This window comes from Salvelinus namaycush, chromosome 39 (assembly GCF_016432855.1).
Source record: "Salvelinus namaycush isolate Seneca chromosome 39, SaNama_1.0, whole genome shotgun sequence".
Classification (NCBI taxonomy): domain Eukaryota; kingdom Metazoa; phylum Chordata; class Actinopteri; order Salmoniformes; family Salmonidae; genus Salvelinus; species Salvelinus namaycush.
In genome coordinates, this window is record NC_052345.1 from 6,811,435 (window position 1) to 6,926,434 (window position 115,000).

The window sequence follows — 115,000 nt, forward strand, 5'->3', positions numbered from 1 at the left end:
GTGTGCCTACTGGAGCAGTGACAGACATGGGCTGGCAGAGTGGTACAGCAAACATAGGACTGGCATGGAGACTGGCATGGAGTCAAGGGAGTATTTGCTCACTCTCCAGAGGGAGCTGAAGTGTATTTATGTGGGGACAGAGTTAGTCTACGTCCCAAATGGCACCCTATTCCCTATTGGGGCGGGTCAAAGGTAGTGCACTCTATAGGGAACAGGGTGCTATTTGGGGCACGACCTTGGTGTGTACGTGTGTTCTGCACGTTCTGAGCTAGCTAGGTAAACAGCTCGGTTGTTGTGTGTAAATCTGTTTCTATAGTAAACAACAACTCAGATGGATTAGATTGTAAGTCTATACAATCTATTATGCTCTTTTACATTTGGCTGTCTCAGACACAAGTGGAACACTAGTGGAGTAAGCTGGCGTTGCTCAAAATGGTGGATCATATTTTGCCACTGTTTGTACAGTAGTATGAGTGTTTGAGGATAGTTTCAGTCTTGACTGGAGCACAGTATCGCTCACTGTACCTGTTATTGAAGTACGGTATCCTAGTTAAAGTTAGTATTATTTGTATGATATTAATGAGAAATCTTTTGATTAGCTATCTATGACTTTAATTAATTAACTTTTAAATGTTACTTCCTCCTGCCTTTGTTTCTTTGTTAGCACTTTTATTTGATTATTTTATGATATGAAGCACTTTGTTACTTGAATTGAAAAGCACTATAAAAATAGTTTATTATTATTATTAGTTCCACTTTGCCCTCTAGTGTCAGCTCACGGCACTGCTCATTTTACCGTAAACCAGAGCAGCAATACCAAAAACAACTGACGAAGGGATACCTGATAAAACTGTAGTGTAAGATAACGCAATGTTCAGTTTGTTCTAATGCTGAGAGTAGCAGAGAAAACATTTGAAACAGATAGATTAGCCTCGTTGGACCATCCTGATCTTGCCAGCTTGATGCTGAATCAGGCTACAGATTGGAAGTAGACAAAAAGTGGGGTAAACTAACACAATATTTAATATCAACATTTGCTGATGCTAGCGTTAATAATAATTTGAATAATAGCAGCAGAGAAAGTGATGTTTGTTGTTTTGTTATTCAGCGTATGACTGTCACTGTCCACAATGTCTCTCCTATCTTCTATCAAGGCTAAAGGCAATAGCTCTTTCTGTGGGAGGAAGGTTTCGCAACAGATGTTTACTCCTCATCTAAGCTGACAGGAATTGACGGTGTGCGTTTTTTGGAGTGTTTTCACACACACACACACACACACACACACACACACACACACACACACACACACACACACACACACACACACACACACACACACACACACACACACACACACACACACACACACACACACACACACACACTCTTCTGTTTCTCTCTCCTAAGAGAATAAACATATTCAGATGAGATCATGGAGTTCCAAGAAACTCTCTCTCTCTCTCTCTCTCTCTCTCTCTCTCTCTCTCTCTCTCTCTCTCTCTCTCTCTCTCTCTCTCTCTCTCTCTGTCTGTCTGTCTGTCTGTCTGTCTGTCTGTCTGTCTCTCTCTCTCTCTCTCTCTCTCTCTCTCTCTCTCTCTCTCTCTCTCTCTGTCTCTCTCTCTCAGTTTTCCCACACACAAGGTAAATGTACATACTCACACAGTCACACACAAAGTTGTGGGGAGTCACTTCATAACCACACCACTAGACCAGAGACATTCAAACATGAACTTCAAAGGTATGTAAAGGGTGTGAGAGTTGTACGTTTGTCAGTAAACACGCCTCATGTTGACCTCAACGCCAGTCCTATTCCAGAGAAAGTCTATTCTATCATTTTTTGACTCAACCACAGAATTCTCTGAAAGTTCTGTGTGGTTATCGCCTAATGACGGAAACTCAACCATAACCACACCCCTCACACACACGCACATTGAAAAGAGCTTGAACTTGATTGAACCGCCTCTGTGAAGGAAAGGTCATGGGACGTACTAAACGGTCCCAGGTGGTCAGGGAGAATGCATTGGAAATCCCCTATAGTGCTGAAGCCAGAGTTTGCAGTAAGAAGATGTGCATGTACCTAAACAAAATAAGTGTTGACCTTTTGGGGCCAGTCAGTGGTTCCATTGAACTTACAGGGGCTCGCAGAAAGGATAATACGGTCACAGCTTGTCAGGGAGAAATCATTGGAAATCACCTATAGTGGGAGCTAGAGTTGGCGGAGGATGGGGCATTTTTACATGTACGTCAACAATTAACCTAATGACATTAAATTCTGACGGGGGAAGCTGATGTATGGATGTAAACCACTGCTCTTTAGGTCATGTTTGGGACTTTGCATCAACGATTCAAACAGAGGGGGCCCTTTTTCTCGCCAAGGATATGACTGATCTGCATACCCTGTCATGGGCACAGGGTAATCTAGGTTAACCTAGAACTAAAATATTGAGTAATTTGATCGCATCCTCAATAATGTTATGTAGTCTGTCCACGAGAGATTAGGGACAGGGTAGCCAGCCTACAGACTTCTTACCATCAACAAATCCTTGGCTTTGTGTGCCATCACTACTGAGAGATTTCCCTGTACATTTCTGGTGATTTTTGATATGGCCATATTTCATTCATGTACCCGTATAGTAAATAGTACAATAATACAATAATCATTACCTGTTACTTGATTGTAGATTTTACCCAGCATGCTTTCTGGTAAGTAAGTCTTGGACAAGTAAGGCTTGTTCCCGTGTCAGAACAGCCCATATAGCAGGAGCCTACCGCCTGTTTCTGTAGCATGAGACAGCTTGATGTACAAGTACACCATCTAAACAGGATGCTTGCTTTCTGGTGCTGACCTACAAATCCCCCCTGTGACCATGTGAATGTGGACGTTCAACATTGAATGTGCCCAGATCAGCAGTAAAGCATATGTGGCCACAGGGAAGAGCCAGACTCCCAAAGCCTACCTCCCCATTGTCTCTCACCCTGAACAAAACCAGCCAGGGCCTCTCCCCCCATGTGGATGAGACCAGGCTGGGCTGAAGAGAGAGCAGAGAGGGGCAGCGCCTGGCTGGATGTAAGGTTGGTGTGTTTATTAGTGTTTGGCGTTGTGGTTATATTTTGGCTAGAAAGTAGTTTGGTTGAAGAGAGAGGCTGGGCAGTGGCTTGCAAGCTGTTAGGTCGGTGTGTTGATCAGTGTTTAGATTCGCAACAAATGATTTTGGTTAGAATGTGGTTTGATTAGAAGGGTTGCTGATTGTTGGACTGTTGGAGCTAGGAACACAAGCATTTTGCTACACCTGCAATAACATTTTTTATTATTTTATTTCACCTTTATTTAACCAGGTAAGCTAGTTGAGAACAAGTTCTCATTTACAATTGCGACCTGGCCAAGATGAAGTAAAGCAGTGTGACACAAAAAACAACACAGAGTTTCACATGGAATAAACAAGCGTACAGTCAATAACACAATAGAAAAAAAAGAAAGTCTATATACAGTGTGTGCAAATGGCGTGAGGAGGTATGGCAATAAATAGGCCATAGTAGCGAAGTAATTACAGTTTAGCAAATTAACACTGGAGTGATAGATGAGCAGATGATGATGTGCAAGTAGTGATACTGGTGTGCATAAGAGCAGAAAAGTAAATAAAAACAATATGGGGATGAGGTAGGTAGATTGGGTGGGCTATTTACAGATCGACTATGTACAGCTGCATTGATCGGTAAGCTGCTCAGATAGCTGATGTTTAAAGTTAGTGAGGGAAATATAAGTCTCCAGCTTCAGCAATTTTTGCAATTTGTTCCAGTCATTGGCAGCAGAGAACTGGAAGGAAAGGCGGCCAAAGTAGGTGTTGGCTTTGGGGACGACCAGTGAGATATACCTGCTGGAGCACGTGCTACGGGTGGTGTTGTTATCGTGACCAGTGAGCTGAGATAAGGCGGAGCTTTACCTAGCTGGCCCTCGCTATGAATATGTAGCGAGGGTCAGCCACAGTAGTGGGTGGTATAAGGGGCTTTGGTGACAAAACGGATGGCAATGTGATAGACTGCATCCAGTTTGCTGAGTAGAGTATTGGAAGCTATTTTGTAAATGACATCGCCGAAGTCGAGGATCGGTCGGATAGTCAGTTTTACGAGGGTATGTGACCAATACAATTTGATTTGATTTGACTGTTAATGTGATACAATTTCTCTGGCTAGATGTTGCTGTTTGGCTAGTGGTCAGTCAGTGGCCCTATTTTGATGGTTTGGTTGGAGTGCTGATGTTTTATGGGCATCGTTGTGATACAGTTAGACGATGATGACTGAAGAGGAGACTACTTCCTGTGACGTCATCATGACAGCTGTCAAAGAAGTGAGTGTTTGGCCTGATTTCAGAACTATGTGTGTCATCTGTGGCAAATCCTTAATGCACCACCCAATGCTCTTCATTATATAGCCTCTAAAAAATGTATTGATGTTACTCTATCTGTTGATGTTGCAGGACTCACATGAGAGGATCATGTCCAGACAAGACCAAGAGGAAAAGCTCACTATTAGAGACTGGTACAGTATGGTGAGTGTGTGAGAATGTTTACTGTTGTTTATGTCCTAAATAGTAACCTATTCCCTATATAGTGCATTACCCCAAAACTAGTCCACTATATAGGGTATAGGGTCTCATTTCAAATGCAGAAAGTTGGAAAAGTGAGGAGTGAATGTTATTGTTAAACCACATGTATGTCACTCCTGAGCCGACTCTACTGTTTGAATGAGAAATTAGTTTTTATGCATCCCCTCCAGTGTGTGACTCTCCAGCAGCAGGAGCTGAGGCTGTCTGAGGGCTCTTACAGACCTCCAGGCCAAGCCCAGTCCTTCCTGGCCCAGCAGAGGCAGTCCACCCAGGCCAGGAGCAGGAGAGGCATGGGGCTCTCTCCCAAGCTACAGCCCAGATAGGAGGGAGAGATGGAGGGAGAGGTCCCTCTGTTGAGGATGGTGGGATTGACACTGGATGGACAAGGAACGTTGGAAGAGGATGTTGATGGGATTTTTGTGGCTGTTTAAAAAAATCTTGGATGTTAAAAAAACTATTTTGTGTAACATTGGCGCCACCTGTTGGTCAAATGGTATTGGTGTTCGTTTTTTGTCCATCTCAGGTTGAATCTAAAAGTAAAAGGAATAGATAGGACAGTAAAGGACTATCACTATTACAATGTGTTGCCAATGGATTTTTGCGCTTCGAATAAAATATCAACATGACTTACAGTATAGCGCTCATTTTCTCCAGATTTAATTTGACTGTATTGTCTCACATATCTGCTGTCATCACAAGCTATTGTGTCTCATAGCAACAGAAATGGAACTATGGCAAGAAAGATTTGTCTTTTCTTTTTATTTACCTCAGTATAATTCATAACAACGTAACAAGGTGAAAAATCATTCATCTAAAGTAAATGTACAGTGTAAGATTGGTGAACACAGTGAAAGCTGCAGCCCAACCTTGCAGCATCTGGGTGGATTGTTTAGTAGGATGAACTTCATGCAGATGATCTATAGACCAGTGATTTTTCATGAACATACTACAGTGACATATGACCTAGCTTTTCAGTGTGGTGTGTTGGTCCCAGTTGGACAGAAGTGTGCATGTTCTCCCTTACTCATAGTCCGATTCTGAAATGGCATCCTATTCCCTAAGTAGTGCACTAATTTTGGCTAGAACAGGGTGCAGTTTGTAGTTTCGGAGCCGATGGGGACTCTGACCCCATGCTGACGCTCCTATGACGCTGTGGGGCTCTGTAGGACGGCACGGTGAGGAAAGACATCTTAGCTCCACCAATGGGCGGCTTGGGAATGGCGGGGATCACTGTGCTCTGCTCTGTGATTGGTTCAGAGATGAAAAGGTCTCGGGTGGAGCAGGCTGTGGAACGGGGGTGGATGATGCTGGGGGCTAGGGGGCTGGAGGGGGTTGTCGAGGCTGGTCTGGGTTTCTTATCCTGGGGTTGTCTGATGGATGTTTGGCCTCGGTCTCTGGAAGGCTGGAGGGGTGATGGGAGCAGTAGCATGCGGCTTTGAATATCTCCTGTCACCTCAGTGTTCCCTTCCTCCATCTTCTCTTTCTCTGCCCCCTTCTGGGTGTTCCCCTCATCCTCTTCTTCTTCCTCATCTTCTTCCATAATCTCTTCCTGGCTTTGAAGGGCGTCCCCACATCTCTCCACCCCAACCCCAAACTGTACCTCCATGAGGGGGGTCCTAGCATTAAACACCCCTCCACAACTACATATGGTACTCTGAGTATCCTGACCCAAAACAGACGGCAGCGACCCCCCAGACGGCCCCAAAGTCTTCCCACCTTCATCATCCTCGTCCTCACCCTCTTCATCACTGAACGAGGGCGGGTACATCCCGGAGGGACGGCGGAACCTTTGGAGCTGGGCGGAGGTGCGACGCAGCGCCCCTCCAATGAGTCCCGTGGGGGACGGGGCAGTGAAGAGGAGCCGGTTGAACAGGGCCATGTTGGGGTGGTGACCCCCACCCTCAGACGCCACGTTCTCAGTGATATCCGCCAGGGGCGCGAAGTGCATCTCCTCTTTGGGAATCCTGGAGGGGACAGACTCAATTCAAATCACTACAACTACTTGAATAATGCCCTTAGGGCCATACAGAAGTGTTCGCAAGGATAGAAACATACAACTAATCATCTTTGGACTTGTAAAACACACATACTGAATATCCTTGCTTGCAACAAGGTGAACACATATTTGAGGTGTATTGTAGAAATGTATTGCACTTGCCCCATAAAATAGAATAGAATAGATTAGAGACTCACGCCATGTCGAAGGTGGAGCCCTGGAAGGAGGGTTTGCGCAGCCTGAATAGAGTTGCTGCGGTGTAGGGAGGACGAGGGTTAGAGTCGTTCCAATATCGGTCTCTTTCCATGATGGGAAGATCCCCGTACATCTCATCAACTGCCATCATGGAGACCTGAGGAAACACAAACACTACCTCTTCAGTTTCAGATGAGGGAAGTTCCAAGAAACTCTTCTGTTGAAGTTTCCTTTCCCCCCACCATTTTTTCTCTCACTTTGAATGTTTCAAAAGTACTTATCCCACTCATGTACACGTGTAGGCTCGGCCCTAATTTATTGGCTCTGTCACCTGGAGCTGCATAGCAAATGGCCAGTAACACAAGGAAAGCCTAAAGGACAATGCTCAAGGACTAGCCAGCCCTTCCCCTCTGAGGGGCCAAAATGTATCTCTGTTACGGTATCCAGAGGACTGACTATTGAATGAGTGATAAAATAAAGCTATAGTATCCATGTCTGGTATCTGTCTGAAACTTGTACCCTAAAGAGGACTCTGAAGCTATCTATATGTATGTATATTGAACAAAAATATAAACGCAACATGTAAAGTGTTGGTCCCATGTTTAATGAGCTGAAATAAAAGATCCCCCAAATTTTCCATATGCACAGAAAGCTTACTTCTCTCAAATTGTGTGCACAAATTTGTTGACAACCCTGTTAGTGAGCATTTAACCTTTTCCAAGATAATCCATCCACCTGACAGGTGTGGCATATCAAGAAGCTGATTAAACAGCAGGATCATTACACAGGTGCACCTTGTGCTGACCACTCTAAAATGTGCAATTTTGTCACACAACACAATGCCAGAGATGTCTCAAGTTTTGAGGGAGATGCAATTGGCATGCTGACTGCATGAATGTCCACCAGAGCTGTTGCCAAATAATTTCATGTTCATTTCGCTACCATAAATCGACTCCAAAGTTGTTTAAGATAATTTTGCAGTACGTCCAACCGGCCTCAGAACCGCAGATCACGTGTAACCACGCCAGCCCAGGACCTCCACATCCGGCTTTTTCACCTGAGTGATCGTCTGAGACCAGCCACCCGGATAATTGATGAAACTGTGGGTTTGCACCACAAGAGGTTGGCGGCACCTTAATTGGGGAGGACGGGCTCGTGGTAATGGCTGGAGTGGAATAGGTGGAATGGTACCAAATACATCAAACATTGTTTCCATGTGTTTGATGCCATTCAATTCGCTCCGTTCCAGCCATTATTACGAGCCATCCGCCCCTCAGAAGCCTCCAATGGTTTGCACAACCAAAATCATTTCTGCACAAACTGTCAGAAACCATTTCAGGGGAGCTCATCTGCGCGCTCGTCGACCTCGCCAGGGTCTTGACCTGACTGCAGTTCGGCGTCGTAACCGACTTCAGTGGGCAAATGCTCACCTTCGATGGCCACTGGCACGCTGGAGAAGTGTGCTCTTCACGGATGAATCCCGGTTTCAACTGTACCGGGCAGCGTTGTGTGGGCGAACGGTTTGCTGATGTCAACGTTGTGAATAGAGTGCCCAATGGTTGCGGTGGGGTTATGGTATGGACAGGCATAAGCTACGGACAATGAATACAATTGCATTTTATCGATGGCAATTTGAATGCACAGAGATACCGTGACGAGATCCTGAGGCCCATGGTAGTGCCCTTCATCCGCCGCCATCACCTCATGTTTCAGCATAATAACGCATGGCCCCATGTCGCAAGGATCTGTACACAATACCTGGAAGCTGAAAATTTCCCACGGCCTGCATAGTCACCAGACGTGTCACCTATTGAGCATGTTTGGGATGCTCTGGGTCGACGTGTACGACAGGACATTCCAGTTCCCGTTAATATCCAGCAACTTCGCACAGCCATTGAAGAGGAGTGGGACAACATTCCACAGGCCACAATCAACAGCCTGATCAACTCTATGAGAAGGAGATGTGTCGTGCTGCATGAGGCAAATGGTGGTCACACCAGATACTGACTGGCTTTCTGATCCACATCCCTACCTTTTTTTACATTTACATTTAAGTCATTTAGCAGACGCTCTTATCCAGAGCGACTTACAAATTGGAAAGTTCATACATATTCATCCTGGTCCCCCCGTGGGAATTGAACCCTGGTCCCCCGTGGGAATTGAACCCACAACCCTGGCGTTGCAAGCGCCATGCTCTACCAACTGAGCCACACGGGACCACCTTTTAAAGGTATCTGTATTCTCAGTCATGTGAAATCCATAGATTTAGGCCCTAATGAATTTATTTCAATTGACGGATTTCCTTTTATGAAATGTAACTCAGTAAAATCTTAAAAATTGTTGCATGTTGCGTTTATATTTTTGTTCAGTGGATGATCTCTGTGGTAACTTGTATCTGTACAGGGTGAACTCTAACTTACTCTGTGCAAAGGGGTTTTATGGTCCTCTCAGGAATACTTTAAAGTACTACTTAAGTCGTTTTGTGGGTATCTGTACATTCTTTACTATTTATATTTTTGACAAATTTTACTTTTACTTCACTACATTCCTAAAGAAAATAATTACTTTTTACTCCATACATTTTCCCTGACTCCCAAAAGTAGTGAATGCTCCTTAGCAGGACAGGAAAATGGTTAAATTCACACACTTATCAAGAGAACATCCCTGGTCATCTCTACTGCCATCTGGTGGACTTACTAAACACCCACGCTTAGATTGTAAATTATGTCTGAGCGTTGGAGTGTGCCCCTGGCTATCCATAAATTTTTTTTAAAAACAAGAAAATGGTGCTGTCTGGTTTGCTTAATATAAGGATTTCTAAAATGATTTATACTTTTACTCAAGTAGTATTTTACTGGGTGACTTTCACTTTTACTTGAGTCATTCTCTATGAGGGTATCTTTACTTTTACTCAAGTATGACAATTGGGTACTTTGTCCACCACTGGATCTATATGCCTAGACTAATGCTTTGTTAATGTCAGTATTGCCTTGTAGCTTAAGCTTTATGCGTTGTATGTGAATCCGTTCATTTTACAAAGTTATTAAATAATACTTGCTTTGATATTTGCTTATATGACCATTCCTTGATCTTAGTCATCTAAATGCATAATACTTGATAGCACATGGTTTAACCATGGTCTTGCATATTGCTATCTATATTATGGAGCCATTTAATTCAGTTAATGGGCTAATTGCTTAGTCTTATTATGGGTTGCATGTGATGTATTTATAATATCATATATATGAAGAATTACCCCACTACATATACATGCATATATTACATCTAAGATAACAATGGGGGGTTGTGAGAAGGACAGCAATACATGTGATTCAATATAAACCTGGAAGTTCCTGTCTATCAGCCAGTTGGTCTCAAAGTCATCATCGTCCTCTCCAAATGGGTTTATCAACTGCTCTGCTACCTGAAAAACATAAAAAATTGGTCATGTTCGTTGGGGCATGCAAAGGAAATGTTTTAAAACATTTTGCAACGGAAATAAATAAAAATATGTTTGTTTTTGCTAGCCTCTCCCTGTTTCAGTCTGGTTTTCTTCCATTTGCTACCTAGAGAACACAATAATGAATTTCCACTGACCTTGAGCCAGCCAGCGTAGAAGAAGAACTGTAGCATAGTGAAGATGGGGACGTACAGGTCCAGGTCATGACCCAGGTAACCCTGTGTGGGGTCCAGGAACTGACGTCCTATCAGACACACGAAGAAAAAACTGTACACGGCCAGAGTCACCACCTATAGGGATGGTGGAGACGAGAACATAGGACACCAAATGAGTGATGCCGACTGAGAAAAATTCTACAATGATTGCACATACAATCACCTGCATGCACATATATACACACACACACACACACACACACACACACACACACACACACACACACACACACAAACCTGAGTGTAGACCAGGGGAACACTGATCATGTCGTAATGGAAAAGCATACTGCAGTTCCCTCTGAAATGATTGAGCTCCTGCAGACATAAACAGACAAGCTACAAATGTAAGTTATTGTTTTTGTTGAATATATTGTTTTTGTGTAAGGTTCAGTCAGTATGTAAGTTGGGTACAGCTGATTCATGTCATATAACTATTGACATTATGTGGTTTATCACTATGTCGCTTTATGTGTGTTGTATTGTAGACTACCTCCAGCACTAGTTTGAGGGTGCTGTCGTCCTTAATCCTGCCCTCACAGCGTGCCAGGGCGGCCAGGTTAGTGAACCACACACAGGGCATCCAGTACTTGTTATAGGGGGACTTGAGGCTCTCAAACTTCTTCCGCTCCTCCCTGGTCATGAACCCTGAGGAGAGGGGAGTGTATCTGTCACAGGTGGGGTCTGAACCCCCATGTCCTGCTTTGAAACCCAATGTCTTAATTAGGCCAAGAGGAAATTGGACCGAGGGTAACACTGATTAAAGTTGCAGGCAGGGCTACCTCATCTCCAGAGCGTGAGTCCGACTCACCTCCGCTAGACCGCTACATTAACTATAGGTATGTGTTTGGAAGACACAGGATGTGGGACAAAACTGCAAGGGGTATGGTGTATCCAGATGTACACTGTACTTTCTTGTGTTTGAATTCTGAAAATCTGCAAAGTGCAATTTTTCCTTGAAGGCAAAATCTGCAAAGTGCAATATCTCCTCAAAGGCAATATCTTAGCTGCATCTGAATGACACATTTACCTGCTTCCACGACGTGGTCCATGGTCGGGAAGCGTTTAAACACTGCAGTGCTGACCGAGCGCAAAATCAGTAACGCGGACAAACTTGCATATCGCATCATGGTGCGTCGCAGCAGCCGCCCGTGCTCGTCCACGCCCTGCAGGCCGCCCGAGAGCACGCACATCAGGCGGTCAGGTAATGGAATGCAGGTGTACTGATTCCACCAGCGGTTCACCACCAGTGTCACGTAAAAACCTGGAAAACAGCAGCAAATGGTTCTGTAATGAATGGTGGTATTTTCTTATAGAATAGAAGAATATTAGAATATAAGAATATTCGAATAGAATCTGTGTTATTGATTTAGTAATATTGCCCACCTAACACAAAAGACATGGGGATGAGACTGGCATAGTGGTTGCAGTAAATTGCCAGTTTTTCAAAATACCTCTTCTGGTCATCAAAGAGGAAGAATCTGAAGAGGTAAAAGTTACATAATAATGTGGACCAATTAAAACAAATTGAAATCTTCAAATAGTAATGGAAAGTTAAAATAATTATATAAACTTGGTAGCCAAAGGCTCTCATACCTGTAAGTGACACTGATGCCAGTGTACATGGCGAAGAAAGCAAGGAACTCCTTCCATAAGACCTTGTAGATGCTTCCCCTCCAGGCTAGGAGCAGTTTGGAGAACCCGCAGAAGCGCGCATTGGCAACTTGCGCGGTGTAGGTGACCGTCATGATGTCATCTATCAGTTATTCTATCATATTAAAAAAAATACTATATCTCGGAAAACATATATTGTGTTAGTTTTCTTTCTATTTATCAAGGGAAATGGAAAGAAAACCCATGTCTAACCCTCCACAAATCCTACCTATACAGTTTTGTTTATGTAACAGGTGTAAAATATACTTTATGTATTTCAACGAAAATCCCATATATTTATTTTTCATGTATTATTTTATGGTTATTTTCAGATGTATTACACTGCTTTCAAGAGTGAACTATATCATTGTATTTATTTTCTAAATTGTGTTGATGTTGTGATGTCATCTACGAAAACCATGCGTTTACGCCTCAGTTTGGTCAAAGCGTGATGAGGAGAGGTATGTGTTTATGTTTATTTTGAATGCACAAGTTAGCAAGAGTTCACAAATGCACACAAAAAAACAAGCAAAAATTATATCATCATTGATTTAGTGTTGTTGCACTACTGTTAGTAGGAATATATATTAGCGTGAATGGGGATACTTTTCTAGAGCAACTGCAAATTTGCAAGGTTAGCCCAGCTACCGTTGGCTTTGGGTGCGGGAGAGGGTCTCTTTCAGGTACAGACAGCGTGAGTTTTCTGACGATTTTCTCCCGGGAATTCTGCACTGTCTTTTGTCAGGCAAATATACTTATGTATGACAGTCCAGGCGGCAGCATTAACGTTTGCCTTGCATTGTATCCATTCCATGCAGGTATGTTGTGAAATGTGACGTTTTTGTATTTCATTTAGCTATCGTTCATTTTGTTACCTGTCCAGTCACGTCAGGAATGGCGATGTTGCCTCATTTGTATGCCTCGGGTATAGACAGTAGTGCAATAGTACACTCAAATAAATATTTAGAACTTATTAGAACATTATTAGTGTATTGGTGTACAATGTTTATTAAATGAAATTGGAGTATTTTGAAAATATTAACATGTACAATTTGTACAATGCATTTTTGTTGTTTTTGCGAGTTTGCTCAAAGCATGACGAGGAGAGGCAAATATACTTATGTATGAGAGTCCAGACGACAGCATTAAGCAGACAACTGCAGAATTGTGTCCAGAGCTTTCCCTTCCCATCCACCTACACAACACATTTAGACGTTGCGTAAAAGTCCATGAAAACATCTAGTTCGACGGACAAATTTAGGACAGTATGAAACAAATGGTATTACCTCTGTTGTGCAGTGAGTGGATCTTTGGGATGTTTGCAGGTTCAGGTTAATCAACAATCTCCGCGCATAGCATTATTGCTGCACACGATCAAAGCCCTTACATATTCCATAGCCTAATACATCTGTACAACTTTAATATTCTCTACTAACCATTTTACGTCCATCGTTGGTAACCCATTCAGCCGATACATCATACAGTAAAAGAAGGCAGCAGTAGAGGGTAATCCTTGGATGCTGGAGCCTCAGCAGTGCGCTCAGTGGTTAGAGCGCCCCGGGGCAAATCCCGAACATTGGAGGGAGACGGAGCTCGTTAGTACATGCCCCCTACTGGGAGAGCGAGCTTCTGCACAGTGCATTTTAAATCGGTGATGGACCACAAGCGACAGCCTGCCGAGAGCTACACAATGTCAAAAACGCAAGTGCGTAAAAACTAGAAGGGAAAAGAAATATTAGAAAACAGGAAATAGTCAGACTGCCACTGATATAAAAATGACTAAACCATGTAACAGTACGGTCATATTTATAAAATTGTGCATATATTAGAAATAGTTTATGGTGCATTATATTTGTTTTTTGATCGAGGCAAGCGTTTTTTTCCAGTCCATTGACACATTTGAATTTATTCTACAAAACACTGTGTCAGCTCAACAGGAGGCTTGTTGTTTGCAGGTTCTGAGCGTAGAAGTCACCCACAAAGTCAGGACCTGTCAAGACGAATCTGTTGTTCAACAAGGCATGTTGTACCGCAGACCATCCATGCGTGTCCCGGCTGCGTCTTGGGGTCGCCTGCGTCCAAGAGTCTAATTAGGGGCTACTTGGGACCCAATCACAATGTCTGTATTGTAGTTCGTAACATTATTTGGTTATGAAAGCTGTGTTAATAAAAACACGTAACCAAAAAATATCCCTGCGAAATAGGCATGTTTGTGTTTTATTTTGTAAGTTTAACATAATTGCCTAGGGGGGGAAATATATGCATAACTTGAAGCATTAATAACATTGCACGGACAAAATCAAATCAAAAGGACCCTTCCAAGACTTGTGTTGCTGCTGCAGAGATTATGGGGCTATAGTTGGTAGTATAATGACCACTTTTGGTGAGTGAATACCTTGATGACAAGTCAAATTGACAGCTATTGGGACATGTTGCCTGTGGATGAGAAAGAAAGAAGCTGTGCACTAATGCAGAAATGCAGGCAACACAAATCCCACACTGAATGACGTCTAAATAGGAGCTAAATAATGAACCAACCTTTCCTTCAACAGGGGACCAATCAACATTCAGTAATCAATTGTATATTATAATGCACTAATAAGGCATTCATTAAGCCAAGTAGCCAACTAGCATCACGCTGTGTACCCGAATAGAGCCCTCTACACAACAGACTGAAATGGCACCCCATTCCCTATATAATGCACTACTTTTGACCAGGGCTGCCATTTCCTACACAGCCAGGGAGAAAGAGATTGGTTTAACCAAGCTAAGTCCCCCCCCCCCAGACTGAACACTGCACTCAATGGTAGTCAATGGTGAGTGCAGCATTCAGTCTGGTTCAACCAGGCTAGAGGGAAAAGTAGCACTTTAAAAGCTTTATACAAAGACTGCTTCAGTGGCCTCCTATTATAATCAGAGTAGGAAAAACAATGAAATTGGCATAAAATAATTACAAGTAGCCATCTGATACTGTAGATTATAGATGAATGACACTGCTCAGTGATCAATAAATAGAATTTCTTCATCCAAGAACTGAACTAAATGTAGGTGGGGACATGCTATTTACACCATAAACATGTGGTGCGTGAGAACACCATTTTGGTCAAATAATGTAGTTAAGTATGTCCATGCTATTATTACTCAAGTATTCAAATGCCCTTCTAAGGGCATTTCCACGGCCATAAGTCTGATGGGATTGGTGGGACAAAAAAATAACATGATCTGAAAACCATTACCATTTCCTCTAGGCCTATATCCCTCTTCATAGTGACTATTCACCCTGGGGTAGTAAGTCCTCACCCTGCATCACACACCCACCTTCATCCAAAACAGACACAACTTTCCCACCACTCATATTATTCTCCATTCCCACAATGGAGGGCATTAAGAAGTCAGAACGTGCATCCAAAATGGCACCCTATTCCCTATATATAGTGCACTACTTTAGACCAGGGCCCTGGTCAAAATATGTGGCAATAATGCACTATACAGGGAATAGGGTGCCATTTCAGACGCAAACCAAACAGATACAGTCTAATTAAATCACATGGTAAAAACCAAAGATGCAGTCGATCGTCTCAAAGCTGTTTTATACTGAAAAACACAGCAGCGGCATCAGACACCAAACTCAGCCATTAAGGATAGTTTCACTTGTACATTACTGAGGCTGGAATATGGAAGGAAAAAGCGGATGGAGGGAGGAGGAGAGGAGAAAGGGAGGGGGTGGCCTTGAGTGTTCCTCTGGGAAAAGTTAAATTCTTTAGGAATAGTTCATCCTTTCCCTGGTGAGATATCATGGAGAGAATGGTATAGATAGAATGAGAGAAAAGTGAGAGGAGATAAATCACATGTGGATCCTCCTTTCTCTTTTAGACTGTAGGCCTACAACAGGAGCAGGTGGTTGTGTGTCCTTGTGTTCCGTGTTGTCCTCCCCCTGTGTGTGTGTGAGTGTGTGTCGTTCTTGCTGTAGTGGTTTAGGTTCCTGAAGATGAAGAGGATGGGGATGTTCTTGCTGGGTTGCTGTAATGCAGCAGTGAGGCTGAGGTCAAGGGGGACGGAGATGGTGAGTTCAGACTGCGACTGGGAGTCAGAGGTCAATCACTTGGTAGGGGGGATGTAGGGCTCCAGGAGTTGCATTGAGAAGGTGTTGACTTTTTCGGCCCCCCGTACCTCGTGGGGCAGTAGCGGTAACTTGATTATGTGGAAATCTTCATATAGATCCTCCATCTGGGACAGAGAATAAAGGTGAGGACATAATTTTAGGGATTAGGACACCATTGTAGGGGCATAGCACGTGGTGACAGACAACTGCCATTGACAACATGAAGACTACTTATGCCGTGCTTTACCTGGTCCAGGTACTTGGACTGGATCTTGTGGCGGGCCTCGCACATCTTGCATGGCCGGTCTGAGTCGGGGAACACCAGCTGGTTGACGATAATGTTGTGCGTGTCGATGTGACACTTGGCCAGCTCCTGGATCAGGCGCTCCGTCTCGTACAAGGACAGGAACTCGGCGATGCACACACAGATAAACGTTGTTTGTTCCTATGAGGGAGTGTGGGGAGGGGCGGAGAGAGGCGTCAAACACAAGTAGAGACATAGTCACTATACGGACTCCAAAAACTGGAATTAACACACAATACTCAAATAACTCCACATAGTGAAGTAGAGTGGTTATCAATCAAATGAACATAATGCAGGTGTATATACACTGCATACACACCTCAATGTTTTCCTAGAGCGAAGATGTTAGGTAAAGCATTGTTATGGAGATCTAGGTTTCTAAATGGGTCGGTGATGGTCTGACTTACAGGGTCTTTGAACTGCTCACTGACAGAGCGGATGACTGGTAGGGTCTCCTCCAGCTTAGAGGCCAGCTGGTCTGCGTTCATGTCTCCCAGACCAAGCATGTTACACATCTACGGGGGAGAAAGAGTGAGCGAGAACTAGAGAAAAGGATCATGCACAAGTGGCAACAATAAGAGAACTGATGCTACCGACACAGACAGCAACTCTGGTCAATAAAAACAGAGCAACTAGAGCTTCATGCTTAACACAGAAATAAATCAACAGTCAGTAGGCCTTACCTGTGAGATGAAGGGGCTGAACTGGTTTAGGGCTAGTAGGCCTTACCTGTGAGATGAAGGGGCTGAACTGGTTTAGGGCTAGTAGGCCTTACCTGTGAGATGAAGGGGCTGAACTGGTTTAGGGCTAGTAGGCCTTACCTGTGAGATGAAGGGGCTGATCTGGTTTAGGGTCAGTAGGCCTTACCTGTGAGATGAAGGGGCTGAACTGGTTTAGGGTCAGTAGGCCTTACCTGTGAGATGAAGGGGCTGATCTGGTTTAGGGCTAGTAGGCCTTACCTGTGAGATGAAGGGGTTGATCTGGTTTAGGGTCAGTAGACCTTACCTGTGAGATGAAGGGGCTGATCTGGTTCTTGATCTGCATGAGTCGTCCCAGGCCTCTCTCCACTATGGTGGGGAAGTTGAGCAGACGTAGCGTGTGGCCAGTGGGGGCAGTGTCGAACACCACCACAGAGAAGTTCATGCCTTTCACTAACCTGAACGGAGAGGAAAAGAGTATGACTGAGGAATACTGTGGAGTTAGTCAATATAACCTTATTAACCCTCTAGTTTCTAAGCTGGGGGGGAGGGTGTTCTACTAAGCTAACATATAGATTTGTTTTAAGATGTTCACACCAAGGATCATTTAGCTATTTGATTATGAATTTTAAGACCCCTTAAGGCAGGGTTTCCCAAACGGTTTTGTTTTTTGCCCTGGAACTACACAACTGATTCAAATAATCAACTAATCATCAAGCTTTGAATCAGCTGTGTAATAGAGTAAAAAACAAAACCGTTTGGGAAACCCTGCCTTAAGGGGTCTTCAAATTCAAATAGCTAAATGATTCATGGTGTGACCATCTTAAAACAAATCTATATGTTAGCTAAGTAGAACCCCCCCCTCCCAGAAACTAAACTAGTGCATCAAAGCTGGGACCGAGAGACTGAAAAACAGCTTCTATCTCAAGGCCATCAGACTGTTAAACAGCCATCACTAACATTGAGTGGCTGCTGCCAACATACTGCCTCAAATCTCTAGCCACTTTAATAATGAATAATTGGATGTAATAAATGTATCACTAGTCACTTTAAACAAAGCCACTTTATATTATGATTACACACCCTACATTACTCATCTCATGTATATACTGTACTCGATACCATCTAATGCATCTTGCCTATGCCGCACGGCCATCGCTCATCCATATATTTGTATGTACATATTCTTATTCATCCCCTTACATTGTGTGTATAAGGTAGTTCTTGTGAAATTGTTAGATTACTTGTTAGATATTACTGCACTGTCAGAACTAGAAGCACAAGCATTTTGCTACACTCACATCAGCATCTGCTAACCATGTGTATGTGACAAATAACATTTGATTTAGGAAACGCTGGTATCAAAAAAAATATATATACAAAAAAGATTTGATGAAACATTGAATTTGGCATTACTGCTATTAAACGTATTGAATGACAGATCCACTACTTGGACTATACTAAGGAAGTTTGTTCTGAAGTGTCTGTCCTATAGCTGAGAGATATAAGAAATAACAATTTTTATTTTAGGAAATAAACTATTTTTTAATCCCGTACAGGGGATCTTCACACAAGTCTTGTGAGCGTCCTAGAGACATGTATGTGTTTGTGAGAGACTCACCTTTCTACAGAGTGGTCATATTAGTGTGTAGCCCAAACGGTTTGGACGCTACAGGCAGAAGAGGCAGTAATGACTTCAGATGAGTCCCGTGATGCTTGTGGGGGTCGTAGAGCAAAATGGAGAACACCATCGTGTTCGTGAGAGTCTCAGTTTGTAGGCCAAACGGTTCGGACACCACAGACATATGTGTGAGAAGACCGATTTTCGGGATGTCTAATGGTCTGACAAACCCCGCTCTAGCTCTGCCACCTTTCACCGCAAGTGCGGAAGGGCAATATCGACGGATGTGGTGGATTGAGACTCAGCCCATGCAAAAAAACATATTTAATTTAAAAGGATGGATTTCGATGGGGATTTTTAAAATTATGGCCGTGGAAATTGTAGGAAAAGGGTTAAGCTAACCCAGACGTATGAATTTGATTCGGGTGACAATAATGCCCAATAATAGCAGCCCAACTAATTTCTACCACCACAAGTACAGACCAACAGCAACACTATCATCCATGGATATGGTGCATTCTATCACAGAAACTGAACATAACCAATGATTGACTGAATTTAAAGAACTTTTAAAAACACTCAAAGCATAATGTGTATCAATAACTACGTGGAGAGCCATTAAGTGTTGACTTCATGACCTCTGTGTGTGTGTCTCCATACCTCATGACCTCTGCGTAGCTCATGGCCTCGTCGATGCCGGGGAAGGCACTCATGGCCTCCTGCATCATCTTCTTGCCCATACTCAGCATGTTGTCCTCTTCAAAGAACTCATCTGGGAGCTCCGCCACACCCAGGCTGGGATCAATCTCCTGCAGGAGCACACACACACACCACAGACAACACAACACAACACAGACAGACAACACAACACAGACAGAGCAGAGGTCGGGGCAAGACACAGGAGGAAAGAGAAAATCTCCATCTTAGGGAAAAAGACTTTCCTTAAAGGACTTTTTTTTTTTATACTGATGGCTAGATTGTGTTTCACATACACAATAGAAATAGACAAACTATTGTGTGAATCAAGAGTTTACAGTCTTGCTTGTGTCATTCTCCAAACAAAGCTTGCTGAATGTCACCCTCAAGTCAACATAAGCTCCTAAGTCGACTTCTATGAATATATTGACGGTGAGGAGGTAGTCTGACAAACCAGCTCTTTGCCTCTACTCATTCTCAAAACCTAGTAAGAGAGTGCATACTGCTGAGAGCGACATCACCAGTCTGTAGTGTAGACAGAAAAAACTGGGGCAGAGAGACTGGGTCTAATGCTGACATACCATAGCGAAGAGGTTCTCGTAGCCCTTGACTTTTGTGGGCACCTTTGAGAACTTCTGGTCAAAGGCATCTGAGATGTTGTGTGCCGGGTCAGTGGAGATGATGAGCACGCTGTCACGCACCGCAGCCAGCTGTACAGCCAGACTGCAGCTGTTGGGGCAAAGGACAGACATTAGCACACAGACAGAAATGTCATAAGCACGCACAGACAGACAGATATGACCACAGACATGAACACTGATACAGACAAACAAGACAGACAGTTACCATTTTCAACCCTTCAGTTAGAAACATTGTTTACGTATGTATACATTACCAAATTAGAAACATGATGTCTTCTCAATTAAATAAAAATCAGCTTCACATGAAACTGACAAATTTAACCACCGAACTTTGAAATTGGTGTTTGAAAGTGATGGTCCATGTTGAGTTGATGCTAGTGTCTAGCTAAAACTAGTTAGCTAGATAACGTTAAATAGATAGCCGAGTTTGCTAACCTGATGTTTACTGTTAATGTAAAAGATTGTTCAGAACTGTTTAAAACTCGCTGGATTGCTAGCTAACGTAGTAAGTAATGACAGTCTTATGAATTTGACAGCTAGCTAACTAGTTAGCTACAGTTGCTAGCTGGCTAGCTATTGTTGTCATTTTAGCTAACCATATAATTAACTAGCTAACGTTAGCTCACTGTGTTCCCACTGAAATAAGAGCTACGTTGATGGTAAATGACTGTCAATAAAGAAACATTAATTGAACGTCGGGCTTGCGGTATTGAACTTGGCTAGGCCATTCATTTTGCTAGTGACGTTAGCTAATAGTGACAAAGCACTATTTTGCATCGACCTACCTGCATGTTGTTTTGCCAACGCCACCTTTGCCTCCAACAAATATCCATTTCAGAGATTTCTGCTCTATAATGTTTTTCAATGTTGGTTCTAAAGGCTCCACATCGGGCGCATCTTCAAATTCTTCTTCCAACGACGCTGCCATCTTGTGTGTACAGGTCAGCAAATGGGATGTACCAAATAATAAAAAGAGCTGGGTAAAAAAAAGCGACCCTCTTTTGGGCTATACCAAGGCTAAATAGTTTAGCGATCAAAATTTTAACATATTTTCAGCAAACAATCTAATCAAAAACCAAATTAAAAACACTCAATTTATAAGAAACAATAAAACAATGGATGGATATTGAGCAACAAAGACACAGGAGGCCCATCTATTATGAATTGTTGTGTTTATTTCACATCAGGAATAACAGTAAGAGGACACATTATAAGACATATACAGCTGACTGGCCATGGGAGAGTTCTGACAAATGCTTGATAGGCTGGTCCATCTTCAGCCCATTCTAAATTGTTAGCTTTTTTTGTTGCATTGAATTACCATCTAAATTGTTAGCTTTTTTTGTTGCATTGAATTACCATTATTTGGCTAGGGTCCTCAAAGGGAAAACATGGGCCATGTGTGGGCTTCGAGGAAAATGAGCCGGTATGTCTTTCAAATTCAAAAGACATAAAATACATAAGCATAGAATAATAATGAAAATAATAAAATGTTTTAATATATTAATCTTTTTTTAAATCTTCTGAATTTATAATAGACTTGATGCTGTGTTGCATATTGGGGCCATGTGTGGGCTGTACCTTGCTCAAGGTCACATAGAAATGTTTCACATTGTCAGTTTGGGTATTCGAACCAGTGACCTTTCCATAACTGTCACAACACTCTAACCTATAGGCTACCTGCCTTTCGCAATGCGGATTACACATTGGTCCTAAAATAAAGAAAAGGGGAATGGGAAAATCTTAAATTGCACCACCATCTAACACTGCACCTATACACTATCCCCCCAAATCCACCACCTCATCCCACTACTTTGGCCCTAAATGATCCTAAACCAGACCGTCGGCATGGGAGGATGGAAACCCTTCTCTCAAAACTTCCTGTAGATCTTCTGCACTAAAATCTCTCACACCCAAATATTTCTCTGCTGCAACTACCACATATATCTTCTGTGATTTCCGCTCCATCAGTGCAGTTGATCACCATGGCTATAAACGCAAGACATCCAACCTTTCTAAAAGTCATTACATCGTCAAAAAAGTGAATCGTTAATACAGTAGTTTCCTTAAGATGGTTCATCATGGTAATGTCTTTGGTGGCCCTAAAAAGTTTCAAGTTGATAGGCCACTATGAAATGAATTTACAAAGGAAAATGTGTCCATTGATAAAGATTGATTTATCAATAACTCCGCCATCTTTTAACCAATCCCTTAGCTTTTCTCAAACTAAGTTAAGAGATGCGCCACATACCCGTGTTATTTGGACTTCTGGTTCATGAGAATATGTTTTTCAAAGGTTTTCAAAATTGTTCAATATTGAGGAAAAATCGATCCTGACAGACCTTAGTCATTGATGCAAATTTGAGTCATGGGCAAGTGCATACATGGAGTGTTTGAAAGTAGGCGTTACTAAATAATTGGGAGGATCAACATAAGTGAGTGTATGGAAACCTAACAGCTAATTGTCCAGATTGGTTGCCACTGGATACCTTTTTGCGTGGGTGCTTTCTGCTTCCTTGTAACATTTTAGCTAAGCCTAACCATTTCCCCAACCTTAACCTCATTCTCCTAACCTGCCATGTTCATTCTCCTAAACTGCCTAACTAAAATGTTACAAAGAAGTAGCAAGCAGCCACTGTTCTGAGGGCAAAAGGTGGTGAAACAATATTAGGAAGGTGTTCTTAATGTTTTGTCCACTAAGGGTACATCTACAGCTACTGGATAACATAACTACACCAGATAATAGCATAGTAGGACTCAGATGAACACATTGTGCAATCCAACAGACCGCGTGGGTGCAGACATTCGCCAACTCAATTAAAACATCCCAACAACAATCATCAGTAATAGAAAGATATCTGTCCCAAATTGTACCCCATTCCCTACACAGTGCACTACTTTTGACCATAACCCTATGGCCCTATGACTGCACTAAATAGGGAAAAGGGTGCCATTTGGGACAAATACATAGAGCTCCGCCTGTCCTGTCTTCACTGGGGCCAGCCAGTCAAGTCAGGTAAACTAAATAAAATGTTTATTTATAAGGCAATTTCAGCAGAAATGTTGCAGTTGGGGAGGTTCAAGTCCCTAGTAAGACACCATGGTAGAATGATGGGGAGGTTCAAGTCCCTAGTAAGACACCATGGTAGAATGATGGGGAGGTTCAAGTCCCTAGTAAGACACCATGGTAGAATGATGGGGAGGTTCAAGTCCCTAGTAAGACACCATGGTAGAATGATGGGGAGGTTCAAGTCCCTAGTAAGACACCATGGTAGAATGATGGGGAGGTTCAAGTCCCTAGTAAGACACCATGGTAGAATGATGGGGAGGTTCAAGTCCCTAGTAAGACACCATGGTAGAATGATGATTTATTGAGAAAGATGAGTTGATCTGTCGGAAGGGTGGAATTTATGAGTGTTAAAGTAAGTATATACAGAAATGTACAGGGCAAATGTTTGAGGTCCTCTAATCAGGGGTGAGGGTGGGATGTGATTACTCTATGTTTTGCTTTTCGTTATTTATGTTTTGTGGTTTGGCTTCATGCTGTGAGTGGTGTGTGCTGGTCCTGGTATTTATGGGTGCGCTTTCTTTCATGCTTGCCCGCGAGTCGGGCTTGGTTTTTCCTGCCCTTGGAAAATCCCTTTGGGCCGGTGCCTTGCCTTGTTAGCCCCTCGGGGCGGCTGGGGGCGAGCGCACCCTCTTACCAGAGCACTCTCTGTGGGAGCGGACATATGTATTGTCTGTATTGTTGATTTAAAATAAGACATATACAAAAAAAGTCTGGTAAACTATGAGACAGACAGTCCATAGATACAGCACTGGGGTTCAATCCAGATAGCTATGTACAGTACAGAGCTACCACGGATAAATCAAATCAAATTTTATTTGTCTCATGCACCGAATACAATTTTACCTTACTGTAAAATGCTTACTTACAAGCCCTTAACCAACAATGCAGTTAAGAAAAATATTTACTAAATAAACTAAAGTAAAAAATAAAAGAGCAACAATAAGATAAAAATAAAGAGGCTATATACAGGGAGTACTGGTACCAAGTCAAAAAAACAATAACAATAACATGTGACACCCACAATGGCGTAAAGAGGAGGGTCACAGTGTCTTGTCTTCCAGAAGTTAAGGAGTGATTTCATTTCCGGACAGATTCCAGGGAAAGTCAAAGTAATAGGGGGTTGGAGAAGAGTCTCAAGCCCTTTATGTCTGGTTAACGTTCTCCCAGTCCCCCTGCTCTGTTCTGCGGTAGTGCTGGGGCTGTCCTCCAGGGAAGACGCTGTCTGAACTGGGGTGCTCCAGGAGGAACTGGATGGTGGACTTGATGTGCTGGACAAAGTGTGGTGGCTCAGCCGTAGGGGACGTGGATAGGTACTGGTCGGGGGGAAAAAACAGTGGGAGTAACATATCACAGTGTGTATACTGATAACATACTATGCAACATTCATTGTATCAGTGTTGACAGAAACAGGGACTATAACACATTAGAGGTTGTCAATAAGGTTTTAAAGGGACATACAACTAAAGTTCTAGTGATTGTGGGATCAATATTAGTAATGTATTATTTTCTTACACCTTACCTTTAAGATGGTGTCATCGTCTTGCGACAGCCAGAAGGAAATATCCAGATTCGGGGACCACTTACATGGGCCTATCTTCACAACTCCTTTGTTCGAGTCATATATATCAGCCATCTGTGGAGATATAATTACAATGTTATATGACTGTCTGATGAAGTGTAGTTAGCAACTCACGCATGGGTTCTATCCAGACACTCCACAAGCCATTCAATGTGTCATCTTTGATCTTTCTTTATATCAATCCTTCATGTAGTATCAGAGATTAAGTGCAAGAGCATAGACAATATATCAGTAGACAGGAATTCTAGTTCTACTTGACGTCCCAATTAGAGCAGCTAAAAATGCTGACAAATTTGCCAATCTGATGCAATCATGACATCAGCCTATTTAAGGTTCTATATCTATGCGCAAGTCTCTACCTGGCCCCCAGTGAATGTCCGTGCTGATCGCAGCTCCTCCGCGGGTCCTTTGTGAGGGAACGAGGCGGGGAACACCTCCCCTGTTTTAATATTTACACCTGCCGACACACAGTCAATGCCATACTATAAACTGTGTGCTACACAAAGGTGAATTGATTTGCAGTGTAGATACAGTACAGTACCTATGCCATGCACACCCGGTCTGTGCGCTCCGTCCACTAAGACGTCATTCATCTCTGCAAGTGGAAAAAAAGAGAAAGAGCCTTGAGATAGGTAGGGGCAGAGTCAGATATATAGAGAGTTGGGCCAATGCGGGTTTCTGTCTGAACGTTCCGAGAGCTCCACTTCCTACTCCATAGCTGTTGCTAAGTGATAATTGACACTCCCGCGTTGTGCTGTTAATTTCGGATAGTTTTCAAAACCTATGAAGATGTCCACTGAAAGAAGATATGCAATATGGATACACCCCGAATGCGAATGCATAAAATTCGCTCTCCTACTTTGCTTGTTTACAGGGGGTCATTTCATAGGGAATTGTCGGAGACGCTCTCGTATTGTTACATCACCAAAACGTCAAGAATAAAGGCACTAACATGGCAGCCGTTCGAACATGGCCCCCGTGCTAACATGGCAGCCAAACTCTCTACATATATAGCTCTGGGTAGTATAAAGAAAAACAGGCTGAGAGAGAATATAACAGAGCGTAAACCTGTGATGCAGCAGGTCTCTAGGTGAATATCCTCTTTCTGTCTCTGGAAGGCCGCTGCAAAACACAATAAAAGGGTTGTAGTTTCTCTATGCAGTCTGATAATGGTGTTGCTACTATGGCAGTTGCATTCAAACAGGAGGAAAGGGAAGGAGAATTACATACACAATAGGTTAAGGCTGAGTTTGTGGGACATCTTTGACTCATCATCAAATCCTCCAACGAGGTGGAGCTCCAGCCTGAATGAAAAGAAGCAAGGGGACAATTACGTGTGTGTATGTGTGGGTGTGTGTGCGTGCGTGTCATCTCTTACCTGCCCTCCTTGGCAGGGTCCTTGCTCAGAGATGTGACAGCTTTGACGATGAGGGGAACCTCACTCCACGTGCTGGAGCCATCACAGTGAGCAAGGCAAGCAGCTCCACTTCCTACAAGATGGTACAAATGCAGACATTAAGAAGCTCATATCTTGATGCTATCATAGTATCTACAAACACACATTACATAGAGAACTGCAGTACCTGTGTGTCGCACCAGAACTAGGTGGCAGGTGGTTGCATCATCAGAACCAAGGACAGCGACAGAGTCTGGGGAAACAGAGGGACACATTTCGTCATGGTCGTGGATACTTTTTTAGCTACAATTTATCAGTGTAGAGGTAGCCTTTGGACGCAACAATATACTATGTTAAGCTAGGCTGACCTATTGATTTAACTATAGGTTTATACTCACTGTCCGCTGGTGTTGTGGCTGCAAACTCTCGTTGCTGTATGTATAGGAGGCACTTCGGGTCGACATCTACAACCGGCTTGGATCGAAATACTCGGGCGTTTTCCTATGTTAAAAAATAATAAAATAAAATGTCAATATAGCATGAAGAGCAAGTGATATGTTACTTAATGGTGATTCATTCCAACAAGGACAACTTGCTTACGACATGACAGCTGCTAGTTTGCTTGGCTAACTAGTCAACTCACCTGTAAATAAAGGTTAAATAAAATAAAATAAATACAAATAGTTTGCTTGGCTAACTAGTCAACTCACCTGCAAATGCGGATATCTGGCGAACAAATCGACTGTCGAACCTGGTCGTTCGATTCTTCTATTTTGTATTAGCAAAGGCATTTCTTTCTACAATATAAATCTACCTAATATAACGTCATATTTATCTTCATGAAACATGAAAACTAGACCTATTACACAAGACAGACAGTTAGCTAGCTTGCACTTTCTGGATCCATTTTCTTCTTCTTTGGTAGGCTTTCTCCTCAAGAACGTCACTCACTATCACAAGATGTATTACTGCCACCAACTGTACACAAGTATTATTAGGGCATGAACGCTATAAAATTTAAATGTAGGCTACGCCGAATTCTCCATTTGCTTTACGCTCCTTTGACACGAAACGTGCATGTTGTTTATGTGGGGTTACGACCCAAAACCTTATGTCCACAGGGAGGGAGTGACTGGGGGAGTTGACGTGACGTGAAGCAGCAGCAACTGCAAAACAAAATTCTGTTTTGGCTTGTTCAATAACTTCAGGGCTCGTCTTACATTTTAAGTTGTGTTTGTAAGTAAGTGTTTAACTTTATTGTACTTTCCTTATAACATAAGCTATTTTAACGGAATTGTAGGATCGAGACTGCACGACACCGTGCAACTCTTAAATATTTCTACAAGCAAGAATTTATTGACAACATGAGGGGGAGTTCGTCGTATGGAGACCGAGATAGAGACCGTGGACGAGACAGAGGGTAAGCAGATATTTTCTGCAGCATGTGAAATATAGTTATTGCCACGTAGGAATATCTGTCAAAAGTGTGCTTTTTATATGATACGGGGATATATTGGAATGCTGTTTGATGTTCGTTGAAACACAACTATCTTGCTGAATCTCTACGTGCACGGGCGTGTCTCAGACATGTTGCACGCGCCCTGTTCGTTTATGATAAATTACTCTACTTGCTTGCAACAGAGTTATAGGTGGTGCCCCGCCCCACCCCACCCAGGGAAAATTGCACTAACTGCAAATAGATTAAAAGGGCCAGGAACCTATTTAGTGTCTAGTTTGCAGTGTTACTAATCATGGATCGTTCATCCCCTTTTTCATCACTCCTCTCGTTGCATGTTCTATAGGCCTCGGTTTGGGTCCAGTAGCTGGGGCGGCCCTCCACCTATGAAGAAGTTTGGAAACCCTGGAGAACGCCTTCGCAAGAAGAAGTGGGATCTGGATGAGCTGCCCAAGTTTGAGAAGAACTTCTACAATGAGCACCCAGAGCTCCAGCGCATGACTCAGGTACACACACAAACACAATATATAAACATGTTCTTAGAAGGATGCTATTGTGTCTATTGAGCCTGTTGATTCTCTGTTGTCTGCAGTATGACATAGATGAGTTCCGCAGGAGGAAGGAGATCACAGTCAGCAGTACTGGCTGCCCCAGGGCCATCACCAGCTTCCACCAAGCACAGTTTCCCCGTAAGTAGACAACAGTAGTTACCAGTTGACACTTGTTGAACCTATATTATAGCCTGTCCCTTCACCTGTCAGCAGTCATGACGGTAAATAGATGAGAATAGGAAGTTGAACCCATTTTAAAGAGTTCATGGAACAGCCCAAGCTTACAAAACACTAACCCCATAGGCTATTGGGAAGGGGAGGGGGGCTCATGGGCCACATTATTGGGTAAAAAAAACACACAAAAAACACTCCATGCCACTCTTGAACGTCAAACTAAATACATAGTATGTTGAAATTATAATGGCATGCAAATTGATTTTGACAAATCGGTCAAAAAGAAATCTGTGCGGCCCTCCGTTGAATTTCAAAAGCCCAACATTTTTAGCTAACTATTCCTTTAATTGTTTATCTTTGCTGACAGAGTATGTAATGGATGTGCTACTGAGTCAGAACTTCAAGGAGCCCACATCCATCCAGTCACAGGGCTTCCCTCTGGCCCTGAGTGGCAGGGACATGGTGGGCATCGCTCAGACTGGCTCCGGCAAGACCCTGGCAGTAAGGACGCCATGATAATCCAACAACACGCACAGTACCGACAGCTGCAACATCTCTGTCTCTCTGTCTTTCTTTCTGTCACACACACACCAACAGCTGCAGTATAAAAACACATAAACTCCCAGAGGAACATTGACAGCTGCAACACACAAAGACATATTGACACATGAGGACAAACGTCCCTGGACTGTCAGACTGGGACATATACCTCATGACCTCATTGTGCTATTTGGCGCCTTTTCTTGCAGTATCTGCTTCCTGCCATTGTGCACATCAACCATCAGCCCTATCTAGAGAGGGGAGACGGACCTATTGTGAGTACACAACTGGAAACTGCACACGTTTGCTTATTCATATATTTCAGGTCTGTGGGACTAGAATGTTTTGACCCTTTTCTATAGTGTACTTAACTCTGTTGTGCTTAGACCTACCTATGGTATGCTGTAGCTATATATCATGTGTTATTAAAGGTTATACACTACCGTTCATGAAGTAGTAACCGCAAAACACAGTGAAGAGGCGACTCCGGGATGCTGGCCTTCTAGGCAGAGTTGCAAAGAAAAAGACGTATTTCAGACTGGCCAATAAAAATAAAAGATTAAGATGGGGGGAAAAGAACACAGACTCTGGACAGAGGAACTCTGCCTAGAAGGCCAGCATCCTGGAGTCGCCTCTTCACTGTTGACGTTGATACTGGTGTTTTGCGGGTACTATTTAATTAATCTGCCAGTTGAGGACTTGTGAGGCGTCTGTTTCTCAAACTAGACACTCTAATGTACTTGTACTCTTGCTCAGTTGTACACCGGGGCCTCCCACTCCTCTTTCTATTCTGGTTAGAGACAATCTGCAGTGTTCTGTTAACGGAGTAGTACACAGCGTTGTACGTGATCTTCAGTTTCTTGGCAATTTCTCGCATGCAATAGCCTTTCTTTTCTCCGAACAATAATAGACTGACGAGTTTCAGAAGAAAGGTCTTTGTTTCTGGCCATTTTGAGGCTGTAATCAAACCCAGAAATGCTGATGATCCAGATACTCAACTAGTCTAAAGAAGGCCTGTTTTATTGCTTCTTTAATCAGAACAACAGTTTTCAGCTGTGCTAACATAATTGCAAAAGGGTTTTCTGATGATCAATTAGCCTTTTAAAATTATAAACTTGGATTAGCTAACACAACGTGCCATTGGAACACAGGAGTGATGGTTGCTGATAATGGGCCTCTGTACGCCTATGTAGATGTTCCATAAAAAATCTGTTGTTTCCAGCTACGATAGTCATTTACAACATTAACAATGTCTACACTGTATTTCTGATCAATTTGATGTTATTATAATGGTTTTCTTTAAAAAACAAGGACATTTCTAAGTGACCCCAAACTTTTAAACGTTAGTGTATGTATTGATATCTCTCTCTCCTCAGTGCCTGGTTCTGGCCCCGACCAGAGAGTTGGCCCAGCAGGTGCAGCAGGTGGCTCATGATTATGGAAAGACCTCCCGTATCAAGAGTACCTGTGTCTATGGAGGAGCACCCAAGGGACCGCAGATACGTGACCTGGAGAGAGGTGAGGAGCTGCAGGTTGAATGAAATGCTGTTACGAGTTACTTACTTACTTATATTGTTTGTGCCTACTACAGACAAGACCTCTCCACCTCTGATGATCTAAAACCTGATTGGTTCCCTGGCCCCAGCTTAGCTTAATTTTCTGCACTTCCCCTTCAGTTACTAGTATTAAGATTGAAAAAGTTACAAGTATTGGAATTAATCTCGCAATTGGTCTCTTCTGATGCATTTGCGTCTCTTTTGAAACTGTGACACGTTGCATCCTATGTCCATATAGGTACAGAGATCTGCATCGCCACCCCGGGGCGTCTCATAGACTTCCTGGAGGCAGGGAAGACCAACCTGCGGCGCTGCACCTACCTGGTGCTGGACGAGGCTGACCGCATGCTGGACATGGGCTTCGAACCACAGATACGCAAGATCGTGGACCAGATCCGGGTAAGCCAGGCACATGCAATACTTAGCAAACCGCACACACGTCTCAATGTGTGTGCAATTATTATGACTGTGTAATACATAGCCATTCATGGATTGTTGGGTAGGTAGATGGATACCTCAGAGGGTGGTAGATCATCTCTGTCTGTCTGTCCGTCCGTCTGTCCGTCCATCCTGTCTATCTTAATGACAGTTGATATAATATCAATCCATCATAACTAAATACTCATGTTATAGAGTAGAGTAATAGTGTATTGTCCTCTGAGGAGGAGTATCTCTATTACCGTTCTCTCCCTGTGCCCCAGCCGGACCGCCAGACTCTGATGTGGAGTGCCACCTGGCCCAAGGACGTGCGTCGGCTGGCAGAGGACTTCCTGCGGGATTATGTCCAGATCAACGTAGGCGCTCTGGAGCTCAGCGCCAACCACAACATCCTGCAGATAGTAGACGTCTGCATGGAGAACGAGAAGGACAACAAGTTAGTGAGGCCATCCGCCAATGGACAAGATCAATCTCTAGTTTTGCATTCTGTTCATGTCTCCTTTCCTTAATCATCGCTGATCTGGAAGGGATAAAACCAATGTAGTTAAAAGTATTCAGTATTCTTGGTTATGAAGGACAGGAATAGAGTGCAGGATGCTATCTTTTTGTAACGGGAGAGAATATTAGTCTTGGGATTGCGGTGATTGAGGGATGTTTTCCTAATATCTTTCCTCTGTCTTTTTGTTGATGTCAGGCTGCTCCAGCTGATGGAAGAGATCATGGCTGAGAAGGAGAACAAGACCATCATCTTTGTGGAGACAAAGAAGCGCTGTGACGAGCTCACCCGCAGGATGAGAAGAGATGGGTGAGACAGAGAGACTGAGGGAAAGCACGGACTGCCAAAATGGGTTTTAAGTCCTTTTTCAAAGCCACGATACTGACTATGCAAAACAAGAGCCAGTTGTGGTTTCATATGGAGTGTGTTGGGCTACTTAGTCAGATAAGAGTGTAGAGAAATTGTCTTACTGTTCGTACAACTGCCTTTCTTATCACGTCCTGTTCTGCTGTCTCAGCTGTCTGTCTCATGGCAACATTGTTGTGGTGTGTTTTCTAGGTGGCCAGCCATGTGTATCCATGGGGACAAGAGCCAGCCAGAGAGAGACTGGGTTCTGACAGGTAGGTCACATTTCAACGGCCATGCTTTAGTCTAGCTTTGGTGAACTGTGTTTCAGTATGGGTTTTCTTCATTTTTTTTGTTTCCTTTTTCAGTCTTCTACCTAACATCTTTGATTTTGTCTGAACTTTCAGAATTCCGTAGCGGCAAAGCTCCTATCCTCATCGCCACTGATGTGGCGTCTCGTGGTCTGGGTATGTCTTCTCAACATTGAATACGCACACTCACGTGTTCACACTTACACTCCTACAGAGCACAACATACAGATTCAAAACGTATACGCACTCTACAACACACACAAACAAAACATTTTCAGAGAAAAACACACACAATTAATAAATGTGATTTTTGTTGTTGCCTAATTTCCCATCCCGTTTTCCAGGTTTAAGATTTACAACGACAAAATCATACATTTGTCTGCAAACATGTAATAGCGGTGTTATTGAACCTGTAAACAACAACGAAAAATCGGTCAGCACTCTTTCTACAGCATGACCTCTGTCAATTACATTCTAAAGGAAAGAAGATGCACCAGTAGCCTCACAATCCCCCAGGCCTCCAACTCCCCAGGCCTTCAACTCCCCAGGCCTTCAACTCCCCAGGCCTATAGCTCCCCAGGCCTTCAGCTCCACAATGTTTTACAGTCTGTTTCTTGTTACTGCAGTCCAAAACGTCCTTCAACCGGAGCACTCTGGCACGCTGCCTAAATGGGGGTGTGATGGGGGGGCAGATGTCCCCGTGCTCGCCCCAATACCCTCCTCTCACGTCTCCTTTATGATGTAACCCAAAACATGAAGGAAAACATCCCAAATATTCAGTATTATATGTTTGATTATTCCTCGAGATACGTTTACATCATTCATAGTACTGTAGTTATACTGTATTTTTTTCTACAGGTATTTTCTAGGTAGGGTGTGTTTTAGGGGTATCTATACGTGAAATCGACAGTCAGTTCTCCCCAAGTCCACCCTGAAACTTGTACAGAAGTGCCCTATTCCACCTCCCTAACTAAATAGGTTAAACCTGGAACCTGAGAAGGGGAAGTAGACATGTTGGGTTTGCCAAGCTACCTATGACTGTGTCTTTGTTCTTTCTCTCCCCCTCAGGGTTGTGCAGCACAAGGCAGCTCCAGCACATGCTGGTGTCAGACAGTACTGGGGCTGCCCTCAGTCACGTTAGCAGCTAGCTAGTGGCTTGTCTAGTTATCAGAAGGATACATCCCCCCCATTCTCCACCTTCTCTGGTTCCTAAACACCCCAAATAGACCCCCACAATAAACTGAGGGTATATGATTATCTGGTTCCTAAACACCCCCACAGACCCCCATCATAGACTGAGGGTATGTGATTCCAGCGAGCTCTCCTTGGGATCAACCTGAGGTGCCTGTCTGTCTCCCTCCGTCCGTCCGTCCAAAAGGCAGACAGACGGGGAGAGTTAGGAGCTCGGCTGGATCGAGTCCTGATCGATTTGCGGAGGTCCTGCAACTCGGCGAGAGAGCAACAGAACCGGCCATTGGGGGGGGGGTTAGCGGTTCTGCTCCTGTCCGACGTTGCTGGTGTATGCGAAGGGTGAGGGGGAAACGGGGGGCTAGTTTGAGCCCCCTCCTCTCTCCCTCCCCCCCAGCGCCTCCAAGCGAACCAGGGCTGATCAGGACAGGACAGGGGGTGACTGACTACCCTTGTAAAACAACTCTAAAGGGGTAAGTACCTCAACACCCCCTTTCCTACTACACCTTCCACGACCTCCCCGGTTGCATCAACTCATTCAGGTAGTTTCATCGATCCATTTTGAAGTCAGGCACAGAAAGGTATTTGTTAAAGGAATTGTGTTGAACTCTATCCTCCAACATTTACACTTTCTCTTGGTGGAAACATATTAAGGTTTGGCAGGTTTGGCAGTAAAATGGCCTCCCTCTGTTACTATGGAAAACAGGGAAAAGGTCCAAGGAGATGTTTTGTTTTCGGACCAACCCAGCAGTGTTGTCAGAGCTTCTGTAATGAGAAACAGACTTTTTTGTCCTACTGTCATTTCAACATCCTAATTTAAAAGAAACATTGGAAATACTTTTTACTCTTCTGGTCTGATCGTGTTGACAGTGTACTGTCACTCATTTCCCCATATTCTTCTCATACCATTTCTCAGCAGAGAACATGTTACCATGGTAGAACTAAATGTTCTGAATGGTTATACTATTATGTAAGATTGCGTAAACTGTGCATTGGTGAAGGTCCAGACAGAGAATGTCACATCATCAACTCTACTGAATCCCTCCTAATGCTGAGTGGTTCTCTCTTGTCACATTCTGATGGGGTTTACCACTAAACCTCTAGGCCTCTCCAGTCAAGATATTTTGACCCGAAACTGAATAACTTTCATAGGTTTTACTTCAAGAATTAAAACTTTTATTCTACTTCAATTTGGATAAATGTATAGTTATTCTTATGTTATTATTGGACAGGTAAGTGGTAATCAATATTTATACAATATTAATTAGAAATGGATTTCTAAATAATCATCCACTTTTCTCTCATAGCTTTGGTGTTGTTTGAATACCAACTGTCTTCTTTCTCACTGTACAAAAATCTCTCAAACCCACACCTCACCCTCCTAACCCTCCTCTCCCTCCAAACCCTCCTCTCTCCCTCATCTCTCCCTCCAAACCCTCCTCTCCCTGCTCTCATCTCACCCTCCTAACCTTCCTAACCCTCCTCTCCCTGCTCTCAAACCCACACCTCACCTTCCTAACCCTCCTCTCCCTCCAAACCCTCCTCTCCCTCCGTTCTCATCTCACCCTCCAAACCCTCCTCTCTCCCTCCAAACCCTCCTCTCCCTGCTCTCATCTCACCCTCCTAACCCTCCTCTTCCTCCTAACCCTCCTCTCCCTCCGTTCTCATCTCACCCTCCTCTTTCATCTCACCCTCCAAACCCTCCTCTCTCCCTCCTCTCCCTCCTCACCCATTACCTTCCTCTCCCACCTCTCAAAACCACTTTCCCCCAAAGACGTGGAGGATATCAAGTTTGTCATCAACTACGACTACCCCAACTCGTCTGAGGACTATGTGCACAGGATCGGCCGTACAGCCCGCAGCACCAACAAGGGCACGGCCTACACCTTCTTCACCCCGGGTAACCTGCGCCAGGCCAGGGACCTGGTCCGAGTCCTGGAGGAGGCCCGGCAGGCCATCAATCCCAAACTGCTGCAGCTGGTTAACTCTGGACATGGGGGAGGAGGGGGTGAGACTGGCTTGATTCACACTATAGGGTCAACCCGAACCATACTATGCTGACTCAATTGAGGAATGGATGTGATTTCTAGACCCTAGTTTTTAATTATTTTCTATTACCTTTACCATCTCAAATCCAAACATAAACTACACGTTCTGTGTAACCAGTGATGTTTGACATTCTTAAACTAAAATATTTCAGCTTATGTTATGACATTCTAATCCTCCTATGTGAATGTTCTTCTCCAGGTGGCAGGATGCGTTACCGTGGCGGCGGCTCCAGCGCCAACAACCCCAACATGATGTTCCAGGACGTGTGTGAGAGTCGCCTGCGCTCCGTCAGCGGGGGCAACAAGCCAGACAGCCGCGGCAGCAGCTTTAGCCGGGACGGGCGCAGTGGCGGGGGTCGGGACGGAGACACTAGGTCCTCATCCTCTTCCTCTTACAGGGACCGAAGCAGGGTCAGCCGGGGAAGTTACGGCTCCGGGGGGGCCGATCAGTACCAGAGCTATGGTACCCAGTACAGCTCCAGGGCTGGGGGGGCAGCTAATGGGGCCCCTAGGGGTAGTAGTGGTGGGGGGCAGAATCAGTCCAGTCAGCCCCAGGGTGTGTTCGGTCCAGCTCCTCCACCTCCAGCAGGGCCCAAGCCCCTCATGGCCCAGCTGATGGCCCCGCCACAGCCCCCTCTCATGGGCTTCATAGGGCAGCCTCCGTACCCCTTTGCTCCCCCCCCGCCTCCTACACCCCCACCCAGGAAGTAGAATTACTATACAGTCATGGTGCTTGGAATCCAAATCACCATGGTTCTTCAAACCCTAGTGTTTATCAGTGTGTAACTGTAACGTTACTCTGAAAGGGTGTTTAGAGTTGCCGTCCTGCCCTTACCTACCATGGTAAGAAGGCAAAAGTCAAGAGATTTGAGGAGGTAAGGGCTAACATATAGCTACATATTTTTGTACTGTTTTGTTTCGCGATGATTTTAACATCTGAAAATATATAGTACTCATGCATGATACACTTCTCATGTGTTCAAGAGTAGTCCGTGCGTTGCCAGAATATGGTATTCTGTGAATCTGAAGCTGTGACTCTTTGGTATTAATTGGCACGACAGGAGTTGATATTTGCATTTGCGATTTACTCTAAATGGTGAGGTTCTAGTCCTTTAGTGAGTAACAAATGCTAAAATGTGCTATGTTTTTGTTGCCATGTAGAACTCCAGTGATTTTGTCAGTCAGCTATGCTTTCTACTTCTCTTTTGGGGAAGTGAATGTTGCATTATGTCCTTCTCTATTATCCTATTCTTAATATGTATATTCATTTGATACTGCAGTCAGCTTTTTATAGAAACTGTTTATAAACTACATAAGCTGTATGGCTATGCCATTTTCTTCAGATTCATATTAGAACTATATCAGGACAATTTGGGAATGAAAATCAGACACTTGTCATAATCCTGCACATTGAGTGTTGCTTTGTGAATGTTTAATCAACATTTATTGGTAAGAGGTAATTCATACTTATGTTATTTTTCTACTATGCTTTATTTCACAGGATTTCAATAAAGTTTCTGAAACCAAAATCCTTGTAATTGTTGTATGGAGTACAGGATAGGTAAGCATGAGTGCACATTCATTGACAACCACCAATAGACAAAAGTCCATTTAAACCCCCAAGAAAAAGAATAACTTTATTTCCCTTAAATACATATTTGCACTACATTCTCACCATTCCCCCCTCAATATTTATTTGCTCTTTGTAATTATACTTTTTTTGGCAAATGTACATAATTGCAGAACCATTCTTATTATTTACAAAGTCAGAGCAAGAAATAGGAAGCCTGAGTCCCAGATCTGTTTTACCAGCTCCTAGTCATTGAGTTTGCAAGACTGCACAAACAGATCTGGGACGCAGGCTAGGTAATAAAGGCAGGGAGGTGGAATGTGGAGGGGAGCTGCAGAATGACGTGAGAGATGCAGCTGCTGCATGGTTGGACCAGGGGTGGATGACTATCTGCAATGGACAGGTGGGGCTGCTGGCTTTACTTCTAGCCCAGCACTAACATGATACCTGATCAACTAATCTTAGTCTTCAATAAATCATTTTATTGATTGAATCGGGTGTGGTACTACTTGACTGGAGCAAAAGCTTCCGCCTCCACTGTCCCTTGCGGATATGATTGGTCGCCCCGAGATTGAACGGACGCATCATCAATGACAATTTCACATCTCGCACCAAAGGAAGCATAACCAGATGTCATAACAAGAAAATCAGTAGTCCGACTCCGAAACGGGAAAAAATTTGACAAACAAATTAGCATTCATATGTACATGGAAGGTAAAAAAAAAAATGTAATACCAAGATACATAAAGAACAAACTCTCAGCTTTAGGCACATACGGCAGATTTAAACGGTGTCAGCACTGACAACTCAGTACTCAACTAACGCCTCTCCCTTTGGGTCAACGTCAACAGCTGAAGGTGGAACAGAGGACAGCAAATGAGGGAATCATATTCATGTGCAAAACCAAACAAACAGGAAGTGCATGCATCGTGTAGTGAATGAAATCACTTAAACGGGGGAAAAATAGGAACAGCAACAAATTGCTGTTTAGATCAAATCAAAACAATATGATCATGTGATTTCAATAGAATGAATAAAAACGTCATAGATTGGATATTCCTTCACAGAAGATTGGACAGGATATACATTTGTTACAGCTTTAGACACCTACTGCCCAACTTATATTACACACTCACAGACCCAACTGGTCTTACACCGTACAAATAATAAAAAGAAAATACTTTGGACTACACTATTTGAGCAGAATAATGCTATCAGGCATAGGCCTGAGAGAAACAGTCCCACCACATTCAGTTTAAAAGGCTTCAACTTGTTCTCTCAGAACTCACAGCAATGATTTGTTTTGGACAGATCGTGAGGTGGTTATTATACAGTAATGCATTGGAGACTAAGGGCTGATTGTAGTAGTCAATGGAATGAAGAAAAACACAAAATGGAGTATGAAAGATGACAACATAGGGACATGGGGTGGCGGATCATGGATGGGACACATGGGAAGGCATAAGGGAGAAACTGCCCACAAATAACTTATCTAGGATCAGCTTTCCCTGCCGATATTCAATCCATAACAAATGGGAAGACATAAGGGCACGGACACACCAATAGCGTTTGCCTGCCGAGAGTAGTTAGCACCTCTGAACAGAGTACCGGACGTAATTTGCAAACCGATTTTACATGTAAGAATTACACGAAAAAGTCAGCAGTCAGATGTCAACAGCACACATTTGGTGTGACCCTTAAGGGAGAAACCGATCCCAAATAACAGGTCTAAGACCAGATTTCCCGTAACCATCACAATGTAAAAACGCCATCTTTCCCTGGACCAGTGCTTGGGGGGGACCTTCGACCTACACCTAAGGGAAGCAGCGGATCAGGTGACAGGAAGTTGATCAGTCCCACTAAAGGTTCCCCCAGGTGTCTGGAGGGGGGAACTGTTCTACATCGCTGGATTCATCGTGTGATTCTTCTCCCAGGTTGAATGTGAGCTTGTATCGCAACCGGACCATCTCCTGAAATTAAAAACAGAAACATGTTAGGCTACACCAGGAAAGGGGACAAATTAACATGCTTTCTGCTTGCACATGTTTAAGTTCTGTTGCCACGGTGACAGTTTGTCACCTCAGGGAATTTCACAGCTACAAATGAGATGCTGACTTGGCAGTTTTTTTTTATGAGCATATGTTAAACACCTTGGAAAGCAGGCGGGAGGAGTCTCTGTGTGTGTGTGTGTGTGTGTAGATAGTACCTTGTGAGGATTAGCCAGCAGTAGGACCTGTGTGATGGCAGCTGGGGGTAAGATGGGGTTGAAGGCTGGAAGCTCAGTTCCTGAAGGAGGCTGTAGCTTCACCTTCATCACCTAGAAACAGACAGAGGAGGAAACACATTACACTCAAACTAGTCACAACTCAGCGCACAACCATCTAATCATTAAACTACAGTCACAACTCAGCGCTCAACCACCTAATCATCAAACTACAGTCACAACTCAGCGCACAACCATCTAATCATTAAACTACAGTCACAACTCAGCGCACAACCACCTAATCATCAAACTACAGTCACAACTCAGCGCACATATGTTACCACAGAACACAACCATCTAATCAGACAGAGTGGAAATTAGGGACAAACAAATGATAGAGGTAGAAGATGGATCACTAGGAAAAAATTAGAGGGGGGGGGTTAGCGAGAGATGATAGAGAGACAGGACCAACCTTGGGTACTGCAGACTGGAAGCGGATGTTGGTGACTGGTATGGGGGCGGAGGACAACATGGAGATGATCACTACCAGCACGTCAGGCCGAGAGGGAGGAGAGTCACGGGCAAAGTGGAACAGCACCCGCAAACTGTGCTTGTCAAATACAGTCACTGGTAACAAGCTGCCTAGAGGACAGACAGAGGCTTAGGGTTAGTTCATGCCCAGCCATCACCATGTCTGGAGACATGTTGCAACACAGGTAATGGCTGGGTATGTTATAGTTATTATTTGGAGTCTGGTTTGGTATTTTTCTTGCTAACGTTCAAAACAACCATACAGTAATACAGATTGATCAGATAATTGGCTTACTGGGCTTGATTGATTCCAGGGGCACAGTCACGTTAGCTAAGGAGATGTCGTTCTGGGCGGCTGGGGTAGGAGGCCCGAGGCTGGGCAGGGAGTCTAGGAGAGACCCAGGCTGCTCCGAGGGGAAGGCCGGGACAGGGCTGGGGGTGGAGGTACTAGTAGTGTTGGTACTGGACTTGGTCTGGAGGTCTCGCAGGGTGGGTCTGGACTGGGGCTGCAGTTTATCCCTGTGAGAGGGAGAGAGAGCAAAGGGTCAGCTTTTTAAAGCGAAAACAGAGTGTTGACGTTACAGATAAGCAGCTGCCTCTCTGGCCTGCAGTGTTTACCAATTGACGTGCTGCGTCCCCGGGGGTAGGGACTGACGCAGCAGGGTCTTGCCCAGCAGGTCTAACTCATCCAGGGCTTTAGGGGAAGCAGCGGGGGCCCCCCCTGATGGAGCCTGCGGGATAGGGGTCACGGCCGGTAGCAACACTGTTGCAGTAGGCATCACTGGGACGACTGGCTCTACACTGTCAGAACACTGCGCAGAAAAACACTAGGTTAGGGACATTTTGTGTGTGTGTGCATGCCTCATATGCTGACAACTCTCTCTCACCTGAAAGGAGTTCCAGTCTCCCGACTGAGGAGTGTGGGTAGAGTTGGGCGTTACGTCATTGAGTCCTGAGTGAAAACAACAATAGAAAGAGGCTGTCGACACAAACCGAGAGAGAACACAATGCATAACCACAGTTGGACGAGTCATGGCAAGTTGGAAAATAATTGGGCAATTTAATAAGAGTAAACAAGCTAGCGAAACGACATTCAGAACTGCTGCTTACCTAGTGACATGAGCTCATCATCTAGCAGGCTGATACCCAGTTCTTGTGACGGGGTCTGTAGTGAGGGGGTGTCTGGGTAGGAGGGAAGTCCGGTGTGCGAGGTGTCCAACCCTGTCAGGTCTAGGAGGGCTGTGCTACTTCCTGTGGAGAGATCAAACATGTCAGTCTTTGTGATCAAATGTTTGAAACTACTGAACTAAACACACGGAACACATTTGTGAAAATGAACAGGGAAACAACGTGGTTGATTATGCTGGATGTCCTGAGGTTCAGTCTGTGCATGTGTGAACATGTTGGGAGTGTGTAGAACAGTGTGTCTGCCCCTCTGAGACGCCAGCAGGTTCAGGTTGTGACCCTACAGAGGTCCTCTCTCTCTCTCTCGCTCACCTAGTAGTGTGGGCATGGCTGTGCTGTCTCCGTTCACCTCTTCTCCCTTCACCAGCTGTCTGTACAGGTTGATGACCTGCGTCAGGCTGTCATTGGCCTGCAGGATGTCAGCTGGCGTAACAGACGTACACAGAGGGTGAGCTATGCAATGCGTCAATACAGAACACTACATAACCATATAGTACTGTCTAACAACCGTACAGAGGCATGCATCACTCTTCAGCCATTTTGAATCATACCTGCTGTATTGATGTGATCACACTATATGTATAGAACAAAGGCCCGCACACTCTTACGGCTCCCAATTCACTGCTTTATTGACAACGTTTCGATCCGAAACGGATCTTCGTCAGGTCCTGACAGTGTGCGCGCCTTCTTGTTCTATACTAGTATTCTTTATTAGCCCAGCACCTATGTTTTTAAGAATGTGCATATGACCAAACTTTTCTATCACACTATATGTAAACATAAGATTCTCACCCAAGGCCTCATCGTTGTCCTCTGTGTCGCTAGCCAATCGGAACAAAGTAGGCCTCATCTTTTCACAGCTCTGGTATAGGTCCTGCAAACACAAACACATTTAGAAATAGCCCATTGCACACACACACACCCCTAGTGGTGTTGCTCTGTGCTAACCTTGATGAGTTCCTGATTGCTCTGGGAGCTGCTCTCCTTGCTATAGTCTCCCAGTAGCTGGGTCAGCAGGCCCACACTCTCCTTCACCTCCTGGATGGCGTTCACACGCTTAGACACCTTCTCCATTCGCTTCTGGTCCTGGAGGACCGTAACAGAACACACACACACACACTCAGAACACTGCAATAAAATAAAAACATTATCCCATAAAAGAAAAGCTGGAGCGCTCTGAAGTCTGCATAGGTTGTTTTATTGCAGGCATATACAGTACAATTATGAGAGCAGTTGTAGGGATAGTAAATCACAATCGTGAGGGAGTTCAGAATTCAATCCATAAAATCATTAGAAGTGCTTTGACGATATAAAGTGCTCGCTGTTTACTTAGCGTACTAGTAAAAAAATTGACTGCGTTGTGAATTCAATAGGCATATAAGCATTGATTGACACCCACCCAAACAAACACACAATCGCGCAGACAGGAGTAAACAGAGTGGGACACACCTCCTGCACCATTTCCTTAATGAGTTTGTTTGCTGCTCTTAGATCTTCAGGGTGAGTGCTATTCAAAAGCCGAGACAGCATCTACAAAGGAAGGAAGGGAAGAGGAAGGAAAACAGGGGGAAACAGGAGGAGAGTTAAAAGAGGGAGAGCAGGCCGTTAGGGAATACATGAAAATTACAGTGGAAGAATGGAAAGACGACATCAATTCAAAATGTCCGCTAATGTCATCTCTATTGACAAAACTCAAGGGGCTGCTTCATTGTCATCTTTACCTTGGACTTCTCCTCATCCTCAAAGATGACGCTCTTAGTTCTGGGCGGAGGGGGTGGGAGGGGCTCATCAGGAAGTACCGGGTCCTGCTTCACAATGCCTGGAAGAGAGCAGGGAACCCCATCCATGTCACATGAATAAACAGCCGGTCACCGGCACTCCCTACAGTGTATAGTACATCATGTATATAGCGTGGGTTTCCGGCACGTTGGTAATAACATTGTTTTCCCCATTAAGTTATTGTAAAGACAAGCAGCCCAAGCAAAGGATTCAGGGCCAGGCTAAGAAATATTGTTGGCCGTCACTCCCTGGAGCAAAACACTTAACTTGAGCACTATGTAATTATCTTCCATCATACTACACAAACAGTCATACTACACAAACAGTTTTTTTCTCTCACAGACGGACTAAGTGAAAAAAATTATAATTCTGGATGCAGACTCAGGAGTTTCAATATGATTTTGTCTTATGTTGGTGCATAAACTATACAAAGAAGAAGTGAGATTGACATGGACAAAATACTATTTATATCAGGAGCACACGTTAGGGGAACATACAGATAACTAAAAAATAAAATGAGTGAACTCCTGAAATTATCATACAGTTACAGTACAGTAATAATCATATGATTTAACCATATTCCTCGTCCTGAAGTTACAGCATAGTGAAAACAATGAGAGTTGATAGAAAAGGACCAACACAGAGAGAACGTTTTATTTCACTCCTATTCTTTCTACGTGTGTCATCACTATTAAAGCTCACCTTGTTTCTTAAGCATCTGGTAGGCGTCTGCTATCTTGGGCTCGTCAGGCAGGCCCACCGTCCAACTGAACATCACCTCCAGAACCTTCTTCTTCACTGGCTCTGGGGCCCGAGTACCCAGGTACTGCACAGGAGACGAGATTTAGGAACATCAAAACAGACATAATGGATTACTGTGTTTTGTTTGTTTATAAAAGGGGTTGAGTTACATAAAGGGTTGTTCCATTTGATTTCAATCACTTGTTGTCCGCACCCTTTTTGATTTGAACAAAACTTTCCATACATATTTGCCCGTAGTATAAGTGGTCAGAAAGTGACTTATTGGACCGAAATGACAAAACATGCAGGTGCTCAAAATGGACCCATTTTGCATACCCCACTTCTATCATGGGAAAATATGTATGGAAAGTTGATCTGAACCAAAAAGGGGTGCAGTCAAAAAGTGATTCAATTCAAATGGAACCCTAGAGAAATAGCCCTCCAGACAGTACCTTGGGTGAGACCACCTTGATGAGCTCGTTGAGGAAGCGGAATTTGCCCACTTCATTGTGGAATCTCTTCCCACAGTTCTTCATGCACATCTCTAGGACCTAGGGACACATATATGTTATGATACTGCTGGTGGTGGGATCACTTACAATTAGCACATTCTGGCTAATGGAGATGTCAGTGAGCATGTCAACCAATACATTACCCAGATAACGGTATACTCACCATTAGTGCTTGCATGGCCTCCCATTCTTGGGGTGACTGGATCTTGTGTGCCAAAAGTCTGGTAGCCAGTTGAGGACTAGGGGGGAGGGAGGTGACATCAAATAAGAGTACCTGTATGGTTTGCCATATGTTTAAACATGTTGAAGTACTGACTGACAAAGCAAGCCTATGACCAGCTCTCCACATGTTGGTCCTCCTTACCCTTCAGGCTCACTGTTGAGCTGTTCACAGAAGCCCTGGATACTGTCCCAGTCCGTCTCCTTGTTCCGAGGGTTGGTGGCTTTGTCTGGGGAGAATAAAAGCAAATTCCAGAACCTGGGGCTTATCAACATTTTCAAGGGTTTCTCGCTACCCTAGAACCAAATGCACAAAGAAAGCTTTCGTGTTTACTTGCTGCAAACGTTAGCAGAATGACTCCTCCCCAATTTATTTGACCATTGACACTTAGCCACTGGATAATGTGGCTAGTTAGCTTAGCCAGTCTTATTCACCAGTTTCAAAGTCGGACTTTGTTCTATTTGTAACAAATTGCGTATTAAGAACATCTAAAATAAACGATATCCGTGCTTGTCAAGGCATTATTCTGCGTAAACAATACAGGGATGAGGACTGTTTTTGTCCCGACCTTAGCATCGCTACGTTATAGCACGCTAGCTAGCACTTTGGATAAAGCATCATCATCACTGGGATGTTCATCCACTGCACATACAACAATTATGCTCATGACACTACAACTACAGCGCATTCTCTACCTCAGTTTTCTGAAAGTAAATTGGTCACGTATTGAGTCGTTATAGCAGTAAAAGCATCGTATGACTCACTGACGCGAGACTCCAAGCTCTCCTCCTCTGGCGGCGCCGCCATTTTCGGGGATTCCGATTGCCAAACTGGCAGCTATCGCGTTACTTTGCCTGTCTCATGCAACGATATGGGCGTCATCATATCAAGCAATTCTTGGTAGTCCCCCTACTACACGGTTGTCAAGGATAAAATCTGAGGTGCGTGATGATGCATTTTATGACCGATATCATCTTGCACCAAAAGCCTCCATGTCAAGTCATACTTTCCTCTTTTGTTTGTTGATATTTGTTAATAATAAAAAATTAAATAAAAGTCAAGTCATACTGCCACATGTCAGCCCTAGACCTGCTGCTCTCATCCAAATACACAGACACTACGCACACACCATAACTCTATGTCATGCACGATCATCTCATCTTCCATCATTGATATTCCAGGATGTTTATGTCACTTTTCTACACAGATACCACGAAAAGGCACAAAGTTCTATGTTTCGTCGTCACATGTAAAGGCTCCATCAGGAGCAAGACAGATGCATTGCAATAGAAACACACCCGGTAGGCTAAAGCCTTCTGGCTGTTGCCCATGGTCTATTTATGTTTTTTTAAATGACTGATATACCTGATCCTTCTCTGCCTCCACAAAGTGTGTTCTCAACCCTCAACCATTGATGACAAGCCTGCTCCTAATAGCACAGAAACTGGAAACATAAACAGCAATATGCAGTTTAGAGTTTCACTCATACGTCTATTAAAATCCACAGAGAGGAGGAGAGACCAACAACATATTTCATAAAAGTTGTCAAAAAGAGTTTGTGTCGCTGTCAACAGACAGTGTGTGTGTCCTGTAATTATAGTGGCCAAAAAAGTTGGCAAAAAAAGTATTTAACTACTCCCTCTAGCGGACACATAGGAGTAACGTTGTTGAATTCGTTTCATTTCAACGGCAGGCAGCCGAAGCAAGGTTTGGCAGAATGGACGGCTGCCTTGATTACAATTAATTTTTCATAATACATTTAGCTAACCATCATCGCCATCCAAACACAACTGTGCATTTATCTGATACATGTATCTTCTGTTTTGGCGTCAAGAGGAGTGCACGAGAAAGAAAAAACGCCTTGTTCTGGAGTCTGACCGGTATAACGACACAGATGGGACTGCACCATATAACAAGCAACCACGTTTCCCATTTAAAGTTTTGGATGATGCTTCAACATAAGGATTGTAACTGAGTTCACACGAATAAGGGACACGTTTCGGGTCAATGAATGTGTTTTTCCAAGTGAAAACATGGCTAGTTAGCTTCAGCCAGCTAACTAGCTAAAGTGCTAACTGCATCAGTCTGAAACAGGGTTGAGATGTTCGTCTATATTTGGACCGAAGCTAACTAATCCAGGTAGCTAGCTAGCCACTGACAACATTTCTGTGACAAGCTGTCAAACCCATTGTATGTAGGATTCTTTTTATATGGTGATTATTGATTGTGCGTGTTGGGAAAACTTGCAGATCGAAACTTTGATCACATCTGCAGGCGGAGTTGTGGAAACAATGTTTCATTGACATCGCAAAGTTAGCCTGCTTGCTACCAAACGTGACTTCAACGCTACTGTCCTCGACCAGTCAATGGAATTCCGAATGAGTCATTTCGGGTGTTGTCCTCCAAAAATCGAAAAGCAGGAGGACGGCTTCTAGAATCTTACAAAAGCTTATTTCTCATCCCGCTACACGTGGGATGAGACCGATATTGAAAGGAATAAAATCTGAATGTTTCCAAACATGGGGTCGTTAAAAGCACTTCAAGAATGGTGTCGGATACAATGCGAGAGTTACAACGATGTAGACATCAAGAACATGTCATCGTCTTTCCGGGATGGCTTGGCATTCTGTGCCATAATCCACCGATATAGACCGGATTTGATGTAAGTATTTAGTTAGTTTCAATACACTTTGAAAAACGTTCTCCACTTCTTCCCAGGCCTAAACAAGATGATCTTGTCCCTCTGAAACAATACATATTTAGAAACATAACACGCCAGCAACAAAGAGTGGGTTTATTTAACACATCAGGGTAAAATGTCAATATTGGTCAAGAATTCTAAAATAACAATGGAACTCACGAACTCATCAAGAATTTAACAATTTGTTGCTCCAAAATAGGATCACTAAGTACAATGTTGCAACGTGCTGTTACAATGTAACAACTGTTTACAACAGAACAATCTGGGTGCTGAACTTCGATACCGTAATGCGTGACTGCTGATTTCACTGTAATCTAATCCTATCAGGACACTCAAGTACACTCTGTGTTCCTGGTCTAACGCTAGGCTAAATTAACTGTTCTAGTTCTTGCCTAGTTAAATTTAAAAAATCTAGCCTGTAACTAGATATGGGGTGTACTTATATCATGGGGTGGCAAGTTAGTGCTCTCAGCCAGAGCCAGACCACCTTCGGAATTATGTAGCCAGGGAACTAAGATTGTCCTCACCTTCACAGAACTGTGGAACGGAAACCTTTTGAACTCGATCAAGATCATATCACTTCAACATGAAACTAAATATAGGGAGGGTGTGCCCTCTAGCTTGTGTTGGTGTTTATAATTTTAGCACCCGTGTTTGTGTGCACAAAGATATGTTTTGCTAACCTACATTGCCTTTCGCCACAACAATCAGTGTTCCACTAACAACGTTGTTGTGAGCTACTACAGCCAGCAAACCTAGGCTTGACTTGTAATCCAGGCGTCACTGCAGAGACTGTTTCTAAGCAGCATTAGAAAGGGGAAAACCAAGGGTAAGCCGAGTGTGCAGTATCTAATGTAGGTTGACAGGTCTGGCCCTGTCTGTAACAACACACCCCTTTTCCTGTGTGGGACTCACACACACTGCAGTCACAAAACAAGGGCACAGTTAGGCCACAAACTAACTGCATCAAAATGATTGCGATGATGGGTTGCAAGGAGGCGGAAGATGGTAAATAGAACTGCCTGGGCTCAGAGTAGGAGTGAGCAAACGATGATGCCTCCCATTCAATACAGTACAGATGATTCAGGTACAACCATGCACCTCGTACTGTAACTGCTCTGTAAAGGAATGTCTTATTACTGTACAGCAGATGTCACATGTTGTGTGTCCATGTCCTTCAACGTGTGTGTGAAAACCAAGCGTGCATGACCTGCATGCAGCATCTCATACACACTGCACCAGTACTACACACACTGCACCTATCCTGGCTTATGTGTGTGTGTGACAGGACATGAGATCACACGACGTGACCTAAGCCTTCAACTACTACATACAGTAGAAAGGAGTGAGGGCAAATGACACCAGATATGTTACAGTACATCTTTCTCTATGGGTCAAAGGCTAAAGATCCAGCTCTACCTCTGTCCCCTGAACTCAGAGCTATTTGGCCAGGCAACCTCATCAGCCAACTAGCAGCGCTGCAGTGGCCTGACCTCTCTGTGACTGTCTTCAGTCTGATCCAGACAGACAGGCCGTCAGGGTAATCTGCAGCAGGGGCCTCCTCCTGCCAACCTGCATTTAGCTCTCATGCTACTCTAGCCAGCCAGTGTACAGTACTGCACAGCGATGCTACTCCAGTTCTTAGCACTGACAGCGTTCAGCACGCCACTGTACTATACAAATGACTTATCTGACTGAATCCTGGTAATGTCATTCAGGATCAGACAGGGTCCAGTTCTCTCTGACTGAAGTGGCTCTTGGTTCAGGGTTAATAAGCAAGGTGATTAAACTGAAGCTATAAGCCTGACCAAGGTTGGGTAGCTGCAACTTGTATTATTTCCTCAGTACCAACAATAAGCCTTGTTCAGTAGATCCATCAATGGGTTCAGACAGATTGGCCCATATCAGTTATTATTCAGTCAGTATTGACCTCAGTTTCATGTGATTTCGGTGCCAGACTACGGTCTCATGTCAGACGTGTTTTGTTTGATGTGTCATTCTCCCCTACACATGACGCTATTGGCCTCCGTATTGTCTCTCTTTTCCCCTTTTCTGTATTTCACTTCCCGTTTCCACCCTGACACGGTGTTCTCTACCTCTGTGTTTCTCAGTTGAACCTTTCTGACGGGTTGAAGTTCATTTTCTCCCACACCGTGCAGCTCACCCACCCAGACTGTTCAAAATGTCTCCTCTTTCCTCTTTACTGTCCACGCAGCAACATCACCACCAAATATGCTGAGGACATTTGACTACATGCTGTGTTTTGTTGTTTAACCACCAGAGCATGTAGCTTGTTGGCAGCGACACCAAGTCCACTCACACACAGTACAGGACTTAATCATGAGGATGGTTGACAGCGAGCACACCGGTGGCGATGGCAGGCCCCTCGTCGAAAATCAACTTGTGAGCAGGGCAGCAATACTTGTTGGATTAGGTTCTCAGTGCCCCATCCTTCCATGTCATGGTCTGCAGTGATTCTCCCCCAAAAATGTGCAATGCTCGCAGAAGGAGTGGGTTAAGTCGGTCTGGAACTGTTGGCAGAGAGAAATGTGCTGTTTTTCCAGTCAATTTCTTGCAATTCTATCAATTTTTCCATGGAGCCGAGAGAACATTTTGCAGTGTGAAAATGAATTTCCTTCAATTATACACATTTTGCTATGGCTAATTCTGTGTTCTTAGGCTCAACATTATAACAAAATCAATCGGGGCCCCTGGGCATGTACCCTAACCCTGTCATCCAGCCATGCCAAAAATACTCCATCTATTGTTAGTATAATTTTTGTTTCTCCCTGACTGTCTAGCTTTTATTGATTTCTTGTTCTCAAAGATTATATTCTAAAAAAAAATGTGATAGGTCAATTATTTTCTCTCATTTTTGTTGTTGTGGCAACAACAATTTAGCTGCTGCTAAATGAATACATGGGAAGCATTGCTCTGATCTGGCCTGTCAGGCTGTCAGCTGATGAAGCCCCGAGGGGCACCACTCCAGAGACTCCACTGTTACTCAAGGACGATTTGGCAATGACAGTTGCTGCACTTTGAACAACTTTGAGTAATAGCAGACTCAGCTGTAGCATTAGCGCTTTAGCACCAGTAGGCCTACAGCAGAGTGGCAGTGTGTGTGACGTAGCGTTGGGTCAGGACGGCTAGGCTAAGTGCATTTGGGGCCATGAGAGTCAGATTAGGGGGAGAACAGAGCTCCCTTTGTGCTATGGGCTGTCTCATACCAGTCTATGGGCTGGCTGTGCTATGGGCTGTCTCATACTAGTCTATGGGCTGGCTGTGCTATAGGCAGTCTCATACTAGTCTATGGGCTGGCTGTGCTATGGGCTGTCTCATACCAGTCTATGGGCTGGCTGTGCTATGGGCTGTCTCATACCAGTCTATGGGCTGGCTGTGCTATAGGCTGTCTCATACCAGTCTATGGGCTGGCTGTGCTATGGGCTGTCTCATACCAGTCTATGGGCTGGCTGTGCTATAGGCTGTCTCATACCAGTCTATGGGCTGGCTGTGCTATGGGCTGTCTCATACCAGTCTATGGGCTGGCTGTGCTATGGGCTGTCTCATACCAGTCTATGGGCTGGCTGTGCTATGGGCTGCCTCATACCAGTCTGTGGGCTGGCTGTGCTATAGGCAGTCTCATACTAGTCTATGGGCTGGCTGTGCTATAGGCTGCCTCATACCAGTCTCTGGGCTGGCTGTGCTATAGGCAGTCTCATACTAGTCTATGGGCTGGCTGTGCTATAGGCAGTCTCATACTAGTCTATGGGCTGGCTGTGCTATAGGCAGTCTCATACTATTCTATGGGCTGGCTGTGCTATAGGCAGTCTCATACTAGTCTATGGGCTGGCTGTGCTATAGGCAGTCTCATACTAGTCTATGGGCTGGCTGTGCTATGGGCTGTCTCATACTAGTCTATGGGCTGGCTGTGCTATGGGCTGTCTCATACCAGTCTATGGGCTGGCTGTGCTATGGGCTGTCTCATACCAGTCTATGGGCTGGCTGTGCTATGGGCTGTCTCATACCAGTCTATGGGCTGGTTGTGCTATAGGCAGTCTCATACTAGTCTATGGGCTGGCTGTGCTATAGGCAGTCTCATACTAGTCTATGGGCTGGCTGTGCTATGGGCTGTCTCATACCAGTCTATGGGCTGGCTGTGCTATATGCAGTCTCATACTAGTCTATGGGCTGGCTGTGCTATAGGCAGTCTCATACTAGTCTGTGGGCTGGCTGTGCTATAGGCAGTCTCATACTAGTCTATGGGCTAGCTGTGCTATAGGCAGTCTCATACTAGTCTGTGGGCTGGCTGTGCTATATGCAGTCTCATACTAGTCTATGGGCTGGCTGTGCTATAGGCTGTCTCATACTAGTCTATGGGTTGGCTGTGCTATGGGCTGTCTCATACCAGTCTATGGGCTGGCTGTGCTATGGGCTGTCTCATACCAGTCTGGGCTGGTTGTGCTATAGGCAGTCTCATACTAGTCTATGGGCTAGCTGTGCTATAGGCAGTCTCATACCAGTCTATGGGCTGGCTGTGCTATGGGCTGTCTCATACCAGTCTATGGGCTGGCTGTGCTATAGGCAGTCTCATACTAGTCTATGGGCTGGCTGTGCTATAGGCAGTCTCATACTAGTCTATGGGCTGGCTGTGCTATAGGCAGTCTCATACTAGTCTATGGGCTGGCTGTGCTATAGGCAGTCTCATACTAGTCTATGGGCTGGCTGTGCTATAGGCAGTCTCATACTAGTCTGTGGGCTGGCTGTGCTATAGGCAGTCTCATACTAGTCTATGGGCTGGCTGTGCTATAGGCAGTCTCATACTAGTCTGTGGGCTGGCTGTGCTATAGGCAGTCTCATACTAGTCTATGGGCTGGCTGTGCTATAGGCAGTCTCATACTAGTCTATGGGCTGGCTGTGCTATAGGCAGTCTCATACTAGTCTGTGGGCTGGCTGTGCTATAGGCAGTCTCATACTAGTCTATGGGCTGGCTGTGCTATAGGCAGTCTCATACTAGTCTGTGGGCTGGCTGTGCTATAGGCAGTCTCATACTAGTCTGTGGGCTGGCTGTGCTATAGGCAGTCTCATACTAGTCTGTGGGCTGGCTGTGCTAGGGAGGTTTCCTGTATCCAGACTGAGAACCAACATGTTGGTGTTTTTCCTATATACCTTTAACAGAGCAGAAACGTTGCGTCCAAAAGCAACTCACAAATGTTCTCGGTTTGCGTCCCAAATCCCACCCTATTCCCTACATAGTCCACAACTTTTGATCAGGGTCCATAGAGCTCTGGTCAAAAGTAGTGCTCTACATAATGAATAGGGTTCCATTTGAGACGCAGGCCCAGTTTTACAGCAGGATGTTAACTGGTGGGAACATGGGGTTTAGTTCCCTGCTCCAGGCCCAGTCAACTAGCCACCTACTCATTACTGCTGTGTTGAGCCAACCTGCTGTCCTTTCATCACAGTGGGGTTCACCCATAAAACACTGTTGATGTTGATGTGCGCTGTGGCCCCATTCTCAGTGAAATATAGAGGTAACTGGTTGTGTATGGCCAAACACTGTCTGTCGTTCTGTTCGAATCCTGATGGTGTTTGATGGGCCATCACTCAAGACTTTTCTGATGAGATCAAACCGACTAACCCCCCCAAGATAGTTAGGCCTGTCATTACTTAGATGCACTAAGCAAAAATTGCTCCGCCATTTCCTGGTTGCTAAAATTCTAATAGTTAGCCTAATTTCAGTTTGTGTGACAAAACAAACAGTCATTGTGTAGACAATCATTGTACCATCTAAACCTCTTTGAAAAATATTTTCCATAACCCAAAATATTGTATATTCATTCAGCTGTTTGAAGGTGGTGTACAAAACCCAAAGTAAAAGACGCAAAAACAAAACTTCAGAACGGGAAGCAGAGAAATAGCACGTATAGAACAGATCTATCACTTCTTAGACATGCTTTCAATGGGAATTCATCTATAACTGATCTATAACTCAAATTTCTATGTGAATTTGGTCAGGTTGCCCAAAAAGTGACATATTATAGCTTTAATATGCTATATGGGTTATTTCTGGTCTGGTTAGATGCTCAACCTTTTACATAACAATAGCAGTGTGATCTCTCATAATTTGACTGTAGTATTGTGATTGTATCAATGATTTAGAGTAGGTTATTTGTTTAGATTTTAAATGTTGTCTTTTTTCCCCCCTGTCATGCCAGAGACTTTGACTCCCTCTCCAAAGAGAATGTCTACGAGAACAACCGTCTGGTGAGTCACTAGAACACATCACTTCTCCACACGCAGTCACACTCTAATAGCCTTGGCCTAGATGTAATGATTAGTTGTGAACCAGCTAGTGACTTCATGTTGCCGGATACTGTAATTAGCTGTGACAAGTCAGTCATGGTTGCTACTCTGGTTCCCTCCTCTGTGTCTGTGGTAGGGTATGTATTGGGTGAGTTCTGTAATGCTAGAATACAGTGTAGCCAGGTGTAGGCCTGCTAGTGTCTATGAGAGTGTGAGTGTTGTTTAGGAAGGTAATAGAGATGAGTAACAGATGTCACATGGGTGAGACAGTGGAGCAGTGTCTGCAGTTAGTCAGCTAACTATCATACATTTTCATCTGTCTGCTTCACGTCTGTCTGTCTGTCTTTCTATGTATCTGTCTGTCTGTCTTTCTATGTATCTGTCTGTCTGTCTTTCTATGTGTCTGTCTGTCTGTCTCTGTCTGTCTGTCTGTGTCGAGAGCATAGTTGTTTATTGGTTCCTGCCGGAGCCTGACATGTGAAGGGGGGGAGGGAAGGAGAGAAAGGGGGAGCGAGAGCAAGCAAATGAGGACAAGAAAGAATGACAAAACAAAACGAAAGACAAAACAAAACAGTTAACCAAAAGGAGGATATGAAAAAAAACTAGTCCTCCGCTGTAGGCTTGTTTGTAGAAATAATTTAAATAACAAAGCCAAATATTTGTTTGTCAACAACTGCAAAGGGGCCAAAATAACATTGCCCTGATGTTGAGTAGGCCTTGGTTAGCCTACTTATAGCAATCCTCAACCTGAGCTTGAGTGTTGTCAGCTGAATGCTACTATTTACATTTCTTTCCAATTATCCAAGAGCTTTTTCAGGGTTGAAGCAGTTGGTGGTTGAAATAACTGCTTCACTAGCAGCATGTGGGATATCTGTGAACATTTGCAGTGTTTCACTGTAGCTACGGCATTAGCCTGAGTTAGCCCGAGACAGCCTAATCCTGAACCCAAACACGCAGCATGCTAAACTAAAGCTAGATGATTAACTTCCAATCACTGTCTATACGGTAGATTTCAGTTGTTCCCCTGCGTTGGTTTACCATTGTTTCTCAGACGTATCTGACTACTGATAATCCTTGAGAAGGTTTAGTCATCATGGGACGTTCTGTTTTGAGTTAATTGCTAGAGTTGATCTTGCTGCTGGGATAACATTCAGCTCAACTACTGTCTGCAAGCTGTCGTTGTTTTGACTGATATTACATTTGATGAATGTGTCTGTTTTTCACATGCAAAAACAGCTCCCGTTCACTGGTTTGTTTAAATGCACACAGTTTGTAACAGTTTGTTTACATGCACACAGTTTGTTTACATGTGCACAGTTTGTTTACATGTGCACAGTTTGTTTACATGTACACAGTTTTGCATCAATTGTGGCCCTGTTTATTGAACAGCTGCCAAGTGATTGTATTATCCCCAGTGTTTTGTAACCTGACCAGCACTGCGTCCCAAATGGCACCTATTCCCTACATAGTGCACTACTTTTGACCAGAGCCCTAAGGACCCTGGTCAAAGTAGTGCACTATATAGAGAATAGGGTGACATTTGGGGCAGAGAACTATTAAGGCCTTAATTTCCTCAGTGGAATTTTTCATTAGGCAGATGGTTATCCAACCAACAGTATTCTGGCAGGCTTTAACATTTCATTATGACCAAATAACGCAGAGTTTTTTTTTGAAGCAGGGGGTCAAGTATCAAAGTGTACATGGGCGCGTGCATGCACGCACACACACAATAAAATAACTAATGTCTGTTTTCACATTGTTGTCTTTCTCCTTTCTCTCCCTCCCGCCCTCCTCTAGGCGTTTGAGGTGGCGGAGGAGGAGCTGGGAATCCCTGCTCTGCTGGACCCAGAGGACATGGTATCCATGAAAGTGCCTGACAGGCTGAGCATCATCACCTATGTCTCCCAGTACTACAACTTCTTCACCAACAAGTCCCATGGTGAGTAGTACAGCTCTGGGGTTGGAGGACCCAGACACCATGAAAGCGCCAATCCAGGACTGTGTTGTGGAATGTTGCAGATAGAATTGTCATGAATAGAGCTGACGTGATTCCTTTTTCTATTTGTCAGAGAGGCATATTTGTTCTACATATTATAGTTCTATCTGAATGTTCCACAACGATCGCTTACTGACCGGTGGTCCAGTACTCCTGGGCCTTTAGTACACAGCTGTAACCTAAACTGATACCATCTCCCTCTCCTGTAGCCAACCCCCCCTGCTTGAAGAGGTCCAGTGGTACAGGCCACATTGAGCCGGCCCAGAAGAGACCGGTGGCCCCTCTGGAAGACAAAGTGGTTGAGCCCGAGGTAAGGGCTACGATGGTATCGGGAATCAGATGATGCATGAATACATGTGGTAAAGAGGCCAATGGAATGCGACCAAAACAATGGAATTGCCATGGAAACGCGTATGGGGAAAGGTCCTGAATCTCCTCATTGCTCCGCAGCAATATTAGCCTACATTTAGGCTATTGTTTATATGTGTTGCTAGCTTCCAACCAGAACATTAAGCTAGACAAGACCACCGACACAAACAAACAGACTATACAGCTACAAGTAGTGAATGGCGTTACAAACAGACTATACTAAACAAGTTAAATGTCTTACCTGTGTTGACAGGTAAGACACACACATAGCTAGCTACGTTTTCCACACACATAGCTAGCTACGTGTAGCCTACTTGAACACCGGCTCCCCACAATGCCACGCTGTCCCACGCCGAATTGCCTGAAGCCAAAGAGCTCTTCTCACAGACTCTATTTCCCAACGTGGGAGCACTGCAAACCGTAGGTCGGGGTTTCTGACCTGGTGTATGTTATTTCTGTATAACAAAACTCGACGACAAAGTTGCCTCTTTTACACTGGGGGTCAATGGGAAATAATGTTTTCCTTGTTATTACGTAAATATCGACTTGTAATATGCAGATATTCTGGATTTACGGATTGTCTGTATGATGTCATTCACATGATTCTAATTCTAAGCCTTATTAAATTAAACTAATGGCTGTGTGGACCCCAGGAAGAGTAGCTGCTGCTTTTGCAACAGCTAATGGGGATCCTAATAAAATGCCAAAAATACTACATTGATTTAACTGTATTGTACATGCATTATAACTAATGAATTGTATTTGTTTAACATAACAGGGAATATATTTGTGCTTGTATTTGTTTAACATAACAGGGAATATATTTGTGCTTGTATTTTGGCATGGACAAGACCTGGACAATCACTCAAAGGGTGTTATGTAACATTGACTGTCACAGTATCAGGTGTCGATGCTAACGTGTCAGATGCATGAATGGATTGTTGTCTGTTTATGGCATCTATTGGTGTGACCGTATGGTAGAGGTTGGGTACTAGTTGGTGTGTGAGTGTTTCGATTGAAGTCACGTTGTCCGTTACATCAATGCGGTACGGGATTGAGTAATTCTATTTACTAAACACATTTTAGGCTAAACTTGTAGGATAGGCCATCTCAGAAATATGGCCTATAAGATAGTATTGATGTGGACTATATCCTAGAAGTTTAGTCTCCATTGTTTTTCTTTTAAAGATAGCCTTTGTATCCCGTCTCTCCCCTTCTTCCGCATGCCCTCTCTACGACTTCCTCCCACCGTCCCCCCCATACCGGCCTCCTCCCTCCTTCCCCGTCTTTAGACGGAAATCCACTCCTCCTCTCCCTACTCTTCCTCCTCTTCTTCTTCCTCCTCTTCTTCCTCCTGGCCTCTGACCTCCTCCCCCCTCTCTGGTCCTGAGCCTAGACAGTAGGATGGGCGGAGGGTGGGGGGCTAGGGGGATCGAAACAGTTAGGTCAGTCATTTTGAACTTTAACCTCTGTACATAGACACTAACTATTTAACACTTGTTTTATACTACTAACGTTGTGTGCCAAGTTTGAACACTTGCTGCTAACCCTTTTAACTCAACCTAAAAACACCTGCTGGAGTTTCTTACATCACTAATACTAGTTTTCTACTAGACTTTCCTTGCTAATTAGAGGCTGGTTTGGAACTTTACTACTTTTCCACTTAATACATATCACTTTTTAATATCAAGACAATGTTTTTCAACGATTATAAAATAAATGTAGCTAGTTAAGGCAATGACTCTAAGCCGAGGAGGTGGTGGAAATATAACAGACTGGTTTTAGCTAGATAAGCAGAATGATAAGCAGAATGAATCCTCCACATCCTCGATCCTGACTCCATGTTTGATCTCCCCCCCACCTCCCTCCCTCCCCCCTATCCTCTCCATCTCCCCCATCCCACACCCCCTCCACCTGCGACCCTCACCCCCTGGCCACCTGCCTGCCACGCCCGTGCTAGCTGAGTCTACCTGGTCCGATGGGTACGGACGGGGGGGTACAGGCGGGGGTGAAGCGTAGCACCCTCAGCAGCAGCTGCGCCGCCTGCCAGAGGCACGTCCACTTGGTGCAGAGGTTCCTGGTCGACGGCAAGCTCTACCACCGCAACTGTTTCAGGTGAACACCACCCGTTCAGTTACTGTATATCTGGTCTGCACAGCTACTACAACATGTCATACTGCTGAATCTGTTTACTGTATAATGATAAAACACTGCTATTCCAGTTACTCAAAACAGACAGTTGCATATCCTCTGTTGACATGTATTTCCAGAGTTTGAAGAAATTCAACTTGTTTTTACAAGTGTTTAATCAATGTGCTTACCACAGGGTATGTCAGAGCCTACTATAGTCTGAATGTTGCCTCCTGCTCTCCTCTCTCTCAGGTGTAGGGAGTGTAGCAGCACTCTGCTGCCTGGGTCCTACAAGCTAGGAAACGAGGTCGGCTCCCTGGTCTGCACGCATCACTTTGCCAGGTCTGCCTTAGCCAATCAGAACGGCCGACCGGACCTAAGTAAGCGACCGACAACGGTTCCGTCCGTCAGGATTGGTCGACCCATGCTGCCTCAAACTTCTCCTCCTTCTGGGAGGGACCAGGCGGCAAAGACTCCGGCTCAAGAGACTCCGGCTCAAGAGACTCCGCCCCAAGAGACGCCACCAAAAGAGACGCCGCCCCAAGAGACGCCGCCCCAAGAGACGCCGCCCCAAGAGACGCCTCCCCAAGAGACGCCTCCCCAAGAGACGCCTCCCCAAGAGACGCCTCCCCAAGAGACGCCTCCCCAAGAGACGCCGCCCCAAGAGACGCCGCCCCAAGAGACGCCGCCCCAAGAGACGCCGCCCCAAGAGACGCCGCCCCAAGAGACTCCGCCACCAAAAGAGACTCCGCCAAAAGAGACTCCGCCCCAAGAGACTCCGCCCCAAGAGGGTGTCACCAATGAGGATTACACCCCCACACCAACCAATGACTCTGACTCTACACCATGTCCTATCTCAACGACAAAAACTGACTCTTTGAAAACAGAGAAAGAGAGGGAAGACAGTGCGGGAGAAAGAGAGGTCAAACCTCCACCCTCCATTCCTCCCAACCCTTTCGATGACATCGAGGAGGGGGAGGAGACTCCGGCACCAGCCAAAGACACAGCCAATGGGGTTATCCCTCCTACACCTGTCAGTCATCTAGGACTAGGGAACAGTAAGCCAGTCCCCATCCCTCGCCGCTTGTCACAGCCCTCCCCTCCACCTCGTCCCGCCCCCAGGGTCCGCCCACCCCGCGTTGACAACCTTGCGGTCAATGGTGAGTGGTCGATTTAAGGTGATTGACAGCTGAAATAAGTTATGCTATTTGCTACTGTAGATCCTCAATTGAACTGTGAACTCCATCCTAATATAAAATATATGAAATGTCTGATTTTGACTCTCAGGTGATCATGGTGAACACAGGAGATCTCTTCCTCCAGCTCCCAGACCTCGGGAAAGATCCCACTCCCCTGGAAGGTTCGGTATACTGACTAACCTATCTTTACTAGTCTACAGTGATTGGACTACTTCCTCTGTTCCTCTCCCAGTCTCTGTCCAGCAGTCTTTGTGTGTTATTAATGCATGTGGATGTTTTCATGCACTCATCTGTCTTTGTTGTTTTGTCTCCCCCCTCCCTTTCTGTTTCTGTCTCCCCCACTCATCCTGTCTCTCAGCTCCTGTCTCTCCAGCGACGCCCCCAAACCCCCTAACCCGCCCTGGTTGGCCCTCGTCCAATCCCAAGAACCCAAGAAGAAAGCAGCACCTCCCCCTCCCCCTGGAGTGGCCACACCCCCACACACTGGTTCGTTATCTTCTCTAAAAGGGGAGGGCTACAGACCAGCCACGCCCCCTGCACCCGCCAACCCCTTCGATGAGGAAGTAGAGGAAGAGGAGGTGGGGTTAGGGGAGGGGTCAGTAGGAGGTTTGGTTTCTCCCACTGTGGTGGTGAGTCATCCGTGGTACAGCATCTCCCAGGCTGCAGACGCTGCAGCTGACCCAGACACGCCCCCCATTGGGGGTATTTCCTCCCGCTCTGCAAGTCCCAATGGCTCCAGGTGCAAGAAACGCCCGGCGCCCCCAAAGCCTGTTCCAAAGGCCCCCGGCTCTAACTCAGGTCAGTGGGCCTTGATGGCAACAGAGTAGGACAGAGGTTGGTTAGAGAAGTGGTTCCCAGCCAGGGGTACTAGGACCTATCCACAGGGGGTACTTGAAGACTTATCAGACCATCCTGGTAAAATGCAGATGAGGTGGTACTTCAGTGGTACTCTGGGCAGAACAAAATACAGTTGGTGGTACAGTAACCAAAAAAGGTTGGGAACCACTTGGTTAGAGCATTGGACTAGTTTCATCCACTTCACCTCAAATCATGTCAATCATGTGTCTTGTATGTCCTGCACAGCACTGTGGTTTTGTTGTTGTCATTTTGAAAGTTCCCATTCGATGTGTATATATGGATGTTAACAATGTTTTTCTCTCCATCCTCCTCCCATCCAACTCTACTTCGTTTTCCATTTCAACTTCTGCTCCTTTTTTCTGTTTTCTGATATCACTTCATCCCTCTATTTCTTCAGCCCTTCCTCACTCCCAGCCCTCCTCTTCCTCTCCCTCTCCAGCTATTAGCATAGAGAGCCTATCCTCTGCCTCCGACCATAGCTCCTCCCACCCAGCTTCCCTAGGGGGCAGAGCCACAGGCGATCAGGACAACCCCTTCACCAAGAGCGTATCAGAGCCCTCCATCTGTGGGCCCTGTGGTGGCTCCACCCCCTCCACCTCAGCCAATCGCCTCTCTCCGAGCCCCTCCCCTTCTCCCCAGCCAGCCAATCCTAGCTCGGCTCCGGCCACTCCGCAGAGCAATCGGAGTGCCAGGCCCCCGCCCCCAAGACCCCCGACGACACCCAGCCCCCTGGCAGCATCAAGTGCTATCCCAGTTCCACCCCCCAAGGTAAGGGATTCTGGACCTCATTTTTTTCACCATGTAAAAATACATGAACTCCACTAACTTCCAAGAACCTTTTAATGATACAAGATATTCAATGTAATGAGCTTCATACCTAACTAACAAATACTATGATAATTATTTAATACCTTGACATTCATCTCTGTCTTCTCTCTGCTTCCAGCGGACTTGTAAGGAAAACCCTTTCAACAGGAAAGCTTCTTCCTCCCCCGTTTCCTCCCCTAAAACCAGACCCCCTAGAGGCCCTCGCCCCGCCCGGCCCCCCGCACCTGGACACGGCTTCCCCCTCATCAAACGCAAGGTGAGATTGTGAGGACACCACCGTCAGCTAAAGTTTGTAATTCAATAAGTCACTCGATGATTCAGCATCAGACAGTCCGAGTCTTTTTATGGAATGTGGCGACAAGCCAACAGTCTACTATTACTGCTATTACCATAGGCAACGGTATTGGTTATAGTTTGACTAGTGGCGCTAATGTTTTCAAAGGAACAACTCAATCTGGATGTAAATAATGCGAACTGTACCATATTGTATTATTTTAAGATTGCAGTGCTAGTGTTTTGTGATGTGTGTGTTGTTCAGGTGCAGTCAGACCAGTACATCCCAGCAGAGGACATCCATGGAGAGATGGGAGAGCTGGAGAAACAGCTGGATGAGCTGGAGCAGAGAGGAGTGGCTTTGGAGCGAAAACTACGAGATAACCCCAATGGTAAAACTATCAGATCAACCAGTGTTCTGCACTCCTGGCTATCATATAAACCTCTCAAGACTAGTCTTGTGATATCGGGAGGTTGCATGGTCCCAGATTAAGCCTAAGGTCAATAGTCGGGTCAATAGTCTAATAGTCGGGTCAATAGTCTAATAGTCGGGTCAATAGTCTAATAGTCGGGTCAATAGTCTAATAGTCGGGTAAATAGTCTATTAGTCGTGTCAATAGTCTAATCTTCAGTTAAATAGTAAATAGTTTAATCTTCAGTTCAATATTTTATTTTACCTTTTTATTTAACTAGGCAAGTCTTATTTTCAATGTCAGCCTAGGAACAGTGGGTTAACTGCCTTTTTCAGGGGCAGAAAGACAGATTTTTACCTTGTCAGCTCGGGGATTCGATCACAAGCCCAACGCTCTAACCACTAGGCTACCTGCCACTCCAAAAGTCTAATATTCAGTTCAAAAGTCTAATAGTCAGGTCAATAGTCTAATAGTCAGTTCAATAGTCTAATAGTCAGGTCAATAGTCTAATAGTCAGGTCAATAGTCTAATAGTCAGGTCAATAGTCTAATAGTCAGGTCAATAGTTTAATAGTCAGGTCAATAGTCCATATTTGTATCTATAGTATAATATTATCCATATTCTCATGGTGGTGTTCCTGTTCTAGATGAGGAGGAGGAGACTTTGCTGGTGGACTGGTTCACTCTGATCCATGAGAAACACCTGCTGGTGCGCCGCGAGGCTGAGCTGGTCTACACGTACGTACCAAAGCCTCACCAGAGCCTGTGCTCATTGGCCCATTTAGCAGCTGTCTCTTTAAGATCCTCACACTATTTATGTTCTCTTGACAGGGCCAAGCAGCAGAACCTGGAGGAGAGGCAGGCTGACGTAGAGTATGAGCTGAGATGTCTTCTTAACAAGCCAGGTGTGTGATCTCACTTCCTGTTTGCGAATGACATCATAGAGCACAAGGCCCTTGCAGCTACCTGGGATGGGAGGCTTGTTAACTGAAGTCCTGTTTCCATTACATTTTTCTTTCCTTCCTCTTTGTTGTTGGACTGAATTCACTGAAATGGAACGGGGTCCAGAAAATAATCCACGTTTTAAGTCAGTGCGTTACTCTTCATTCATCCTCACCTCTTAATCCCTCCATCTTGTAGAGAAAGACTGGAATGAGGAGGACAAGGGCAGGGAGCAGGAGCTGATGACAGAGCTGGTCACCGTCATCGAACAGCGGAACCAAATCATCAACAACATGGATCAGGACAGGCAGAGGTAATCAATCACCGATCATCTACTGTCTGAGCTCATTTAGAGCAGGATGGGCTAGTAGATAGGTGATCTGCAGTCGATGTCTGTGTTTTTTTTTTTTTTTTTTTTTTTTTTTACGTTTTTTTTTTTTTTATCCCATTTTCTCCCCAATGTTCGTGGTATCCAATCGCTAGTAATTACTATCTTGTCTCATCGCTACAACTCCCGTACGGGCTCGGGAGAGACGAAGGTTGAAAGCCATGCGTCCTCCGAAGCACAACCCAACCAAGCCGCACTGCTTCTTAACACAGCGCGCCTCCAACCCGGAAGCCAGCCGCACCAATGTGTCGGAGGAAACACCGTGTACCTGGCCCCCTTGGTTAGCGCGCACTGCGTCCGGCCCGCCACAGGAGTCGCTGGAGCGCGATGAGACAAGGATATCCCTACCGGCCAAACCCTCCCTAACCCGGACGACGCTATGCCAATTGTGCGTCGCCCCACGGACCTCCCGGTCGCGGAGTGGCAGGAGTGGCAGGTAGCCTAGTGGTTAGAGCGGGCGCGAACCCAGAGACTCTGGTGGCGCAGTTAGCACTGCGATGCAGTGCCCTAGACCACTGCGCCACCCGGGAGGCCCCTCGATGTCTGTGTTTTTGGTGATCTTACTGTGCTTCTCCAATAGGGAAGAGGAAGAGGATAAGCTGGTGGCGACCATGTTGAAGAGAAAAGGTAAGACGAGACAAAAGCTTCATGTTTTGTTAGAACTCTCCCTTTCATCTTTCTTTCCGCTAGAAGTATTCACGCTTCTCGTCCATGTCTCTGTCTTCCCCCTTTCTATCTCTTCTTTCTCCATCTCTCCCTTCCTCCAGACTTCCAGAAGGAGCCAGCAGCAGAGGGCGAGCAGCAGCAGCAACAGAAGAAGAAGAAGAAGAAGGAGAAGTTCAAACCCATGAAGGTTCTGAAGAGGTTGAGTGTGAACCAAGGAAAAGGTGGCAGCCCACGCAAGGAGATGGCAGAGAAGGACAAGAGCTGAACAAGGTACGGAAGGATGGATGTGGATGATGGATGGAGGAAAGGAAGAGGGATACCATCCTTTACAGAGGGACATATCAGATGGAAAGAGCGAGGAAATGACAGATGGAAACAAAACACGGTGGAGGGAAGAGAAGGAAAAACAACACAGGATTCTCACAGCTGTGTTAAAGACTGTAATGTGTGCAACCTGTAATTTGCTCCCCCTTCCTCTTACTGTAGCATAACCTTCTAATCGCTCCTCCCTACCAGAGTATGTGAGCAGAGTTAAGCGGTTGGGAATCCCTCTCGCGCTAGCGATCCACCTCTTTTCAACTGCTCCGCTAAAAACCGTTCTGCGCTCACAGGGAAAAAATGGCCGCTCCAAATTCGCTCCGTTCATTAAAATCACAATTTAACCAACACCCATCTATTTTTGTGACTACCTTGACTTACCATTTGGTATTCAAGTAATGAAACCAAACCATATGATTTGAATTAAAAGTATTTGAATAAACAAATACGTTGGACTATGCCAAGCCTATTTCTTTTAGCATGTGCATATGGTAAGTACACCATCATGCTTTCGGGATGCGTGTCTTTTCAGATTCCACGATTTGATTCTTTAGTTGTGGACGCTACATCGCCGCAATCACTCTCTTGCTCTTGGTCCTCATCTTGTAAGTCACCTTGATTTAGCACCGGTGTGTTTTAGCAGTTTCTTTATGAAAATATTTAGTGAACTGCATGACAGTAGCTAAAGCAAGGGGTTATAGCAGCACACAAGTAGACTACAGATGCATGCTGGACCGGGCATGCCCTGAGCTCGTGAACGAAATTGGAGCGGGCCAGAAGGCTGACGCTCCAGCCTTTGGGAATCTCGCTCCGAGACTCCAGTCAAATTGGGATCGCTCCACTCCGCTCACATACTCTGCTCCCTACTGCAGCTCCTCGCTCCACTCCGCTCACATACTCTGCTCCCTACTGCAGCTCCTCGCTCCACTCCGCTCACATACTCTGCTCCCTACTGCAGCTCCTCGCTCCACTCCGCTCACATACTCTGCTCCCTACTGCAGCTCCTCGCTCCACTCCGCTCACATACTCTGCTCCCTACTGTAGCTCCTCGCTCCACTCCGCTCACATACTCTGCTCCCTACTGTAACTCCTCGCTCCACTCCGCTCACATACTCTGCTCCCTACTGTAACTCCTCGCTCCACTCCGCTCACATACTCTGCTCCCTACTGCAGCTCCTCGCTCCACTCCGCTCACATACTCTGCTCCCTACTGCAGCTCCTCGCTCCACTCCGCTCACATACTCTGCTCCCTACTGCAGCTCCTCGCTCCACTCCGCTCACATACTCTGCTCCCTACTGCAGCTCCTCGCTCCACTCCGCTCACATACTCTGCTCCCTACTGCAGCTCCTCGCTCCACTCCGCTCACATACTCTGCTCCCTACTGCAGCTCCTCGCTCCACTCCGCTCACATACTCTGCTCCCTACTGTAGCTCCTCGCTCCACTCCGCTCACATACTCTGCTCCCTACTGTAGCTCCTCGCTCCACTCCGCTCACATACTCTGCTCCCTACTGCAGCTCCTCGCTCCACTCCGCTCACATACTCTGCTCCCTACTGCAGCTCCTCGCTCCACTCCGCTCACATACTCTGCTCCCTACTGTAACTCCTCGCTCCACTCCGCTCACATACTCTGCTCCCTACTGCAACTCCTCGCTCCACTCCGCTCACATACTCTGCTCCCTACTGCAGCTCCTCGCTCCACTCCGCTCACATACTCTGCTCCCTACTGCAGCTCCTCGCTCCACTCCGCTCACATACTCTGCTCCCTACTGCAGCTCCTCGCTCCACTCCGCTCACATACTCTGCTCCCTACTGCAGCTCCTCGCTCCACTCCGCTCACATACTCTGCTCCCTACTGTAACTCCTCGCTCCACTCCGCTCACATACTCTGCTCCCTACTGCAGCTCCTCGCTCCACTCCGCTCACATACTCTGCTCCCTACTGTAACTCCTCGCTCCACTCCGCTCACATACTCTGCTCCCTACTGCAGCTCCTCGCTCCACTCCGCTCACATACTCTGCTCCCTACTGCAGCTCCTCGCTCCACTCCGCTCACATACTCTGCTCCCTACTGCAGCTCCTCGCTCCACTCCGCTCACATACTCTGCTCCCTACTGCAGCTCCTCGCTCCACTCCGCTCACATACTCTGCTCCCTACTGCAGCTCCTCGCTCCACTCCGCTCACATACTCTGCTCCCTACTGTAGCTCCCATGATGCTCTTTCAAATACTGCCACTCCAATGCGTTCTGTACTGTATATATTTGAAGTAGCCTTTGTGTGAAGAGAAAGTTAACTCAACTGCTTTAAGACTAAAACCTTAAGAAACATCTGAAGACTGAATTGAAGAGGTATATTTTCTGTAGCTTTGAGGTTCAGCGCAATATGTGGTTTCTTCTATCCCTTTTCATTATTAATTTCCACATTGTGACCCAGGCCTTTTTTAAATCGGCTTTTAACAAAGATATAAATACTATGACTGCAGGTTTCTTACCATTTATCAGTCTCTTATCATGATAGAAACTAAAGAAGAACACTCCCTCATCTCCTGCCTATTCAGTGGTCCTAAGGTTTTCCCTTTGTTCATGGACGTTGCGTACGTCTCATTGTCTGTAGATTGGATACAGAACGAAGAGTTGTGTGTGTCAGTCAGTTGTCTGGTTTGAGTCTGTGGTACTTCTGAACTATTGTGAATCTTTTTAAAAGAGGAACCCATTGTTGTGAGTAAATACTGCCAGTTAAGATGGAGTAATGACAACCCAAATAATGACTCTAGCTTTTAGCGAAATGGTTCTTTCTTAACTAGCTACTTACCATGTTTTCCAAATCACTGACTATTGGACTGTAGATATTATATTGGACAATGTTTAGGGTTGGATAATCACGGTCTGAGAATGAGACGTATGACCGACAGGTAAGAAATAGTTAAGATGGAATGTAAGTAATGACTTTATACAAGGAATGTAAAGCAGTGTATTTAACTAACTTAGGTGTATCCATGACAGGTCACTGACTTAATAGTATTACAGAATCTGACCAGATTTACAACTGAAACAAGTGTGAACAGTTCTAGGGGCTACATTATACAATAAGGATTGTAATAAATATATATATATGCATGCAGTGTGTACAAAATATTAAGAATACCTTCCTAATATTGAGTTGCACCCACTTTTGCCCTCAGAACAGCCTAAATTCGTCGGGGCATGGACTCTACAAGGTGTTAAAAGCATTCCACAGGGATGCTGGCCCATGTTGACTCAAAATGCTTCCCACAGTTGTGTTAAGTTGGCTGGGTGTCCTTTGGGTGGTGGACCATTCTTGATACACACGGGAAACTGTTGAGCGTGAAAAGCCCAGCAGCGTTGCAGTTCTTGACACAAACCGGCACTTAAATATTTTCTTGCCCATTCACTCTTTGAATGGCACACATACACAATCCATGTCTCAATTGTTTCAATGCTTAAAAATCCTCCTTTAACCTGTCTCCTCCCCTTCATTTACACTGATTTGAAGTGGATTTAACAAGTCACAGATAAGGAATCATAACTTTCACCTGGTCAGTCTAGGTCACGGAAAGAGCATGTGTTCCTAATGTTTTGTACACTCTGTGTATATAAATTCCGTAGATATCTTTTAACAATGTAGCAAACTATTAATACCTTCCAGTTGATATCAGTTTAACTGTTTTGGGAAAGTCTGCAAAATATGCAAATCTTTTTAATTTATATATTTTACAATGCCTTTGTTTGACTCTGTAAACGCTGTCTAATTCCAATGAGTTTTGCCTTAACTTAGAATCTGCCGTCAAAGTCGATAGTACTATGAGATCCGTTTATGTTAAGAGTGCCCTTATTTAAATGTATTCGTCAATAAGTCTCGTTTTTGTCCGGAGTTAAACTGAATGTCTTGTTATAGTCTGTTCTTATATTGTGTAGTACACGATCTTGTCTTCCATTCAAAATGGCTGCTTGTGTGTTTGTGCATCTTCTTCCTGTTTAAAAACTCACACCAAGGGCTTCTGTAGAGCGATGTTGAAACATGGTCCTAAAGAAACAACAGAATCGCATTGAAATCTGGGAGACTGTGAAATAAAACATATTAATGCAGCTAAAAAGATGTGTGGTCATATTTTAATGTACACTACAATGCTTTTTCACAGTTTGATAAGGATGCATTGGGGTCTTCCCAGCAACATTTGTTACCATGCCATAATTTGAACAAGCATTATGCACAAATGAAGACTAGTATCCAAGTTTGAGTTCAGAATTCCTGTGCAGTGTGTTTTCTGTAGGAGTATTAGCAGTATAGTAGATCCATTCAGCAGAGTCAGTAGATGAGTATTCCTCTCTGTCACTCAGTCTTCTTCTCTGGCATAATGGTCCTCAGCTCCGCACTGCGGGCCTTATCAATCACCTCCAGCTCACGGATTTTCTGGAAGGCGAGGAGCCACAAACAACCGTTAAAAATGTGTGAGAGAGTGAGTGTACCTACGTGTGTTATTCCGCGTTGTGTTCACCAGTGAATCTGTATCATGGAAACACTGTTGTTTTTAGGTGTAGATTATTTTCCTTAAAGACGTTCCTGTGACATGAGGTATATCAGACAACTTACCTGTGAGATCTCTGTGTTGATGATGTTGTGATACTGCTTCCCTTTCCCCAGGGCTGTCATCTCCTCCAGAAACTCCTTCCTCTCCTCAATCTCATCCAAAACTAGGAAAGGAACACAACCCTTAGAAAACTTGCGAAGACCGTACATCAAACCAAGGAGAAACTCCTTAATCAAACACTGTGTTGGGACGGGGCTACAGTAGGTTGGGGCAAATTACTTTATTAGTTTAGTAGAGTCATATAGAACTGAATTGAAATGAGGGGAAAGTTATGTATGTGAGGAGGAGAGATATGTAGAAAACATGTAGGAGAGCCAGAGATGTGGACGACATGTTTCCCCGTGGCCAGAAAGCAGTAACTCTCTCCCTCTCTGAGGTAAACCTCACCCTCCTGGAAGCGGTCCCTCTCCTCCTCTGGGCCCTGGTCCAGGGAAATGTTCCTGGGACGACTGGGTCTGGGTTCCTCCTGTCCCGTAGCTAGAATGTTCTGGAGCCTCCTCTTCTCCTTCTCTAAATCTCCTTACAGAAGAAGAAGTGAGGGAGAGAATGAATGCACATACATCTCTTATCCAGATCTCTCATAGAGGGAAAGGGGGATACCTAGTCAGTTGTACAACTGAATGCATTCAAATGAAATGTGAGAGAACTACTGTAAAAGAGGGCTCATACACATAGGCCTAAATTACTTCTTTCTCTTTTTTTTTTACAAGAAGATAATGGTGGTACATTTGTTCCCAGGTGTCCCTGACCAACTATCAGTGAACTAGTTCTGATATCAGAAGAACAGGGCCTCCTATCTTTAGAATTCCAAGCGTCTCGGACAGTTGAAAGGTAGTAGAGCTGAAGCAGAACACGTACGTGTGGCACTGGGGCGGAACATATCTCTGGTGTAGTTGTCCCCAGAACTACAATTGTCAGCGGTGCGCCTCAGGGGCTTGGCTGGAGTGCGGGTTGTGCTATTCTTTACGACTTTGGGTTTGGGCAGTGAGGGAGGAGCCGATGATGTGGGGTTGCAGGTCAATGGCAAAGCTGATCCCTCTGAAAGTGCAGACAAACATAACATTATCTTACCTTTGTTTGGCAAAATCATTCATAAAACTTCAATTAATGATAGGACTCAAAATAGAGCAACAGGTGTGGAGGAAGTTCAAGCAGTAAGTCAACATTACTTTCCAAGAGAAGATGGATAACAAACATGTGACACTCACTCTTAAGTTTGTCATTGATCTGTCTTTGCTGGAAGTTGGTGAGTCTCGACTCTTGCATCATTACTGTGAAACCAGAGCACAGGTAGGCTTATTGTATTTGTGTGGATCTAACGCTTATACACACACACACACACACACACACAAAGAGAGAGAACAAAACCCCACATTTCAGCATCTCCTGAATCTCCTTGCTGTACTGGGTCCTTCTAGGACAGTTCCACAGACCTCCACCAGCTTGATCACGAGAAGACGTCTCCATCTGCAACGAATGACAGAGAAGTTATCTAAAGCCAGCTGGCTAACGTTAGCTGCTGCTGAGCAAAGACCATGGCAGATAACAAAACGTTGCATGCTAGGAAGTCAAGATACCCAAACTGCAAACATTTAATATATTTATCAAGACATAACTAAACAGTGTTGTATTTCTTACCATGGATTTCTATTTTTCTCAACTTTCTTGACGCTGCACCATGGGATAATGATGGCAGTGTTTCTTCCGGACATAACTGGCGGCTGCCATAGAAACCATAGATTTTAAAGCCACGTGATGAGGCATTTGGCCTTGCAGTACAACATTGACCCACTAGAGGGAGGCAAAACCACAGATAATTGTACAAGGCATATAGAGCTATGGAAAAATGAGGTGTTAATTTTTGTGCAATAATTATGTTTGAGTGTAACTTATATTTTAAATGTTGAAGAATTAACCTTTTTTTTTTTTAATGTTTTCTATTTGTGTTTCTTGACTCAAGTATCAACTGTGTAGAGCATGGCACATGATTTATCAATCCAAAGAGTTTGGGTATCAACTTGTGCGTTGTGAGACTGTCTAACTAGCTAAAACATCAACATTTTTACCCCATCATCTAGGTTGCTGACTGCTGTTGAATGCTTGAATCCATTACATTTCGTAGCTGAACTGTGAAGTGCGAGCAAACGTAGCGAGGGAGGGAGACAGGGCACGAGGGAGTAAGTTAAGGCAGGGCATTTATGAAAGTCCATGTGTAAAGTAGGGTACTGACTGTGGTAGCTATTGGCCTTCTCACTGGCCCTCTCCCCTTCTAGCTCCCTCCCTCCCTCCCTCTCATATTCAATGGTTCTCTTTGTCTCTCTGAGTAACATGCAGCCTCAGCCGATTAAACGCAGCGAATTAGCAGTCAATTTTAGCTTGCCACACACACAAACAGAAATTAAACTGCTTAGGGGAAGGGTTTGTGTTGTGGGACAGAGATCTTGTTGTTGTAGCACTGACTACATGGCAGTGATTTGATTTATTAGTGATGTTTGCAGTGCATTTGGAAAGTATTCAGACCCCTGATTTTTTTCAAAAAATTATTACTTTACAACCTTATTCTAAAATTTATTAAATCACCCCCCCCACCCCCCCCTTCATCAATCTACACACAATACGCCATAATGACAAAGCAAAAACAGGTTTGGGGGATTTTTTGCAAATGTATTAAAAAATTAAAAAATTAATGAAATTACATGTACATAAGTATTCAGAGCCTTTACTCAGTACTTTGTTGAAGCACCTTTGGCAGCGATTACAGCCATGAGTCTTCTTGGGTTTGACGCTACAAGCTTGGCACACCTGTATTTGGGGAGATTTTTCCATTCTTCTCTGCAGATCCTCTCAAGCTATGTCAGGTTGGATGGGGAGCGTCGCTGCACAGCTATTTTAAGGTCTTTCCAGAGATGTTCGATCGGGTTCAAGTCCGGGCTCTGGCTGGGCCACTCAAGGACATTCAGAGACTTGTCCCGAAGCCACTCCTGCATCGTCTTGGCTGTGTGCTTAGTGTTGTTGTCCTGTTGGAAGGTGAACCTTTGCCCCATTCTGAGGTCCTGAGCACTCTGGGGCAGGTTTTCATCAACAATCTCTCTGTACTTTGATCTGTTCATCTGTCCCTTGATCCTGACAAGTCTCCCATTTCCTGCCGCTGAAAAACATCCCCACAGCATGATGCTGCCACCACCATGATTCACCGTAGGGATGGTGCCAGGTTTCCTCCAGACTTGAAGCTTGGCATTAAGGCCAAAGAGTTCAATCTTGGTTTCATCAGACCAGAGAATCTTGTTTCTCATGGTCTGAGAGTCCTTTTAGGTGCCTTTTGGCAAACTCCAAGCCAGCTGTCATGTGCCTTTTACTGAGGAGTGGTTTCGATCTGGCCACTCTACCATAAAGACCTGATTGGTGGAGTGTTGCAGAGATGGTTGTCCTTCTGGAAGGTTCTCCCATCTCCACAGAGGAACTCTGGAGCTGTCAGAGTGGCCATTGGGTTCTTGGTCACCCCTCTGACCAAGGTCCTCGATTGCTCAGTTTGGCCGAGTGGCAATACGTGGTTCCATACTTCTTTCATTTAAGAATTATGGAGGTCACTGTGTTCCTGGGTACCTTCAATGCTGCAAAAATGTTTAGATACCCCTCCCCAGATCGGTGTCTTGACACAATACATTCTCAGAGCTCTACGGACAATTCCTTCAACGTCATGGCTTGGTTTTTGCTCTGACATGCACTGTCAACTGTTGGACCTAATATAGGCAAGTGTATGCCTTTCCAAATCATGTCCAATCAATTAAATTTACCACAGGTGGACTTCAAGTTGTAGAAACATTTCAGGGATGATCAATGGAAACAGGATTCACCTGAATTCAATTTTGAGTCTCATAGCAAAGGGTCTGAATACTTATTTAAATAAGGATTTTTTTTTTTAAATACATTTGCTAAGATTTCTAAAAACCTGTTTTCGCTTAGTCATTATGGGTTATTGTGTGTAGATTGATGGGGGAAACAATTTCTTCAATCCATTTTAGAATAAGGCTGTAACGTTAAAAAAAATGTGGGAAAAGATAAGGGGTCTGAATACTTTCCGAATGCACTGTACATGTTGTGTTGTTACTTGTTATCCTTTTACCTGATGCTTTTGTAGGACAAAATATATATTATTATATATCATAACGCATTTTCTCAAAATGTGCAATGAATTTCAATAGATTTCAGTTTTGTATAAATAAATTGCTTTAATAGAATGACAACGTAATGACAACATCAATAATATTTGTACATTGTTGTTTCTTGTAGAAGAAAGCAGATGCATCAAATGTGTAGCGTACAAAGTTTTAGAAACTATCCAGAAATGTACAAAATTGAGAGAAAAAAAGAAATGAAATTATTTTTTATAAAAACTACAAAGCAGAGAGGGTCAGTATAAAATGACTCCGTAGAAATCCCCTATGGAAGAAGAGACGTGGGGATCATTCACATTGCAGAGGGAGCCGAGAGGGACATTAAACCGGATACAGAAAAGGGAGATGCGGAGGGGAAAACCTATGTACATAAACTATAGCATGTGGCATTTGTTCTAAACAGCTCACTAATTTTCACTAAGAGTACATCTTTAGTTTAAAGCTGGAGAATTCCTCACAGAAAGATTTTGCCGATTTTGTACTTGCTGAGTCATGTAGATTGTTTTGCTTTGATAATTTGGTCAACAAATGGAATTAGAAGCAACCAGAGCGAACAAATGTAATCCATATCAATAAACAAAAAGTCCAGTGACTTCAACAATTGTTTTATTATTTATGAGTAGGATAAGCAAAATGTGTGCCATATATTCTCATCAAGGATATTAGAGCATGTAAAGTGTTATTGGCACATGTACATTGAGTTGAGGTAACGTGCTGCTTTCCAGAACTCTATGCTAAAGTGTTTCCAGGAATTCTCTTTCCATCCTTTTTAATGTCCTTTTTCCTCGTCAACTATGGTTTTGCACAACGCAACACATGAGTCAAGCAGCATCGCAGAAGGTGATACCTAGTCAGTTGCACTACTGAACGCATTCAACCGTGTCTTCCACATTTAACCCAAACCCTTTGAATCAGAGATGTGCAGTGGGGGCTGCCTTAATCGACGTCCATGTCGCCCGGGGAGTAGTTGTTGCAGGTTAACTGCCTTGCTCAAGGGCAGAATAGAAGATTTTTCCACCACGCCGGCTCAGGGTTTCGAACCGGCAACCTTTCAGTTACTGGCCTAATGCACTTAACGGCTAGGCTACCTGACGCCCGTAGACCAACGCATAAAGTTTTTGTTTGCCCAAGTAAACTGACCTATTTGAAATAAAACATTTCTTTCAGAAGCAGTGTTGAAGACATGTCAGTGTAATATCGAACCAGAATGTAAAGTCATATAAAAAATAACCAAGAAATACATCACTTAAGTCATAAAAAAATACTAAAATGAAGTCACACAAACATTTCCTTTAGTTTGGTTAATAGAATCGGATTATTTCAATCTAAAACAACCCAGTTCTGATAAACATCACATTGTATTTGTCCTAGGCTGATAGCCTGTCGAAACCCGCTGAAAGCCAGTCCTTGCCGGCAATGTTAATCAATCTTTGTTATATAGGTAGCTAGGGTTGGAAAAATTCCATTAACTTTCCCAAAATTCCCCACTTTTCCAGAAATCCCAGTAAGAGGATTCCTGGATATCCTTCTTATTCCCTCCTAATTCCAGGAACTTCCAACTAGGATTTCTGGAAAAATTGGGAATTTTGGGGAAAGTTAGCAGCATTTTGAAACCCTATGTGTATCCTTCTTACCACTACGGTATTAGTTCTGTGTGCTCTGGGCTCATCATCACAATACGCCCTCTTACTTTACACTATGACACTCTGGTAGCTGGGATCCTGACCTTACACACTAAAACATGGCACACATTGGTTAAAGGTTTATTCTGATTGGCTATTGACCATTGGCTGTGATAGAAAATATACTGTACAGTAAAAGATTATAAGGCCTCCATGGAAAGAGATACACTGTCAAGTCCCAATGAATCCCAATACAAGATCAGTAAGATATCCATCCTTTGTTAACCTGCCACACACACACACACGCACACGCACACACACACACACACACACACACACACACATTCAGTAGCCACCCTACACCCTTCCAATCTTTGTCTTTCTTTATCCCTTTCTCAGGGTCGTGAGAAGGTGGTGTAGAGACACACACACACACATCCAATCCCATGCATCTCAGTCTCTCATGGCCGTGACAGGGTGGTATAGACAGGCTGTTCCCAGTGTGTAGGACTGTGAGACTGGGCCACGCTGGAGGGGTCAGTGATGGTAGTGTAGAGGGGCCTCTGGCTGGGCCCCATGTAGGAGAAGGCTGAGTACAGCCCCGGGGCCTGGCTGGAGTGGGCGTAGTACGGCCCCGGAGCCTGGTGCTCCCCGTACTCAAACTGTGCCCTGGAGGGCAGCGAGGGGAAGGCTGATCCATAGTGGGGGAGGCTGAGGGGGGTGTAGGTGACGTGGGTTCCTGACGAAGAGGAGGAAGTCTCTGCGTAGTGGCTCCCGGCCCCGGACTCACTCTTGATCTGGGCCTTGGTGGCGTCTGAGGGGGAGGGCTGTTGATGCTGATGCTGCTTGGAGAGCCAGGCGGCTGAGTGACCGCTGGCGGCGGCGAGGGCGTAGGCGTAGGATGTAGCGGAGGAGCTTGGTGTGGCGCCGCCGCCCTGGCCGACCCCCGGGTGCCCGTTGGGCGGCAGGTACTGGTCAAACTCGTTGACGTCGAAGGGCTCGATGTTGGCCATCACGTCGTGGCTGATCTCGCCGATGTCCATGGTGCAGAAGTCGATGTGGGGTTTCCCGCCCGCTGATGAATGGCCCCCGGAGGCCCCCTCTGCTCCTACCCCCAGGCCTCCTCCACGGGAGGACCCTGAGCCACCTCCGCCCTCCCTCTTCCCCTCCGCCATCTTTCCAGACTGGAGCTCTGTCTTTGGGGTGGTGGGGGGTGTTGGCGGGCTGTGACCCTGACCTGGAAGGAAAAGGGAACATACCGATCGGCAAAGCAATAGAAGTGAAACATTTGGAATGGAGACGGTAGTTCTGTTTCCTTCTTGTTCTCTCAGGTTACAGAAGGCCGTGTGGTGCCAGGTGGCCTATTGTTTGCCCTAGCTAGTTGAAGTAGGACTTACTCATTGTACTGGGTAAATTCATTAACAAATCAAATTGAACTCACCTGCAGGGTGGTGGTGATGATGGTGGTGGAGGTCGGCCAGGGGGGACCCAGCCCCTGTACTGTGCACATCCAGGTGGAGGGCCTTGTAATGGGTCTGGGCGTGGCTGCCCTCCCCCTCTGCTCCCTCCACTCCCTCCCCATTGGTCCCCAGCTTGCCGTTCTTGCGTCTGCGGGGCTGGTACTTGTATTCTGGGTAGTCCTTCTTATGTTGTTTCCGCAGTCGCTCCGCCTCCTCAATGAAAGGCCTCTTGTCACTCTCATTCAGGAGCCTGTGGGACAAAACATGGTCATGGCAGGGCGGCAGGTAGCCTTGTGGTTAAGAGGGTTGGTCCAGTAACTGAAAAGTCACTTGTTTGAATCCCAATGCTGACTAGGTGAATAATAATGCCCTTTACCAAGGCATTTAACCCTAGTTGCTCTGGATAAGTGTGTCTGCTAAATAACGTTAATGGTTATATAATATAGTGCCTTTCATTTCGGAAACATATTTGAAAAATACAGGAAGGAAATGTATCTGAAGACAGTAGGACTTTATGCATGAGTCATGCTCCAATTGCACACAAATGACAACAAGGCCTACAGGTAGCCTATAGATGATCAATTTCCCACGTAGGCCTATTCATTTAAATGCCTGCCAATGCCCACCTCCACAGTTTGCCGAGTGTCTTGCTGAGCTCCGCGTTGTGCAGGTGAGGGTACTGGTCCGCCAGTTTACGGCGCGCGGCCTGCGCCCACACCATGAAGGCGTTCATCGGCCTTTTCACGTGCGGCTTGCTCTTGTTCCCGTTGTTTACGCGCACGGGCATGGGCACGAGCGTCCAGTCGTATCCGTCCAGCACCTGGCTGACCGCCTCGCGGATGCCGATGGGGAACCGGTCCATATCCACCTCTGACTTGGGTACTAGTCCACCGTCCTCTCCGCCGCCATCTGCGCCAGAAAGCCCCGTCAGTTGCTGCGACGGACCGATGAGCGGGGAGTCCCGGCCGCCGGTGGCCCCGGAGTGTGCCGGTGACAGAGAGTGACCATCATCTGAGCCCCCGGGACTCAACTCTGCCTCGGATAGACTGTGCTCCTCTCCAGACATTTTAATGTATAGGCTATTATCGATTGGCAACAAAAAAAATATCCTTGCAGGAAAATTTGGTAAATTTGTTCAGAGAATGCAAAACTTTAAGCTACAGCTGAGCGATGTGCTCCGGACTCGCTCCTTTATATGGAATTATTCCTATATGCCACGCGTAAACCCATAGCCTACTCGTGCGTAATCGAATGTACCCAAATCCTGTCCTTTGCACTTCCCATTCACTTCCACCGATGTCGCCTGAAATTAATAACATAGAATAGAACAAAATTAGGCGATTAACACATTTTACACTGGGCAATGAGGTCAGACTCCATTTGATAACTTTTTTCACATCATTTTTTATAGACCTAAGCAGAGACTTTACCAAGTGGGAACAGACGTCAATTCAACGTCTATTCCCAGTGGATATTTTCATTACAATGGTAGGCCTAGAAATGGCCGTTAGCTCTGAGACGAACAGAAAGGCATTCATACAATGTTTTCTTGTTTACAGTTATGTTAGGCCACAAAATGTAACGAAATATAGGCTAATATATGTCCACTGGAACCAGTTTATAGGCTACATAATAAGAAGACCAAATCCACCGGTTCTTGTCATTTTATATCAGTCCATATGCCATTATAGGCTAATCATAGGAGGGGTTGCTTCACCCAAGATGGCCTATTTTCCAAATAAACAAGGTTCATGAAGAAAACTGAATATTAAAAACGAACATCCTAAATGTTTCAGTATTTATCTTTAAATAATCTTGAGAATATGTATTTTACTGTTTTAATCCTATTTTTAGACTAAAGCTGAGAAAAACCCGTAAAATTCAGCCCAACATCATCTTGGGAATTAAAAAAAACTCTTAGCTAATAAGATTTGGATATTTCTGAAATTCCACCCAAAGGCGTAAACAAGTCTATTTTATGTTCATATGGAAAATAAAGTTACAAAACTTACCAATGCAGAGTTTAGGAGGTCGCCCGTTCAACACGGGAGTTCGTGCGTTCCCCTGTCCACCAGTGTGACGCTCGCCCTGTCCCCTGCCCCCTCGTTCGGTTTGCCCTTCAATGAATGGCCGCTCTGTATCGCGCACCGGAGCTTAAAGAGCGCCGTTGTGAGAAGGAACGGGAGAAAAAAAAAGTGATTGAAAGTGGAAAACATTCTGAGAGGCAGCATTCCAACACTGAGTCGACGCCACCCTCTTGCGCACACGCTGGACGCCTATTGGTCATTTAATATTCTCCGGCTTTCTTACTGGACGACGGGGTTACTGTTATTGCCTGTCCGTCCGTCACCACTAATATTTCCAATGAAAGGAGGTGAGATTTTACATCAGAGTGGCTTAAGTGACTTTACACTGGCTCTATTTAGGAACCAAATAAGGCCTGCTTTGTTTGATGTGTTGACATGTTATATTGAATAAATAAACAATCATGATAATACATTTGTGGTCAAAGTACACTAAACTTCACGAAAAATCTCCAAGGGATTAAAATACACAACGTCGTTATATTCATTATAACGTCATTATACAGTTGATAAGGCCCTATTTGATGCAGTGAATATGTTACTTATACCTAGGTCATCGTTAACCCCAGGAAATTGATAATGAAAGAATTAGGTCTATGGCCTAAAAATTATTTAAAGTACTACTTAATATGTTTTTTGGGGTATCTGTACTTTACTTTACTATTTCTATTTTTTACAACTTTTACTTTTACTACATTCATAAAGAAAATAATGTACTTTTTACTCCATACATTTTCCCTGACACCCAAAAGTACTCGTCACATTTCGAATGCTTAGCAGGACAGGAACATGGTCCAATTCACACACTTATCAAGAGAACATCCCTGGTCATCCCTACTACCTCTGATCTGGAGGACTCACTAAACACAAATTATTCGTTTGTAAATGAACTGTTCGAGTGTTCCCCTGGCTGTCCAGAAAGAAAAAAAACAAGAGCATCGTGATGTCTGGTTTACTTAATATAAGGAATATGAAAGGATTTATACCTTTACTTTGACTTTTGATACTTAGGTATATTTAAAACCAAATACCTTTAGACTTTTACTCAAGTATTATTTTACTGGTGACTTTCACTTTTGAGTAATTTTCTATTAAGGTTTCTTTACTTTTACTCAAGTATGACAATTGGGTACATTTCCAGTACTGCCTGTGGCTGATATAGTACTGAAATATGACAAAAAGTGATATAGGGTAGAGTGAGTTGCTGGAGGAGTTGAATTAGATCCAAAATCATCATCCCTACATTGTTGACCAGCAATAAGGGCCTTATGGCCCCAATCCTGAGGTCAATGTACGTGACCTTTCACCCCTATACTCTATGAAATACGTAACTTTTCTCACTTCCGATATTGCTCTTCCAAATTGCTCTTGGACGTCCCTTAAAAATATTACATATGCGTCTAAAATACATGTCAAGATCCAGAGTGTTCTGTGTGTAAGGTTGTGCTGTTGAGGTCAAATCATTCATGATGTTTACTGCATTGAATGTATTGTTACTGTAACTGGCTGTATTCTATGTAACTTGTAAGTAACTTACTTGTAGTCATTAATATATCAGATATTTACAGTATATAAGTACATTGTCACACGTTAAGATAGATTAAGGGACTGAATATTATGGGCCACACACACACACACACACACACACACACACACACACACACACACACACACACACACACACACACACACACACACACACACACACACACACACACACACACACACTGATTGCAACAATAACCGCCAGTGTTTCCCTTTTCCTTCTCATGTTGAATCCGTGTCTCAGTTTTCTCTCTCTCTCCCTTTCTCCCTCTCGTCTCTCTCTTCTTTAGCCTCTTTGTTGTCATCTCAGGTGAATTGTAACCATGTGATCAGATGCCCTGCAAGCCCCATTCCATTAGACTCCTAAATGAAAAAATGAGAGGAACAAAAAGCAGTTTTGTGCATCTTGAAAAAATGATAAGAGAAAAGAAAGAGATGTGTGTCTCTGGGCCCTGTGTTACTACACAGACACAGTATCTCACACATAACACAACATCCAAGGACTGCACTAGCTGGACTAGCTTTCTCCATCTGTTTTATTCTCATGTCCACCGAGACCATGGGTCTGGGCCTTTGGGTGCTGGTCTTGGGGGGTTCGTCCGAGAGGGGTTGGTTGAGGGTGCAGGATTCAGGATGGGGGCTACATACACCCCTCTGACTACACTGGGATACTGAGGCCCTGTCCTGGCCTTGATGTGAGTGACTACTTCTGTTTGTGTATGAGAGAGAGGAGTTTAAAGAAAAAGCCTTTCACTCATATGCTGACAAAAGGTTTGATTTTATGTTGATTTATATAAGCAAGCAAAGGAATCTGACGGGCAAAGAGCAAGTTGGAATTAATTGTGATATTTATTTTGTGATTCAGAGTGACTGTGCTGTAGGCTATGTTATATTATGCATTAGGTGAAATAAAAATCACTGTGAATTTATGCAGGGCATGGCATTCTTTTTTTATGTGAATGCGAGATGTTTACTTAGAGTATTCCCAATGTATTGTAACTAGAAGGTAAAAATATGTTTGAATTTATTTAAAACGAAACTGTTTTTTTAGTGAGACTCCAAATTAAAAGTAAATTGTTAATTAGCAGTGATTAAAGTTGTCATTATTTTTGTTAATTCACATGAAATCCTCATTTTTTTTCCGTTGCCAAAATTAGCGTTAGATATTCTAGAAATTCTCAATATACCATTAACTAACGAAATAAGCACCTGCTTTACAATTTTCTCAATTTAGCAAAGCTGCAATTGTATTATATACTTTCATAACACTGGGATCCTGCAGCAAGGCTATGCCGGAAGAGTTACTTCAGTCAGTTATAGGCGAGAAATATTATAGGTCTTCTAGAAATGGTTTCATTCTGTTCAGAATTCCTGTTAAATAACGCACCAAAACTCTCTGTGCTACTCATAAGCCTATCATAGGGTTAGTTCAATCAGAATGTTCATAATATGTTATTCATTGTCGTAGCATTAATCGTGGAGAAATGCATTCATATAAATATATATATATATAGTCTATAAATTGTATAAATTGCACTAAAAACAATTGTCTTGATAGTGTGGGAGACACGCACGAAGGATAGATCAAATGAATGAACAACTAGGCGCATACGAGTTGTAAACAACTTTAAAAGGAGGCCACCCCAAAAAGTGAACTTGATGTCCTGGTCCAATAACTTTCGTTTGATTTTCATCTCGCTTTCGATTTTTTCTCAAGAATTACAGACGTGCAATCTATTATTTTTAGGCCTAATCAGTCGATTATTATAAGCTATTTACATCTAAAAGATCATCCGTTTTTGAATGTATAAGTTAACATTCGTTTGATTAAATATTATCTTTGAAATATATTAGTTCAATAGCTAGTAATTATGAGGAAAAAGTGGGGCTTTTAGAAAAATAAAGTTGAGTGCAACTTTATTGCCTAAATATAATTAATCTCTATCTGTTTATAGTCAACTATGAGACAGACATATTCTATAGGCTACTACTAAGACTTCTTGCCAAAATATAAGACTTCTTGCCAAAATACTGATGTCAATCTGTTTATTTTAAAGAAAGTCCATTTGAATTGTTTGTAAATGCATTTTGCTCAATCTTTTGTTTGTTCCACTTTACACAAGATAAGGGACTGAATGTGCTCATCAATACAATGAATTACGTACATTTTGGTACAAAGGTAATATTTTCATATAACATAGAGAGAGATTGTCCATATCTTTCTCCTATCCAGATCCCATCTCTCCCATCCAGGGCCATGGGCCCCAGGGGCTGACAAAGCTCTGTGGAAAATAGAACTCACATGTCCATCTATTAACCACAGTGAGACATACATCCCTGCTTTAACCTGCCATGTGACCGGCTGCACTAATGTGTCTGCTCCTGTCGCTGTCACAAGAGTCTGTATGGTGCTGTGGCAGGAGAGAGAGAGGGGATGGGGAACTCATGACTAGCAGGTTCAAGGGGTCAGGATTCACTATATCTGACTCCCCAGGTGCATGTGGGGTGATATGGGGCAGCAGCAGCCATTTTATGTTCATGTTTGTGGCTCTATACCCCCAAAATGTAATCTCTTACTCTCAAATGAACCAATAAGCCTGCAGCTACATACTATGAATGTCATTGTGATGTCATGTTCTAAAATGATAGCCGTGGCAGAGAAAGATTAAAAAAGGGGAATCCAGTTTTGCGTCCTGGAAAACAGCATGCTGATGGTGAAATGATAGAGGAGAAAAAGAAAGAACGAGAGAAGGAAATAGAGAGAGATGGCTGCCCTTTTGTGTTGGCCTCAGTCCATAGAATAGTTTCACTGGGAAATTCCTGAAATCTGACGAGAGAGAAAGAGAGAGAGAGAGAGAGAGAGAGAGAGAGAGAGAGAGAGAGAGAGAGAGAGAACAAGGGAACATGGACAGCGGTCAACATATTCATGCAGTGGGTCACATTCTGCGTTCGACTGTCGTGTGTATAATTGAGGACAGTCATTCCCATGTCAATGGACACGTAGGGCTGATGTGAATGGTGCTGTTTGTTCAGAATGATGACGCACTCAATAGAAGCCCAGAAATAATTTGACAAGGAGGAACTGTATATATTAGCATGGTTGTATTTGACAACCTATTGCTTCCTGAATGATGGAAATATTCTGTACTTACAGGCAGAGTTAGCTTATACTTGTTTGGGTTTTTCCCCCATTAATTGTGACATGTTTTGTTGACACTTCAATTTTACAGTTAGCAACAGGTAAAAATATGTAGTTCAAAATCATTTTATCAAATACCTATTGGCCAGAACATCTGTAAACAGGTTTGACGTCAATCAGGGTTCAGGACAATTCAGGAATTAAACTATTCTCATGGACGAATTCAGGACAATTCAGGAATTAAACTATTCTCATGGACAAATTCAGGACAATTCAGGAATTAAACTATTCTCATGGACAAATTCCACATCCAAAGCAACTAACAGGAATTCAAACCTAATCAACCCTCTCCAACTCTGACCCAAATCTCTACATCTTTTTAACAACTTGTTCTAATTGATTAATATCGCTTCTAAAATTAGAATTTCATAACACTATAAACAACCAGGCCATGTGAGTGACAAAATGGCGTATTATTCATGCTGGGAAATGGAGAATGTGGATGGAAGGCCCCAGCCCACGTCTCCATGGTTCAGGTGTAGCCTTTACCCTCCATGGCTCACATATTTACTCCTAGTTACATTATGACACTCAGCCTGCCCTGGATACCATCTTAGTAATTATAGTTTTTACCCCCCAAGCCATAAGACTCCTGAACAGGTAATCAAATGGCTACCCGGACTATTTGCATTGTGTGCCCCCACCCCTCTTTTACGCTGCTGCTACTCTCTGTTTATAATATATGCACAGTCACTTTAACAATACATTCATGTACATACTACCTCAATTGGACCGACCAAACCGTGCCCCAGCACATTGGCTAACCATGCTATCTGCATTGTGTCCCTCCACCCACCACCCGCCAACCCCTCTTTTACGTTACTGCTACTCTGTTCATCATATATGCATAGTCACTTTAACCATATCTACATGTACATACTACCTCAATCAGCCCGACTATCCGGTGCCTGTATGTAGCCTCGCTACTGTTATAGCCTCACTACTGTTAAAGCCTCACTACTTTATATAGCCTCGCTACTGTTAAAGCCTCACTACTGTATATAGCCTCGCTACTGTTAAAGCCTCACTACTGTATATAGCCTCGCTACTGTATAAAGCCTCACTACTTTATATAGCCTCGCTACTGTTAAAGCCTCACTACTGTATATAGCCTCGCTACTGTTAAAGCCTCACTACTGTATATAGCCTCGCTACTGTATATAGCCTCACTACTGTATATAGCCTCACTACTGTATATAGCCTCGCTACTGTATATAGCCTCGCTACTGTATATAGCCTCGCTACTGTTATTTTTCACTGTCTTTTTACTGTTGTTTTTATTTCTTTACTTACCGATTGTTCACCTAATACCTTTTTTGCACTGTTGGTTAGAGCCTGTAAGTAAGCATTTCACTGTAAGGTCTACTACACCTGTTGTATTCAGCATTTCACTGTAAGGTCTACTACACCTGTTGTATTCGGCGCACGTGTCAAATACACTTTGATTTGATTTGATATATCCTGGGACTAACATTCAGATGTATTTTATACCACGTCATACAGGATATATTTTATTAGTAGATCATGTCCAGATATACAATATGCTCTGATTAATTGAAACAGTGTTCTTATTGATGCCAGATGCAGTGCATTTGCAAAGTATTCAGACCCCTTGACTTTTTCCACATTTTGTTATGTTACAGCCTTATTCTCAAATGGATCTAATTATTTTTTCCCTCATCAATCTACACACAATACCCCATATTGTCAAAGCGAAAACAGGTTTTTAGAAATTATGGCACATTTATAAAAAACAAAAACAGAAATACCTTATTTACATAAGTATTCAGACACTTTGCTATGAGACTCGAAATTGAGCTCAGGTGCATCCTGTTTCCATTGATCATCCTTTAGAGGTTTATACAACTTGATTGAAGTCCACCTGTGGTAAATTCAATTGATTGGACATGATTTGGAAAGGCACACCCCTGTCTATATAAGGTCTCACAGTTGACAGTGCATGTCAGCGCAAAAAACAAGCCATGAGGTCAAAGGAATTGTCCGTAGAGCTCCGAGACAGGATTGTGTCGAGGCACCGATCTGACAACCATCTCTGCAGCACTCCACCAATCAGGACTTTATGGTAGAGTGGCCAGACGGAAGCCGTTCTTCAGTAAAAGGCACATGACAGCCCACTTGGAGTTTCCCAAAGGCACCGAAAGACTCTCAGACCATGAGAAGCAAGATTCTCTAGTTGGATTAAACCAAGATTGAGCTCTTTGGCCAGAATGCCAAGCGTCATGTCTTGAGGAAACCTGGCACCATCGCTATGGTGAAGCATGGTGGTGGCAGCATCATGCTGTGGGGACGTTTTTCAGTGGCAGGGAATGGGAGACTAGTCAGGATTGAGGGAAAGATGAACGGAGCAAAGTACAGAGACATCCTTGATGAAAACCTGCTTCAGAGTGCTCAGGACCTCAGATTGGGGTGAAGGTTCACCTTCCAACAGGACAACGACCCTAAGCACACAGCCAAGACAATGCAGGAGTGGCTTCGGCACAAGTCTCTGAATGTCGTTGTGGCCCAGCCAGAGCCCATACTTGAACCCGATCGAACATCGAATAGACCTGAAAATAGCTGTGTAGCAACGCTCCCCATCCAACCTGACAGAGCTTGAGAGGTTCTGCAGAGAAGAATGGGAGAAACTCCCCAAATACATGTGTGCCAAGCTTGTAGCGTCATACCCAAGAAGACCCAAGGCTGTAATCGCTGCCAAAGGTGCTTCAACAAAGTACTGACTAAAGGCTCTGAATACTTATGTAAATGTAATATTTCAGTTTTTAGGTTTTCAAAAATATGCAAAAATTTCTAAAAACCTTTGTCATTATGGGGTATTTTGTGTAGATTGATGAGGAGAAAAACTCTTTAATCCGTTTTAGAATAAGGCTGTAATGTAACAAAATGTGGAAAAAGTCAAGAGGTCTGATTACTTTCCAAATGCACTGTCTATGCCATTTAGCAGACACTTTTTGTAAAGAGACTAGTAGTAGTAGTACGTACATACATTTTCATATGGGTGGCCTTCATTGGGAATCTAACCTACAATCCTGACACTGCAAGTGCCATGCTCTACCAACTCAGCCACCCAGGACCACTGTCAGACCATACTGATGCCATATCATACTGATGCCATGGCTCCCTGTGATTCATAGTTTAGTGATTTAGTGATATAGTGATTTAATGTGCACGGCCTCATGCAGATTCCAGAAGGATGAATAAAAAATTATGCTGCTTGCTGACCTTTGTCTCTCCTCACCCATTTTTTGCAATGAATCAGTGCAGCTGCGCAACACTTAAATGGGTCCCCCTCTCTTCCCGTGAGTGTCTGTGACTAAAGCCATGAATCCTCTCTTTGTGTTCCATCTGCAGAATTGCCCATTTCTTGCCCTCTCTCTTTTTATTTGGGAAGGGGGTTGAGGTTGGCTTTGGTTGCGATAGTGGTGAGGGTGGAAGTTTGGGGGGGGGGGGGGGTAGAGGGGAGGGGGGGGGGACTTGTTGGACCGCATTCCTGTGCAGCTGTGGAGGCTGGTGGAGGTTGGGGCGGGGGGGTTTAGAGAGAGCAGGATCATCATTGCATTTGCAAGGCATCATGAATGGCCTATTGTTCGCCCCTGGGTCCGTATCTACACTGGCCCGAGTTACCTCAATTGTGATGGAGGGATGGAGAGAGACAGAGAGAGAGATGGAGAGATGGAACTAGAAAACAAGATATCAAGAAAATGAGAGAACGAAAGAACGAGAGAAAGAAGAGAAAGAGAGATGGGGAGAGATGGGTAGAGTGAGACCACTAGAGAGCGAGATGGGGAGAGATGGGTAGAGTGAGACCACTAGAGAGCGAGATGGGGAGAGATGGGTAGAGTGAGACAACTAGAGAGAGAGAGGGAATTATGGGACTGAGTCATTAGCAGGAGGTTGAAAATTATGGTATTAAAATAATGTGAAGGTGGACAATGGCGTCTGTGACTGGCTGGCAGTGGCCCCTCAGTCATAGTGTCAGCACCGGGCTAGTCATGGCATCTTGTCACACAGACGTGTAGGATGTTGACTATTTATTTAGCTTATCCATTCTTACAATGTATCTCTCAGTGCTGCTACATCTGAAATGATTAATAATCAAATATATTCCAATTACCAACAAGGAAGGAACTGGGTTTCATGTGTTGTCATAATACTGTAGTCTGAGCACTTAAAGCAGCAATCAGCAACTGAAATAATAACAAAGCGATCTCGCTTTCAGTAAAAAGCTGAGGGATGGGGCTGGAGAAATGTAACCACTCTCAAATTCATAGACACTGGTATGGATGCAAGGACTGACCATCCACAATATCAAAATTATAGTTTTAACCATGTTTTCAGGCACATTTCCTTTGTTTACAAACAAAACCTCATTCCGTCAGTACAGGATGCCTGGTTATTCTTTAAAAGTTCTTTCCTCACCATCTTAAATAAGCATGCCCCATTCAAACATTTTAGAACTAAGAACAGATATAGCCCTTGGTTCACTCCAGACTTGACTGCCCTTGACCAGCACAAAAACATCCTGTGGCGTACTGCATTAGCATCGAATAGCCGCGATATGCAACTTTTCAGGGAAGTTAGGAACCAATATACACAGGCAGTTAGGAAAGCAAAGGCTAGCTTTTTCAAACAGAAATTTGCATCCTGCAGCACAAACTCCAAAAAGTTCTGGGACACTGTAAAGTCCATGGAGAAAAAGAGCACCTCCTTCCAGCTGCCCACTGCACTGAAGCTAGGAAACACTTTCACAACTGATAAATCTCCGATAATCGAGAATTTCAATTAGCATTTTTCTACGGCTGGCCATGCTTTCCACCTGGCTACCCCTACCCCGGTCAACAGCCCAAGCCTCCCCCATTTCTCCTTCACCCAAATCCAGATAACTGATGTTCTGAAAGAGCTGCAAAATCTGGACCCCTACAAATCAGCCGGGCTAGACAATCTGGACCCTCTCTTTCTAAAATTGTCCGCCGCAATTGTTACAACCCCTATTACTAGCCTGTTCAACCTCTCTTTCGTATCGTCTGAAATCCCCAAAGATTGGAAAGCTGCCGCGGTCATCCCCCTCTTCAAAGGGGGTGACACTCTAGATCCAAACTGTTACAGACCTATATCTATCCTACCCTGCCTTTCTAAAGTCTTCGAAAGCCAAGTTAACAAACAGATCACCGAGCATTTCAAATTTCACCGTACCTTCTCCGCTATGCAATCTGGTTTCCGAGCTGGTCATGGGTGCACCTCAGCCACGCTCAAGGTCCTAAACGATATCATAACCGCCATTGATAAAAGACAATACTGTGCAGCCATCTTCATCGACCTGGCCAAGGCTTTCGACTCTGTCAATCCCCGCATTCTTATCGGCAGACTCAACAGCCTTGGTTTCTCAAATGACTGTCTCGCCTGGTTCACCAACTACTTCTCAGATAGAGTTCAGTGTATCAAATCGGAGGGCCTGCAGTCCAGACCTCTGGCAGTCTCTATGGGGGTGCCACAGGGTTCAATTCTCGGGTCAACCCTTTGTCTGTATACATCAATGATGTCGCTCTTGCTGCTGGTGATTCTCTGATCCACCTCTACGCAGTCGACACCATTCTGTATACTTCTGGCCCTTCTTTGGACACTGTGTTAACTAACCTCCAGACGAGCTTCATTGCCGTACAAAACACCTTCCGTGGACTCCAACTGCTCTTAAATGCAAGTAAAACTAAAAGCATACTCTTCAACCGATAGCTGCCCGAAACCTGCCCGCCCGTCTAGCATCACTACTCTGGACGGCTCTGACTTAGAATATGTGGACAACTACAAATACCTAGGTGTCTGGTTCAACTGTAAACTCTTCTTCCAGACTCACATTAAGCATCTCTAATCCAAAATTAAATCTAGAATTGGCTTCCTATTTCGCAACAAAGCATCCTTCACTCATGCTGCCAAACATACCCCTACCGATCCTTGACTTCGGCGATGTCATTTACAAAATAGCCTCCAACACTCTACTCAGTAAATTGGATGCAGTCTATCACAGGCCATCCGTTTTGTCACCAAAGCCCCACTGTGACCTGTATGCTCTCGTTGGCTGGCCCTCGCTTCATATTCGTCACCAAACCCACTGGCTCCAGGTCATCTATAAGTCTTTGCTAGGTAAAGCCCCACCTTATCTCAGCTCACTGGTCACCATAGCAGAACCCACCCGTAGCACGTGCTCCAGCAAGTATATTTCACTGGTTATCCCCAAAGCCAACTCCTCCTTTGGCCGCCGTTCCTTCCAGTTCTCTGCTGCCAGTGACTGAAACAAATTGCATAAATCACTGAAGCTGGAGTCTAATATCTCCCTCACTAACTTTAAGCATCAGCTGTCAGAGCAGCTTATTGATCATTGCACCTGTACACAGCCCATATGTAAATAGCCTACCCAACTACCTCATCCCCATATTGTTATTTTTTTGTTGTTGCTCCTTTGCACCCCAGTATCTCTACTTGCACATTCATCTTCTGCACATGTATCACTCCAGTTTTTAATTGCTAAATTGTAATTATTTCGCCACTATGGCCTATTTATTGCCTTACCTCCTTACTACATTTGCACACACTGTATATAGATTTTTGTATTGTGTTATTGACTGTACGTTTGTTTATCCCATGTGTAACTCTGTGTTGTTTGTGTCGCGCTGCTTTGCTTTATCTTGGCCAGGTCGTAGTTGTAAATGAGAACTTCTTCTCAACTGACCTACCTGGTTAAATAAAGGTTAAATAAAAATATATATTTTTTTATTGGAGTAAACAAGCTTATATTTTGGGTTCTGATGGAGTACGACAGTTGAACTAAGCTCCTGAGGCATTTCTAAGTTATATTCTCCACGAATCAATGGGTACATATCCTTAATTTATGTCCAAAAATGGACGAACAACTGCAGATTGCCCCTTTTGTCATAATGTCACCATAGATAAAGAAACCTATGTTTTTCTATCTGTCCCTATTCAAATACACAATGAATAGATAAGTCAAATATTTACGAAAAATGTGAAGATTTTTCTCAAATAGAAAAATGTATTACATATTAAGTAAACTACACTATATATACAAAAGTATGTGGACACCCCTTCAAATGAGTGAATTCGGCTATTGCTGACAGATGTATAAAATCGAGCACACAGCCATGCAATCTCCATAGACTCCATAGAAAACTTGGCCGTAGAATGGCCTTACTGTAGAGTTCAGTGATGATGCCACCTTTCCAACAAGTCAGTTTGTCATATTTCTGATCTGCTAGAGCTGCCCCGGTCAACTGTAAGTGCTGTTATTGTGAAGTGGAAATGTCTAGGAGCAACAACGGCTCAGCCGTGAGGTGGTAGGCCACACAAGCTCACAGAACGGGACCACTGAGAGGTGAAGCGTGTAGCGTGTAAAAATTGTCTGTCCTCTGTTGCAACACTCACTACCAAGTTCCTAACTGCCTCTGGAAGCAATGTAAGCACAATAACTATTCGTCGGGAGCTTCATGAAATATGTTTCCATGGCCGAGCAGCCACACACAAGCCTAAGAGCACCATGTGCAATGCTAAACGTCGGCTGGAGTGGTGTAAAGTTTGCCGCCATTGGGTTCTTGACTAGTGGAAACGCGTTCTCTGGAATGAGGAATCATGCTTCACCATCTGGCAGTCCGACGGACGAATCAGGGTTTAGGCAGATGCCACGAGAACGTTACCTGCCCCAATACGTAGTGCCAACTGTAAAGTTTGGAGGTGGAATAATGGTCCATTGGCTGAATGGAAGCAAGACCCCGCAGCAATGTTCCAACATCTAGTGTAAATCCTTCCCAGAAGAGTGGTTTCTGTTACAGCAGCAAACGGGGGACCAACCCCATATTAATGCCCATGATTTTGTAATGATATGTTCGACGAGCAGGTGTCCACATACTTTTGGTCATGTAGTGTATAATAAGGGTAACCCCAGGTTACTATCCCAGCCTCCCATAATAATAACCTCTGAGGTCTCCCTCAATCAGCAGTGATCCAATTAACCAATTAGGGCTTATAGTAGTGGTGGTATGAGAGGCTGCAGACAGCACCACTTTTAGCCCCAGGCCTCCCCCTACCTTCCCCCCTCTCATTCAGACAGTGCTGAGTTTGGGTGTCATGTGGTTTTGGGTGGAGGGGGGCACCTGTATGGTTGCCCAGGACTGCTGTGGATTCCTGTGTTATTGAGCAAAGGAGTTCAACGCATACGTAGTTATGTTGTCTATATAGATCATAGTAAGTAGACTTGCTTGTGAGAGCCAGAACGGCTCATAGGAGCAGGAGCTGATCCCCTGTTTCTGTAGCGTGAGGCAGCTTGATGTGCCAGTACACCCCCTGGACAGGACGCTGGTCTATCGCAGGGACTTACCCCCAATCCATCGCCTTAATGCTGAGTGGCAAGCAGAGACGTATCGGGTCCCATTTTTTACAGCCTTTGGTATGACTCGGCCGGCGATCGAACTCTCAACCTTCCAATCTCAGGGCAGACGTTCTAACCACAAGGTGTTGGTGCAGATGCACTTTTTCTGTAACATTTAATTGAACCAGGAAGTCCTATTGAGTTCAGAAGACCTCCTTCCCAAGAGAGACCTGGCTGTATAGCTATGGATACAGAGGGAAAGAGCTTCATCCAGCAGACTACTCACTTGCAAAACGTAGTTTACTTCTCAGGAAAATGTCTTTCTGATGCTGATCAGAGGGGTAAAAGGAAGATGCATGGGAAAATCAATGGGAAATTGGCCTGAGGGATGAGAAAGGAGAGAGGAGAGAAGAGACTAGTCACTTTCCAATCATGAGTTTTTCTCAGAACATTTAATTAAGCTGAGCGAACAGCAGAGGGCCTGAGGGCCTGAGGCAGCCACTGAGATGCCCGAATGAAAGACTCTGTTGTTGGCGGAGAGGAGCAAGACATGAAAGGGGGAAGAAAGAGAGGAAAGGAAAAAGAAATAGGGCGATTTTCAGTATTCTTCATACGTGGTGTCAATGTTTTTCTCAGCAAACATTAACAGTCTTGTATATTCACGCACCGAGACAATAACGGATGATCTGCATGTGGTTACAGCAGCACGCGTTGATACATGTGATATCCACAGGTGTTCCTCACAGGCTAGACACCTCACCTGATCTCAGGGCCTCAAATAGACAGACAGACAGACAGACAGACAGACGGACTTACGGACAGGCAGACAGAAACAAAAGCACACACACACACACACACACACACACACACACACACACACACACACACACACACACACACACACACACACACACACACACACACACACACACACACACACACACACTTACCCCCATCCCCCCACACACACAGCCTGTGGTGGTTCTCAGTGGTGTAGCCAGCGTGGGCAGCCCAGTGTAACACAATGCCTCTCTGTCCTCCAACGAATGGTTCACAGCTCCACAACACACAACAGGTCATTATGGGTCCCAGGACCCCCAACCCTCCACCACTTAGTCCCCAATACTGTCCCCTACTGAGCACACACACTAGCCCCTATTCCCTAACACTAGGCCCACTGCCCCACACAGCCCCACACAACCTCAGGGCAGAAACCAACAGCAGCAGAGGAGGTCTACAAAGCATTAAAGCAGCCCCCTGCCAGACAGCCCAGATCCTAGATCCTCTAGTCAGCCATTATGACTGACGGAGTCTGGAGAAAGGTCACCAAAGGTCACCCAGCTGGTCGTTTTTATGGATGTTGATGACAAGGGGGTGTGACACAGTGGCTAATTAACCGACATCAGTAGAGAGGGAGGGAGGGAGGGACGACAGAGAGATAGCGTATGAGATGGGGGAAACGGCTCGTTTGAACTGACAGTAGTAGAGGAAGGAGAGAATGATGGAAGGATGAGAAGGAGAGAGAGATAGCGATAGAGATGGGGAAGTGGCTTGTTAGAGCAGGAGAACACATTTAATACAATTAAAGATGGGAATGATTTGATTTACAGGAGAGGAAGATGTTGGGGAGACATATGACATTACTGGAGTTTCCCCTGTCAGAGCTCAGCAACACCGACTGCTGAAGACGTGGAGAAGAATTGTTTGTTTTTGCTCTTGAACATAGAGTTGAAAAAGTTATAGCTTTTGCTTATAGGTACCTCACCACATCAAGAGATTAAATGAAGAGTTTATTTCCAAAACATTATATACATTAAATTTCACATTTGTGTTTTTTAATCAGTGATTGCTTATGGGTTTGATGTGTGGGATGTCAAAATGCTATACTGTAAATCCATTGTTTAGCTTGAATGTTCCTATCCTGTATATTTGACTGTGATATGTGGTTGTCTCACCGAGCTATCTTATAATGAATGCACTTACTGTAAGTCGTCTGGATAAGACCATCTGCTAAATGACTAAAATGTCAAATGTTTTACATACAGATCTCCTATTACTGTATTGCATTTTTATTACATTTTTTATTTAAACATTGATTTCATAAATGTATCATTTGTACAGCTCTGTATACAAAAATGTAGTTATTTGTTCCATTTGACTGTGTAAAACCTAGCAGTACTACTTATTTCTCTGAGAATGTGGCGGATATATAGCATTTTGTCTCTCTGAAACGAAACCATCAAGTGATAGATTTTAAACAAATACATGTCTGTCATTGAACAACCCCATTACATGATTAGACAGGGAAAAAACACACCAAACTCTTTCATAATTTCTTTAAATAATAAAAGTTGATTTACTAACATTTCTGAAAATGGATATTGTTTTGGAATGTAATTCGTCATATACAGAAAATAAAGGGTTCAGGTGGGCCTTAGCACTTCAGAAAATAAAGGTTTGGTGACTAGTCGTCTTTAAAAAAAATAGTTATGTTTGACTGATAATTTACCACATGAGGGAGCTGGTATACCATACTCTCTCTTCCATTGGTCTGTTGTGGTGGAGCAGTCTTTACTGCCCCCTCGTGGTGAAGGTAGGTACAGTAAACGAGTGTGTTGTGTTTAGCAAGCTGTTCCTCCTCTCCTCTACTCTCCCTCTTTCTCTCTCCTCTCCTCTCCCCTCTCTCTCTACCCCTCTCTCTCTATCTCTCCCTCCCCACTGCCCCTCGGCCTAGTATGTCCTTCTCCAGTCTGTATCTATTTCTATTTCTATCTACCCCGCTCTCCCTCACTGTCTGGGACGTTTTAAAAGACAACCTGCCAAATAAAAACTCTCTGTACTGAGCTATTTGAGTACGACACAGATTTGGGGTAATACCCCAGTTTTGGTTTAGAAAGAGAGAATTGTGAGGAAGACAGGTGTGTGTATGGGATTACCTCTGAGTCACTGAGCTAGAGAACAACAACCCCCTGCCTTCACATCACACACACACTTCCCCAAACCAGGCCAACCAATGAGCAGTCAGAAACAGGTGGACATCAACATGGGGTCAGTTTGACCTTTGACCTTTGGGACTGATGGGAAAAAATTGTGTGAGAACAGAGCAGAGTGTGTCAACCAGAACAGCTACTGCTGCTTGTTTATTATTATTATTACTAGACATTTAGTCATTCATACAAAACAGCAATTAAAATATTTATTCTTTTTTTTTTTAGATATTCCTTTTGATAAAATACAGAATAAAGTGCTCGTTATTCTTTATCTGGACAATACATGTTATTTCCAACTCAGTTTCTGTTCAGATTCATTGTTTTTCCATCATTTATTTTTCCGTCATAAAATATTTTCTAATTTTGGAATACATAGCTCATGTATCAAACATTAACAGTAATATACCTTAAGCAGGAAGACAAAATTACCATGGTTTCTAATAGGTCTGTGATGTTACCAGTATCGCAATATTCATTGGAAACACAAAGCAGACCAAACTCTTTGGTTCTTAAAAAATGTATGTAAATTATTGGGTGCTATAGCTTGGAAAATAAATAAATGTGACTCTGAATGACAACACAATGATGTTTGTTTCCAACATTAGGGCTGTTTTCCTGAACAACTTACATCCGCTTCATGCTTTGTTTCCTTGCCACAATATTAACGAGTATCGTGATATTGGTATCATCCCGGCCCTAGTTTCTAAGCATGAAAAATGATATATTTACAAACAGAAAATACTTTTTTAATACCACATCAACTTAATGTGTGGTTTTGAAAGTATTAATGACTCATGACAACTATCTGTAAATGAAAAAAACTGTACCAAGATTTAGTTGAATGGAACCAAAAGTTACTTCATAAAGAACATTATTCCAGAGAATATATACAACTGAATATTGAATACAATAAGAATACATTTAAGTCTTGCGCTATAAAATGCAACTTTAGACTCATGTACTGAACACAACTATGTTTAAAAACAAAAAGAAACTCAAGAGAATTATAAGGTCATTCAAACTTCCTTCGTCGTTGTGCTGCAGAATTCTTTCCTTCTCTCTCTGAGGACTTTGGTTGGATACACAAAGAGCAGAGGAACTGTACCAAGGACACATAGTTCATTCGGGACACTAGACATGAGAGTCTTCTATGACTGATTCACACTACAGGGCCGACCCAAACCACAATGTGCTGGCTTCAGGGCTGTAGCCAGGGTCTGACTGTTAGTGAGGACATTTTACTGTATTTCTATACAATTAAAAAACTCTAAAATGCTATTTGGAGGAGAGCAAAAAAACATGACCTAAGCCATTATCACTATGGTTTCTGAAGCTTCATTCACCTCAGTCGATCTACAAACGCATAGCCTAGCTACACAATTAGCCGCTACACATTAACTCAGCACCAGGATTAAAAACTATAATTTATTAGGTACTGAGGGATCTGTTAGCAGAAAGTATTTTATTAACAAATGGTAAAGCATTAAAACGTTCTGAAATGTTCCTGCAATTCTACACATTTTGACATGACTTATGGTTAATATGATATCTGAGTGAGAGCGACTAACTAAATCAATGGGGGCCCCCTGGAGATCAGGGCCCCTGGGCATGTGCCCTATGTGCCCAGTCAATAATTTGGTCATGATTACTACAAGTTTAGTCTAGACTAACTAGACTAATTCACCTATTTTTTTATTATTTTTTAATGACATGGGCTATTTGAGTGACTGTCAGTGAGTGACAGAGGAAAACTGGGGCAGCCAAGTTTCAAAATCGCACCTTGTGTATTCTACTATTCTAACTCTCAACAGTAAGTTGAGACCCCGAATGAATTCCCCAAAAATACATATTTTTTTATTAAAAAAAATAAATAACTAGGTCTGGACCTCAGTGTCCTCATGTGTAGCTACGGCCCTGGCTGGCTTGGACATTTCCCTCTCACAATATCCTTTCTAGCACAGTTCCAGCAACTATAGTGGATGCGTAACCAGACCAGCGCAGGATTGTCTTGTCTCAGTTTGACTCTATAGTATGAATCAGTCACTACACTCCTGATTCCCTCCTGAAGCCCAGCGCATCAAGAGCTATAGCCGGCTGCAGCCTGTCAATCTGATTGTCCATGTCCAGCACACACAGCATGTTCATGTCCACCGCTACCTGGTCCTGAAATCTCTCCTGGAAGATGTCTAGTTGTACGTCCCTCTCTTCCCCCTCCCCGTCGTCCCTCCCCCCCAGCATCACACCCATCTCCCCTACCTCCTCCCCCTCCTCTTCCCCGCAGCACAGGGCCACCTCGTTCTCGTAGCAGAAGGCGCTGGGGGAGTGTGGAGGCAAGAGGTGGAGGCCGGAGGACTTGGGACCAAGAGGGGACACTGACCGGGTAGAACTAGAGCCGGAGGCAGACGAGGGGGAGCGGGATCGGCCCGTCATCTCCCGGAGCTCCCTGGCGCTGCAGTGCGGAGTAGCTGGCACCTCGTAGGTCTTGTGGAAGCGGGAGTAATCTACCTGGTAGCGGTGCTCCTTCTCGAAGACCACGGGCTCGAAGCGGTGGCCCCACAGGATCTCCCTGGCCAGGTATGAGGAGCGGGCCTGGGTGGTCATGGCCGTGGCCTCCACCATCCCCTCCAGTATCACCACGATCTCAAAGTCCTCCGTCGTCAGGTCGGCGCTGCTCATGCAGTACAGCGGGCTGTTCTCGTTGATCTCGTGGACCACGACCAGCGGAGACACCAGGAAGAGGCGGTCCAGGCCCTCATCGTAGCCCACGTCGATGTCCGTCTGCTCCATGGGGAGGTACTCGCCTTCGGCGGTGACGTGCGGCCGGATGAGCTGCGCCCGGACGTGAGCCTCCACGATGTGGCTTTTCCTCATGTTCCCCAGGCGAAACATCAGGCACAGCTTCCCGTCCCGCATGGAGATTACCGCGTGGTGCGAGAACAGCAAGGTCTGCGCCCGCTTCTTAGGTCGAACCATCTTGGCCATGATGGTTCCGATCATGAAGGAGTCGATGATACAGCCCACAATGGACTGGACCACCACCGTAGCCACCGCTGCCGGACACTCCTCGGTGACGCAGCGGAACCCATACCCAATGGTGGTCTGGGTCTCTATGGAGAAGAGAAACGCCCCTACGAAGCCTTGGACGTGTAGGATGCAGGGCTTCCACTCCACCCCTCCTCCCTCCAAGCCGGCCAGAGGCCCCTCTCCCAGGCCGGGTCGAAGGTCGAAGTCCCCATGGGCCAGGGCCACTCCCCAGAAGACCACCCCGAAGAGGAACCAGGAGAGCAGGAAGGTAGAGGTGAAGAGGAGCAGCATGTAACGCCAGCGGATGTCCACGCAGGTGGTAAATATGTCGGCCAGGTAGTGTTTCGTCTTGTCTTCCATGTTGTGGAAAACCACGTTGCACTGGCCGTTCTTCTTCACGAAGCGGCTCCGGACATGGTTGGGCCCCGTCGTGGAGATCTGGCGGCCGTTGTGGACAGGCTCTGTTGCTCGCAGGGCTAACGAGCTGCCGCCTCCTCCTCCTTCTGACCCTCCTCCTCCTCCACCACCACCACCTCCTCCGCCCCCCATACCCCTCCCAGTCATATTGTGGTGCATCAGGGGACCATGGCCATTGTGGAGGCCCAGGGTGGAGATCTTGAAGTGGTCTTCATCGGTGGCTACGATGCTGTATCTGATGTGAAACAAAAACCCAAACAAAATACGTGAGTTTAGAGAGGAGGGTGAAGGAGACATGGTTAAAGGCCCAGTGCAGTCAAAAACGTGATTTCCCTGTGTTTTATAGTCCAAGAATAGACAACAAGGACATGCTTTTAGAGGCAGGAAAAGGGGGAGAAAAGGAGCTGATTGTCCTATTCCCCAGTCCTACCTGTTGACTCGCACCGCTCCCATGGCACCAGTGATCATCAGGCTGTGTCTGTGTGGGCAGTAATCAGGGCCGCGGTGGCCAGTGCCAACCATTAAAAGAGACCAGCTTGGTAGGAGGCTGTGGGCAGAGGGGCAGGAGGACAACAGCCTCAGGTCTAAGGACCCCTTGGAGATATCAGCGTTGCCTCCTTCTGATGCATTTCCTGGAATGACAGCAAATCAGAGAACAGTATGAATTTTTAAGGTCATTCAGAATCACAGCACCCAATGCACAGTATTCCTACATCTACACATGTCATGCAGGACGAGGGTGGGAGATAGTCAACTCTCTTCATGCGTGAAGAAAAACAGACAAATATTCATCATGATGGTTATAGATTGAGTCCCTCGTAGCCGGTCGCCCGAGGCCCCTTTATGTCAGCATGGGGTGGAACACACTAACAGACATAGGAGGGGCCAAAGGTCTGAAAGAGAGGGGAATCTGTGCTGAACTACTGTTAAGGGAACAATTGATCTGGTGTTTGGCTTGATGACAGGGTTAGAGGCCGGGTGACGTAGTGGGTTAGAGCTAGTACCCATTATGTGATCACTAGACTATCAGGGCGACCAAGGGAAAGCGTTGCATAACAGCCGTAACAGGTTTGTAGCTGCACGCTATAGAACAGCAGCACTGGATGGTTTGAAGTGAGGTGTGGAGTTAGCTATGTGTAGAAAAATACATGTCCAACTGCAGTAGCTCACTAAGGCGCTGTGACATCACTGTTGGGTCAACGAAACTGACACGTCGACACACGTCAGCACGGATTTATTAAAACACACAGACTTGAGCGTGAGTGCACACACATACACACGCGCACACACACTGTCCACAGACTGACAGGATTTAGCAGGATTGTTTTTTACCTTTGCGTGACAGTCTATGGACATTTTCTTCCCTCTCAAATACACACACAGCAGATGGACAGATGTTGCTCCTGCCGTGTGCTTATTGGCCGGATTGAGGATCCAGGATCCTTCCCAACTTAAATCCTCAGTAAGAGGCTGGGATAGATTACGTCAGCATTGTTACATATCAACCACTGTAGCAGCTGGACCAAAGGGGCTGAGAGAGAGAGAGAGACTGTGTCTTAAGGAGTGTTTAACCAGGGTCACACGTATCAGGTCTTTCCATACCACTTCCCGAGGATCCTGGGAGTTTGATTGGACAAGAATGTGTATCTGAGTTAGGTTGGAGGAGAAGAATAATGTATATGAATGGAACACTGTGACAGCTTGAGTTTCTCAGTTTGAGTCTATGGGATAATGCCAGATCATAATGAATCCATCGCCACAGACTGAGGAAACTGTTATTTTCCGGTCAACCTGATTCCCATTGAGACGTGAAACTCAGAATGTAGCCATACTGTTAACCATATCAGCATCTTCAGCATCAGAGGCTTCCAAGACATATAGATGTACTACAGATCTAGAACATTTTGTACAATATACAGTACCAGTCAAAGGTTTGGACACACCTACTCATTCAAGGGTTTTTCTTTATTTTTACTATTTTCTACATTGTAGAATAATAGTGAAGACATCAAAACTATGAAATAACACATATGGAATCATGTTGTGACCAAAAAAGTGTTTAACAAATCAAAATATATTTTATATATATTCTTCAAAGTAGACACCCTTTGCATTGATGACACCTTTGCACACTTGGCATTCTCTCAACCAGCTTCACCTGGAATGATTTTCCAACAGTCTTGAAGGAGTTCCCACATATGCTGAGCACTTGTTGGCTGCTTTTCCTTCACTCTGTGGTCCAACTCATCCCAAACCATCTCAATTGGGTTGAGGTCGGGTGATTGTGGAGGCCAGGTCATCTGATGCAGCACTCCATCACTCTCATTCTTAGTCAAATAGCCCTTACACAACCTGGATGTGTGTTGGGTCCTTGTCCTGTAAAAAAAAAAAGATTGTCCCGCTAAGCGCAAACCAGATGGGATGGCGTATCACTGCAGAATTCTGTGGTAGCCATGCTGGTTAAGTGTGTCTTGAATTCTAAATAAATCACTGACAGTGTCACCAGCAAAATACCCCCACACCATCACACCTACTCCTCCATGCTCCACGGTGGGAACCACACATGCGGAGATCATCCACTCACCTACTTACTATGTGTCTCACAAAGATACGGCGGTTGCAACCAAAAATCTCAAATTTGGACTCATCGGACTAAAGGACAGATTTCCACTGGTCTAATGTCCATTGCTCGTGTTTCTTGGTCCAAGCAAGTCTCTTTTTCTTATTGGTGTCCTTTAGTAGTGGTTTCTTTGCAGCAGTTCGACCATGAAGGCCTGATTCAAGCAGTCTCCTCTGAACAGTTGATGTTGAGATGTGTGTTACTTGAACTCTGTGAAGCATTTATTTGGGCTGCAATTTCTGAGGCTGGTAACTCTAATGAACTTATCCTCTGCAGCAGAGGTAACTCTGGGTCTTCCTTTCCTGTGGCGTTTCTCATGAGAGCCAGTTTCATCATAGCGCTTGATGGTTTTTGCGACTGCACTTGAAGAAACTTTAAAAGTTCTTGAAATTTTCCGGTTTGACTGATCTTCATGTCTTAAACTAATCATGGATTTTCATATCTCTTTGCTTATTTGAGCCGTTCTTGCCATAATATGGACTTGGTATTTTACCAAATAGGGCAATCTTCTGTATACCACCCCTACCTTGTCACAACACAACTGATTGGCTCAAACACATTAAGAAAATTCCATAAATGAACTTTTAACCAGGCACACCTGTTAATGGAAACGTATTCCAGGTGACTACCTCATGAAGCTGGTTGAGCTGGTTGAGCTGTCATCAAGGCAAAGGGTGGCTACTTTGAAGAATCTCAAATATAAAATATATTTTGATTTGTTTAACACTTTTTTGGTTACTACATGATTCCATATGTGTTATTTCATAGTTTTGATGTCTTCACTATTATTCTACAATGTTGAAAATAGTTCAAAATAAAGAAACACCCTTGAATGAGAAGGTGTGTCCAAACTTTTGACTGGTACTGTATATAGAGAGTAGGAAGAAAATGGCACCCTATTCTCTACATAGTGCACTACTTTTGACCACATCTCATATGGCTCTGGTCAAAAGTAGTGCACTATATAGGGAATAGGGTGTCACTTAGGACGCCGCCAGAGACAGTCAGGAACCACTAGTCCCTGAGGGAGAGCAGGAGTAATTAAATGTTGATGATAGTTATTAGCCGTTTCCATAGGAACCTCTTTCCCCTCCTCGACGCTCTGATTTGCCGTGTCGAGCGGGGATGATTTAGCACGAGGCACCGCCGCCGAGGTGAAGCGATAGGGTAGAGACACCAGAGGTGTAAGTGCTCTCCTGAGTGACTGAGTCACATACAGGACTGATCCACTTTAATGTGGGTAAAACTGAATCACACAGAACAGAGACAAACATATTTCAGCACATTTACATTTTGGCAGACGCTCTCCTCCAGAGTGATTTACACTAGTGAATACATACATTTTCATACTGGTCCACCGTGGGCATAGAACCCACAACCCTGGCGTTGCAAGTGCCATGCTCTACCAACTGAGCACCCCGACCATAACCTACTCCACACCATAACCTACTCCACAACAGAACTCTACACACACAATACATTTAGGGCCTGAAATTGTCAATATGTACATACAGCTCAGATATGCCTTGAATCCGGAAACACTTAATCCCAGGGGAAATTAATATGAATGGATGAAAGTTTGTGTGTGTGTGTGTGTGTGTGTGTGTGTGTGTGTGTGTGTGTGTGTGTGTGTGTGTGTGTGTGTGTGTGTGTGTGTGTGTGTGTGTGTGCGTGCGTGCGTGTGTGCGCTCGTGTGTGTATGCATGTGCGTTGGCGTTGGCGTTTGTATGTGCGTGTGTGGTAATCTCCTAATCCAAACTGTGATATGAAAGGTGGATGCAGTCAAGCGACCTGGCTTAAATGTTCTTCTTTAATCTGAGGCTGACATTAAAAGGAGAGAAAGAAAGGAAAAAGAAAGTGAAGAGTTTAGGTGACAGCACAGGGCAGGGCATCCGCTTGTCAGGGATGGATGGATGAAGGGAAGAAAGAACATGGGGTATAGAGATTATGACATCAGAGGATGGGGTGTTACTTTTGATCCGGTTTAGCGGTGATTGGTGGCGTTGTGGCGTCGTCATCACTGAATAAAGCATTGTTATACATGATTATGGCAGACGTTATTGTAGGCAAGTAATAGGAAGGGGGGAAAGTTATGTCCGTCTTTTTTGAATGGCTTTGATGGGAGCTCTATGAACACAGTATCTCATTCAAATATGCACGATCTGCACGTCTATCATGAATGCACATGATTGTGTAAAAAAACATGCCCTTCCCATATCTATGAAAAAATATGGGATGACGAGATATCCCATTCTTTGAATAGCCAATGAAAAACTAAAATTATACTTTTTTTTATAACACAGTGCAGGGTAGGCCTACGCACTTGCTAAACTATATCAAAGTTGATGCTGACGTGTAGAGCTGTCCAGTGCTGAAATCTATACCCTCGCATATAGGAAATAAGAATGTGTGAATATTGGAATTATGTGTCCATATCTGATCTAATTTCGAGTCTTGCAAATCAAACCTCTCGGGATATCCAAACTGGCATACCACATCGCCTACGGCCTAGTCAATAAAATATGTCACACAATTAGGATTTGCCTGCGCGTCATTTACAGTTGATTGACATTATAGGCCAGAACAATGCGTTACGTTAGCGGATTCATTGATCCTTTTACAGTGTTTGTCTGAAGGACAGTGAACAGCAGAAAACAACAGGTTTCACTGGGCTCTACAAGGCGAGGAGTTCATGTCGTGACATAATACCGGTGAAAACAGACAAGATTACCCTGCAGTTTATTTCGGGGCCGTAACTAGTGTATGAAGTGAGCTTCGTCGAAACGCTGCATGTTAAAAACAACAAAGAATCTTCGACTAGCCAACCTAAAAACCAACCAATCTTAAAGAAAAACAGGTCAAGTTCATGACAACTTGTCCTGTCAATGGAAAAGTGTTTTTGCCTATTAAAAAACTGTAAACGATTAGAATAAATACTCACCTTTTGAATGGCAATGTTGTTAGCTACTTGAAAAACAACGTTGACATCCTCTCCAGAATAAAAAATAAAACACATCCTTAATGTTCTGTCCTCTCTCTACGAATTCCTTTTGTGCAGCCCGTTTCATTGTCTCATAACGTTCATTTTGAAACTTTTTTGTCTTTGAATCCTAATATTCTTCCAATGTTCTGTTGTGTTGCTTCATTGCATCCCACTCAACTGTTCGCATTCGCTCTCTCTGTTGGACTCGCACTTGACTCAATAAGCGCTCGAACCCTGTGTATGTGAGGTGCGCACGGCACATCTCTCTGTCCCTAGCTAGCTGTGGGTGGGAGAGAGAGGGCGGGCGGGAGGGATGGAGCGCTTGTCACTTTGATTATGTCCCCGTTTACGTGGAGTTGTGTTCCTGAGAGTGTAGGTGTGCTTCCCTATTATTTACCGCCCGCGCCACAGATTTTTATTAGACTGGCCTCCAGAGAAGAAAACAGGTTGCTATGCATTGCTCGGATTTTCAGTGAATTTAGATCAGTGTTAGGCTGTACATGCGAGCTGTCTTTGTGCGAGTTTGAAGCTGTATTATTGAACTGTGAATAGATTTATAGAAATAGGCCTAATAAAAAAAGTTAATGACAAGGAAGTGGTTGATTAAATATCGCTGTTGTCGACAAATACAGACATTATGTAATGTTAGAGTCGCAGTTACAAATGCAGATTCTTAATTTGATCACTCTTTTGTGGCTGAGAATTTTCTTGCACCGCAGGAAATCAAGATGAGCTTCGTGATTTACATAAATCCACCGAACACCCACACTAACACACTGTTATATTAACAGTATTGCACTTTTCATGTAGCCTACTTTTAGCCAGCTAATGTCCTAACCACCGATCCAACAACATTATGGACTAAACGTTCAAATCCCGTTGCTGCACGATTATTTTGTTGCGACATAATTGGTCAAATTATGATTCTACATATACGTAACAAACCAACTGAAGAGATGGTGTGGGGTAAGAAACCAAGTCTCCCTAGTAACCTAGTGTGAACAGGCAATTGAAATCGGATCCCAGTGTTGCATTGTGGAGCTGTCCAGAGCAGAGGTGCTGAAAACTACTAAAACGGAAAACGGATACTCCTCGAACTACCACCACCCTACCGTGGCCTAGCTGGCTGTCACAAACATTTAACCTCCAGACCAGTCTCAGCACCCTGCTAACAATCACCACCTCGTTTGCTTTGTCGTTGATTAGAGCAATATTTTACCACAGGGAGACTACTGAACTAGCGATGGAGACCTGCAGAACTTTCTCCTAGCTGCAATAAGTTCATCCAACTTTCTAATTTCCATCAAAGACACTACTGTTCATAGTTTAATTTATAATTCATATTTGTATTGGCATCAGCAATGTCTCTTTTTTGCAGAGAAATATAGTTAGTTATAGTATTTCAGACAGACCACAATTATATGCAACTCGATAGTTTCTATGGATACCTTTCTTATTTCCTCTCTCTCTCTCTCTCTCTCTCTCTCTCTCTCTCTCTCTCTCTCTCTCTCTCTCTCTCTCTCTCTCTCTCTCTCTCTCAGAGAGAGGAAGAGAGAGAAAGAGAAAGAGAACGAGAGAGAGATGGAGAGCGAGACGGAAAAACGGGGTGAATCAGCAGTGTAGGTCAAGGTCAAGAGGGATTAGGGTTGAACCGTTACAGATTGTGTGATAGAAATGTAAAGGCAATTTCCTATTGAGCTGACATATTCAGCTTTTACTGTGAATGCAGGCTCAGCTAATGTGAGACAATTATGCTGCGAGTCAATGCGAATCAACCAAGCTGCGAGTCAACCCCACTTTAACACTGAACTTCTGCGATACGGATTGAATAAAGCCCTAAATGGTTTGGGAGTGGGGAAGAAATGTGTGGGTGGGTTTAGATTCTAGAAGATAGAGGAACAAGGATGCTGCAACTAATGACAAGAGGGGAGTTATCTTGCTGTTTGTTTACTGTTATTTTGAGTGGTAGTAGTTAGGCCTAAAAAAATGTGGAAAGACACAAGGAAATGTTACAGTAGGGATACAGTAGGTGTATTTTGATTTGTTGATCGAATCCAGGTATTTCTACTCTACTCTATTCTACCATACCCTACCCAACTCTGTATTCTGCACTACTCTATTCTACTCTACTCTACTCTATGATATTCTGACTGAAACAAAGAGAAGGGAAGATTGGAGACTGCTTCCATTACACCTGCCCCACTGACAGAAATGAAATGACCATCTTTGTGTCTGTGTATTAATAACCATAATCTGTCTGAATGAGGCTGGCTGGAGTAAGATATCACATAAGATATTAACTCTTTTTCATAAGCACACCTTGCTCAAGGCATCAAACCACTGCTCCTGCATATCTCTCTCTCTCTCTCTCTCTCTCTCTCTCGCTCTCTCTCTCTCTCTCTCTCTCTCTCGCTCTCTCTCTCTCTTTCTCTCTTTCTCTCTCCCCATCTCCATCCACCTTTCTCTCTTTCACCTCCATCTATTTCTCTGTTTTCACCTGGACCTGCTTTTGGGAGATTTTTAGGTCAGCAACATGAATAAAAATTGTATTAGTTTCATTATTAAATGTAAATGTAGTGTTTGAACTGACACAAGCTATTCTGTGTTTTCCTTCGACTCTGCTCCAGTCCTGATGACTCCCTCCCAGACGCGGTGAGAGCCAATTTACTTAGAAACAGGAGGCCGCCTCATTCCTCACAGCCAGCAGATCCAGGTCAATATGTTTTTAAGAAATGAGGCTGAAGAAAAGAGAGGGACAGAATGGCCAGTATTACTCCACAAGGGTGAATACATTACAGGCAAATAGTTGTGTAATAATTACATAACTAAGTCTATATTGATTTCAAATTAGGAAGAAAGACAGACTAGGAATTGAAGGCAAGTGATGCTGGATGCATATGAAGATCAGGCATGCTAACTGAACTTCCATTGAATTTAGAACAAACTGCAAAATGGGTACAGATCTCTGTGTGAAAATGAGGGGGAATGAGGCACTTGGGTGGTGGATAGCAGTTTTATATATATATATAGTTCAAACACTGGGCACAGCGGGGACTCATGATGTAACCTCAGCGGGGATGTTAGTCCAAATCTATCTCACTAAGTTCAGAGCAATGCGAAGGGACATTTGGTGACCTGCAAAAGAGCTGTCTCTCAGATTTCTCCGGTACTTCAAGAAACCAAGGCATTGAGGCGTGTGGGTTCCACTTGAGTTTAATAAAGGCAAAACACTGGTCCTCTGTGATTGGTCAGCTAGTCTAGGCCATTAGATGGGCAATGCAGTGCCATAAAAGATAAGTATGTTTCAAATGCTCTCAGTTCACTCAGTAGCCAATAAGAAGTTTGTATTGCACTGAATTGGTACTGGTCCATCCCTTTAAAGCTAGACTCAATATCAGCGCCCCGCGGAAATATAATTAACATAATAATACAAATCTCCATCAAAATCTGTCTGTTTAAGATAGAGATATCTGTTTTTTTTTTGCTTGGGCTGCGTCTCAATCCACAGCAACCACCAATGGCGGTTTTCAGCGTCTGCGGTGGAAGGTGACCGAGCTACAGCGGTGTTTGTCAGACCATGAGACATCCTGAAGATCTGTCTACTCATGAAAACTTCTGTAATGTCTGAACTAATACGACCATTCTATGGAAAGATGAGACTCTTACGAACAGGATGGTGTTCTCCGTTTTACACTATGACCGCATCACGGGACTCGTCTGACGTTGGTACCGTTAATCTGCCAACTTCTGTCTGTAGCGTCCGAACAGTTTGGGCAACACACTAAGATGGAAAGGTAAGACAAACACAAACACTACCGTTCAAAGGTTTGGGGACACTTAGAAATGAAATTCTTGCAATTACGCCTATGTAGATAATCCATTAAAAATCTGCCGTTTCCAGCTACAATAGTCATTTACAACATTAACAATGTCTACACTGTATTTCTGATCAATTTGATGTTATTTTCATGGACAAAAAATGAGCTTTTCTTTCAAAAACAAGGACATTTCTAAGTGACCCCAAACTGTTGAACGGTAGTGTACATGTCGGTTGTTAAGCTCTAGGACATCCAAAAGCTTCACAAGACTCTGAAGGTAGCCCATACCAGTTGAAGGTAGCCCATACCAGTTGAAGGTAGCCCATACCAGTTGAAGGTAGCCCATACCAGTTGAAGGTAGCCCATACCAGTTGAAGGTAGCCCATACCAGTTGAATACATGAATGGAAGTGTATATGGAAGTAGTTCAGTGCCAAAAGCATTTGTTAAGTATGGGTAACAAACTAAGAATAACTTCCTGATCATTCTTATATTTCTCAGATATAGGACATACACTTTAAAACAAACTTCTTTTAGATTTGTTTCCATGTATTAATCTGTTATTCAATGTATTTCTATTGGCTGATAGCAGTAAGGCCAAATTCAATGTCTGATCAAATAATTTTTCCAATATATTTTTCTGATACCTAAAGGGGTCCTAAAATTCCAAATCAAATAGCTAAATGATCCATGCTATGACCATGTTAAAACAATTCCATATGTTAGCTTAGTAGAACCCCCACCCCCCCTCCCCCCTAGACTCTTAAGGAAGTTGATGCTTGAAATGTCATTTCGGAGAATTACATTTTCTCTGAATGGTTTTACTTACAATATTGTCCTTTGATGATCTGGTTCTATTTCACCCTTGCTTGTGACCTGTATGAGTCATTCTACTACCAAAGATATGCATATTTAAGAACGTTTAATCACTCTAAGATACATTCAAGAAAATACAGTCTATTTACATTTATAGAAGTCAGTCATGCCAACTTCAAGTTGGTGGGATGCTGAACTTTACTTTGGCGATCATATTTCCATGGTTACTAAATCTCCTCTCACCATGGCAACTGTCGCCTGAGCAACAGAGTGTATCTATGCAACTAGGACGCTCAGCGGAAAAAGGATTTGGGCAGAAATAACTCCCTGCAACATTTTCTTGCCAAACATGCTGTTATTAATATCCTGAGGGTAACATTTCATTTGAAAGATTTTTGGGGGTTAATATTCTCTGAGAATAGTATTACATGTAAACTTTTCAAAACTACAATTTCTGAGAGTGCAATTAATCATACGCAACTTTTGGTACAGCTAATTTGAGCTTGAATTGAGACTATTCCACACAGTGATAAATTGGCCCTGTTACAGGATCCAGAGCAGTCAGTGTTCACTTCACCTATTTAAACATACAGTACATCTATAAATACACAGCCTTTATAGTCTACAGTCTACGCTGAGCACGCAGCGTGAATGACAAGGGAGAGTATATGATCCACTAAGAGACTGTGGGAATAGTCTATCTTTGTCAATGTGTGTGTGTATGTGTTCTCCTGTATGCGTATGTGTGCCTGTGTGTGCTACCTGGCCTTCCAGTAAGATCCCTATGACACTGCTGGCCCCCTCTGCTGGCTTCTCTGGACACTGCTGTCCCCCAGTGGACGAGAGATATAATTGACCGTATATCTATGGAAACAGCTCTGTTTTCAGCATAGCACAGCTGATATTATATTCTATACACACACAAAGGGCCCCTAGACAGGTTACATATGTGAGGCTAGATGCTGTAAATACTCATTTTCATTTCCTCAGGTAGGTAGTGACATAGATACTCTACTAGCCGACCTGCCCTGCAACATTAAGGACCCACCTGGCATCTAAAAAAAGATACGTCCGATGGTTTCGACTTATTTCGTACCCTGTTTATTTTTTCACTATACAATTTAAACTGGTTTGTTTTTCATCGGTTAACCTTGTATTTAAACACAGTTTAATGTCAACTCAAGATTCAACATGTATTTCTTGTTCCCCAGAAGATGGCCACTCTATGGTCCAGTCTATGTCTGTCCAACTATGCGGTGCCTGTTCTAGTAAACAGTGTTTTACAGGTGACCGCTCGCGCTTGTCTGTAACCCTCAGAGCAGCCATCTGTAAAACAGGCCCACCACATGACATCTGTCCAGTGGAGCCAGTTGCACATTTCACTCTCTAAAGCTGATGACATCTGATACACACCTTTGGGGCCAGTGGGCCATGTTGGCTCCATTGAGAGTCAATTGATGTTTAACATGACAAAAGACAGAGCCACAATGGCAGTTATACCCACGCCAGTTTCCCCTAGACTTGGATGAGTTCTGAGAGTATGAAGTGTATGACCTGTGCTGGTTACTTTGCAGATAAAAATAAGCTTGGAGTTAACAGTCATAAGGTATTTAAAAATTCTAGAAATACCTTTGAAGTGTTTTTAATATCATAATACCAGTATGGCAAAGACAGATTATGCTTTTAAGTCTTTGTGTTTCTTTCATTAGCAAAATGGCTGTGAGTTACTGTGTTATGGTTCTAGTATTGTGTGTCAAAATATTTTTGTACAGAGCTGTAAAGGTATAGCCTTTAGGTTTTTGTTTCACTCAGTCGCTGTCTTAAGTAATTGTTGCTTCACCTCAAGGAACCCAGAGGATGTTGTTTGGCCACAACCAAGAGATGAAGTTACCTACTACCTGAAGCATTTCATTGAATTACATTACAGTGTAAAGACCGCTACAGGTCAATGCATGCAAATTATTGATATGGTCCATATTCTACTTCAGAATGCAATTCTAAAGATGTAAAATCTTAATTTGATCAGTTAGTAATATCCACTTTGAAATTTCAGACTAGATTTGAACCTAAGGAAAAATGTATCAACCACTACAAAACTGTCCATTAATTATAATCCACATAATAATCCACATTTCCTGTTGCTGCAGGATTACTTTCCTGCTGTAGTAAACTGACTCAAATTAAGTTCCTACGTCTGTATAGTGTTGCTCTTGACATACTGCATTACTATGTGCTGTCTATACAGTATATGGTTTGATTGGTTATCCCACCTCTAATCAGGATGTACCACCTTTGTGTAGGTGGATTTTGTAATAGTGCATCATTGCACTGGGCCGTACCATCAGAGTAAAATAGGGGTGTTCACCTGATCTGAGGATCCATCATGCCGCTCTGTGCTGACGACTTTTACTGCCACCAGTTCCAACCCAACACCTTTGACCCCTCCCGCTGTGGTTTGTGCTTGCGCCCGGGACACATGCACCTGAACAGTACCTCACAGGTAAGCCAGGCAGGAGGGGCTAGTGCTGAGGGAAATGGACGATGGATGGCTAATGACTGTTAAGGGTTATTGGGTTTGGAAAAGGTCTGGATTATTACCTTTGCTGTACAGTAAATTGTGGTATACGTTTGAAACACTTCCAAAATCGTTCATTTTATCTTCCCAAGTGGCAGTATGAGGAGTAACCATTTCTGAATGAAACAAAGGCGCATATTAAACAACATAATGATGCAATGAACACAAATAAAGCCACCAAGCGGGGTAATTATAATATAAGCTATACTGTAGGTGTGATGAGGACTGACGAACACACAGGTTGGCGTTTGATTATATTATTATTCTATCATTAATTAATGAAAAGCTCATTTGCATCCCTTGGGGGAAAGATAGTAATCTAATCCGCTCACATAACACATTGCACACAAGCACCCACACAAGCACACACAAGCAACCACACACAAGCAGGCACACACACACACGCGCACACACACGCACGCGCGCGCGCGCACACACACACAAAACACATACACAAGCACACACAAGCAAGCACACACAAGCAGGCACACACACGCACGCACGCACGCACGCACACACACACACACACACACACACACACACACACACACACACACACACACACACACACACACACACACACACACACACACACACACACACACACACACACACACACACACACACACACACACACACACACACACACAACACCAGCCCACTCAACTGAACTCTAAGGATGGACCTGTACCAGAAATACACTTCTACTAATCTTCACTGTCATTGGAGTAATCTAATATGCTCAAACAACACATGCACACAAGCACACACATTCACAACACCAGCTCTATGGATGAACCTGGACCAGAAATACACTTCTACCAATCTTTATTTTCATTTGAATAATTCTTCCATTTCAAAATAACAGAATATTCTAGATAGAAATCCACGCCTGCTCACAACACAGAGATCAAAAGTCAAAAGAGAAGAAAGGCTTTTGTGTGTTGTAGGGAGGGCAAGAAATGAAAGAGGGATCAAGAAAGGGTTGAGAGGAGGATGGGAGGATTCTGGTTGTGGAAGAGCAGCAGACCAATGAAATAATGATGAGCTAGGCCAGGGAGAGGTTGTGTTACCGCCCAATGCATTAGCTCAGGTAGATAAGGTGAAGAGAGGAGAGGTAGACGGGGAGGAGAGGGGGGGAGAGAGGGGGAGGAGAGAAGTTGTTGTTGCCACTTGCAGCCTGTCTTAACAGCAGATTTGTAAAGGGACGTCCAAGGAAGCTCTGCAAGCAGGTGTAGTAAGAAGTTAGCATTTTGTTTTAGCTGTGATGAGTTATACGGAAAGTTAGCTTCTTTTCATTTATTCCACAGGCAGCCATTTTGTCTGAAATTTGTTTACTTTACTTGTTGGTGCTTTCTCACATGCTTGTTGAATTGACCTTGAGAGTGGTTTCAACTCATTCATTTAATGAATCTTTAAGCATTGTAATGTCATTGGTCACACTAGGTAATGACTGTCTTGCCATAGAGATACCTGTACACTGCAGCATGTTTGAATTTGTTTGATTTGTCTCCAACTGTACTTTCACGTTACTATGCAACTTTCTGAAAACACAACAGAATTACATACTTTATGTACCAAGCCTTAAAAGTGACTTTTACACATCTCAGATGGTTTGCTGAATTGACAAAGCCATTGACCAGTTTGACATTCTCTGAATTATTAACGATTGGACGAAATGTGTCCCGTTCCACGAATCAGGACAACCATGACTTCCTGTCGGAGGTGACCAGCTACAGTGATGTCACAAGGAGCGTCTGGACCTATCAGGAGAGCCTAACTCACACTCCGAGCCCTGACTGGGAACTCAATATCTGTGACTCTGACACGGTACACAGGTGAGTGTGAGTGTCATTGTCAGTTGACTTTAGTAACACTACATTAATAAGGTATCCTTAAAGTGATTTATAAAACTTTAATAAACAGTTAGAAAACATTATATTTGAATGAAATTCTACAATCAGGTAGTGATTTCTCTTAAACGTGTTCTACAGTACATTGTGCCAAACTCATAGAGTGTGTACCCCTACCAATGTCCCTCATGCCCTCCCTCTACATCTCCACCCAGCAGTCAGGAGGACCAGTGGTACTTCCTGCCAGACCCAGGGAGGAGTGGCTCTAGCAGCCCAGCAGGGTGCTGTGTGGCGGGGCCAGAGATGACACGGGTGGACCCCTCTCCCCACAGACCACCACAAAGCTCACTGATGGAGGAGAAGAGAGGCCGGGAGAGGTTCAGGCGACCCTCAGGTCAGACCAGCTCACAGTATTACAGACAGACATTTTGTCTGGGACAGCTGCTACAATTTTCATTCAATTCAATTTTAATTCAAAATGTTATTGTCATTTTTCAGTTAAACATTTAAATGTGTCTTGGCTTTCCATTTGAGTGGGGCTCAATCAAATGGATGATCTACCAGGCCATGTTCCTACTCCTCACTTATAGGATCAAGAGGAGAAAGTGGCTACTTCTCTCCGGACAGGAAAGCCTTATTTGATGGTGGTCCCCAGGCTCAGGTGGAGGGTGTATCCAAACGGCCTTACCGGCACTATGAGAGGGGCCATCCGCTCCCCAACAACCACAGCCCAGAACCCAAAGCCTCCATCCCCTACCGGAACGTGAATCTTGGAATTCCCTCCCAGAGGAGAAGCGATGAAACGTTCCAGCAGGAGACCTGGAGGAGCGAGTCTCCGCAGAGATACACCTATCATTCCAACTTCAGACGTGGTGGCACTGATTCTCAAAATCAGTCTCCTAGCCCTCGCTCCCCATGCCCAAACCGGTATAAACTTGCTGAATCTCGATCTGCGTCCTCCCAACGTAGAAGCTCCCACTCCAAAAGTCACGCTCCTTCTCACGCTCCGTCTCACTCATCTCCCTCCTCGTCTCGCCATCCGTCAGGACGGTCCATTCCCTCTCACAGACGAGGGTCTGTCGTGTCTCACCACCCCTCCCCGTCTCGAAACACGGCCTCCTACAATCATACTGACTCCTCCCATGTAAGAAATGGTAAAACAGAGCATTACGCCAATGGGCGTGATCAAGATTCAAGGGATTCAAGAGAGTCAAGAGATTCAAGAGATTCAAGAGAGCCAAGAGAGTCAAGAGAGTCAAGAGGATCAAGAGAGCCAGGAGGATCAAGAGAGTCAAGGGAGCCAAGGGAGCCAAGAGAGTCAAGAGAGTCAGGAGAGTCACGAGAGTCACGAGAGTCACGAGAGTCAAGAGGATCAAGAGAGTCAAGAGAGTCACGAGAGTCACGAGAGTCAAGAGGATCAAGAGAGCCAAGAGAGTCAAGAGAGTCAAGAGAGCCAAGAGAGTCAAGAGAGTCAAGAGAGCCAAGAGGATCAAGAGAGCCAAGAGAGTCAAGAGAGTCAAGAGGTTCAAGAGAGCCAAGAGAGTCAAGAGAGTCAAGACGTCCCTCCCACAACTCAAAAAGTCACAGTTTGGACTCTGAAAAACTGTACAAAAATCTTGACTCCATCTCTCGACGTGACTCTCCAGCCTTGCAGCCAAACTCCCACGAAGGGTCTCGAAGCCCCCGGCTCAGAACAGATAAAAACCCTTCCCCAACCACTCGCAGTCGTGATAGTCATGAATGCTCTCCCCCTATAAGTGGCTATGGTACACACAGCCATTCACCCCAAAGAGAAACCAAGCATAGCGACACCAGACCTGACACAGCACAGAGCTACTCAAGGAGACCAGAGAGGGTCGCTAGAGAGGAACGGACAGAGATGCACCCCCCTAAAACCAACCCCAGCCTCCCTCCAGGCTCCTGGCGTGGCTCCTCCCACTCCCTTCTAAGCCCTGCCCTCTCTTGTAGCTCCTCCCCACCACGACTAGGCATCGACTCCCAGCTGCTTGCCAATTCGTTGAAACCCTACGCTGCGACCATGGAAATGAATGACAGGCCAATCAGTGACAGGAGCAAGAGTAATATAAGGCGGGGCCTGGAGTACCTATTGACCCGAGAGGAGCCCAAGAGAACCGCCTCAGTGGACTCCCAGGGGATGACCATAGAGGACTACGTCATTCTGGCCGACATCCCTAGACTGGACCTGGGGTCAGAGGGAGAGGGGGCAGAGGTGCTACTGGGCCCGAGGAGGAGGACCCAGAGCCCCAGCCCACGTAGAGACCAGAGGCACAGGACACCCAGGTGAGGAGACTGGAGAGGCGACAGGAGGGACATAATAGAGAGAAGGGGGGGCCTACTGGATGTACAGAATATTGTAAGGGCCTACTGGATGTACAGCATATTGTAAGGGCCTACTGGATGTACAGTATATTGTAAGGGCCTACTACATATACAGTATATTGTAAGGGCCTACTGGATGTATAGCATATTGTAAGGGCCTACTGCATGTACAGCATATTGTAAGGGCCTACTACATATACAGTATATTGTAAGGGCCTACTGGATGTACAGAATATTGTAAGGGCCTACTGGATGTACAGAATATTGTAAGGGCCTACTGGATGTACAGTATATTGTAAGGGCCTACTGGATGTACAGTATATTGTAAGGGCCTACTGCATGTACAGCATATTGTAAGGGCCTACTGCATGTAGAGTATATTGTAAGGGCCTAATGCATGTACAGCATATTGTAAGGGCCTACTGGATGTACAGCATATTGTAAGGGCCTACTGGATGTACAGCATATTGTAAGGGCCTACTGCATGTACAGCATATTGTAAGGGCCTACTGGATGTACAGCGTATTGTAAGGGCCTACTGGATGTACAGCGTATTGCAAGGGCCTACTGGATGTACAGTATATTGGGTCAGGATTTTCTCTCTGGTCTCTATTTCTCCAACTTTTCTTCTATTGTAGGTATGTAGAGGACTCTGATAGCTGCAGTACGAGGGTTGAGTCTGATGAGAGAGGGAGAGGCAGAGAGAGGGGGAGAGACAGGAGGGAGAAAGAGAAGGAGAAATATTGCGACTCAGAGGATGGACGACTGTCCCGAACCCAGTCCACAACTGATCTTCAGCCACAGGTGATACGCTTGATACCTTCGAGTACTTTAAAAACAGGTCTGCCATCAAGTCACTCATACTGTAAGTACCATCCTATAACCATTATTCATATCATCCATTTGTTACAGAGGTCAGACAATCAAACTAGAAAGGGCCTCAGATCTTCTAAACCACGGCAGAACGTTCTACCTGAAAATACTCAAACACAGTCTGACCAAAAGGGCTGGATGTCAAAACTGGAT

At 44.3% G+C, this 115,000-nt stretch overlaps 10 protein-coding genes across 13 annotated transcripts; 3 read left to right on the forward strand and 7 right to left on the reverse strand.

Moving 5' to 3' along the window:
* Positions 1 to 4,103: 4,103 nt before the first annotated feature.
* Positions 4,104 to 5,224, forward strand: LOC120032889 (protein Hook homolog 2-like). The gene is made up of 3 exons (XM_038979118.1): positions 4,104 to 4,345; positions 4,475 to 4,546; positions 4,774 to 5,224. The coding sequence occupies exons 1-3, from the start codon at positions 4,289 to 4,291 to the stop codon at positions 4,924 to 4,926; spliced, it is 282 nt and encodes a 93-aa protein (XP_038835046.1). The 5' UTR covers positions 4,104 to 4,288; the 3' UTR covers positions 4,927 to 5,224.
* Positions 5,225 to 5,672: 448 nt separating this feature from the next.
* On the reverse strand, positions 5,673 to 12,214 carry LOC120032483 (bestrophin-2-like). The gene is made up of 9 exons (XM_038978588.1): positions 12,063 to 12,214; positions 11,853 to 11,947; positions 11,497 to 11,730; positions 10,960 to 11,114; positions 10,707 to 10,784; positions 10,392 to 10,544; positions 10,138 to 10,218; positions 6,797 to 6,951; positions 5,673 to 6,567 (listed from the first exon to the last, which is right to left on the reverse strand). The coding sequence occupies exons 1-9, from the start codon at positions 12,212 to 12,214 to the stop codon at positions 5,673 to 5,675; spliced, it is 1,998 nt and encodes a 665-aa protein (XP_038834516.1).
* A 2,095-nt stretch (positions 12,215 to 14,309) lies between these two features.
* Positions 14,310 to 21,109, reverse strand: get3 (guided entry of tail-anchored proteins factor 3, ATPase). Its single transcript, XM_038978703.1, has 7 exons — positions 20,967 to 21,109; positions 20,122 to 20,269; positions 19,505 to 19,653; positions 17,531 to 17,681; positions 16,933 to 17,040; positions 16,469 to 16,666; positions 14,310 to 16,346 (listed from the first exon to the last, which is right to left on the reverse strand). Exons 1-7 carry the CDS (start codon positions 21,107 to 21,109, stop codon positions 16,218 to 16,220), a joined length of 1,026 nt encoding a protein of 341 aa, XP_038834631.1. The 3' UTR covers positions 14,310 to 16,217.
* Positions 21,110 to 24,000: 2,891 nt separating this feature from the next.
* Positions 24,001 to 27,183, reverse strand: ntan1 (N-terminal asparagine amidase). The gene is made up of 10 exons (XM_038978680.1): positions 26,937 to 27,183; positions 26,625 to 26,727; positions 26,414 to 26,479; positions 26,209 to 26,320; positions 26,061 to 26,134; positions 25,899 to 25,952; positions 25,372 to 25,425; positions 25,190 to 25,287; positions 24,771 to 24,884; positions 24,001 to 24,564 (listed from the first exon to the last, which is right to left on the reverse strand). Exons 1-10 carry the CDS (start codon positions 27,015 to 27,017, stop codon positions 24,394 to 24,396), a joined length of 927 nt encoding a protein of 308 aa, XP_038834608.1. The 5' UTR covers positions 27,018 to 27,183; the 3' UTR covers positions 24,001 to 24,393.
* Positions 27,184 to 27,356: 173 nt separating this feature from the next.
* Positions 27,357 to 36,877, forward strand: LOC120032650 (probable ATP-dependent RNA helicase DDX17). The gene is made up of 13 exons (XM_038978842.1): positions 27,357 to 27,646; positions 28,029 to 28,188; positions 28,275 to 28,371; positions 28,775 to 28,908; positions 29,157 to 29,222; positions 30,324 to 30,465; positions 30,742 to 30,902; positions 31,205 to 31,377; positions 31,636 to 31,746; positions 31,996 to 32,057; positions 32,190 to 32,249; positions 35,056 to 35,289; positions 35,529 to 36,877. The coding sequence occupies exons 1-13, from the start codon at positions 27,591 to 27,593 to the stop codon at positions 36,038 to 36,040; spliced, it is 1,968 nt and encodes a 655-aa protein (XP_038834770.1). The 5' UTR covers positions 27,357 to 27,590; the 3' UTR covers positions 36,041 to 36,877.
* A 58-nt stretch (positions 36,878 to 36,935) lies between these two features.
* LOC120032649 (ADP-ribosylation factor-binding protein GGA1-like) lies at positions 36,936 to 44,915 on the reverse strand. 3 transcript variants are annotated; one of them, XM_038978839.1, is made up of 17 exons: positions 44,835 to 44,915; positions 44,215 to 44,299; positions 44,014 to 44,089; positions 43,791 to 43,889; positions 43,300 to 43,423; positions 42,540 to 42,637; positions 42,268 to 42,348; positions 41,767 to 41,904; positions 41,611 to 41,692; positions 41,131 to 41,241; positions 40,744 to 40,884; positions 40,521 to 40,612; positions 40,252 to 40,445; positions 39,929 to 40,152; positions 39,575 to 39,744; positions 39,106 to 39,216; positions 36,936 to 38,869 (listed from the first exon to the last, which is right to left on the reverse strand). In XM_038978839.1, the coding sequence occupies exons 1-17, from the start codon at positions 44,875 to 44,877 to the stop codon at positions 38,759 to 38,761; spliced, it is 1,980 nt and encodes a 659-aa protein (XP_038834767.1). In that variant the 5' UTR covers positions 44,878 to 44,915; the 3' UTR covers positions 36,936 to 38,758. The 3 variants fall into 3 exon arrangements, with proteins under 3 accessions (XP_038834767.1, XP_038834768.1, XP_038834769.1); XM_038978840.1 differs by having other exon boundaries at positions 40,521 to 40,585; positions 44,835 to 44,877; XM_038978841.1 differs by having other exon boundaries at positions 44,766 to 44,868.
* An 853-nt stretch (positions 44,916 to 45,768) lies between these two features.
* Positions 45,769 to 66,648, forward strand: LOC120032378 (MICAL-like protein 1). Its single transcript, XM_038978427.1, has 16 exons — positions 45,769 to 46,732; positions 52,987 to 53,035; positions 54,872 to 55,013; positions 55,280 to 55,380; positions 57,400 to 57,554; positions 57,822 to 58,729; positions 58,857 to 58,929; positions 59,127 to 59,566; positions 60,024 to 60,394; positions 60,573 to 60,710; positions 60,993 to 61,119; positions 61,787 to 61,877; positions 61,971 to 62,044; positions 62,280 to 62,394; positions 63,050 to 63,096; positions 63,237 to 66,648. The coding sequence occupies exons 1-16, from the start codon at positions 46,578 to 46,580 to the stop codon at positions 63,398 to 63,400; spliced, it is 3,150 nt and encodes a 1,049-aa protein (XP_038834355.1). The 5' UTR covers positions 45,769 to 46,577; the 3' UTR covers positions 63,401 to 66,648.
* Positions 66,649 to 67,581: 933 nt separating this feature from the next.
* On the reverse strand, positions 67,582 to 69,788 carry c39h22orf23 (chromosome 39 C22orf23 homolog). 2 transcript variants are annotated; one of them, XM_038978806.1, is made up of 7 exons: positions 69,701 to 69,788; positions 69,436 to 69,529; positions 69,271 to 69,333; positions 68,921 to 69,100; positions 68,450 to 68,581; positions 68,065 to 68,165; positions 67,582 to 67,884 (listed from the first exon to the last, which is right to left on the reverse strand). In XM_038978806.1, the coding sequence occupies exons 1-7, from the start codon at positions 69,701 to 69,703 to the stop codon at positions 67,804 to 67,806; spliced, it is 654 nt and encodes a 217-aa protein (XP_038834734.1). In that variant the 5' UTR covers positions 69,704 to 69,788; the 3' UTR covers positions 67,582 to 67,803. The 2 variants fall into 2 exon arrangements, with proteins under 2 accessions (XP_038834734.1, XP_038834735.1); XM_038978807.1 differs by lacking the exon at positions 69,701 to 69,788 and having other exon boundaries at positions 69,436 to 69,565.
* A 4,532-nt stretch (positions 69,789 to 74,320) lies between these two features.
* Positions 74,321 to 76,388, reverse strand: LOC120032663 (transcription factor SOX-10-like). Its single transcript, XM_038978857.1, has 5 exons — positions 76,235 to 76,388; positions 75,946 to 76,189; positions 75,301 to 75,569; positions 75,007 to 75,096; positions 74,321 to 74,934 (listed from the first exon to the last, which is right to left on the reverse strand). The coding sequence occupies exons 1-5, from the start codon at positions 76,383 to 76,385 to the stop codon at positions 74,321 to 74,323; spliced, it is 1,368 nt and encodes a 455-aa protein (XP_038834785.1). The 5' UTR covers positions 76,386 to 76,388.
* Positions 76,389 to 95,572: 19,184 nt separating this feature from the next.
* Positions 95,573 to 97,423, reverse strand: LOC120032484 (ATP-sensitive inward rectifier potassium channel 12-like). The gene is made up of 4 exons (XM_038978589.1): positions 97,401 to 97,423; positions 97,138 to 97,205; positions 95,907 to 97,053; positions 95,573 to 95,843 (listed from the first exon to the last, which is right to left on the reverse strand). Exons 1-4 carry the CDS (start codon positions 97,421 to 97,423, stop codon positions 95,573 to 95,575), a joined length of 1,509 nt encoding a protein of 502 aa, XP_038834517.1.
* Positions 97,424 to 115,000: the final 17,577 nt, after the last annotated feature.

Coding starts and splice junctions, on each gene's coding strand:
- LOC120032650 (XM_038978842.1), top strand. CDS start 27,591: ATGAGGGGGAGTTCGTCGTATGGAGACCGAGATAGAGACCGTGGACGA. Junction 27,647..28,028: donor GACCGTGGACGAGACAGAGG/GTAAGCAGATAT, acceptor CATGTTCTATAG/GCCTCGGTTTGGGTCCAGTA. Junction 30,903..31,204: donor AGATCGTGGACCAGATCCGG/GTAAGCCAGGCA, acceptor CCTGTGCCCCAG/CCGGACCGCCAGACTCTGAT.
- LOC120032378 (XM_038978427.1), top strand. CDS start 46,578: ATGTTTCCAAACATGGGGTCGTTAAAAGCACTTCAAGAATGGTGTCGG. Junction 53,036..54,871: donor TCTACGAGAACAACCGTCTG/GTGAGTCACTAG, acceptor GCCCTCCTCTAG/GCGTTTGAGGTGGCGGAGGA. Junction 62,395..63,049: donor ATGGATCAGGACAGGCAGAG/GTAATCAATCAC, acceptor CTTCTCCAATAG/GGAAGAGGAAGAGGATAAGC.
- get3 (XM_038978703.1), bottom strand. CDS start 21,109: ATGGCAGCGTCGTTGGAAGAAGAATTTGAAGATGCGCCCGATGTGGAG. Junction 20,270..20,966: donor GTTGGCAAAACAACATGCAG/GTAGGTCGATGC, acceptor TTGCCCCAACAG/CTGCAGTCTGGCTGTACAGC. Junction 17,682..19,504: donor AGCTACGCAGAGGTCATGAG/GTATGGAGACAC, acceptor CTCTCCGTTCAG/GTTAGTGAAAGGCATGAACT.
- LOC120032484 (XM_038978589.1), bottom strand. CDS start 97,423: ATGGGAGCGGTGCGAGTCAACAG. Junction 97,206..97,400: donor GGAGCGGTGCGAGTCAACAG/GTAGGACTGGGG, acceptor GTTTCACATCAG/ATACAGCATCGTAGCCACCG. Junction 97,054..97,137: donor GGGCCTCCACAATGGCCATG/GTCCCCTGATGC, acceptor GAGGGTCAGAAG/GAGGAGGAGGCGGCAGCTCG.
- LOC120032889 (XM_038979118.1), top strand. CDS start 4,289: ATGATGACTGAAGAGGAGACTACTTCCTGTGACGTCATCATGACAGCT. Junction 4,346..4,474: donor TCATGACAGCTGTCAAAGAA/GTGAGTGTTTGG, acceptor TTGATGTTGCAG/GACTCACATGAGAGGATCAT. Junction 4,547..4,773: donor TTAGAGACTGGTACAGTATG/GTGAGTGTGTGA, acceptor CATCCCCTCCAG/TGTGTGACTCTCCAGCAGCA.
- LOC120032663 (XM_038978857.1), bottom strand. CDS start 76,385: ATGTCTGGAGAGGAGCACAGTCTATCCGAGGCAGAGTTGAGTCCCGGG. Junction 76,190..76,234: donor GCAACTGACGGGGCTTTCTG/GCGCAGATGGCG, acceptor TACCCAAGTCAG/AGGTGGATATGGACCGGTTC. Junction 74,935..75,006: donor GGGGAAGAGGGAGGGCGGAG/GTGGCTCAGGGT, acceptor GCCATTCATCAG/CGGGCGGGAAACCCCACATC.
- LOC120032483 (XM_038978588.1), bottom strand. CDS start 12,214: ATGACGGTCACCTACACCGCGCAAGTTGCCAATGCGCGCTTCTGCGGG. Junction 11,731..11,852: donor CCCCATGTCTTTTGTGTTAG/GTGGGCAATATT, acceptor GCTGTTTTCCAG/GTTTTTACGTGACACTGGTG. Junction 6,952..10,137: donor TGATAGACAGGAACTTCCAG/GTTTATATTGAA, acceptor GTGTTTCCTCAG/GTCTCCATGATGGCAGTTGA.
- ntan1 (XM_038978680.1), bottom strand. CDS start 27,017: ATGCCTTTGCTAATACAAAATAGAAGAATCGAACGACCAGGTTCGACA. Junction 26,480..26,624: donor AGCCACAACACCAGCGGACA/GTGAGTATAAAC, acceptor CTGTTTCCCCAG/ACTCTGTCGCTGTCCTTGGT. Junction 25,426..25,898: donor AGAGACCTGCTGCATCACAG/GTTTACGCTCTG, acceptor TTCCACTTGCAG/AGATGAATGACGTCTTAGTG.
- c39h22orf23 (XM_038978806.1), bottom strand. Junction 69,334..69,435: donor GATTCAGGAGATGCTGAAAT/GTGGGGTTTTGT, acceptor CTGGTTTCACAG/TAATGATGCAAGAGTCGAGA. Junction 68,582..68,920: donor GTTCCGCCCCAGTGCCACAC/GTACGTGTTCTG, acceptor TTCTTCTGTAAG/GAGATTTAGAGAAGGAGAAG.
- LOC120032649 (XM_038978839.1), bottom strand. CDS start 44,877: ATGGCGGCGCCGCCAGAGGAGGAGAGCTTGGAGTCTCGCGTCA. Junction 43,890..44,013: donor AGGCCATGCAAGCACTAATG/GTGAGTATACCG, acceptor ATGTGTCCCTAG/GTCCTAGAGATGTGCATGAA. Junction 38,870..39,105: donor TGCTGGCTAATCCTCACAAG/GTACTATCTACA, acceptor TTTTAATTTCAG/GAGATGGTCCGGTTGCGATA.